At 40.5% G+C, this 144,179-nt stretch overlaps 4 protein-coding genes across 7 annotated transcripts; 1 reads left to right on the forward strand and 3 right to left on the reverse strand.

Moving 5' to 3' along the window:
* Window positions 1-18,815: 18,815 nt before the first annotated feature.
* Window positions 18,816-70,422, reverse strand: gab1 (GRB2-associated binding protein 1). 3 transcript variants are annotated; one of them, XM_080028738.1, is made up of 13 exons: window positions 70,023-70,422; window positions 69,754-69,912; window positions 36,415-36,543; window positions 35,908-36,073; window positions 32,638-32,866; window positions 31,065-31,729; window positions 29,556-29,650; window positions 28,572-28,872; window positions 25,838-25,930; window positions 24,201-24,294; window positions 23,040-23,163; window positions 20,764-20,889; window positions 18,816-20,656 (listed from the first exon to the last, which is right to left on the reverse strand). In XM_080028738.1, the coding sequence occupies exons 2-13, from the start codon at window positions 69,823-69,825 to the stop codon at window positions 20,498-20,500; spliced, it is 2,253 nt and encodes a 750-aa protein (XP_079884864.1). In that variant the 5' UTR covers window positions 69,826-69,912; window positions 70,023-70,422; the 3' UTR covers window positions 18,816-20,497. The 3 variants fall into 3 exon arrangements, with proteins under 3 accessions (XP_079884864.1, XP_079884865.1, XP_079884866.1); XM_080028739.1 differs by lacking the exon at window positions 25,838-25,930; XM_080028740.1 differs by lacking the exons at window positions 69,754-69,912; window positions 70,023-70,422 and adding an exon at window positions 51,553-51,668.
* A 2,629-nt stretch (window positions 70,423-73,051) lies between these two features.
* usp38 (ubiquitin specific peptidase 38) lies at window positions 73,052-83,985 on the reverse strand. Its single transcript, XM_080028741.1, has 11 exons — window positions 83,844-83,985; window positions 81,953-82,643; window positions 79,375-79,510; window positions 78,997-79,126; window positions 78,651-78,752; window positions 78,059-78,217; window positions 77,545-77,738; window positions 77,326-77,419; window positions 77,111-77,217; window positions 75,367-76,714; window positions 73,052-74,367 (listed from the first exon to the last, which is right to left on the reverse strand). Exons 2-11 carry the CDS (start codon window positions 82,632-82,634, stop codon window positions 74,197-74,199), a joined length of 3,123 nt encoding a protein of 1,040 aa, XP_079884867.1. The 5' UTR covers window positions 82,635-82,643; window positions 83,844-83,985; the 3' UTR covers window positions 73,052-74,196.
* A 7,850-nt stretch (window positions 83,986-91,835) lies between these two features.
* Window positions 91,836-101,978, forward strand: smarca5 (SNF2 related chromatin remodeling ATPase 5). Of its 2 annotated transcripts, none has more exons than XM_080028716.1 (24): window positions 91,836-92,086; window positions 93,157-93,288; window positions 93,383-93,549; window positions 93,640-93,749; window positions 93,865-93,965; window positions 94,767-94,946; window positions 95,402-95,557; window positions 95,667-95,798; window positions 95,981-96,049; window positions 96,170-96,279; window positions 96,859-97,085; window positions 97,216-97,337; window positions 97,456-97,608; window positions 97,902-98,034; window positions 98,453-98,601; window positions 99,121-99,243; window positions 99,394-99,501; window positions 99,612-99,725; window positions 99,864-99,986; window positions 100,108-100,240; window positions 100,404-100,522; window positions 100,756-100,968; window positions 101,085-101,195; window positions 101,473-101,978. In XM_080028716.1, the coding sequence occupies exons 1-24, from the start codon at window positions 92,015-92,017 to the stop codon at window positions 101,536-101,538; spliced, it is 3,123 nt and encodes a 1,040-aa protein (XP_079884842.1). In that variant the 5' UTR covers window positions 91,836-92,014; the 3' UTR covers window positions 101,539-101,978. The 2 variants fall into 2 exon arrangements, with proteins under 2 accessions (XP_079884842.1, XP_079884843.1); XM_080028717.1 differs by having other exon boundaries at window positions 93,649-93,749.
* Window positions 101,979-103,048: 1,070 nt separating this feature from the next.
* Window positions 103,049-134,361, reverse strand: frem3 (Fras1 related extracellular matrix 3; the record flags this gene model as incomplete). The annotated part of the gene is made up of 24 exons (XM_080029997.1): window positions 103,049-103,627; window positions 103,759-103,905; window positions 104,149-104,336; window positions 104,883-105,009; window positions 105,168-105,302; window positions 105,688-105,815; window positions 106,183-106,287; window positions 106,631-106,823; window positions 107,337-107,668; window positions 107,769-107,900; window positions 108,317-108,620; window positions 108,788-108,946; window positions 109,752-109,882; window positions 110,204-110,386; window positions 110,631-110,795; window positions 111,209-111,406; window positions 111,608-111,817; window positions 112,152-112,301; window positions 115,520-115,771; window positions 116,182-116,307; window positions 116,446-116,676; window positions 117,960-118,106; window positions 128,943-129,032; window positions 129,333-134,361. 24 exons carry the CDS (start codon window positions 134,359-134,361, stop codon window positions 103,049-103,051), a joined length of 9,441 nt encoding a protein of 3,146 aa, XP_079886123.1.
* Window positions 134,362-144,179: the final 9,818 nt, after the last annotated feature.

Genomic DNA, 144,179 nt, shown 5'->3' on the forward strand with positions numbered 1-144,179 from the left:
GCAAATCATGGAACAGTTTATGAAAGTAATGCCAGGTAAAGGTAAAGCAGAAGATGAATCCATACCAAATGCCACAACTACCAAAACAAAAACAAGAAAAAATTAGATATGAGTGGCAGTCTCACAGCTGCAGCCCCGATTTGAGAAGATCTGCAGAAAAGAGCAACCCACACCAGTCATTGAAAAGAAAATACACTGAAGAGAAGTGCAATTCTTGCAGAGAAAATGTTCATGTTTTTGTTTATTCTCAGGGAGTTTGCAAACTTGCCAGCTTGGTGAAGAGAATAAATGTTGAATTTAGAAGATGCATACTGCAGTGAGACTTTTAATGCTTCACTCTAAAAGGTGACTTGTTCTTATTTCGATGTTTCAATAACATGTCACACCCTGAAGTTGTAGTTCTTTATTAATTACAGACAATGTTTTATATAAATTCTATAGGAGTGTGCAAGCAAATGATATGTCTGAGAGTGTGTTTATGTTGGGGGGGCGTGAAAATGTTTTTTTTTCTAAAAAAAGGGGGGCCCTGCAGAGAAAGTTTGGGAACCACTGCTCTATCACATCCAAAAAACTATAGTTTGTCAAACGGCAGGCTATGAAATGCTGATGTGAAACTGCATTGACATAAGAGATGTTTAGCAGCACCGTAGGCACAAGGAAAAACAAGTTTCAGAAAATTGCTGTCAACATAATAATTTTGGAATATAATGACAGCACTTCTGTTTTAATTTGTAATTAGAATACTTGTTTAAAAACATGCTGTATTTTCTGCTCTATGTTGTAGACTAATGTTAGTCTTTTTTAGCCTGTGAGTTAGGTTTTTTGATGTTGGGAAAAGCAACTTTGATTTGATTCCCATACCTGACCCTAATCCCCGCTTCTGTTTTTTTTTTCTGTAACACACTTTGGCACTTAGAAGTGCAATATTTAAGAACAAGCGTATTTCTTCGCTCCCTTGTAAATTAAAATCTAAAAGGATTTCCCCCTCATTAGCTTAAAAGGCGACTACGTTGCTCCTTAATTTGCTTTACTAAGTTTACTACTCAGCTCCCCCAAGGTCACCATTGTCCTTTAATTTCCTTAGATTTTTTCAGACTTATCTGAAAATTAAAATATAGTGTCCTATCAAGATGTGCAAGTGTTTAATCTAAGATTGTACTTAACACCCTTAACACTGGACAAGTATGTATTAACATCATGCAGCATTACATCTAGTAATAAAGATTATTACTAGATTATTACTTGTTATTTCCTACAAATAAAGCTACCATAACAAAGCAGCCAAGAAAATGTAATGTTACTTCAGCCTCTCCTGCTTAGCTGACAGATCGAAATATTATTCGGAAACAGTGGACAGGGTGGAGACTTTTCTTGGTGATGAAAAGCTTCAGCATTTATTAACTGAAGCCTACATACATTTACTGCTAGACTGACATTTTACTGCTAACATTTTCACTATTCTGCTTATGCCCTGCCAGGCTCAACCATACACTATTCCTTAATTGAGCTATGTCACCTTACACACCGCCCTATTCCTTGGTGTCATTTGAATTAAGGGGAGTGAGGCTTTTAGCAGCAACACTCAAGAGTTCAGGCATAAAGGTATAAAAGGCATACATGAAAATAGGCGAAACCATGCAGGACTAATAGGAAGTACAGCAAAGTAGATATATGAGAGCCTATTTGTGTGAGAAACAGTGTTTCTGTCTAAAGTAGGGGTGTGCACGTGTACACATGTATTATTATTTGTTTCCCCCTTCACAATATAATCTATGATTACTACAGCAAAACAAATTAATGTGCTTATTATAAGCTGTGGTATTTCTTGACTATAAAGTTCAGATAAAGCAATTAAACTTTGCAATGTTTGTCTTTTGTGCTATTGCGGCAGGCTGTTAAAAACACTTATTATGAAAAAAACAAAGGCATTTCGCTAAACCTGATCATAAACCATGCATTTCTTGCCTTTAGATCACTCCTCCCTGTGCAATAAATGTAAACATCATTAGTTCAGCAGTTTGTGAAGGACTGCATGATTAATCATTAGAAACTGAAGACCGTTTCATTATTAGTAGAGTGTGTCATGTTACCCACTCAGCATTAGCGCAGATACAGCTGTGCTTCAGGCTCATGTCAACAAAGAAAAGTGGACACCTAAGCATCATTTACCAAATGGAAAGCTTTAGGGGGAAACATTGCCTGTGTCCTCCTGATTCTCTTCCCTCAGTTCCAATAAATCAACATCATTGTCACTGACAACTGGACACACTCCAATTTTAAAAAGGCATTTCGCCATGCCAAGCCAAGGAAACATAAAATGTGTACCCTAAACATATTCCTGTCTTGATGTTCACGGCTATTCATATTGGCCAAGTGTTAAAACGTCTTTTGTTGTCGAGCCTATAACTTTCGAATGCACCCAATTCTGTATGATGTGATTTATTTGCACTCTATAAACTAATGTAGCACTCTCTTTCAGCCGTCTCTCACTTATTCTGATGACATGAAATGGCTGGATACTGTATAGATGCAAGGATAAAATGTTCATGTAAATTGGGCTGCACGCAAGCACACACGCACGTACACTCTTATACATACTAAATACAGGCATTCAGTAAGTGAGTGCTACTATATGGTACACAATGTGGACATACACACATCTTGCACATAAATGAGATAAAAAAGCCCTCATATGGAATTTCAGGTCACATAACAAAACTGATAATTGTGTGTTTATCTTTACCAGTAACATTACACAATTACAAAAAATACAAAAGACAACGACAAAGGATAACTACTACAACTTACATTTCCCGGTTTATTTCCTAATTGACAATAAAAATCTCGTAAAAAAAAATATATGATTAGTTTCTGCCACTGCTAAGGTGCCTTTTAGTAATTTTAACTATTGCACTGTAACCTAAGCGTATTACTTTATGGCTGACTGTAGTAACTTGGCTACCATATATAGCAAACATTTTGGAGGCTCTGGCAACATGCTGGTAGTTCTCTAACACACCGGGAGAGACTCACATCAAACCTGCTAGACTGAGTGACATACAGAGGTGCAGTTCTGCTGTGTGTGTACTAACTTGGCTTGTTAAAAAATCTCTCTCTCGCTCTTTCGGGAAAGAGAAAGATTAACATGTTTCAAAAGACTTCCAAACACAAAGTCTAGATGGGACCCGGATTGTCCTAATATACCTACATTCAAGCCTTGGTTGTAGCATACTTCAGATACTAAGTTTCAAATAAAAAATACACAAAATAAAATCTAATTAATTCAAAAAAAAATTATTAATCTATCCATAATTTTATAGGAATGTTTTGCCGCTCATCTAGACAGCAACATAGACATGCTGCCAAAAGGGGAGTGTCGAAGTGTCATTTACTGAAGGCTCACTGGTTTACAGCCTGGACTGATTAGACTGGCACATGACAAGTGATTACCAAATAGGGACAGGTATTAATCCCAGGACGGCAGGCTGGCAGAAGGGAGGAGAATTTAATCATCAAGATTAATCTGTATTAGGAAGAAAAAAAGGTTTATTTTTGTATTAGGGCTGTCCCGATCCTGAATACCATTTTTCGGGCTTCAGTGCGAAAAATTACCCACAATAAATCAAAGCTTTACAACCCCGGTCAACACTTAGCTGTTCACCTTGGATTCACAGACAAATAAACAAAAACAAATAAACAGCAAACAAATTTCTCTTGGAAAAATGCCTGTTAACCGTAAGGGACGGGAATTAACTGACGTAAAATGCCTTCAGTATAGGAATAATGTTCCCTGACTGCAACAGAGTTATTTGGGATGATTGATGTAATGCAAACAATAAATAAAAAGAGGTGATTAAATACTATTGCCATGGCAACAAACAAGCCATCGAAGCATTTGGGTCAACCTTAGTTTCAATTTCTATGATTTTACAAATGAAAATGAACACAAGTTCCTCAGTTTTGGTTGCCTTTGAGTCGGTTGTTGTCTTGGAAAATTCAAATGTCTGTACCACCTGACAGAGTGAGAACAGTCTTATTGCACCAATTATCCATCGCTACTGGACTTGGCAGAGCTCTTAACTCTTTGTCCTTCCACCTTCTCTCATTATTCTTCCTTTGTAAAGACAGGCTTAAGGAAAAGACTGCACAAAGAGCACAAAGCAGCCTGAATGTGGCTGCATGTTAATGGGACCTCCTCATAGATTTTCCATATAAAAAGGGCCTAGGAAGTGTTCTACAAGAAGTATTTTGTCAACAACTACAGCAGTGGTTCTCAATTATTTTCTGTCATGCTAGGGGACCAAATTTTTTCAAATACTATTGAGAACCTGCTAATATTTATTTATTTATCTGTACAAAACCACTGTATAAGTTTCTGGCACGAGCATTCTGCAATCACCTTATTATCAAATTAGATAACAAAAATTAGCTTAGAACTTCTGCAGCAAAAAAAATTCAAAGTGCAGATTATTAGCTCAATTTGTAACATTTAAACAAGACTGCTCAGTCTGTGTGAATCTCAGGACAGAGAAACAAGAGCAAATGATTCACTGAGGTTTGCATTTCATTCCAATTTTTTTTTAACTGTAAACATAGTTAAATAGGCCAATAGGCCTTCTGTGATGCGATAACCAATAATTCATAAATGTTATTATTAGTCTACTTGCTTGATTTCTTTTTAAATAGCCTACTGAGACACTTGGAGACACGTGGACATTTATTTACTGCAAATCGCGGCCCTTCGCGCGGATATGACCATACACAAGCACAAATCTCGCTTGCTAGCACTAAAACTTTTGTCAGTTGGAAATCAAGGCAGCCCGCGCCCCACCATTTGAGAAGCAATGAACTACAGTATGTTGATAATTGATTAATCAATGTGATTTTTCTTTACTGTATGACAGTAAATAAGGATTTAGAGTAAGTGCATTGAAATATTTCTGACATCTTTGAATCAGAGTATGAGAGCATTTCACTGGTGTATACCAAGTTTTGTATTGTGTTTCAGTGCTGAATGAATAACAAGTTTTTAACATTGTGACAGGAAGAGGCTTGTTAGTATTGTTTGGTGATGGTTTATATATAGGGCCCTATGAAATCCGTTTTATTTTTTTCCAAATTCCGTGTTATTTTTTCTCAAATTCCGTTTTTTCTGTTTTAAATCTCATGATTTCCGTTTTTTTTTACAATTAACACTCATTTCATCATCAGAACGAGTGTCTAATTAATTCGAACAAATAATATTCAAACTATTTAATCAGATATAAGAATACATCACAATATTGCACAGTTTTTAGTGCTTAAAAAAAACGAAAAACAGATTTGTTGGGTAGGCTATAACAGAAAATAAAGCCCTTAATTTTGTGCTTCAAGTGAAACATTAAATCATTATTTTTTACATAAATAATAAAGTCCTTATAAACTTTTCAAGAAGCTGGACTAGAGTGAATATCGGACAGGTGGGACAGCCCTTCACCAAACAGCGGGCTGCAACACCAACCTACAGTCTATTGTGCGACAGAGCTAGTTATCATTAGCATCAGCGTTAGCCGACATCACGTCAACAGCTGAATAATGTAACACATTACACAAGTTACACTACATGAAAACAACGGGCTGTAGACGCTAGAGTTATAATTGCATGTAGGAAACATTGTTGACTGGAATTACGTACCGCAGCGGCCGTTCCATAATACAACACTCCTTTTAGCAATGGCTGAATATAAGACCTCCCTGTGCTGTGTATCTGCGGGAGCGAGTGGCATTAATAACTTAAAAACAGTAAACGTTTAACATGATTACTTGCTTTTAGATGCTTTAATCATATGCCGAATTTATAAACAGACCATATATTAACAATAAATTAAGTTATGTACATGTCAGAGTTACGTGTATGGATAAATTAATAAGTAAACATTGAATAGACAGATTTGTGAAAGGGGTTTGGCTCTGTGTGTTACATTGCCGTTACTGCAGCCAGGCTCTACTTTTCACGGCAGTATATTGGTCTTTAGATGTCGCCAAACCAAAATTCCTCCCTAGTTCTGCTTTAATTTCAACTGTGTTGTTTCCCTTTGCCTTGGAAATTGAATTTCACCAAAATATTGGCGAATTCCGTGTTAACAGCAGATTCCGTTTTTATTGCCCGATTCCATGATTCCGTCCGCGTTTTCGTTATCGCGGAAATCATAGGGCCCTATATATACAATAAATATCTCCTGGATGCACTGGGACGCATCTTCAGTGCTTTAACATGGGGACATCAGGTGCTCTGGGTCTCACAACATCAGATACTCTAGCCTAGGCGACCCAGCCAGGGTTGATCAGGCCCCAACCCATGGATCAGCCCTCTTAACCCACAACCACATTGTGGCATTTTCTGCCGCTTGCCGCTCTAGTAAAGCTCAATCGACTAAGACTTTGCACAGTGAGAGTCCTGCAAAGCCTTGACAGCCGACCTCAATGAGCTCAAATGTCTTCCACCCTCCTTGAACCTCTCCACTAGTTCCTGGTACTTTGCACATTTTCTCTTGTTGGCTTCCTCAATACGCTCTTTCCATGGCACTTTGAGTTCCAGGATGAGAAGTTGTTTTGCGGCAGAGAAAATGTTGTGATATGCTTTAGGAACTTCAGCTGTCTTCCAAAGTCATCCTGCAGCTGCCAGTCAAAGGCTATGTAGAGGAGGCCTGTTGTTGATTTTGGTTGTGGCCGGTGCTTCTCTCGAGTTTTGATGAAGGTGATTGCCTCCTTTGGAGCTTGATGTTATTTGCTGGTGCTGATGGCTGAGGCTATACAATAAGTATCTGCCCCGAGCATCTGGTCATGGTGCACATGATAGCGACCATCTGCTCTGGCTTTTGAGCAGCTACTGAGGAGATATTCTAAATAAGGCAGGAAGGTGTCTTACTCTTTCCCTAGACCTGGAGGTTTGTTGGGCTTGGTAGAGCGTCTTACAGTAGATTGCTTGCACACGGAACCGGATAAGATGGAAGTCTGCCTGCATGATGTTTGACTGGGTAAATCTGCACTGCAACATACTCTCCCATCTTGTCCACGCTCCCTGCTGCCAGGGCTCACAAGTATATTTCAAGAGGTTATTGTTTCAAGAGTGTTTGTAAAATTGGTCACTTTCAACTACTGTTTGGTTCTGAATATAATCTTGAACAATTTACTACATTAGGCAACAGTTCTCCAAGGACAAGTGCAATGTAGCAACACAATCTCCTCCTCCACACTCTTCCAACTTAATTGGAAGTATCATATATTCCCTTGTTCAAGGAAAGGAAAGCAGATGTCTTTGCAGCTGAATCAAAAAGGATCTGGAGCACCCCTGGCTAACACCACCTGGATTAATGGCCTTTTTCTCAACACACATTCTGACTTTGCACCTCAGCAAAATCACAGGTGCTACTGATAGGTGTGATAATTGATCTGTTTATTTAAGGATTCATGCAAATGGAATTCAACCAGTGTTAATGTAATTATTTACACCTGTGCTTTTCCTACTGGGACATTAAAATAATTTCTGTGAAAAAGGACATCAGATACTAAAGCTCTTTCCAAGAAAACAACAAGACTGACATTTTTGTGAGGCATCACTTTGGTACATACAGTATATTGTGATTTATTGTGTCAGAGTGGAGCAGATCCAATCAGCATAGAGGCTTCAAATCAGATTCAAGGTCACAGCATCTCCATTATGTGCATAATATGCCAACAAGATCTGTACTCGGTTCAAAGACAATTTATTATCATTCAAACTACTAAGCCCCTACTACATCTATTGACAATGTACTCTTAATTTCACCCTGTCCTTACCTGCTCTCTGCAACTTTGGACACAACATTTAGCAGAGTGCACAGCAGGAGGTCAAAAGCATTTGTTAACCAAGGCCTGTTTTTACTCTTCAATATTCAATAGTGATGAGTGGCACTACTCTCCAAATCATTGTCCACTGTGCATCTTTTCAGAGTTTCAACATAAATAAGAAAATAAGAAAAACTTCAATAGAAGCAAGTCTATGAATACAATATAATATAATTATGAAAACCATAGTTTTTTTTATATTGCCATTTTTCAAGGCTAGACAAAGCAATGGTGGTATATCTTTGTGTCCACTTCATGCATGTCAATTGATCGTAGTCTAGAGGTAGACATCGGTGTAAACAAGTTGTGTTTTTCATTTAAGCCTGGACTATTCTTCGTGTAGATTTGTGGCAATGTACTCAGAAGGCACACTGATCATACAAAAGGTCAGGTTATGGCCTGAGTGCAGCCCCCTTCAAATCAACCAGGCAAACAAGTCCTTCTTCATTTAAGAAAAAAAATGTAGTTCTTCTAAACCAAATTAAATTATGCTTAGGGGATCCGTAGACTTTCAGGAAAACATTAAGCCTATGTTACATTTGTTGTGTTCAAATGAGTATTTGTTTTATATTTAATAAATTAAAACCTATATGTAAAAAGAGCTCAAATGAACTGAAATAGTAGTTTAAATTGTAGCCATTATATGATGACTAAGCTTAGCTGTTCAAAATTCAAAACAAGCTTTTATGACAGCAAAAAAGCACTGTGTTTTCTTAATGTTACTGGTGTAAAAGTAGAACTGTAATTTAGCAGAGAGCTGAGTTTCGAGCTGTGAACAAGATCAATATCCTCGAAAGGGGAATAACGACCTCAAACTCCTATGGGAGGCAAAATTATGACTGTTAATACATGTGGCTAGTCAGTGAGGCAGCAAGTAACTTGGATTACAGTTTCAAGCAGAGGAAAGCTTATGATATTGATGTTTTTATTGCACCTATCTTTTGTTTGTTAATATCAAATACTGAATTGAGGAGGGAGAATTTGCAAAGATAACACATTCCAAAATTGAGAATCTTGACAATGGAAACCCGAATGAGAAGGGTACGGCAACTGTCAAGATATCACTATTCATCAAAGCCTGCTCACTGCCTCAATGGGCTCTACAGCTTATCAGAGTTTCTTACGATGGCAAACGCAGCCTAGTCTCAAAGTGAATTGCTGATCCTCTGTAAACTTTTGACAAGACCTATTACACAGATGGATAGCTGCTTTCACTGTGAAAACATAGACCAGCCACACAGCGCTGTGTTCCCTGTCAAGTGTTCCTCACCAGCAAACCCCTGCTAAAAACATTTCAGGAAACTCATATCTAATAAGGTGTCTGGTTTTTCAATAAGAATTGTGGCAAATTGCTGTTACCTAATCACAGCACTGATGATGTATAATTCAAAACGTGGTAGGATGTTTCAGTGTAATACACCTTCCCGCTCTTTGGACAGTAGGGCGGTGAGATTAATCTCTTTTTTTAAATTTAAAAACATATTTAGATTACAATTTTGCCTTCTGACGATTCCCAAACGTCGTAATCGAGATAAAAGGATTATTTTGCTGCATTACGTTTTGCAATAATGCTTTCAATTTATCTTGTGGATTAGATTAGATTTTTCCTGACAATAATGTGACACAAACCCTGCTGACACTTCATCAGACGGGCAACCTCAAAGATGCTATGTAAGACACAAGCTTCACAGATGCACCGCTGACAAGCCACATAACAAAAATTGACCTCCAAGACAAGGCTCAAGGAGACAATCTACTGTATATCTAAGTCAAAGGGACTCTACACTACAGTGGAGCGCTCTGGAGGCAGAACATTTGATGCCATATTCAGGTAGCTGTATAATTAATTGATACAGTATATTAGTATGCACAACCTCTCTAATACGCATTTCTCATTTAAGGGGGGGATAGGGGGTATCCTTAAGTGGGAAAAACTCTACAATGTTAAAACTCAACTGTTGGATCATCATTTAGTCATATTGTGCACAGGGTTACCTGAAGCATTATAGTGCATTATCAGGAGGGATACATTTAAGCGTATCTTCAGGCAAATTCCTTATAGCTATTAAAAATTAATAGTCCCTCGTTATACAGTTTAAAGTTAGTATCTAGAGTAATTGAATGGTGCAGTTTTATCCTTAGTAATATAATAATCATCAGCTTAGTTAATGGACCTTCGCAAATGTGCAATAAATGCAGTCAAACTGAGGAGTGGAAAATGACGCAAATCATAAGCTGAATTATGATTCTCCATTGAATCCTGCCATCTAAATACGATTACCACTCTTTCCAGTACAGTAACGGTTTTAGTGCTAAAAATTTCTTCTGATGACATTCCACTCACACACAAAAACTCAATCCTAAACCTTCGCTAAATCTTATTTAAGCTTTGGTGACACTGAGAGAGTGACAGAGAAAGAGAGGGTTTCAAAAATCACTCACTTTTTCCTACTGTGGCATGGAATGGGATCCACCAAAGTATATTGTCAAAGACAGGTAACAGGCAGGCAGGTGAGGCCGGGTTATGGCAGAGTGATGGGAACTCAACAGGCAAGAGGAGGGTTGCTTTGATCTAAAAATATACAGAAAACATAACTTTAAAACAACATTCTCTTTTCATATAATTCTTTCAATAATTATCGGCGCTGACAAAGAGGGTTGCATATTTAAAGTAACAACAAGGAATGTCTATTAAATAAGTGTCATTTTTACTCTGATGAAATAACCGGTCAGGGACAAATGTAATTTTGATTTCTCTGTACAACTGGCACATATTGCAAAAGATCGACAATAAAGTTGACTAGACATGACTGTAACAGCAAATGAGACCATCAGCTAAAAGAATGCTATAGTTGTCTTCATCTAGTGATTATTAATGCCTTTGCTCGGGTCTGATTCCCCGCCAACTCAGATGTATTTCCCTAACTATACTAAATTCAAGTTTACTTTGTTTAATCTTACATAGTCACATATGAAATACATTACCTCATCACGAAGCATCCTGCCGTCTCTCTTTCCCTTGCTTCCAAATCAAATGCATGCGTCACCGGCACAGGCTACCAAAGATCTTTAGGAAAGGAGCCGCTTGTGTTGCATAAGAAAATGTGACGTTTGTCCAAAGGGGGCGTTAGAAAATAACTAAAAGTTTGTCGTAGTCACTTTAAATAGATGCACGGAACACTTAACGTATCTTAGTTTAAGAGTATCCCATAGAATCATGCCAAAAACAGACTCTTTCTCTTATTGATTTTTTTTAAACTACAGGTGTATTTTTCACAATGCCTAGCCACCTCTATTACTTCTACAATGGTGCTTTGGGAAGGTAAGTGTCGAGAGGATATTTCTGTATGGCCGACTTAAGAGTAGGACAAGGAGGAAAAATGTATTTTGTCTGGAGAAAAATAAATAAATCTTATGTCTGGACCCATTGAGCACAGATATTACGTTGTGAGTTGTTTTAAAATCGGTCCAGCACTTTGCTCGCCCTTAATGTTATTAGAAGTTTGAAAAGGAGAGGAAAGAGGAAAAGCTGGAGAGAGGTTGACTGGGTAGGTTGAGGGTTTGAGAGCATGACAGACCGGCTGCCAGGACTCTAAGATGAGAGAGTGCGACAGATGCTGTAGACACAACTCTAGATTACTCAATATTGGGCTGCCAGGGAGTATTTATATGAGATGCATTTGATCAGAAGTACCGGTACATCCAAGGATGTTCATTCAGAGAGACAGGTAAGTTGCAGTGGAGTTGAAGTCTTATAGAATTATTGGCAGCATGACAAGTGAAGTCTACAAAATATATACATGTCAACTGTGTAACATCCGTCAGGAGTAGTACCCACACAGATAGCATGCCATCAAAAGCTGACGTTAAAACTTGGAAAATAGAGCCTAGTCTGTGTATTAACACTGGATTTTTTTTACAGCGTCCACACAGTACTGACAGGTAGCAGATTGTAAGGAGATATTCACTGATTTTGACAACAAGCACTCTCCAGAATCGCTGATTCCACCTGTAAAATGACACACAGCTGCATTAACTGAAGTCTATATATTGCTGACTTTTCACTCATAGTATGGTTTTCCTTAACCAGGCACAATGTAGGAGTTTGAACATCTACTTAAAATAACCTTAAATTGGTTTGGAAACGTACATGGTTTACTATGTCAATTTTCCATCCAACATTTGGGCCAAAACACACATCAGTTGTCCATAAACATGTCTACCTCTGTAACTGGTCCAACAGGACAGCAACCCAAGTGACCTTACAGACTGCTCCCATCAGGCAGAGGACAGGCTAGGCCCAATAAAGCTCACAGGCTTCCTACTGCCCAGAAACAGGCTCTGAGCTCACCTCATAATTATTCTGCTGGCCCTGTTAAGAAGCCAGAGCCCGACTCCCTGCTCCATTACTCACACACTGCCAAAGATACTGCATAGAGGCTCCCCAGGCTGCACCATCACAGAGCTACGAGTGGGTTGGTATAGGCACACGGGTTAACAGACATAGCAATTTTTATTTTTATTTTAAACATTCCCTCGTAAGGACACAAATATTGATTAAGGGCAAACTCACACTAGGACATTTGAGTACGCCCACTCACGTAACCAGTTGACGACAGTTCTGTGCATGCGTCGTCGAAGCCGTGCTAGTAAACAACAAAGATGGATGCGGATACGTTGTTTGAGTTTGAAACGGCTTAGGCCTCGACACTAAACGATTTGGAAGACGGCACTCAAATCTTTCAATAGCAAGAAAGAATCTTTTTCTGTGTTGCCGACCAACCACAGCAAAGGTTTAATTTAACAGTTGGCCCGCTGTATGTCAAACGAACGTAGCCTGGTCCAACCAGACCATCGTACTTAATTTCATTTGTACAGAAGGTCTGGAACTGCTCTATTTGGCAAACGTTCACTCACTTGGAGGCGGGTGTCTGTTGAAGTTTAAAACTATTGGATCTGCCCAGTGCCACTCTGGTATCAGCCAACCAATCGCATAACGTTTAGTTGGGACGTATGCCATGAGCCGGCTTCGGATGGTGCGTTCCAGTTGCACTGGAAACTCGGAAATTTCCGACTTCTCTACATACTGTAGTCTATGGATCTACCGGTACCTGGCAACGGTAACTTGCTAGAGCCTAACGTTTAGTTGTTTGGACGAGAAAGGTTGTAGGCGTCCATACTTTCGCGAGCAGATGCACTGGAACACAGACAGGTCGGAACTCGGTACTACCAAGTCGGAAATCAGAGTACAAAGGAACGCAGCATTCAACTGAAACTGGAGCGAGACTTCGACGTCATCGTTCTCAGCCACTTCCTCTGTTTGCTGATTGGACACTCAGAAATTTGTTCGAGCAAAATCCCACTAATACGCCCCATCCCCAGACTGACTACTGAAGGGAAAATTTAATTTGGGCGGAAGTAGGTGGGCAGGCTAAAAACGAACGGGGCTTAATACATCACCTTGTTCATTGCTCTGATTGGTCATAGTGGGGAAACATGTTGAAGCATGGCACTGATCAACTGGGCCAAGTGTGAGTGCGCCCTAAGATGTTTTTCTCACAACATCTTAAAGCTTTTAACCAAATGAAGGAAAGAAAATGTCATGTGTTCCAATACATATTCACATGCTACAACTATCAAAATACAAAATCTGAAATGGCTGCCTTACCCCTACTCCATGCACCTTAAAGCTTGTAGGTAGGTGAAGTGGTGTCAGATATCCCTATTCTGCATGTTGATTCTTGGAAATGGAGCCACGAAAGTTGTTGCAGAAGGCGGTCTGAGAGCTGAAAAGTTGGTCAATTATAGAACTGTAAGACACTGTATCATTGTGTATATAAAGTGATATAAGACGTCTTGAAAAAAAATTTCACAGATGGGGAGACTGTTCTTCAGGTCCCAATGGCCAAGCTTAAAATGAAAATTACCCTGGCGTAGGCCTAGATGATGACATTATCAGTAATCTAGTTCTCACACATCAAGCATGCAAACCAGCTGCTTACGTGAACGCTGAAAAAGTAGCAATTTAGAAAGAAAAATCATTCATCTATCAACCGCCATATGTTGAAACTGTCGTCCCAGAAGCCACAACGGAGCGACGTGAGACTTTTTCTAAATTTCACTTCATGATGGCAATATTTTACTATCTGTTGTATGTCACTGTGGAAATTACAATTCAACCCAATGGGAGGCTTTAATTGGGTTATTTGCAGAAATTAAATATAATATACAGCTAGGGAATAAATGACAGGCTTATGTAGTATATGAAGTACACCTCATAATATTGAGTACTACAGATGTATGGCATTTAATGTGACAGTGAAACCAGTCAGCCTCTATGTTGCATTTGAGTAAACTAGAGGACTGCAATAAATTCATATGAAATCTATGATAATTAGCTAGCTGGGAGAGTTATACATCAGTGCTGTTTCATATCTTATCAAGAAGAAAGAAGCAGATATACAGAGGTAGGAGAGACCTCATACCACAGCAAACTACACACACAGGTACACACACTCAATCATACTTGAAAATCTGAACAATCAGATTATGCTTGTTTGTGATCTGTGCAAGAAATTTAAATTGCCGTTGTTGATTTAGTAAAATACTTTAATTACAGTTTGTGCTCACACCTGGCTGTCTATCTCCAAACAAAGATCATTTCTGGATATTCCCTGCACAATTGAAGGAATCCTGAGCCTTGGTTAGTACATTGAATTGAAAACTGAAATAATTAATTAATTAAAATCTCAAATCACAGGGGTTGACACTAAGGTTTCAAATGCACTTGCCCATAGGGCAAGTACAGGTATTGTTTTACTTGCCCGAATGTTGCGTTCACTTGCCCAAAAAAACTGTTAAACAATGATATAGTATAGGCTAATTCAATTATACATTTTAGCGAACAGTATCTCTTAAATGCAAACACTGCTTACTTGTCTCATCCTGACCACATAAAACGAACAACAATTCATATAAGCCTAGATATCATGACATCACACATACAGCCAAGAGCTTGGTCCTGCTGCAGCATCGTGAAAGGACCTCTTTTTGCCATGCACCTTGCCCAGGGGCTCAGAAAACTCAGTCTAGCTCAGAGTCAAGCTGAATGTTAGCTTCCTCAGAAAAATTTAACTTATTTTACTAATTTAAAACAGTCACATTGTGCCAAAAAGTGATCGTGTGCCATAAAATGATTAAAGTCCACCATGTTAAAGCTATTGCCCAGTTACACTGTAAGTAGGGAGGGGGATCATTAATTTCTATTCATATTGATACCATTATAAAGACTCCACAATCCAAATCTTTATCGATACTTTTCTATTATTTTGTTTAAAGAGAACTGGTATTATTGCTTTAATTGCTTATAAGATGAGCAGAGTTCAGGATAGGACTTTAAGCATGTCATAATTCCATATTTAGGCCTACTATTTAGTTTATATTGCTGGGAAAACAAGTTTTTTACCCAAACTGTAGGCTATTATTCAAGCTTCCCGCGAAAAACTAAAATTTCTTATTTTCTTGATGTTACATTTGAACACATCATGATGTCATTTTATTGACCTTTGCCTAATAATAATTTTACTGAGCCGACCTGAACACATCACATTTGAACCGTTAGCGATTTTTTTTAGCTAACTAGGTCTTATCCTGCAGATTTTAATATGGATTTAAAAACTATCCGATTTTTTAACTGCGGGACTTGCTACAGAGTCTCGTTTGTTGATCACCGCTGAATTGAATGAATGATGGGACGGTGCAGAGCTTGTCTGCAGCGGCAGCGGCTCAGCCGTCTTTTTGGGAAGACGGAGCGGGTTGAAGGAGTTTCTTCAAGACAGTCGAAGGTAGAACACTTGTACAGTCCATGATGCGGTCCAGTGATGGAATAATACGCTGAAGTAGGCCTAATTAGATGAAGATGACCCGACTCGATATTTAAAATTACATAATGTGACCTAGCCTACTGGACTCCATAGCGGTATCGATAAGCTCAAACGTTATTGATTTCTGGGTTTTGAATATAGCGGAACCAGGTCCGTAGGATAGAGCCGGCTTTCGGAACGTAGACAGCGAAACTGCGCGCACACAGGCTGTGTGTAGTGTGTGTGTGTGTGTGTGAGAGAGAGAGAGATCGAGTGCGAAAGAGCGACCGTGATGCTGCTGGCTGCCGCGCGCAGCTGCTCAATTGCGAATATAGCCGATCTATTTTGTGTGAGTTAGCGGGGGGAAAAAAATGTTTGCAGACTGTAAAACACATGAATACATAGCCTAGACTACAGACAAACCCTCTAAAATCCACTTGTCCGTTCGGGCAACCAAAAAGCAATCGCAACTTGCCCAAACATTATCTTCAGTTGCCCCGGGCAAGCGGGCAACCGTTAGTGTCAACCACTGAATCATATGTGGGTTCAGTGTTTCCCCCAGCGCTTTATAGCTAAGGCGGCCGCCTTAGCAACGCCAGCCTCCCGCCTTGACTACCAACCGACCCCCAAAAAAAAATAAAAAATAAATAAATTATTTAATTATTATTATTATTTTTTTGTGCTGCACAATTAATGTACTAGCAAGCACAATGTGTGTGTTGTGCATGGTCATAACTGCGCGAAAGGCCGCGATTTGCGGTAAAAAGCATGTGTCTCCAAGCGTTTCCCTATCAACTGCTCTGTGTCTGCGGCATTGCGCGCGCGCACTACGGCATGCACGCGGGAGAGTTAAACGAGCAGAAGCAAACCGAGATTTAACTGGTGGCGATAATAAACGCAGTGCAGTTCTATGGGGATATTTAGCTGAACAGAAAGAAGTGCTCTGCAAAGCTAGAATAGTTTAAGACTCCACATCACTGTGGCAACACAACCTATCAGCGCAGAGAAAAGTTTGAAGAAGGCATGAGAGTGATGGCCCAGGCAAGTTTCAGTAAGTGTTTACAGAAGTGCCAAACTAGGCCTACTGTCTTTGAAATGCATTTAGTCATTTTAAGGGGAAAACACATTGTATTTATTATTTAAAGTTATTTTTCAAACAGCATGCTAGTGTAGGACAAGAAGATTTATTTTCTGAATTTTCAATGCTGCTTTATTTTTATGTTTTAAATTGGGAAATACATGTTCCAAAACGACCTCTGTATTTAAAAATAAATCAAGCAAGTAGGCTTAAAATAACCATTAATCGCACAACAGCCCCCATCCAAAAAGGAACTTTAAAAAGTTGTATTTGCACTTTGATGTGCATACACATGTTAAATGTATGGTCCATTATTTGTATTTAGTGTGTCTGTAATGTATAGTATTGCACCAAAACAGTAGAAGTTTTCTTTAATTGTGCTTTGTACTGTCTGCACGTTTACATATAATTTGTACCTGCACATAGCAAACAAAATTGCACAACTGTAAGGTCAGTGTCTGTTTTATTTTTGTATTCAAATAAACAGTTGTTTATTTCTTTACGGCGCATTGACATCTTTGAGCAAAATACCCCTAAAATTTTCGCCGCCCCTCCCCTGGCCCGGGCCAGTGACCACCTTGACTAAGACATTTTCTGGGGGAAACACTGGTTGATCAATCGAAAAAGCCCCGTAAAGCATATTTCTAGTGGACGAACGATGATGTTAGCTCATTTTACAGTAATAAAAAATCAGCCACATATGGAAACCTGATATTGCTTGTTTGTTTTTTTATACAAACGCCCGCAACCTCATTGTACAGTTAAGTTAGGCTGCCACAGCACTGCAGGGGAGACGCCAAGAGAAGAGACTGCACTGAAAGGCCTGTATGCAAAGGGCGGGTATGTATGCACAGGGGAGCCACATACATCTTCAAACAACAGCTCCATCTAGTGGTCAATTGAGTAAAATTAAATAAAAAAATGACTGAAAGGAACCTGTCCAAAGTGATTGATGCTTTAAATTGCTATTCTGATATTTTCGTTTGGGGATTTCTCGTCAAAGACAATGAGCCGTGTAAAGCTAGGAATGTTAAGTCCAAAGGTCAAGAAAAAACTGAATCAATCTTAAAAAGCAGATTAATTTTGACACTTGAGCAGTAAACACTAATGGTGAAACAAACATTGCTACTCTCTGCTGCATGTTCATACAGTTTGACACATGTATTTTTCAAAATATTCAATTTTGCATTGTCTGCATGTGGTTAAAAAAAGTAGTTTTTGCATCATTATTGGTCAGATAAGCGTTACGTTTGATAAAAAAACAGTCTTCACTGGATGTACGGGATAGGTGTAAAATATGGAAAACTGATAAGAGTTAGCTAGCAATAATGTGAGCTAACTTAAATTGAGGACGGAGCATTTGTCAAACCACCAACTGACTGTAAGGTCAAATACAAGGTGAGCGCTATAAACATTCATTATAGCCTAAAATATACACTCTTAAGAATCAAACCTCAAAAAACAAAACTATTATGAAGGTTCAGTTTGTATCTCGTTTCACATTTGAGACTTCCAGTTAGCTGACCTGCTAAAATATTTTTTTTTGTCATAATGACTTCAGATAATGCCAATAAAACTCGACGACAAACTGTGTATACAAAACTTACCAGTGTTTTGAAGAAATGTCCATATTATTCTAGGAAAGGGGGAAAAAAAATATGTATTTCTTGTTATGTAGCCAAAGGTAACTTCGAAGATTTTTAACCCGCTCTGGAAGCATGTCTGGATGTCACAAGGTTACAACGTACAAAGATGGCGAACGGAAGTGTAACGGGCCTATGGCCTATATGCATCTGAATTATATGTTAAAACCTAATTAAACAACTCGAATTAATTAAAAAATAAACAAAATAAAAACAAATAACATTTTTTTATAAACAGTCACCAAGCACAGGACAAAATCTTCCTTTCATAAAACTTTTTTTTTTAACTTTGTATTCTACTCCTCCATCTTCTCTTTTCCAAATCATGTTAAAAGAAAGAAAACACGTGCATAAGAGGCTGGATTTTATTTAGTCCACTTTAAAATTTTACATTTTCTATCGAGATTCATTAAAAAAAGATAAAGCATCATCAGCTCTGCAGACCATATCACAAAAAGACTGCATTAAGGAAAGAGTAAAGTAGAATGAAGATGACTTAGTAGGCACATTTTTCAAATGATACATGTTAATCTAATTGATGGCAAAATATGTACAATGATTTTACCCTGTGGTTGCACATGCTTGGGACTTCTGAGTGAGAGTTCACAAGTTAGTAAAGCACAGATGTATGCAGACATAAGAGACAAATTTACTGCCCATAAAAGATGTATCAAGTTGACTCCGAGGCAGTCAATTTCCCAAAACTGTATGCCAGTTCAAATTGAAATAAATTAAACCTAAGATGAGAGAGAAATGAGGAATATTAAGGAACTTTGAAACTAATTGACCGCTGCTTGTCAAACTAAGCATTTCAACTGGCTTAAGCAAATGTTCCTCCATATGAATCAAGAATACTGAGCATAACGTGGACACAACATCCACCTGATGATATAACTTGAGAAATAAATTAGAAATGGATAGTTATATTAGTATGGATTTATTAAGAAGAGTACCTGATTTTCTCTCTCTAGCCTAAGTTTGATACCTTTGCATAACTTATAGAAACCTGTCACGTTCTCTTAAAAACTCACAGTAATTCATTCATTTAATCACAAGTCCTGATACCTCCGAAGACAGGCACAGGATTCTACCCTGCAGAATCCACATACCTTTGAGTCAAACACGCTGGATATTCCATACAAATAAAGGACACTTTTCCTGTTTATATACATAACACTTTTGTACAGTCTTTGCACTTCCATTATAACAGATTGAAGCATCTCCATGTACGAAGTAAATGGAAATCAAAATCATCATGTTCAGTGGATTAAACCTTGAGTAAATCCAAAGCTTAAATTGAGCATTTGGTTACATGTAAAAAAGAACAAGTTCACCTGCCTTTGCATTGAAAGAAAAAAAGTAGTAAAACCTTTTGTTGAAGTGGGTTATCTAAGGAATCAGTTTTGAAGTTTGCCTCAGACACCGATCGGGGTCAGTTTCAGCTTTGCAAAATAGGTGAATCATTTCTATAACTGACAAACAGTTCCCATTGAAACTTCAACTTGAAGCTGGAGAAACTGAAAAATCTACACTGTTAATGAACTATGCTAACCAGTAGAGTGTTGCATTGGCACAGTAGTGTGATCAAGTTATCAAGTGATTTCACATACACTCCAACACAACATCAAACAGCACAATCATTTAAGGAAATGTTAAGTCTGGATCAGCCCACTGGCCATCGAAAAAATAAAAAATAAATGTAATCCAATATAGAAGGCAGTGAATGTTCAAAGTTTGTGAGTGTGTTTTAAGTCGGACCCTGTAGACGAGTCCAGTCATTCCACCAGCTTTCATACTGCATACAGCTTATTCCTGGCTCACACCCTTTCTCACAACTGTAGAGACAGCGCTACCCCCGGCAGCAGTGTAAACTTAGGACAGTTGAGTGGCTATGAGGCTCCGCTGGCCCCTACCCATTGATGATCTTGCTGCGGTTGAACATGATAGCTGGACCGTCCCTAAGCACAAACCAGAGCCTACACTAGTGTAAAGGGCCCAAGCGGTTTGGGGGGGTTCGGAGAGCAGGTTGGCTCTTTGGGACGACAGGGTCACTTGGGTCCTTTGGAAGACGTGTCTGTCTCTGTGGATTGGCGGCCATCATTCCAGGCCTCCCTGGTGCTCTTAAGGGCCTGTGTCCGTTGCTGGTCCACAACCACGTAGTCGACGCGCTCGTCCGATGCAGCCATGCCAGTTCCATTGCTTTTCATCTGAAGAATAAAAACACACAAAATGTCGGTCTTAAAATTCCCATAAAAATCAACTTCCTTACAACTGTGAACATGTGGCTCAAGATGTACGGTTTGACAATTCCTACCTTCCGAGGTGGGGTAGACTTGCCGGGGTCAAGATCCAAATCCAGGTACTCCACCTGCTTGTCTCCCTTCGGCTTCACCATAGGGCTCCCACCATCCCCAGTTATGGGCGCACTGTGCTTTGTGTTCTACATAAGCAAGAAAAGGATGCTATTACTGACAGAAGAGGAAGACTGAGGCAGTGACACAGTGAAACAAAGCTCATATTTTAACAGTCTAGTATTGTCACAATAACCAACATTTATTTGCCAAGATTTCAAGGAATTTGCCTGATATTGATTTACCAAACACTGGTACTGTCACAAAGCATCAAACTGCATTCAACAACGACTTTAAAAAGGTGCACATTACAGGTACTGTCGTTTTATGGATTGGCATATTTAAAGGATGAAAAACCACACTAAATTAGAAAATTAACCCAGAAATTCAAGTATAAAGTCATCCAAATCCCTGTCCATGTTAACAGCTTGGCAAAACGGGATCAAATAGTTAATTATAGAAATATTTCATTATAATAATAGCTTTGACTAATCGACCGATTTGTTTATTCAGTGAAATAGTTTTCATCCAGCTGGTCCCATTTCCGACAGGCATGAGACTAGCATTTTTCACTGATACAGCCAACAAAAAATAGACACCGGACCAATGTGCCAAAACTCCAGTTACTGTTAAGTTGTCCAATCAAAAACAAATGGTTTGCAAAAGAAACTCAGATTTTCACATCTTTTAATTTTAATATTAAAAGGGTTTTTGGCATTTGTTTGGATTACAGTTAGCTTTGGTGCTTTCCATTTTTTAAAGTTGAACAAAGCAGTGGTTCATTACTTTGTGTTTTCCATCCTTTTTGCCATGACATCTTAAAGTAAAATTTAGGAAAAAAATTGAAAAAGACAGTTCTGGTATTGTGACAACACTGACGTTCATGTTGGACCTATGGGTAGTGTTAATTTCTACCTACAAGTAGGGTGGAGTTATTAGAACTATGATGGTAACACAACTAGGACATACTAGTTGTAAGAAAACTGTTTGTATGTAACATTTAAAAAATGTCCGAGTCACAGTTTTGTGATGGTGTCTGGGCGTCAAAAAAGCACAGCAAAGTATGCACTATATACTTTTCTTTCATTTGAAACTGGTAGTAACCTCTGGTGTTCCGACAGGGCAGGCCATGCATGTTTAACCTGGCAAGCCTGCTCACCTCCTCTATGGTGTCAAGTTCCTCCACCTCCCTCTTTACAGGGGTGATGGGGACTGTGCAGTAGAAGGACTCCTCTCTACACCGAGTGAGAAGAAAGGATTGACAAAGGAAAACAAGAGAACAGCAGATGGTCAAGAACAGAATGAAGGAAAAAAGAAAATGGATGAAGCCAGAGGAATGAGGAACTAGGGAGAAAGAAATAAACACGAGTGGTGAAAGAACAGGAAGTCAGCAGCAGACAATATCAAAGCAAATGTTGGGAAAAGTTGAAAAATTGTTAGAGCAAGGAAAATAAGAAATGGGACAGCTAACTCACAAACTGTAAGAGAAATAGAAAGAATCTGAATCCATAACTCAGTGAATGGCTGATGTACCCAATATTATTTTGGCATGGCTATCTGTCCTGAGGTTCCTTCCACTACTTCCTTTTAAACAGGTTTTGGAGAAATGTTTCCTTGTCCGAATCAAGTGTCCAAGGACAGAGGGTGTTGTATGCTATACAGATAGTCCAGCCCTCTAAGGAAAATTGTTATTTGTGATATGGGGCTAAATAAATGAAATTGACTTGTTGAGGGTACATCAGCCAATTAACTGCCAATATAACAGTAAGGGAACTACAGTAAGGGTACTGATCTGACAAAAAAAGGATTTTGTCCTTTAACACAATACCTGAAAAGCAAAAGGAACACAAATAAAGAATAAAGGAAATGTAGCAGCAGGACAGGAGGAAACTTTAAAGGAAGGAGAGCGGTGAGGAGTCCGTCTGCTGTAACCAGAAATGTGTCCACACCAACATACGGCTTAGGACACGGGATTTTTAGTGCTTTCCCTTCAACACAGCATGAGCGTAACGTTCTAGATTGCATGGTGCTCAACCCTGAACACTTTGTGTGCCCCTTTACAACTTTGCTGTATTGCATGGTGCGTAACATTTCCTCATATGATGTCAAATAAACTCTGGGAACCACAAAAAAAAAAAAAACACATTTCTATGTAGCTTTGACCATCTGTGATTCAAGTAAGTAAAAAAATAATAATCATGCAATTTCTTATATCAGAGGATAGTTGTGTGTTACATACTGGTTCATCTGCGGAATTTTTAGTGAGCATGTCTACATAAGTCTCATCACATTCTTCGGAGTCAGTGCTGGAGGCCGTGCTATGAACTGACAGGGGTCTCGTTGGCATTGGAAACCTAGAGAGACTGAGCAGCAGTGACAATGTTTACACACCGACTTCCAGGCAAAAAAAAAAAACAGTCTCTGGTGAGGACAAAATTTAATATACAGACAGAACAGGCACATCTTTAAAACCAACACAGCTGGAAGAGTCCCCGCAGCACAAAACACAGAGATAGACCTCATGCCAGACAAGGTAACAAACTGGATTCAATAATGTAGCTACTATGGCACATCACACACACTCAGGGTTTTTCCTGGCTCAGGATGGGCCTTTGGGGGGTGACTACACAAACCAATGTTGGTCACACAACACTGTTTTGGGGTCTCACAACTATGTGCCTCAGTTTGTGTAATGTTGTATTTTTGCTATTCATTTTATCTTAAAAAAAGACATTTTCCAACGTAACACAATAAACAATAGATATGAAGCAAAATGTTAATACTTATTACTTATTATTAATTAACGTAATCATTTGTAATTTATCCATACCACAGAAGCTGCGGAAATATGAGTTGAATGGGCTTAACTTGAAAACACATTCAAAGAGGTTTAAAATTGCTATTTTTATTTTGGTGCTGGAAAAAACACCAAAAATGCCTATACAGGAAAAACCCTGGGACTGGTTTAAATGAACAGTGCTACTTTTATCACAAAATGACTACAGTAATGCATGAAGTGTTAGTACCTACTTCCTTGGTTAATTGTATCCATTACAAAAAAGGGAATGTTCACACCAAAACAACCTTTTTCCTACACCATAAGAATAAAACTCAACTTTATTTTGTGTTAGTAATATAAAAAGCAGGTGGGACATAAAAACATCAGCTGTAACCTGCAGGAGATTTATTTTTATTGTCCTGTGTATTGTCCTCCTCTTAAAAGTGATATTTTTCTCAACTTTAAAAATAACTCCAATCTTCCCAATACAAAGTGAGGGAAGATGCCTCCCCCACTTGACACAAAAAATGGCTGATAGGAAGCAGTGTAGTGTGAACATGCCCTTTCTTGTTACAAAAATTTAGAATTGTGGAAATGCTGCAAATCATTTGGGATACTTACTCCCGCGCGAACGACCGTGTCACAGGCGAGCGGACGGGCGTACAGGGCTCCTCCCATTCAGGCAGTGGTTTGATCTCCAGTGGAGCGGGTTTTCCTGGAGCAAGGCACACACACCAGTTAGTCACTGTTTAAGAGTAATCCTTAAGCCATGTGTATGCAAGACTGACAAGGATCAAAAGCCAAAAATAAAATTGCCCATATCTAGCAAATCAATATACTGTACGTGTTCATAATCTGGTATTTCATTTTGTGTACAGATCATACGAAAATCTGGGTCGATATCTAGATAATATCTAAATGAGAGAACCTCTGTAGTTTAATAATGTATTGCTTTTAAAATGACATTAATGAATGACTCGATATGTAATATTCAGCAGCCTATTTGCTTTTTGTCATCATATCATGTGGATAGTCTCTACTTCAAAATAATTTGGTGAGACTTTTATAGCTAGCAGGAAAACAACAAGTGGTGCATGTGTGAGGACATTAAATATGTGTGAAATGCAGTTTGAACCATTCTCCTATTTAAAAAGGTGAAAAACTTAATAAAATGTAAAATAGGCCTTGTGCACAATGCACACTTCTCTGCAATGTAAGAGCTCACATGTTATCAGAGCCTAATATGAAAACTCACTATATGATGCCTTCTGTTACTTAATTGTTAACTACATATTTTATGAAGAAGGTAGCCACTGCTAGTACATATTTTATGAACACAAGCAGGAGAGTGGATATGGTCATTTATTGTGAGTCTTTTTTTTCATTAGATGATATCATCATTCAATTTCCTGCAGACAAGGTTTCTACTACTGTGCAATGCGAGTGCTGTTGTGGCAATAATTATGTTGTGTCTGCTACAGCTGAGTGTTTGTTTTTGGGAGCACATGATTTCAAACAAAAACACACAAAGGGAAAATTGTTTTGGGAAGAGAAATGTTAGTAATGTAAAAGTGATGTGGTTGACTGCATGCAAGTTGTCACATCAAAGTGAGGAGATATTCATTGTAGTCAGTTTGTTTTCAGGCAATGTTGATAGTATTCATGAGCTCAAACTGTATCAGATAGGGATGTCACGATATACCACAATGCACCACACCTGTAGATGTTCTTCTTCCTTTTACATTTAATGGCAGACTAAAACACTGGTAGAAGTATACGCTGCCAGTTCCGGAAGAGTCACATCCACCGGTACTTACGGTATTGAAAAACATAAAATGTTCTGAATTTTTCTGTTGACTAGTATCGGTTCTCATGACATCCATATTAGTCAGTTTATTTTTATACATGTGTGGTGGTGATTGTTCATGAGCTCCAAATCTGTATCAAGGGAAACACACCATGCATGAAATGCACACTCATCTGATGGGCTTTAAAATAATAACACTGGATTAATGCAACTAATATTGTTTAACCCTGTGTGGCTAGCTGTGGAAGAATTAAGGTGCAGTTTAATTGATTGTGGTTTGCACACAGTAGATCTCCTTTAGAACCAGCAGACCTGAGGAACAAGAGAAATCCCACGGCACACGTCTTACAAACATGCAAAGAGTCGACATGAAGTAGAGTTTGGACACAGGTCAAAGAAATGGAAGGTTTTCAGGTACACAATATGGCGGTTTCGGTTGTGTTGTACCTACCCTTGCGTCGTCCCCTTGGGAATTCACCTACGGTTTGAGAGTCGGATCGCTCTAAACCGACACCTTTTGCTCTTATTATTTTAGGACTCTGACCTGATTGGTGAAAGAAGACTTTGCTTATTATAAAAAAATATATTGGTGATCACAACAGTTAAACCCTAGTGTAACAACCGCCCTGCCATGCAAAGCGAAAGACGATATTTAGTTGGACAAACCTACGCCCTTCACGTACATCCAAATCACCTTTTTGAGCAGCACAGTTATCGAGAGGATGATTGTCATGACAACAGCTAGACCTATACTGCCCAACATGCACCTCACTCCATGCATGCACCACGGCTTCCCACACAAAGACTGACACCACAGCTGTGCATGCACAACACGCTGTGTATAAGCACGGAGAGTACACAGAGAAAATCACGTCATGTTGAGAAGAGCACACACAAATCAGCGGCAGAGAGACCAACTGACGAGGCACATAATGTAGCTCCTTTTACATTAAAGATGGAGTTAGCAATTCAGGAGAATGTTTGTTGTCAAAATCAGTGAATACCTCCTCACGATCCGCTACCTGTGCGTACTGTGTGTGCATTGGAAAAAATCCAGTGTTAGTACACAGCCTAGGCTCTGTAAACGGGCATGATGCCCAGCTAGAGTGGCTATTTGTTTACATACCAGTTTACAGAGCATAGGCTGTGTATTTACACCAGATGTTTGTTTTTTTCCAGCGCACACAAAGTACATTCTGGTAGAGAATCGTGAGGAGATATTCAGTGATTTGCACAAAAAGTGATTTTGAAAACAAGCATTCTCCAGAATTGCTGACTCCACCTCTAACACACTGATCAGAGCATTTTCCCCCCTGCATTGCCCACAAGAGCAAAAACCTACAATTGTCCCCATCTCAAAGTAAGAAAATTTATTTCAGTGAAATCACATATCGTAATGTTAAGAAAAGGCTGTTTGCTGTCGGCTCCACCGCAACTGTTGACAGCCTTCACAGCGTCCGACTGAGACAACCAAAGCAGAGAGAGAAGTGCACAGAAGACGAACACAAATGGCAGTGAGTTGAATTAGTCCACAGTACAGAGGAATGCTGCATGGCTCATGGTAAATCAACAATTATAATTGAAATATATCCAAAGAAAACTCAAAGGAGAATGTGATAATCAAGTTTACTGAAGAAATGTCTCATGTTCCAAGTAACCAAACACACTAACTTTTGTTTTGTGGAGGGAGAGGAGGGAATGAGGGTTTGATCTAAGCTATAATAATATAATCTATATTTGTATTGCACCTTTCGAATCACCAATAACAAAGTGACTTACATGAGTTGAAGTTTAATTCAACTAGACATGATACACATCTGTAAAACCAAATAAAACATGGTGTAGGAAGAGCAATAAAGATGCTTTGATGAATAACGCTAGAGGTCAATTAAATGGTACGATAACTCGGATTGAAGGACAATATGAAGGACTTAAAGGGAGTGATACCAGGAAAGACAAACTAAAAATAACAAGGGCCAAAACTACTAAGGAGACCAAAAGCTTATTGTGTGTGTGAAATGCGTAACATGCCCTGAAACTGGCTGGCCTGTGGTATTGCAGTCAGATGATTTGGTGGAGTAAAAATGTAGTCGTGGTTGTCCCGAGATGATTCCTGCCAGATTTGGAGATGACTGGATCAAAAGGTCACAGACTGAATGACCACAAGTGGTGCATGGGAGGATTGTCCTATTTTGTTCAGTGACAATTAAAAAAAATGGCTTTTTGGTTTGCCCACGTGATGACTCCCTGTCTCCATGACGACTTTCAATCGGCCCAGATTGTAATTCCCCGTTTGCTATTAGGTCTTTCATCAAAGAGCCCCATTCATATGGCAGGAACAAAGGGGACGGAGGTGACCCACTCCGGGCTGTGGTCACTCCATGGCACAGGGAGCAGCCCCCTCCAAAACGCTCTACAGGGCCTCTCAAGCTCGGGACAAAAGTGCTTTTGACAAGGAGCTTACTGTGTTGGATGTAAGAGGATGTAGCACAAACTAAACTAATTCATCAAGAGGTGGAGTAAACTGGTCGACAACAGGCGCAGAGAGGAAGTCTGTGGTAATACATCAGACTAACCAAAGGGGACAACATGGGGAAACCTTGTTTTCACATTAATAATGGCAACTTAATGAGAGACAGTGCTTTGAGAATGGTTGGGAATTAGGGTTGTGTGGTATTACAGTACCCACGGGTATTTCAAAATAGCAAAGGTATTCCTCTGCTGTGTAATTATGTGTGCATGTTTAAGAGCCTTAAGAGTGTGTCTGTGTTTCCAGCAGCATCAACAATGCCTGTTAAAAGATGCTTTGAAACTGATGAAATAACTTATTGAAGCAGAAAGAAGCATTACCCAATGGTAATACCGGGTACCGGAAGAAAATTTGGGGGAAGGTTTAAAAAGGGATCCAAAATTGGTTACTGCCCATGTGCCCAACCCTATTTGGAAATGTTGTTCAGATAGTTTTTTTGACCATGAGCCAGCACTGTGAGAAAAGCAGCCGAGTTTGAAACAAAGCGTGGTCACTTGCATTGTTGAACACTGAACAAGGTCAAGTAGTCAGGTGCAACAGTAAACTTTCAGCACACACCAAAACCCCACAGCGAGAACTTGACAAAAACCTACAGAATATTTATGACCCACTACGCCACAGCTACAGCATGCATGCACATCCATTCCCCTCTCACCTTTGCGATCAGGTTTGAGATTTCGGTCCACAGGTGGGGGCTGGCAGTCACTGAGCATAGGCCTGCGAGGTGGGGTCTTGGGACTGGAGCGGAATCCCATGTGTGCGGGTGGGGGGACCTGCTTCCCCAAAGAGGAAAACTCCAGGTTACTTGGGGTCATGGGCACATAGTTCTGTTCGTGAATGGGCTCCGTCAAACTGCCCGAGTGATGGTGCGACGGCGAGTTGGCGCTCATGGGTACATAGTTCTGGTCTACCTCTTCCGTGGACTGGCTGCCCACTGGCATCATTCCTTTGTTTTTCTGTGGGCAACACAAACATGCTTACAAACAAAAGGGCAGACAATAGTTGGTTGAAGCCTCCTCTAAACTCAGGTCGCAGAGGAACAATAATAATGTTCAATATTATCTTTACAAAACAGTTGGTGGCTTAAACTCCACTAGCGAAAAAAACAAAAACCTATTTGCTGGATTCTGTTTTTGACAAAAGCACAGAGAATAACAGACCGAAAAGCTGTGGCAAAATGTAATTAATTCAATATGAACACAAAGACATAACCAATAGAAAAACACGCAGGTGGGTAGTTTTTTTTTTAATAGTAGCCAGGACACATAACACTACAAAGAAATTGCAGCAGCAATAAAGTAAGACACCAAACCACAATTTATGTGGAGGGCTATCCTTGCCACCCTGGGATTTTTTCTTTCTTTCTTTAAACCTACAGTACACCATAATGTAATACTCTGCATCATGTGGACAATAAAGGAATGCAGCATTTGCAGGGAGTTCTGGGTATTTCTGAAAGGACTGGAGAACTTAGTAAGCAGAAACATTTTCTCAGCCGAGTGTGTAAGCTGTATGTCTCTATTAACACTGTAAACAATCAAGGTTGTCAAAACACCAACGACCATAACATGAAAACGTCCCAGCACAAACCTGAAAGCAAAGCAGTGTTCTACAGAGTTGTGAGGTGAACAACACTTACAAAGTAGCTGTTGAAGCTTTCGTTGAAGTCAAATGAGCAGCTTTTGTCGGAGGGGAATGATCTAGGAATGTCATAGCAGTCCTGGGATCCGAAATCTGCAGAGAAAAAAATGTGTTTACCAAATATGAACATAATTACAATCTACGTATACAACAACTTTATGGAATGAGATGTTTAACAATCAAAACTAACAATACATGAAGAATGTTACATATAATATTAATCAAAGCTGTGTGCTGAGTTTCAAGCCCACTTATGCTAGGCCGTATCTAAAAAAAATACACACAACAGAATCCTAATTAAAATAATGTACATGTTTTGATGAATCTGTAAAGATTATTTTATTTAGTGGGATAGTGCTGGACAGTGAAGCACTTTAATATATATTTTTTTTGCCTTCTCGTTGGCTGTGTTGCAGTCACTAATGCCTTTCACTTACAGCCACGAGAACCACAGTAGCGGTGGGGAAAGCTTGTTAGGCAAATGAGAGTGTCTGCTGAAGGAGGCTTAGTGGGGTAGTCCAGGGCGGGGAAGAAATTATTACAATCACAAATGTCACTTCTTTGAAATACTGCAACTGCATCCAAAGAAACACCTTGGTCAGATGAAATCACGTGACCAACCTTCTTACAGTACACATATTTACTGGATTTTATTTAGTTGCAGAGCAGAAATGTAGCCTCATCTCCATTCAATGTGTAATTCACACAATGCATTATCTGATGAACCTGGTATATTCACCATTTCTAATATGAATTCTTGACACTTTTCACAGGTGTTAAGCAGAGATAAAGGCCGACTAATGTCTCTCATCAAACCCTTAAGACTCTATTGGGTTTATGTAAACAATCACCTTGCCACTAATACTTCTGTAATGACATTTGTCACCACAAGAGGGAGGAGAAAGTGGATGAACATATTGTATGTTGTGTCTATCCTTACTCCATAAGTTTGTCTCTTCTTGTTTGTGTTGTGTTCCATCTATTTTCAAAAAGAGTTCAAGATCAGTGCTATAAAAAGGTTAACATTGTATTATGGCGTCTACTTAAGTTGTGTAACAAGGACTTGTAAATCCCTACTTTAATACTGTAGATAATATAATATTCTAAACCTCGAATGTATGAGTTTTGTGTCCGTAGAACACCAATGCTCAAGGTCAGTGACAATACAGAGTTTATACAGCGATGGTTCGCTTAAAAGTCAAGACTAGATTTTTTTGAATTGTGAACAGAAGAATCAAGGTGAATAATAGAAGGTTTTAGGTTGAAGGACAAAACATGTTTCTTATCAGCCAGGGTAAGTCAAAAGAATAACGATTGCCCACATAAAAGTTGTGCAGAAGCCTTAGAATGTGTCTAGTGAAGGTCAAAATGATATTGGCTGTGCGAGTCCTATTGAACACTTTATTTCGATTTAGAATATAATAGCAGCTGCCTGCATAGGAAAACTCTACTCCGACTCCGACAAAAAATATTAAAAAAACCACAACAATACTCTCCTAATACAAACCTTTGCGTAGGCGTGAACTGTCCATAGGGCCAATTGTGTTGCTGCGTAAAGTCTTATTCCCAGCGCTAGTAGGCACACAGTAGTTTCCGTCCGTCTCCGATGCTGAGCGCGGCGCGTAATAAGTGTCCGTGGGTGAGCGCTCGGCAGGGGGTGGCGGAGGTCCCGAGTTGGAACCCAGCGAAGGCTTGGGCGGCCTGGGAGGGGGCACTACATCTCCCCCGCCCTCTGGCCCTGAAGACGACAAAGTGCGGGGCACCTGGTAGGTACAGTTTGCACCAGGCGTAGGCGGGATATCGTAGCTGATGGAAAGGTTCCGCATTTGATTCTCCATGGAGGGCTTCCGCGACGGCGTGTTGAAGACGTACACCTCGGCGCCCTCCCCCAGGTCTGGGTGTGCCGACGGGGAGGTGGCCGACTTGGGGAGCAGCACAGTGTCCTGGGAGTAGCTGCGCGGGAGGTGGTACAGGCCGCTGTCTGTGGAGAGAGAGGCTCCGCGCGACGGGGGCGAGTCGTAGATGGACGAGGCTGAAGCGGGGCCTCCGTGTTGGGGGAAGAAGCCGTTGTGTTTGGCCGAGGAGGTGGAGGACGTAGGCGTGCGGTGAGAGGGAAGGTTGTCATTCAGGTCCGTCTCGGAAGAGGTAGACTTGGAACACTCAGCATGGGCTCTGAGAGGACAATACACACAAACAACAGATAATTAGATATCCATAGTTGGTTTAGAGAAATGAAGAAATACAGTCAACCATAGTTAAGCCATCACAGCACTCACTGTGTGCCAGCCATAGTTAGTTACCTAAAGTTGTACAGACATCTCTTGGAACTAATCTTCGGCAGCTTTTGCCATATATGTCAAGTCAAATGATGGTCAAGTCAATGACTGAAAACCGTAGATGTTGTGTTATTTCTTAACATGCAGGCATTGACAAAATCACTATAATGTAAGGTAAAGTGCAACCTAGTCCGTTATGATCTACAAGGAGTGCAAGTTACTGAAGATTCAAACACCTCAAATCCAGCCTTAATAGTCATTCACATAAGCCATGTAAATGTACAGAAGAGTGTTTGAAGTAAGTGTGTGTCTGTTGATTAAGTTGATAAGTATGTATGTAATGTTGAATGTCTTGTTTTGTTTTCTATTTTGTGTGAAACCCAGGAAGAACAGTTGTTACTACGGAAATAACTAATGCGGACCCTAAATTTAAATAAATAAATAAATACAAAAATAAATTAATAGTTTGTTTTTTAAATACATGAGTAGCACTCCACACAAGCAGGCTGGATGGCTGGCCACTCACAGACTAGCCTTGGGAGGAAGAGTCCTGCTCTCACACTCCTCCAGGAGCAAGTACTCCTGGTCTCCCTCCAATGGAGAGTGACGCTGCACTGAGCTACACACAGCAACGCAGAGACAAGGACGAGAGTGGCATGACAGATGAAACAAAAGGAATTATGGGCTGAAGAGAAAGAAGCTCACGTTACAGTGCAGCAACCCAGAATAGTGAACATGAGGCCTCTTAGGCATGGGCCTCTTGCCTCAAACATAGAAATTGAACATGTGTTAACGCAAACTCACCTGTTGGGATCAGGCTTTTTGCTCTCACAGTTGACCAGCCACAGGTAATCCTGAACGTCCTCCGAACTGGACCGAGAGTCCAGGTGTCGCACACTGACGGGCTGGTACGGAGGGGGCACGTTGGTGAGGACTGCTGCTGCTGGACCAACCACATTGCCCAGTGCTGGGTGTGGGGGCGTATCCACCACCATGCTCCCGATGGCTGACTGTTGAGCAGCTTTTGCCGCCTCTGGGTGAGAGGAACAAGAAGGTTGGGGTTATATCCACTCAAGACACTGTGTGTGTGTCTGTTATATCTCCTTCTGTATTGCAAACTGTGTGTGTGCCCCAAAACCCTAAAAAGGTGAAACATGATACAGGGTTTCCCACAGACTACTATAGAGGTTAAAGGCCACAGGAACTTAATTAACAAACACCTCCACTAATAACAGAATAAATGGATACACTTTTATGGAATACACATTTTACCTTTACAAGAAAAAACTGCAATTGTTGAACAATATAGGCCATAAAGAATTAGTTAGGTTACTGTTTAGACTGCTGCCATCACCAACCTATCAAATCTATTGAGGCAGTGCAGGTGATGTTGGCGACTGATGATATAATGCAGAAAGTAAACTGTGTTCGCCAATGTCAACTATGACAGAGTAAACTTGGACCCAAGCTGTTTCCTAGCAACCAAGTTCCAATGCTAAAGTCTGTAGTCACCACACCAGCATCATCAATGTTACGTTTCTACACAGTCCTTGACCACTTGAGCTGCTGATGTGTGTGGGCTCACACTACGGGGAAGCTCCCTGTACGTCGTTTGTTAAACTCAAGCCAAAGTCAAAGCTGTTACTCTGCAGTTAAATGCCTTCTCTTAACAGATCCAATCAGAGACAAGGCCCTTGAACTTCACTTCCTACTTGGGTGGATTTTCCTAGGGGGAAAAACAACTTTTTTCAAATGTGGTATGCTGTCAATCTCGAGGGGAAGGACATGATAAAGGTTTGAAGAAGTGTGATTTGAGTTTGGCAATATTCCATAAATAACACTGCCATTGATGGGTAATATTAAGTTCAAGCAAACTTACACCAAAAACATAGTGAAAAGCCACACAGTCCTTCTCATATTACAAGCATTTCCTCAAGGTCTCTGCTCTATCTTTCTTTTAAGACCCCTTCTGCTCAAGATGATTGTTGACCTGCACTGAAAGCCAAGACGGCAGCTTGGTGAAACATCATGTTTTCATTCCATATCTTTTTACATTTTTTCTTTTGCACAGTTCTCCTCCCACCCTTTTCTATAACTGACATGCATAGAACATAGGCTCCCCTCTATCTCTTCTTTTATAAGTGAATTCATATCTTTACAGTGCATCGTTTCATTTGCTCATCCCTCTTCCTGTGCTATCTTCTTCTTCCCCGGTTCTCATTTGTTTGTTGAAGCTCTAAGTGCTGATTCATACAGGAAAGGGGAAAATCCCCTCTGCTCAGTGCTCACACTCACGCATCCCTCCCTCCTACACAGTCTCTGGGAGCCTTGGTTTCCCCAGTCCTCCTCCTCCTACTGCTCTCTCCTCTAATATCTGCCCAGCCATGAAGCACTCTAGCGTGGCCACACACACACGACACAAGAGTGGGAGCTGGGTCCAGGGACATTCTTTTGCATTAAGAATCGTGAGGCGATCTTGCAAGGATATTTATCTTAAGAATCAGTTTCTACTTGAGTGGGCTTACTGTGTTGTTTGCACATTATGGATTTCACAGCTAGTTCCAATAAGTCTGTTGAAGAGGAGCCATGAATGGTGCAGGGTTGCCCTTCAGCACTACCCATGTAACAGAGCCACAATGCAGTGGAGAGGAACACCTTGGAGCAGTGTAATCAGTGACGCAGATGCCAGGTTTGAAAAGTAAATGCTCCTCCTGAATTCATCTTCCCTGCTGTTTAGTATGGTGGAAAAAGATTAAGCATGTCCCAATTCTTGTGGTCAGATGCAGCATGCTTAAAAATACCCGAATGCCTGACTACTACATTGGTTTTAGTGCTGAAATCAGCATGCGTTTTGGGCGGATTCCTGCCCACAACCCAGTGCACACCGAAAGTGACGTCACATCGACGTAGCATGCGACTGAAAACAACCAGCAATGGGACATAAAGATAAACAAGAGGCAAGTTTAAGGCGCAACGTTATCATGAAATATGCAAGTAAAAGTACGTCCCAATTGTATTCCTACTGCATGCTAACTAGATACTTTTTATGATCAGCTGTAGTATGTAGAATAGAAAAAAAAGAAAGAGTTTGCCATTTGGAACACAGCCTTAGTAACATTATATTTCAGATGGTGAAATGGTGCATTTCTTTGCCAATTATAAATCACACAAAAATGCTTAAATATTTAGTTGAATGGAAGAAACTTTCGACTGAGATGCAAAATAGTCAAGCTTGGCTCAAAGACAGAGAGGGAAACAAGAGTATGCTAACGAAAAGCAAATGAGAAGCAGATAAGATGGAAGGATCGAGAGAGGGGCAGTGAGACCGACAGCCACACAATGCTTTGATTATCTAGGACTGGGAACAAGGGTAACGAGAGCCTCCACACAACACATGGATCAACACATGGATCATTAGACCTTGGCTGAGAACTAAGCTGAATAGAAAAACCTTCTGGCACATTCAGTGGGATCACCTAACTCCCATGGAGAAAAAAGAGGACTGTGTGAGTTGTGAGCTGATATTGCAGTTGTTCTATTATGTCATTATACAGTGTGTACTAACTTCTGATGAAGTGCACCGCAATTAACGCTTTCACACAGGAGTTCAAACCTTTACTCTATTTAAGCACAGCCATAAAATAAAGTGTTTAATGAGGACAATCGGTGCAGTATTTAAACAGAAAATGATTATAATGATTAATAGTCTGTACATTTAAATAATGTTAACTTGGTAACACTATATCAGAAGGTGATTACAGTGATACATCACACCTCCGTGTGTGCAAGGGTGAACACACATTAATGTCTTTGTTGTGTTTGTGACTTTGATATTGGCACCAATGATATTACTGGTCCTTACAACTATAGTGCTACAAGCAATGCAATCACAGAATCATAACCAGTAGTGACATCTCTTAAGTATGTTTCTTCTATAAAGAAATGTCTTCTAAACATGATATTTGAGTGGCCACCTTTTACTTTGTGTGTCATCAGTTTCCTAGTAAAATAATTGACTGTGCCTCAACAGGTGTAAGCAATATGTGTATGGACCTATCAAATGCCAATCCTTACCATCATCGGTGGGGTTAAAGCCACAGATGTCACAGATGCAGCGAACCCACTTATTCATCTCCTCTTCGGTGTCAGCCACCAGGTAGAAGACCCGGTCGATGGTCTTGATGTCGAATATGAAGCTGTGCTCCAAGTCCTTCTTCTTGAACGTCAGCCCAGCATCCACCTAAAGGGGCAACACACGGATATAGGGTCACTATGGCATCAGTCCAGAATCAGTAGATGACTGATTATGTACAGCTAGACAGAGATACAACTAAATTTGTTGACTGATTGTAAGTTTATGGTCAGAAAATGAATGAGCAACTATTTTGACAAGCAATTCATCATTGTGCAATAAAATGTTATAATCTTAAAAGGAAAATGCCCCAAATGTAAAAACAAGACAACTAGAGGGACATAAAGTGATCGGTTCAAATTTGAGTTTCTCAATTTTTAATCATATATGCTGAAAAACTTGGAAGTGGGCTTTTCAATTTTCAGAATGAATGTAATGAGGAACCACACCTGCTCACACAAGTTGAGATCAATCACGCGGATTGGCTTCTTGGCATGGTCATTCTTGTAGTACTCCAACACGTCTGGGTCGCCCGTTAGACGGCCACTGCGAAGAATAAACCACCGCTTCTTCCATGCCTGCAGGGGGGTGAGCAACAGAAATGAGGCCAGAGGTTACATGTGTGTTCATACAATGACCGCTCCATTTCCAACGGACCACAGCCCGGCCAAAATGCTTTATTTTTCCAGTTTAGCCAATGTGCCTTGGCATATAGCTTTGTGTCTCTGTGTGCACTCTCCACCAGCTGCACTGCCCTCAGAGCCAGAGGGAAGAGGCCCCCAACCAGAAATATGTGTCTGGTATAACCAGAACAAAAGCCACATAGTTTGGTCTAGCATCCTGATAGGGGTGCTATAAAGAGTAACAGGCAATTAAGTATTTTCTTTTAAATGGTGATGTGTTGTCTGTGAGGAAAAAGGCACCACAAAGCAGACATAATAATTTAATGTAGGCATAGATGACAGAGGATAATAAAGAGACACAAGCAGATAATATGACTTTAAGTATTGATAGATACAAGGAAAGTTTAGTAATAAAAGAAAATGTATCCTACAGAGTCCGTCAATGAGATAGATAATGTATATTGCTTGTCAGTAAATAGATTATTGAGGATGTTCTGAAGAAGTATTCAAGAAACTGGTTCTTTGCCACTGTACTTCAAACAAAACTATAAAGAGTAAACAAGACTATTTTACTGGCAACAAAAAAACAGGCCGCACAGCTTCATTACCCGCTTGGTATGCATAGTATGCATGGCAGTCTTATCATGAGTCGTATGATAGATAAAAGGTCACTAAGTGTGAGAAGTCTCTTTTGGTTATCAAAACAAATACAGAGCCAGAGGCAGAATAGTTTTGGCATCACACTGACACTGTGCCATTTTCCAAGATTGTGTTTTTCCACCTGATGTGTTTGTATTTTCATCTCGAGAACATATCCAGCAGTAATTTGTTTAAATGCAGACCCAGGGAGTTCATGAACTCTTGATGTTGCTGAGTCATGGCAGGCTGAGTTTTAGGGCTCCAAATAAGCTCTATCACAAAATACTACTGGGTTTCATCAGAAGATAAGAAATGTATCCCAAAACGCTTTACTTCCATTTGTTGCTTAAGTATGTATGGACACTTTGTACAAGTCTAATCAACCAAATTGATTTGCACTAAAATTACGATCGACTAAATTCCAGAAACTTTCCCAGTGCTATTTGAAATGCATTTGAAATTATGGACGGGACCCCTTAGACAAACAACCACCACTGAGATCAGACAGATCAGGAAGCATACCAACAGAGAGTGAGGAATGCATTGCAGAGTAAAGCTTGTGTTGTTGTTGTTTAGGGGGGTAAGATTTTAACTGTATTAATAATGCTGTGGGGTTAAGTTTTTTTTTTTTTTTTTTTTTTTCATTCCTTAGCTGTTATTCCATCCACAGGGTGTCTTTTGTTAGTAGGCTAAGCCCCGGACTGAGACAACATGAAGAGCATCAGACCTTTCCCTCCACAAACACAATGAAGAAACAGGCAAACCGACAAAGCCCCTGAATTTTGGACTGCAGTCACACGGACATGCAGAAATCCCATCGAGAAACAAACTTTAAAAGCTATAGTGCGTAGCTTTTTAATATAAATGAATCTCGATTACATTCAAGACATCACCAAACGAGTTGACAAAGTTGATTAAAAAAAAAAGTTAATCAGCGCCACAAATCTCTCTCTGCATTTCTTAGTATGGCAACGTTTACAAACTGCCCGACACTGGTGCAGGAGCTCAGAAAAATCCCAAGAAGCGCCCAAAACATTTTTCATTGTTGATTCTACTGCTAAGAAAAATCCTGGACTTACAGCAGAAGGAAGAAACAAGCAAACCTGCAAAGCCCTTGGATTTTAGGCTGCAGACAGAAGGAAATACAGGAATCCAATGGACAAACACACTAAAACATTGAACAGCACACACTTACAAAAAAAAAAGAAAACACAATTCACATCCCACATCGACATATTGTACTCACACAGGCAATTCGTATTCAAAGTATACGTATTGAAAAGACTGCAATAAATGGTAGCCAATTCCAAGGGCCATGCAGAGCGTGAATGCATGTCAAGATATTGGCCACTCACATGTAGCCTACCAGCAAATGTTGTAAAGGGGGGCATGAAGCTGTTTGCTTAAGTGATCAATAAATAATATAACTATGTTGTCTGAATGGAAATAATGCATTTAATTTTTTTTGTTCAGTGTTTAAATATAGGCCACTTACTGCATAGGCATTGTGCAGCTATGTTGGCAGTGAACTGAGAGCAGTAAGACATTGACACTGTATTTAAGTAGTTGTTTATTTATTGCAAGTGATATCTTCAACGTGATATTCAACAATGTTATCGCAAGTTCTCCGGATATCGTGCAGCCCTGACCTGCAGAATGTTTCAAACACTGTGTTCAAAAGTATTGCATTATATAATCAAAAACACACCCACAAAGTCCAAATGAGGCTCAAACCTATTAAAACTACATCCTTTGAGGAAGGCCTACTCAAATACCAAGTGTAACTATGAAAGCTGAGGTGAATGTGCAGAAACAACACTCATGTGTCCGTGTTGTGTTGTGTTGGTTTGGATAAAGACGGTGGGTGTGGAGAGAGCACCTCTCTCTCTCTCTCTCTCTGGCACATGACAAAGCAATCTTGGGTCAAATTACCCTGTGGGGAACAGAAGGACCCAGGGCTTAGGTTACAGTGAGGCCAGGCCCGCCCAGGCCGACACTGTTGACAACTGGGCAAAGTTGTGCATGTTCAAGACAGAGGCAAGTGAGACCTGTTTAACTAAAATGTGTTGCAGTCACACTGGGTTGGAGGAGTTCCTTGTTCCATGAGAGAAAAGATCAGGCAGATTATGGTTTGAAATAAAATAAACTATAACTACTATACATGCACTATACTGATACAATCCCCCCAACAAATTTGATTTGATTTATTAGGATCCCCATTAGCAACACACCGGAGTGAGAGCTAGTCTTCCTGGGGTCCGAAACATACAATATAGACAACAGACAATCACTTGTTTGACATTATGTCAAACCGAAATAGACAAATCACTATTTTATACACAGTATTCACTCACACACACACAAATCAGACTAACAGGTGGCTGCGATCTGCAGTTTATGCACTATTGAAAATCAACCGATATCCGTCGATATATTGAAGATGTATTCATCTTTGAAGAAGGTTAATATAATAACTGCTAAGGGTCAGTCACAGTAAATGAGTTGTTTTTGATTCAAATAAGTGCAACACTGAACATAATATGCATCCACTGTCTCTGCAAAGCCACATATCATCACATTAGCATTGGTACAGACTGTAGTAGCTGTGGCATGACAAGCTGTGTGTGGTAGCTTGAGCATCTCTCCTCCATCTGTGTACTTTCACACAGCTTCCCTCATGCACAATCATAAACACTTGCACCGTTTTAAAACCACCAATTTGCACCACACATTCAGCACCAGACACGTGCATTAAAAATAAACAACTATACAGTAATGAAAACAAGTGAAGCCATGCCAACATAGAGCTGTATAGAGAGCAGCCACTCTCATCTGATGCAAGTGGTGTGTTTCTTTTGACATGCAGACAGATCCTAGGTTAGGTTTATATGCACACAGGACATCAGAAGAGTGGGAGAAATCAGGTTAAGGCAGGAAGTCAGAAGAACACATTTACATGGCATTGGAATAACTCGGTTACAGGCAAATCCAAATTTGCGTGCAGCTGGTAATCAGATTTCTTCTCTGCCTCCCACCATACTTTTTGAAACAGTGTGGGCAGATTTAAATGTATTAGTGGTTTGCACTGCAGCCTCAAGTGTTGTTCTTCTGTTGCAATAGCATTTGGACTGATGGCACCGTGGCAGAACAAGCACTTGTAGTGCGACAACTCGTTTTTTTCTTAATGTGCAAAATATAAACAAAATCTACAGTTCAGCTAAGAGAAGGGATTTATATAGGCTGAGACTCAAAGCAATATTTTTACTGCGAGTAATTTTTCATGCATGCACACTCTTGTGCCAGACTTGTTGACAACATGGCCAAGAAATCAGGTTTCTCCAGCAGGGAACCTGCTTTCTCTAGATCAAATTAACTAGGTTAAGTTTACATGGCCTTACAAGACCCAGCAGCACTGAGAGGGAATGAGCTGATAAAACATATCGACTGCACCTATTGCCACCATAGGAGTCTAACTTACTTTTGTTACAAACTAAAGTGTACAATCAAACCAATGTGTAACACACTGAATATCTACACGACAGAACACACACCTCACCAGAGAACTTTGAACCCAATGCCAAAAAACTGTTTAACAAACTGGCACAGTGTGACCAATACTAGCTAGTTGTCCATGGTTACATACCTGCTGTCAAGGCTCAAGACAAACATGATGAGGCATCTAGTCCAGCTTTTTGTTTTGTATATTCCATTGTAGCCAGTGCTATCTTGAATCAATAACTAAATCCAATCCATGGTCCAAGCCAGACTTTCACTTAATGATTGCAGGATACATATCCGTTCCGGTCTCCCTTAATACACCAACAGATTCAGAACCATTCGGCTCATCCAACAATCCCTTGTAGCTTGTAGAAGTCTAGTGTTCACTGCCCCGGAGTTGGGAATGGGACAGCATGGGACGATACTGGACTGGGACGGGGAGGGCTCCCCTAGCATGGCAGCTGTCCCTGCCAGCCTCTTGCTATCCCCCTCCCCCCACCTTTCTGCGAGTGTCTTCTGATAGGAAGAGACACAGGAAGACACCCTCCATTCGCCCACCCAGCTCCTACAGCCTATGGGGGCCACACAGAGGGGGTATTGAGGGTCTGACTAAGACCATGACAGGGGAAGGGTGGGAGGTTTGGGAGGAGATGCCAACTGAGTGGAGTCACGCTGCCGTCAGAGGCCTCCTGACCCAACATCACTGGGGCATGACAAAGACAACAGCGGGGCAGTCTAATGTGGTTTCAGAAAGGGAAATTATGGAAGAGGAGTAGATCTGGAAGGGCTTCATCATCCATCGTCTATGATATTATGAACGACCGCAACAAAACTTAATGTAACCCAATACAAAAGCCCTTGGGAGCAGTGGTTTTGGTAGACATGTTACCACTAAAGCTTCTGGTACTTCGGCCCCAACAACTACTCATGCATACTGCCACTCACCCACTAGTACGGAGCCATTATACACTCTGCCGTCTGCGGGCATCTCACATTATGCAGCTAAATTTCTCTTTTTTCCCATGTCAAGGTTGACCAAAATAACACACAGACACTCACGTCACACACACACACGGCCAAGACCATTGTGAGTAGCATGGGTCAATAGTTCAGCAACAACAAGTTTAGAAGGTTTTACTCCAAAGGTACACATTCTAAAAAGAGCCTGTAAGGCCACATCAGCTGTCCCATCACATATTTCTTATTTACACAAGCCAGAAAGAATATTCCCATATCAGACCTTTGAACAGTCGTGCTTGGTAGCATGCCATGCCAAAATCCATACAAGGAGAAGCAGAGAAACTAATGGGACAATATGGCACCTGTGTGTTGATTGATGACATGGCAAAAATCCCCAAAAATACAGAAAGATATAAACTAACTGTGAGTGGAAAATAGCATTATGTTTTAGCCTGCAGCTGCTAAAAATAAAATTAAGTGACCAAATCAGTCTCCTACAATAAGAGTTGGATCCCATTTATACACTGAACATGTGAAACAAGATGCTAGTGATCCATCCTGCTTACACCACAGAAGCCAGCTCAGCCAACTGCAGTTTTACTGCACTTAAAAGGCTAATTGTGCTTCATGGTTTAGATAGCTTAATGCAGCCTAAAGAGCCTTTAAGTGCACTAATTGCTAATGCGAATGTACAGTCATCATAGGCTGTTAAACTGCATACTTAAAATCATCCTCCATATCTCTAATGGTGAATGATACCGAGACATGCCAGTGCGTATCTATTCCTGCAGCAGCAGCAGTCGGGATCATTGCACAAGACAAAGACAATGTGTGTGCAGTTAGTTTGACAGCGGTTTTGTCATTTGTGTTTCTTTCAACTGGTTCCTGTCAGGCAGTTGGTGTTAATGGAGGCACAACATGTGCTCACTTTGTACTTAAATGCAATGGACCAAGGAGAATTGTTAGGCAGTTAGAAGGACACTGAATAGATAGACGGACATAGACTGAAGAGGCCATAATCTGGTGTGTGTGTGTGTGTGTGTGTGTGTGTGTGTGTGTGTAGCGTGCCTCGTGTGTGTTAACATGATTGGCCTACACAGTCAAGAAAAACTAAAACGTATGAGAAAGTGAAAAGCACCGTTATTGTTCATTCCGGCAACAGTACAAAAAATGAAACAAAGATGCCACACATCACAATACAATGGTTAATCTAAATATAACCGACTTGACTGATAATATTTTTCCTAGTGCATTATTCATCTCTTCATACAGTAGAGATGTTTTCATAACATGGGCTGAGCATTCTCCGGTTCACCCGTTTTAGCATTAGCTTAGCTCACAGACTCTGGCTGCATAGTTAGCACTTAGCAGCATGAGAGTGGCCGGGCCATCTGTCCTGTCTGAGTGGGCTGTGGGTAAAAGACCTGCACCCCAGCTGCACTGACTCATCCTGCCTAGGACAGCTTCTCTGTTTGTTCCTCAGTGCAAAGGGATGGAGCGAGGGAGGGACAGAGCGCGGGATGAGTATAGGGTGAAAACGAGGGGGAGAAGGTCAAGATTTTAGTGATAACAGAACAAATTAGTAGGCCTATGTGCTACCACCACCGGACAACATTTTATAGACATGCAAAAGACAGGTCTGGTCAGTTCATATGACATTGAAGAAAAAAAAATCTCTCTTGCATTTGCTTTACAATCAGTCTCTTCTCAAGCAGGAAATTAAACATACAACAGTAACCAAAGCGTCAATATTTATCTGTGTACAGGGCTGCTTGTTAGAAGGACGCTTAGAGCGACGAAGGAAAAATTAAAATGAATAATGGAGTGCTGTAATCTAACTCTAAAAAAACATGCATGAAATTCGTTATTTAGTTCTGTATCAGAGGACGTTTTTATCTTATCTGATTGGTCGCAATAGCTTCAGCCCGAAATGCCAAAATGGTAAACTAACAAACCGTTCTTCAAGTGTCAATATGCTTAAAAAGGACCTGGAAATGTTTCTGGATCAAGGATGAGTTGGTTGGTGAAAGGTTACACAAAAGCAACACCAAAACAGACATATATTTTAATTTTTTTTGTTGGACTGGAATGGAATTTCAGAGACATGTGACATTGTCAAATATTTGAGAAAATACCAGAATATTAAATATTTGCAGTTGGATGACGCAGAAAAGCCAAAAGAAATAAAAATAATATAGTCATGACTCTGCAATTTGACACGAATGGAGTAAACAAAATACGCAATCTTGTGGGCCACAGTGCCTCTCTAGGCCCCACTATCAGCACCCCTAGGACTACTCTGAACAAAGGCCGTTCTAAGAGAGGGGTGTCGAGAGCGTCAGAGGTTTTGGCGCTCATGGACTTGGTGACGAGGTCCACAGAAGGAGAAGGAGGGGAGGGACAATAGCTCCTCTATACTTGGTGCTGCAACTTGTATAACTCCGTCTTTGTTAGTGAGACATGACTGGCATTCTTGCTTTACAGCTATTTTTACATCCTTGAGGAGCAAAGAGGGCATTTAACGAACAAGTAAGAGTGCATGGCCTTTGGCTAAGTGAGACTGAGCGGCTAACGTCATCAGCACTTGCTGGAGGGAGTCAGGACTTCCATAATAGATGTGCGCGCCTGTGGTGCAACATCTTGTGCAATAGTCAAAGGTCACATGATATGCTCATTTTCAGGGCCAAAATTGTAATTTGGGTTTAAACTTGAAACAGTTTTCATGGTGCAGCGTTGGTGTAGTGTCCAAAATAACCTTCTTCTTTTTTTATTATTTTTTTTTCACAGGGCCATTGCTGAATCTCCTCTTTTCAGCCTTTGTCTGAAACACACACTTTTAGAGAATGTCTCTTTAAGCCCGCCTTCCAAAAAGCCAAGTCTGCTCTGATTGGCCCTGAATCTATCTGACAGTTTGAATATCCAGTTCCAATCTGAAAGGCTTAATCAAACAATATAAATAGATAATTAACAAACACCAAGAAGACAACACAAAGAGTTAAAATGTTCCTTAAATCAATAACAATATCCATGCCAGACAATTTGTAAATAAATATCTTCAAATATTTAGTTAAAAAAGTAATAATGGTTCTCCTGCTATCCCACAGCATCTGTGTGTGTGATTGGCAGTGTTTCCAGTTATCTTGCAGAGCACAACCTCCTAGCCAAAACACTAACGGCTTAGTGTCACCAAGACGGAGAAAGTTTTAGCTCTGCATGATCAAAATGACAGGATATTCTATATTTTCACAACTATACACATTTTTTAGAGATTGGGTTATAAAACTATGGAGCCTACCTTGTGAGCTGTATGTCCACAAGAGGTGTTTTCATTCTGTGGTATTTCTGTTACTGAAAGTGAGTGATCAAGAGTCCAGTTGTTTTTGTTGTTGTTTTGCGCCTTCTGACTTTATCGTGCGCTGCAGTGTGTGTTAGGGTCTGTAGTAGTTTGTGACCTCTCCCTCCTCTGACTTCCTGTTCAATGTAATCAGGTTGGCCCAGACCCTCTAAACTGCCACTGCTAAATCAGAGGGGGTGGGACAAGGAGAGACTAGAGGGTGGGCGCTTACAAAAAAAAGTTTACAAAAATGAAATGGCACCCCAACACATAACAGTGGAATAATTTATTTTTACGAACAAAGCTACATAACATTTTTTATAACAATCTGGTTCATAGTTGTATTATTCTGGCCAAAATGACAGCACTATAACTCAATTGATATTTTATTTTTCCAGATATATTACAAAACCACAGAGACTGTGTGTAAACGGCACAGAGCAACAGGAGAAAGCACACCGAATGAAACACTTATATAGGAGGTTAAAATGAGGGTCAAATCAAGTTAGGTGAATGTTATTTAGCTTTTCCCTCAAGGCCTTCTCAATATATGAAACTATGACGACTTCTATCCTAAGAAGAATGTAAACATCACGTGAGTACCTGGATTGTCCAGCTACCCATCTCTATTTTAACGACATTGATTTAGAATCATCTTTCACTGTGTTGTGCTCTAACCAACATCCTGTTGCAACAGGAAATACATCACATTAAGAAGGTAGAGGCAGGCTGTAAACCCTGTCTCGTCTCACCATGCATGTTACTTGTCCTAATGGTTATATTACTACATCTACGGTGCCCACCATTGTGTTCTTGAGCAAGGCACTGAACCCCAGCACTACTCAAGGGGTGCTGTACAATGGCTGACCCTATGCGAGGACCCCCTCTGGAGTGTGAAGGGGGGGATATGCGAAAACACAAATTTCCATTTTGCCTTGTGTAAATTGACAAATAAAGCAACCTAAGGCAGCAGTGAAATATTCCTTTCCTCATTTCCATTGCTACCGACCAAATCACTTTTCTTGTATGTCTCTCTCTAGTGTTGCGTCTGAGGGCTCCATCCTCTTCCCTGGATCTGAGCTTTCCTCTGCTTCCTGTGGAGACTTTATGATTCCGTTTCCCCATCGGCACTCTCAATAAAAAAGGGTCGGAGATGTCACAGCTTCCTCTAAATGCCTGCTTCAAAAAAAACACTGACCTCAGACACTTCTGCTAATGCTGCAAAGGTACTCAGTGACTGGAGGTCTATGAAGGGCTATCAGAGTGCAAAAAATTGTAAGAAACTCATAACCAGATTTCCACTCAATTTTGGGGCACTCATTTGAAATCAGGTCATCTGCAACTGCTTTGTATTCTATCTTAGCAAGCAGGTTGGGTGAAGCTATTTTACCCTTTGATGAGTCGTTCTGTGATCACAGAGTGCACACTCTTCAGCACAAAGACAAAGTGACGCAGGTTCACGCATGAGAGCTTTGCAGACTAACTTTGTGCATTACTATGAACTACTTTTCAATCTTTACCTCTTCAGGCGTTGGCTCTCAAGAGAAGTGCACATAGGCTCAGGGCTCCAGACTAACTTTTTTCATTGGGTGCACCGGTGCGCCTAACTTTTTCATCTAGGTGCACCAGCATATATTTTGGGTGCACCAAATTAGTGCTGCATGAATTGGAGAAATGCGATTATAGTGGCCAATATTGCGATTTGCGACGCAATATAATAAATGGTAGGCTATTATGATTCTACTTTCTTGGTTTTCAAGGAAGATTTGAGAATATTGACAGCTTCGATACCCGATCTCAATTTAAAACAAGCACATATTAAGAATCAGTGAAAATATCAAAAATAAAGCTTCTACTAGGCCTATACTGTTTTCAAAATAATAAAAATTATAGTTAAAAAATGTAATAAAAAAAAGAAAATACTTCCCCATTAAAATAAATGCATTCCTCCAAAGACAATAGTCTCTATAAGCATTATCGAGTCTCCTTATCGATCCGGGTCTTTATCGATACCACTATCCATACTTTTCTATTATTTTGTTGAAAGATAACTGGTATTATTGCTTTAATTGCCCATAAGATGATCAGAGCTCAAGATAGGATGTTAAACAGGTCATAATTCCATAGTTAGGCTACTATCTATTTTATATTGCTGAAAAAACAAGTTTTTCACCAAAACTGTATTATTAAAATTTCTCTCCAAAAACCAAAAATTCTTTTTTTTTTGTTACATTTGAACACACCATGATGACCTTTTATTTACCTTTGCCTAAAATTTATATTACCGAGGAGACCTGAACACAACACATTTGACACCGTTAGCAACTTTTTTTTAAGCTAACTAGCTCTATATCACATGCTATATCCTGCCGATTTTAACATGGATTTGAAAACTGGATAACTATTTTTAACTGACAGGACTTTCTACACCGTCCGGTTGTATGATAACTACCGCTGCTTTGAATGACTGTTGATGCGCACGGTGCCGACTCTCCGAGCCTGTCTGCAGCAGCAGCTGTGCGCATTTTTTTTAATTTTTTTGGACTACAGGTAGACGGATACTGAGTTGAAGGAGTTTTTTTTCAACCCAAAGACAGTTCATGGTAGGCAACTCTTTTATATGCCTTTGTTTTCCGTCACAGTTCAGCGTGGATGCTGCTGCGCGTCGGCGTCCATGTTTGTTTGTTTACTCTGCTGTCGACTCGGCAACCGTCTTGCACGCCGTGTAGGTGCGCGCGCAGATACACACACACACACACACACACACACACACACACACACACACACACACACACTGTCAGTGGGGCGCTACCAAAAAGACGAGAGCAGCAGTTGGAACGTATAGACACACGCGCGCACTTTTATCCTACATTGAATCGCAATCGCAGCAGCCAATTTTGCGGTTATGTAATTGCACTAGCTGCTCACATCGCAATTAGATGAATCGTGCAGCACAACACCCAATATTACATTTAATATGACGTGATCAATTTCAGGTGCACTGGTGCGACCAGTGGAAATATCTGGTCGCACTCCACAGATTTTTGGGCGCATGTGCGCCCAAATTAGGCGCACTCTGGAGCCCTGATAGGATATTCTTGTATAAAATCAACGAAACCCGGATTTGATTATCTTATCCAACACACTTTCTAATTTAATTTAGAATGAATCGTCTAACAATGCTTCACACACCGGGGGCAACATCGAATGATTGGTATTGCATGGTTAAACTGAATCAGGGAAAGCAACTGACAGAGATTGATTTTCCAAATAGACCGTTGAGTAGGAAATATATGTCTTTTTTTTTTATTGCACACATATGGGAGGCCAAAGACAAGCGAGGAAATTAATAAATAAATAAATAAAATATAAAATAGAGTGAGAAGATGCTAAAGATAGGACCACCCAGGCAGAGGGACTAAAGTATCAGCACCAACACTCACTTAGGTGTGCCTGTGTGTGTCCTATTGAACCTTTATAAGTCCGTCTTAGAAACACCCACGGCAGAAAAACCGACAGAAAATCTCCCCACTGGCTCGGAACTTTTTTTAGTTGTGATCCATGTCCGCGGCACAGCAGTGTTGCTCCCATGTGAGAGTCAACCTCTTCACTTCTCTCCTCTCCAAGAGAAAAGAAGAACAAATCTTTGTTAAACAGAAACATCACATCCTTGCTTTGTGTGCAATCGCCCAGTCTTCCCACACAGGTCGGAGACACAACACTGAGAATTTCTTTAGACTCAATTCTTCCAGAAGAAGCAAAGTTTAACAGCCACAATTCCTCAGAAACTAGACATCCATTTTTAACTCCAAGTGACCAACCTTGACACACTGAGGCCTTACTGCGTGTGTTCTTATTTATCCATGCAATGTTCTAGTTGATGTTCTGCCTTCATTATCACAAGATAGACTACATTACGAGTAACTACTAACACACACACACACAACTAAGGATTTCATGACTTTGCTATTTCTTCATTCTGTGGGTGGGCATTGTATCCGTGTACAAAAGATACCTTGTTTCGTCCTGAATAAATGTAAACTAAAATGGTTTCGTGTCCGATTACATTTTTTTTTTTTTATATGTATTTTGCTGCCGCCGGTAATGTTGACTTAAAATCACATGCATTACAAGCTTCACATTAAAATAGACTTAAATAAAGATAAATAAGATATGGACTTTAATTTGCTTTCATGCCATAGTTTGCCACCACACCTCTTAGCACACAGTGGATTGGAGTAGATCCTGAAATCCTCTTTTGAACTGAATCGAGAAATCGATTTAAATTGATTTTGAATCCAAGGATTCCAAAAGATTCACCGCCCTAGAAAATAAAATTAGGGATGCACCGAATATTCGGCCACCGAAAAAGTTCGGCCGAAAATGGCAAAATAAGTCATTTTCGGTTTCGGCCCGAAACAGTTAAAAAGCCGAACAACATTACCGAAAATTGGCGAACTAAATGACACAAAGGAGATATGTTTTTAAAAGAGCTGCGCGCTTGTAAACCAGGAAATGGCAGTAAAGAGAGACATAACCGTGTATGCGAGTCCACGTCTCTTCGTGAGCGCGCAGCAGGAGCAGTTTGGTGCGTGCATGAATATGTCAGAGTCCAGTGTGGGAGAATTTTTTCAAACTGGATGAAACACGGCGCAGACAGTGCAATGCTTAATGCAGCATAAAGTTAAAACGCTCGTCCAAGACTGATGTTTAATCACCATAGAAACACAAAAGCCTTGCGCGAGCGAAGCAGCGATTCACCCGGTGAAACTCTGTGACAGTGTGACGGTTGGTAACGGTGTCACTCACAGTGACACCTCGCCGGTGAGGGCCGCCGCGCTAAAAAAATTTTTAGTTAGTTTCATCTAAAATGATAACCGGAGATATCCTGTCCGTTAGCGCTGTTGGGGGAAAAGGCTCCTACGGTCTGATTGCATTTCTCGAGCCTGAATACACAGAGCCAAGTCGGCAAACTGACAGCGCGACTAAATATATGTCCAGCAAGCCGCCTTCCCCCGTTAGTTTCATTCTACAGACGAAAAGGTTACAATCACCTCCTAAGAATGGACATCGTTTAAAGCCTCTCATTGTTATGATCAGGGCTTTGAAGCAAATTCTGAAGTCTGAACATTATGGTGGGAGCTGTGGTGCAGTTTTTTTTAGAGCAACTACAAAAAATGAAGAAAGGCAATAAGTCAATATTTTTGTAGATTCGTCCTCATATAAGTCAAGGTAAAAATCAGTCAGAGGTTCACAAATTAATTCCTAGTAAAATATTAATTTTACTCTTAGATTTGAAGGTTTTACTGTTTAATTATTTATTTAGGGTTGCTTTTTAGTTGTAGGCTATGTTTGAGGAGAACATTTGGGAGTTCATGTATGCAATGTTGAAATAATTGACTAAATAATAAACAAAACTGCAAAAGCCTCTTTCGGTATTCGGTTTCGGCCTTTCGGCCAACTGTTTAATTTTATTCGGTTTCGGTTTCGGCCAAGAATTTTCATTTCGGTGCATCCCTAAATAAAATACTGAATAATTCCTGAACAAGATAGCAAGTCAATGGGGCTTGATTCAAACACAGGTGCAGCAATGAGATCCAGCAGCAGCCCATGTGCAGGCTTCAAGGCCAAACAAGTTAGCTCCACCCAAAGAAAAAACAGAGCAGTTGCTTTGTGCAGCTGGGCATACACTATGGAGGTAACACTTGTGCATTGCTACTTTGCTAGGAATAAACAGGCAGAGTGACATCTGCCATGTAATATAAAGACAGTATGCATGTGTGCCTGTTGTGTGTGTGTGTGTGCGCAATAAAAATTGCCCGGTCTCTACCAGGTTTTGTAATCACTATCTGATAACAAATGGCTTCAAAGTCAGAAAGTGAAAGCAACCTTTCTGAACGCCAACTTTCAGCAGCTCTGTCTACATAAAGAGATACCTCTTAAAGTGTAGCCTACATCAATATGCTCTCATCCTATTACGCATTCATCATCAACAGTGTATTGATCCAATAGAGAGAGCACCTATGATCAAAACAAGCCAGTTCTCTCTCCGTAATCGTCTACACAATTCCTCGCTCGCTCCCTCAATTTACCATCCCACTGTCGGCCCTCTTTCATGTGCAGCTGTGAAATTCTCACCCAGCCAGACGCCATCTGACCCCAGCCCCAGCAATCTACGCTCACCATCCAAAGAACACAGAGCTTGGTAGTCATACTGCTATCTTTGCAAACAGTGCACACAAAGACCAACATTCTCATGAAAAGACCGTCTAGGAAAAAGGCAAACAGGTGTTCTTAATGTATGAGCTGCCACAGGTGACCCAATAACAAAGGCAATGTCAGGATTCTTCAAGCTGTTTTTACATCAAAAACTAAATATTCAGAAACCACAACCACACTGGCGTTAAGTCTTACATTCAGACGCACTTCTGGAATGATTCAACAAGGTCTAAACTTAGATCTGTAAGCAAAAGAATCGCTTTTCAAACAAAGCTTGGACAAAAAAAATCTGCTGAAGAAGTTGCGATGCTTACCAAGATTTCCACCTGCACAGAGTATATTCTCTGAGGCGTTGGAGAGCTATTATCATCGGTCGATTGAATTCTACAGTCCTTTTTTACCTATTCCATTCCGCACAGGACAAAAGCACTTATTTTACTCCCAACGTCTTCGATAGGCAACTGTGTAATAATTGCGGCTGTTGTTTTTTGACTAACTCTTTCTCGTAGGGCGGGGACAGGAACTCCTGGGTCAAGTAATCATTCCGAATCATTCATTAGAGTATCCACGGACAGATAGAGGGAGGGAGAGACCAGGAGAGAGGGAGTGAGTGGGGGGAGATGTATCAGAGAAGAGTACGAGGAAGTGTAGAACTGATCGGTAGCTATGCGCCGTCTGTGTCTGCCTGCGATGGGTCCTGTTTATTTTCTTTGAAACAAGAATGATTCAATCAGTTTTCTAGAAAATATCAAGAAAATTTGACATTTGCAACTTCCAAGAGCTGTGAGTTGCGCCTGAATAAAAACAATAAAATTCTACCCCCCTGGGCCTCACTACACTACATAGCTTTCACACAGGTTCGGTTCATGCTTGAACCGTTCTCACAAGGTAAAGCATTAACTCACAGGGAAGCAAGGTTTAAACATTAACACAACTCCACATCATTGTATGACTGAGGGAGAACAGAGGCGTCAGTAGTTACGTATAAATGTAGGAAACTTTTAGGCACTCACACTCTCGCAGTATTAACCTTTTTCGACCAAACTAAACCAACTACCTCTTATGCGTTTCCCAGGAAACATGTGGCTATTGTGAAACAGGGAAGAGTAGAGTAAAAAACACACACAAGGCAAAATAACATCCCCTTAGTGGATGTTTCCACATTGTTAGCGCTTTTATCTGCCTGGTCATCTGTTCCCCCCCAACACACACTCTGGGCAAAAAGATTTCCTGTTTTGCCTCCTTTCTGTCACTGTGGTTGTGTTTGGGGGTCGCCGAGTGTCTAACTTTAGAACCTCTTATATTAATATTTGCTGCAAAAGCTTATGTCTCAGAAGTTGTCCAGGAAACTGGGGATTGGAATCAGACCTCCAATCGAGGTAACTAGACAGTGACTGTGTCTCCTTTTCTTTGGATGCTCACAACTCACTGAAGGGAATCCTTCACATGCAAAAATAAATGCAGTTATCATAAAAGTATAAACAAAACTCAATACCAAAGTTGATGATTTGATCACATTTTATATCAGATTTTTTTTGTTGCAAAACGTTTGACCTGTGTTGGAGGAAGTGGTTATCAATCCCCATTTTGATGAGGGAGAGTCTGATCGTCTTGGGCCCGAAATGATACCAAGCTACCCACTGCATACAACTATGCAGAAGTGTCACTGTGGCTCCACTAAAACAACAACAAACATGTCCTTGTTAGTAGCTATTGCCCATAAAAATGTTGCTTAGAAATAGCTAGCACATTCACTTATTCTATGGACTGACTGAACTGTTTTTTTTGCCCCTACTTCACCTCGTGCCCTTATTACATTGTTCTGATTTAGGGGCAGGCATGAAACGGTGTCCTGTGTTTTACCCGCTTGCCACAATAAATTGCAGGAAAACAGCAGGTGTTTTCACACTTTAGATCCTCCTTTAGATACAAATACAAACTGCCTGATTATCTTGTTTTAGTGTCCTTCATACACTAGCTCTACTATAACCATGTGATTCAGTAATCACAACTGTTTCTCTACGATTCATTAAAAGGATTAATTGTTCTCAAATTCAAATGTATTGATGTCCGAGACCGTAGGGCATTTAGCTATGTTGATATTAGCTAGCAGCAAGTTAAACTTTAGTCAGCCTCTAACCTTCTGCTGAGAGTTACACAGCAACAATGAATGGAAAATGCTAATAACAACATTACTCAAATGATCAAAACAAACAAAAAAAGGTAAATGACAAGCTGACTGGGTAAAGTTGCAATTAAAATGCAATGCATGTTTCTTTACCTGGTTCTGAAGAGTCCAAGCTGTGCACGGATTAAAACCAAAATTTGAAAGAAGCGAAGGTAAGCAAGCTGCTGCTGCTGCTGACCAGCCACTGTTGTTGTGGAGTGAGGTCTGGCCACTTTCCTGCTGACTTCCCTCCCCTCCTCTTTACTCCGTCAAGTCTGCAACACCCTGCTCCAATAACCCCTGACCCACAGGAAATAGACACAATGGAACTGAAAATAACACACCACCTCCCCTGGCAACAACTGCCCACCACAGCCCCTTCGCACACGGCTCCTACACTATATTATTACACCTACAAAACACCGGCCCAAGATATTATGTATGTGGGCTGAACCAAAAATATATGTGCCACTATTCAACAGGCTGTGCCCACATGCCTAAATGTGCAACTTCCCACTTTGACTTTCAGCCGTGGCTTGTGATTCACTCTTCCCAAATGCACAAGTCAGGACAAAAAGGTCCGTCTATACCATGTGTCAATACTTTTACATTTAAGGCAAGATTTTTTCAAGCACTGGTAAATTTTCTGGCTACTTTGCTTCCATAACATGTCGACAATGCTCTCCACACAAAATCTCCACTTCTAAAGCATTTACATTCACTAAATTTTTCATAATCATTCTTAGCACGGCATGGTTATTACAGAAGTTTTTTTTTTTTTTTCATATTTTGTAAAATAGCTGATTTGATACATTTTGTTTTTAATAACATGGTGAAAATGCATTTTTAAAGACATTTACGTAGTATTATTTTTAATTTATAAAATGAAAAAGGCTGTATTCAAAATCTTAGAAATGCTACCCTAGTGACCTGCAGTGTCTTCGTCCTAATGTCAACACGATGTCAATCACAACGAGCCTGCAGTGGCCCAGCTTTGCAGCTCTCAGTGAAGCAGAAGGTTTCACACTACAGCAGGTTGTGGGTTGAGCGGCAGACTCATGACCAGTCCTGCTGCTTGTCCTGTAGGGGGACCACTGCATGTGAGAGATGGATGACTTCTCACATGCAGTAAAGAACAAATGAAGCAACAGAAAGTATGCTGTATATTCAAAGGCTTTTTTGATTGATAACAATTCAATAAGATTTATAAAAAAATAAAATTAAAAGGATAATAGGTACCTTGTTAATACTGTAATAGTCTACTCTGTGTGTGTGTGTCTAATCCAATCTGTATCAATGCAGTGAGCAGCAGCAGTCTAATCCAATTGGCCCAATGAAAATAATTCCAAATCTCATTTAGAAGCCAGTGAGAGGTTTCCTTAGACATGATCTAATTAGCCCCATCTCTTACTAGAGTCTGTGCACTAGGAAATGGCTTGAGATGCCGAACATAGAGATAAGGAAATGGACTCTGTGATGCACACACTTCTGTGTTGCATTTGAAAACGTGGCACCTGGTTACTCAGCAAAACAGGAGATGCATCAAGATTTAAGTACACCTTTGTAGGGAATTATCAAATGCTGTCAATGTTGTACAAATCGGTGAATATCTCCTCAAGATCCACTACCTGTCCGTACTCTGCGCTGAAAACAAATCTGGTATTACACAGCCAAGGCTGTTAACTGGTATGTAAGCAAAGTAAACAAGCATGATGCTTGCCCCACCATTGAAACCATCATGCCTGTTTACAGAGCCTAGGTTGTGTATTAACGCTGGATTTTTCTTTCAGCAAACATAGTATGGATAGGTAGCAGATCATGAGGAGATTATCACACTGACTCCACCTTTAATTCAGGTACTGCTACAAATGATACGTTGGTGTGCTGGTTTTTCCCTCTGGTCAGAAATCCCACATGCTTATTCTTAGCACTTGCATTAACCACGTTTGGCGTCCTGTTCTACGAGCTGATCCGTTGAGCATGCCTCAACATGTCAAGTCCCGAGACACACCTCCATTTTCAGCCAGTCGCCTGAAACTGTTGCACACCTCCACTATCTGCTGTCACATACGGATGATACTGCTTCACTTTCAGTTGAGAGGGAATGTGCGTGGAGTGAACACACATACCTCAGGAGGTTGTGCGCTGCTGCATGTGTGTTCATGCGATTCCCGTGCAGTGATTCACATTTAGGGAAGAATGTGTGGAATCCTTCATACACATTCATTTGGAGCCACCAATACACAGGCAGCAAAACTATTTTTTCCACTTAACTATTACGCAAAACGCCCCCCCAAAAAAAGTCAGCAAAAATGTCCTCCCTCTTAAGCTGTGGGTTGGCTTCTGTGGGTGTGTGCTTGCATGCCTGGAATTTTTTTTTAACAGCTTGCACTTTTTCCTACTTCACACAACTTCTTCAGCAATATTTTCTAAACTAATGTGTTTATCAATCAATTTAGTAATGCCCAATTAACACATTCATACCCCTGTGCCTTTTAAGTCTTCTGTCCATCTAATGCATGTACTGTTGCTTGCAGAGAGGCACGGTTGCACCGTTAACGCTATATTTATCCTTAAACTGTCATAACCTTGTTAACCAACTACAATGTCAAATCCTTGCAAAAACCCTGACCCCATCATCACACAAACCGCACCAAAATGAGTCTTCCTTAATGATGAGAGATCTTCAACAACACTCAAACTAGACATTGAAGTATACTTTTCTGGTGATGATGTGTATGACATAGCCAAACAGCATGTCGAAAATTAACTCCTATTGGCTTCTGGTGGCAAGTGCAAAATCCAGGTCACCAATCTACCCATTACCAGAGATAGCAAACAGGAAACAACACAGCTTAGGGCATGGAGAAATGGAAGTTGCACATCCATTATGTGCACTGTGCCTGAACCCTCTGGGCCAGAATTAGTACATTTCAATGGATTTCAATGAAAGATCAATACTAATGTTTCTCATTGATGTATGTAAATGCAGAAATAACTTTTTTTTTCTTGGTCAAAAGAAACTTATAGAAGGAATAAGTGTCCGATTGTGTTCATGTTTAACTGCTCTTCTAATGCCTAGACTTCTACATTCACACCACAATGAATATGGTCCTCTTACATATCCAATGGGAATATTTGCTGAAAATGATTCTCAGACTCAACGTACCCAAACACCGTTGTTCACACAGTGCCTTATCCAATCTGCACACAGCCTGAGGATGGTTTGTGAGTGCAGACAGCAGCCCACTCTCTCAGCCATGAGAACCAAAGCTGTGCAAGAGATAAAGACCAGTTCATCTGACTTCATGATACGTTACTCCTCCTCAAAACACAACTTTATCACATTCCAACAGTATCTCCTTGATGGTTGGTCTTTCAGTTTAATACTTTTTTTCCCCAGATAAAAAAGGAGGTTGAAATGTTGCATGCTTAGCTCCTCCGCAACCTTGACACTATTATGCATGGCATTCTTTCTTTTGATTAGCTCTACTCGCTGTCCTCTGCTGTTTTCATCCTATCTGGCTTTGCTTCTCCTGCCCCTCGCCAATCTAAGCTCTTGCACAGTCACATGCACTTGTCAAAGCCGCATCGTTAGAATTCAACACATTCCATTGGCGTGGCAGACTTGGTTCACATGATCACGCTGTTCCTTGACCGCTGACGAGAGGGGGGGGTGCTTAAACAATTCCCCTTTTAGCCCCCCACTGGCCTGCGGTACACAGTAAAACAGTGCAGTCTAGCCAAGTGTGTACATAACAGTTTAGGGCAACAAAAACAGTCACGGAACATGGCCTGTGTGACGTATATAACGCACACAAAATCACATGCACAATGCCATGATTTAAAAGGTCTTGGACACTTAAGAGATTTAATGTAAAAGCGGATAATTTTTTTTCTTATTTCAACACCAGTGCAGAACAGCTGGTGCAACTTGCACTAATTACCGAGTTATAACAAAGATGTTAAGAGCCATTTTCCACTGTCCTTTCAGTCTCAGCTAAATTGTAAATATGTCTGTTAAACTGAACACCAGTAACTACAGCTGCTGATGATCATAAAAGGCTTATGTTGGAAGTTCCCTTTTCCACTTTGCTCAATGTGTGAAGCACCGTGACACACCAAAGAAATTATTCACAGACCATTACGTTTCTACAATTATTAAATGTACAGTACATGATCATATTTCTCTTCCATTTACCAACATGACTGTATTTTGAACCAGTAAGGGGAATTTGGATTCACCTCCAATATTATTTCCAAAATTTAAATTCAAAGTTAAGTAAAATAAAATCACCAACCTTAAGCTGGATTTCAAACAGTTCGTAGCTGGTTATCCCAAGCAACGATGGTCAAGGTATTCCACAGGTTTCTAAGACACACCCGCGATGAGCGAAAAAAGAGCAGAGTGCCAGGGAAAGTTCAGAGAAAGTAGATGGACGAGGGGAGGAGGTCTTCCAGAATCACAGCCTCCAATCAGGCTGAAAACAAATGCTCTCTGCGAGCAGGGGTCTCTGCCGCATCTGTGTATGTGTCTGTGTGCGAGTTTAACCACGTCCCTTGGCTTGAGGCCAGGCCAAAGATATCAGAAAGCACCATAGTAACACTAATGCAATCAGGGACAGTGGCCACAACAGGGCCAGTGGTGAACAGTAAAGAGCCATCCATCTTTCTCTGCCCATTTTGGTTTCATCCGAGGATTCATACCATAAAAACATACAAAGAAACTGATTTTGAAAACTAAATTAGAGGTTTGAAACCTAATAAAAAGACAAAATAATTATGGATCAAACAAACACAGCATCCATCTACTTTATTGAGGGCCTGTCTGGGTAACAGTAACTTGGGAAATTACACAGGTCAGTAGCAATATTTCGCATCTAGTCTCCAGGCGGACACCCCAACACCCCCCTGTCTAGCTGGTCCTGGGACTAACTTGCACACATGTTGGTGCACATGCGCACAGCACAGAGCAAAGGGAAGAGGGGCAAAAACCACCATGACAGCAGTGGGCTATATTAAGGGGCTGCAGACACAGCGACTAGGGTCAGATCACACAGCACCACATAACTAGAGTGCCGTGTGTGTGTGTGTGTGTGTGTGTGTGTGTGTGTGTGTGTGTGTGTGTGTGTGTAATGACAGGTGAACCTTTAGAGTTAAATGTGAACAGATACACTCACAGATATTTCTACCCCTAAAACCTTATCACTAGGGTTGGGTATCGGTTGGGTTTTTTCTGATACCGGTTACTACCCAGTACTTTTGAAACGGTTCCGGTGCTTAACCGGTACTTTTACCGGTACTTTAAAGCCTCAAATTGCACACACTTTGTCAAAAAATAATGCCCTTTTATATCCAGTGCCAAATTTAACACAATTAACTTTAACAATATAATTACGAGTAACTTACAGATAAACTATTTTAAAATGTAAATAAAATAAAATTCACACAATTTACATACTATCTAATACAACAATACTGTTTCAAACAATATAATAATGGAGATTAATGTGGAGACTACCAGGTAATCTAATCTCCATTTTAAAACTTTAGCTAAAAAGTAATCATTTTGATAAGAAAGAGTCCTTATGACCTGAACAATACAACACCTTAAAAATGAAAATAGATACACATATAAAACACCCATATGAAATTAAATGCAGTATTGGATTTACAGTAAGGAAATAAGTACACCCAATGAGAACCACAGACTGAAAACAGTCAAGGAAGAGCGTTAGCCTTTTGGAATATTAACAGTGCTCATTTGCATTTAACTTGAAACAAAATTCAACTGACATAAAAAATACAAAGAAGTCTTCTGTAAAGATAAGACCACAACTATTAACTTTGTCAAATTAACCATTTTTGTGCAGAAAAAATGTCATGTTTGCCTTTTCAGGATGGATACGAGATCTTTAAAGTACATGCTGTTATAATGTGCAGCGCTGTTTATTATTAATATAACGGCCCGTCATCAGACACATGTAGCCTACCGGATGGTTTTATAAATCGATCGCTCCATAACGTTATCCAAGTCAGAGCTTTTTGTATGGGCAGAGATCATTATTTTAAGTGTGTCTTTATGAAGTGTCTTGTTAAACGTTTCCATATCACCGGGCCGCCGTGTTCCGCTGTGTGTTTTTTGGGTTTGTCTCCACCGCCGTGCGTAAAGGCAGCACTAGAACAGCTGACGGGAGGAAGCGTGCAGGCGGCCGCTGCCTCATCGTCAGCCTACACGTGCCTAATACATGCGTGACAATACTGCTAGATCGCGTGTCATTTGCAAAAAGAAATGCATTGCATTGACGTTCAACAATAGTCTGACATAAAGAGCGATCAGTCTGTGAAACTGCGAACGTGAGCGAGTGTTGAGCACTCGTGCGCGCGCTCCTCGAGACGGTCGGGCTCGTTCTCGTCACTCACAGCCCGGTGAGAAATGCTCCTTGCGGTGTTCACAGAACAGCATCCGCGAGCGGACATGCTTCATCGATCATGACATAAAGAGCGATCAGTCTGTCAAAATACAAACGTGACTACAGCAGGGGGCGGCACCCATGGACATATAAAGAAAGGCGGCACCCATGGACGGCGGCACCGAAATGAGGCACCGAAACTTTCATTCTTATTCGGTCTGGTTACTACCGCTTACGTCGGCACCGGTGCCATACTGGTACCGGGTTTCGGTGCCCAACCCTACTTATCACCCAAATGATCAACTATTTTCATGTTTTCAAGCGCTAAACTTCTAGTACATTCCCAGAAAGCAAACTCTTCCTGGATTTTTTTTTTATTTTATTTTATTTTTTTAATACCCTAGGGAATCTACAAACAAACAAACATCGAATCATTTGTACAACCTTCTGGGGAGTATTTGGTACACCGCATCTGGTATTTAATTTTTGAAATGCACAACTAGTATGACGCACTGTATTAGATTATTTAAATCCTTCATCCAATAGAGTTTTACTGATGTAATCTGTAATCCACATGTAAAGGGTATCAACAAAATTAAAAACACAGAAATTACAACTAATTGTGATTCATGATCAGTGAAGTCACATAAAATAAATTGGCTTATTGTGCAAATTGTGCAAAGAAACATAAGAATTTAACATTATGCAATGCATCTCAAGGCTCTTTAAAGATGAAGTTGATAGTTCAAATTAATTAATAATTTAGTCATTCTATGTTCTCCTAAATTAGAAAATCCAATTAATATATTTTGAAGAAGAAAATCATTCAACTTTCAAACTATACAAGGCTATCAGAGCTAATTCAATCAAGCAGGTGTTTTAACTCCTTTGTGATCATGTCATTGAGCCTTAGCTAAAGCGTAAACAGTGGTCTCTATGCGCAATGAGTTAAGGGGGCCTCCTATTGGTGGCACTAAAACCACATGCACACCACTGCAATTACACTGAACAGGTGTAAGCAGACATCTATGGTGACTGCAGTGACAGTGACACAAAGCTTTTAAGTTAAACTGTTGAAGGATATTTTAAAGAGAGTGTGAGTCATGGCTGGACCTTCAAAGTATACAATTCTTCAGTGAGTCACTGATAACAAGTGAGTCATGGTGACATCTTTTGTGTCTCTGTATGTAACACCTAGAGAAATGCAGCTTGGTATATAGTCTGAGAATGGAAAAAACAAGTTTGCCATCACTTTCCTTTTCATCCTTCAGAACAATTAGCTGTGATGAGGTAGAGAAAGACAAAGATGAACGATTAAAGGTGGAGAGAGCGATTCTGGAGAATGCTTGTTGTAGAAATCATTTGTTGTCAAAATCCGTGAATATCTCCTCCAGCCTGAGACCTATACTGTGTTTACGCTGAAAAAAAATCCAGTGTTAAACAGCCTTAGCTCAAAAAAGCAGGCATGTTGCTAGGTAGGGTGGGCCACTTTGTTTACATACCAGTTTACAGACTCTAGGCTGTGTTTTAACACCAGAATTTATTTTCAGCGTGCACACACAGTACAGACAGTTAGCTAATCATGAGGAGATATTCACAGAAGTGATAATGACAACAAGCAGCAGAATCGCTGAATGCACCTTTAACTTCACAATTTTGAGATTACACGCAGAAAAGAAAGGATAAAAGGGAGAGAGTATGGGAGTGTGGGACCCCTCCTCCTCTCTCTGCACCCGCCATCTGGTAGCCATCAGCTCCTCACACAGGAAGGGGCGGCCATGCCTTGCTGGGGCGCCAGGGAGCGGCTCCTCTTCCCTCCCGCCCGCTGCTGCAGAAACAACAATCGGCCAGTGCATTCTGCCTTGCAGTGCAGTGGAGAGCAGAGCAGTGCAGCCCATCCTAGCCTCAGTGAGAAGGGCCCGGGAGCAGGCGCTCACACCCCGGGCAGACCAGCAGAGTGGAGCACAGAGCAACCTCACATTCCTGCTGTGTGCGCCTGCCAAGAAGCACTGGGAACGGAAAGGAAGAGGCAGAGAACAGAGGGCTGCTCTCACTGGACGCTGCCTAATGCTGTTGATTTGGGAAGCTCTCTCAAAGTCTTTCTCATCCCGTGTGCTTTTCTCTTCATTCATCTTAACACTGATGACAAAGTTATCGATGGCCATTGTGTTACATTCCAGCCTGAGCATCACTGCTTACATATTAATTAAAAGGACTAGGTATATTTCAAAAAAATTTGATATTTATACAGATACAATGGCTTTGATATTTGTTCCTGAACAATACTTTTTCCGATAGCAATTTTACGAAATCTGTTTAAGAGGAAGACATTACACATTTTGGTAAAAACAAAAAAAAATTATCCTTGGCATTTTTTCATATCAATGAATCAATAGTTCAGTAAGTTGAAATTGACTAAGTGCCTTCAGATTACCACTGCTGCTCCTGAGCCACTGCTGCTCCAACAAAATATATGAGCAAAAAGGAACAATACAATGAATCATTGCAAATAGTTTTCAGTCCAAAATAAGAAAGTAAGTATGTAAGGCTCACTGATGCATACTGTTGCAACCTAATGTATTTTTTTCCTGGACGCCTCCACACAGCCAATCACCAGCACTTTTAGATCTTGGCACATCAATGCATGCTTACTGGCTCGTTGACGCTGATAAGATTAACCCCTTAGGAATTGAATTTCAGTATTAAACAACAAGGGCCTTTTTTCAATACTCAATGGTATGGAGGCATTTTGGTTGGTGCCTAAGGAGTATCCAACTTCGATACCCAGCCCTATTAACCATACACCATTAACTTAACTTTGTCTTGAAGTAGTTTCCCTTGGGGTATGCACATTATCATACATTTGGCCCAACTTCTGGTTGTCCTCTACTTTTTTTCTCCAAACAACGCACACACACACGGGAACAGAGAGCCATACAGCCTTTTGGTCATCTGTGTTCTTCTCCTGCTAGCCCTGTTATATGTCCACAACGGACTATAACTATACACTCTGGAAGTAGAAAGCAGCCTTTATGACACAAACTATTTATACTGCCTGCTGTCATTAGCTGCACAGTGGAAACATGAGAAACAATGTAAAGCCAATGTGGGTCTTAAAATTTAATTCATGTTGTCACAACAACGTTCTTGGGAATTGTTTTGAAGAATCATAAAAAAATGACAATAACCCATGATGTGTACAATTACTCTTGGCAAATAGGTTTCTGTCATCTTCATCTAATAATAGCCGCACTCCGCTGAAACTGTTCGACTTGGCACCGGACCAAATAGCACGAAAGGATCATTTTACAATTCAGCAGAATTATTTAAAAAAAACACACTAGCTTAGTTTCAAACAGGAAAACCAAGTTTGCATGAGAACCAGTTCTCTTCAGTCACTGCATGAGCTGCTGGTAGACTTGGCACATAGGACGGTGTACAGCTGCACCAGGCAAAGAGAGACACATCTGTTTACAAAATGCTTCACGTCAGCCCTGACCATCCCATTCAATACTGCTATCTCATCACCCTACTAAGGCAACAAATTAAGTTTAAGGAAGGGTACAATGATTCAAACATTTTACTTTATTGGGAAAACGCATAATCTGCATACAGTGAGGCAAACACTAGCACAGACTCGATCACAAGGACAGAAATGACAGTACGCTGTTTAATTATTTTGTTTTAGTCAAGACAAAAAGCTCAAGGTTAATTTAATATACTTTTGTTACTTTTAGAACTATCAAACTATCATATAACTATGTATTATTCTGATGTGGACAAAAAGATCCTGTGATAAACTGCCTACAAATGTTGCAAGACAAGAAACTGGTGACCACATAACAACAGATATGGAGAAGGAAGGACACCAGCGGGAGAATGTATTCAACTGTGTAGATTCAAGACTTAAGGTGCACTATGCAGCTTCTGGCATGTCAGTGAAGTGAAGATTTTCTAAGATATATTCTCATAAATTAATAAACAAACTTTACTCACAGGGAAATGTGATCCCTGGAACACTGTTTGAAGTTAGAAAGCTCCCTGATAACTTACCGTTACTGTTTCACTCTTGTTGTTTACAGCAGCAGGGCCCACAGTTTGGTTTACACACAGTTTGGTTTACACACATATTATGGTCTTACGTATGGTCCCAGGGGACTCAAATTAATTAAGTTTCTTCATAATGATAGAATTATTCAATACTAAGAATTATATGTAGAGAAAATATGTTTTGTAAACTAACTGCAGGCTCACAAATCCCCCACCCCTGAAACTGCAAAGTGCACCTAAAAATGGATATGCACAAAGACAGAAATATGCATAGCATATGCCAAAAATAGATATATATTGTTTTATTTTTTTTTCCCGGATAACCCTTTTGATTGGAAAGAGGCCACGTTCTAAATACTCAAAACTGCTGTCACATAATGTGTTGATGGATAACAAAGATATAATGAAGACATCTGTGTTAAATGTTCATTAAACTAAAATAAAATCTAACTCAAGCAAGGCTGCATAAGACTGGTGAGATATTTGTCATGTGCCAACTTTCAGAGGCCATTGCTCTTTCTGTTTTTGTTTTTGTGGCCGTGTTTTCCTTTGTGATGCAATGACATGATTTCAGGCCTACTACGCTCTATAAATATCCAGAAGAAAATGGAGACGATGGTCACGTCTATTGTGTTTTATAACAAAGGCCTTTTGAAAACACAACTTTGGATCATAAAAGATTTCAACAACAGAAAATAAACCTACTCAGTGTTTTTTCAAGCAAAGCTCTGCTGATAAACTGTTGTAAAATTCCATTGAATCTACTGATGTGATTGTTATAGGTTTGTGACAGCATAACTTTGAAACCATGCTTTGTAACCAGTTTGGCTACGATGCAACGGATACGCCTATGTGATGACAATAGTGCATGTCCACGACAAATAATGGCCCGGTAAGGATAACGATTGTAGTAGCACACATTAATTTTTAATGATTATTTGTTAGTAATGGACTTTAAATTATTAATGGCACATGCAGTCCATTTTCAAGTTGTGGCGGATCACACAACAGTGGTCTGCTCCCTCCAAATGTAGAGCTGTGGCGGTCAGGCAATGCTCCAGTAATTTGTCGTTGTTAGCCTAAGAGGCTAACCCTGCACAAGTAGCCCTCTGTTGCATGGCGCTCAGGCTGCTTGTTTGTTTGTTTCTTCAAGCATGTGGGGCGGAGGTTTAACAGAAAGTGAGCGTTTGTTCTCTGTTCCACCAAGCTAAGCAGATTTAATGAATCCTCGACTTAATCAAAGAGCTATGCCTTTGTTTCCGTTCGACCACACTGTCACATTTGTTGCATGCATATTTATTCTTATTTTGCAAATGACAACTGTTTCCAGTCAACCACTGACAGTAATGGCTTATGGCCGCAGTGGTATTTAATGTAAATGCATTTTGCTCGGCTGAGAGGATTCATAACCAGCATGGAGCATGTCCTAAGACTCTCTTTACAGCCATCAGAGGAGGACCTCCAGGGTTCAATATTTTCCTTCTTCCGGACTACCCTGCAGCCTTGTACTGAGGCTCTATAAAGGGTTGGACAAAGTGTATCATAAAATACTTTATCTGTTTCCAGAGGGTACATGCCAGTGGACTATGTGGATTGTATGGATCCATTTAGCTGCTGTACGTACAGTAGGAGGAAAGAACTGAGAAAATGCAGAGCCAAATTAAGGCTTTCAGACAACTATGCACTATGCTACATGATCGGCTTAAAGACTGTGTTTACCGTTCTAATTAAGCATAAGCATTAGACCTCATTGTTCTGCATGCTTCTTTGTAAAGAATTAAGATGGAGAATAAATGAGCAACGAAATGGAAGCACGTCACAGTATGTACTGTAAGAGAACGCATATTAACATGCAGACCAAAAATATATTTGTTCAATTTTGTGTTATAACGAAAACATTTCCCCAAGTTAACAAAAAGAGACACGTGAATATTTTGTTGTAGGCAGAAGCCATACCAGCAAACCGCAGCAATTTAACAGTTTCAGTTTTCTCCTAAATGTCACATAATCTTGCAACTTCTTCCCTGCATCTCCTTAGGTCCCCCTGATAACACTACAGATGTATAGAAAATACAATGGGGCTGTTACTTTAAAGAAGGTTCTTACCAGTGTATCTCAACAGAAATACACAGATTAAATGGTAAGGGAAACGAGAGACGAAAAGGAGAAATGGATGAAATATGCAGTGTTGATGAAATGGGAAACCACAGATGATACATTTATGACAAACTGTGCCTGGGAAAAGTCCTACAGAAGCAAATGTGGTTAAATACCTTCATGCTGCCACTAAATGACACATTAGTGGCCAGGAAGTGTTGACTCTTTCTCAGAGAATTTTTACAGCGAATATCTATTAATCCACCAATAAGGCTGTATTGCAGAGACTGAATTCATTCTGTTTAATGTTGATCGAATTCAAGAGACAAAAGAAAAACAACCCTTTTTAATCTGTCAATCAGAAGCGATCTATTGTCAGTAAAATGTATCTGTATTCATTTTTTGACTTGATGCAAAAATGAAATGGTCATTTACATTGGCTGCCGTGTTGTGACACAAGGCAGCTGTAAAGTAAACATGTTTGTCCATGTACTTATTGGTCGTTCAACATAACATCAGCGAATCAATCAACATTGGGTTAAATCCACCAAAATCTGATTGGGAATTGGATTAATTCCTCACAAAATGTACTTAATTGGTAGTCAATAGCAAGGAAACATTTTTCTAGCTTGTGTCAAACCCTTGGGGGTTGGGGCGGCTCAGATGAAAGCCGGTGTGCTGCACTGCTCTCACCTTTGAGCTCCACCAATCAGCAGCACAGCCTGAGGGGCAAACTTTGCCCTGAGTGGTTAATCAGGTAAACTGGGGCCCCGGCTTCCCGACTAGTGTTGCTGAGTCTGGAGATGGGGCTAATAGAAAACAGCGAAAGGTGGTGGAAAGTTCACATGCTATTGTAATGTGTTCTATTCCGTTTTGCAGTTTGTCTGTTTTTGTTTTTAATTTAGTCTTTTAACCTACCACCAAATGTTTACCTTAACAACACTGAGTGCTACGCTTGTTTCAGAACCAATTCAAGGCTTTCTTGTGACAAACGGATTTATCATGATTGTCTGTTGGATAGACTGTTGTACAATACATGGAAGCCTGGTTGGATAGACTGTTGTACAATGTACATGGAAGCCCGGTTGAAATTTTAATCAAGTAGAAAACAATTAATCTACTGTAGTCTGATTACTTTGATAGGGCTCAACCCCTGGATTGTTGTTAGGATAGGTTAATACTACAATTAGCCGTAGGATAACATAATGGACAGGAGTTAAGGATGTATCAATTTTAATAAATCAATGTAGCTAAAAAGTAAGCTGACCATTTGAGGAAGTGAGGTTAAAATGAGTTCACTTACAGTAAATGCTCCTCATGACAATGTCTTATCATTGTCCTTTAAACATACAAAGAAAATAGACTTATTGACTAAAGAAAAGGTTACCAGAATTGTAAAACACCAGCACAACAGCTGCACGAACGATTATTCTAGAAATGATTCAACCTCTCCGTTATGTTTTAGATCCACTCAAACAGCTGGCGGTGAGTTCCCACATAGGTAACTTACAGTTGAACAATTTGTCATCCGCCAAAAAGAGCGTTGTCTGCACTCCCGTGGATTACACAGCCCCATGTGACAAAGCACCATGACCTTTCACAGGAACCCAGCCCAATCCACCTACAGTTTGGTCACTGGTATTTATAGATTTCATTAAATGCTATGCAGCTCATGGGAACTTTTTTTAAATGACTTGTTTTACTTTCTGCACAGCAAGGTATTAAAAGTTTATTTTCACCATATATCAAGTATCAGGCAAACGTAACTGAACTCCTCTCTCTCATAGAGAGCTGGAAAGAATAATAGTGACACAGAAAGCAATAGTTGTCAATGTCAATAGAGAAGAAGTTATTTAGGGCTAATATGCTAAAAACCTTACCAATAGACGAAAACTACCAATATTGAAATTAGTTTAAAAACCTGATATTGATATACATCAGACATTTTTTTTCTCAATCCATAATATAAGTGAAAACTTGTAAGAAAGTAGGTTTAGTTGTTTTTCTACGCAAATTCGACAATGATAAACATAAACAAATGTGCTGGAAAAGGGAATGGGATTGTGGCGGTGGTGTTATTTACCTAAAACCATGACGTGTAATGACTAACCCTTAATTCAAAATGCAAATATATCCAAGATTGAAAGAAAAAAAAGGTCCCCAGAATAACAGACCACGCTTATTTGCATAAAACAACAGTAATCTACTTTGCTTCCCAAAACTGTAAACAACTCAAAATCCTCTCCATAAAACCATCATCAGAGCAGTTCCCATGCTTTCTTACTGCACACTGTGAGACGGTCTCCAGGCTAATCTACGCTCCTGTGTCCATAAAACTGGAGCAGCTAGTTTGCCATATCCCCTTGAGAACAATTACGTCCTCCTCCAGCCTGCTGTTTACTCTATTGAGAAAGAACAATTTTGGGTCATTATGGCTAACTCTCGGTTTAGGAGATTACCTCAAGTGGAGAAAAGTGAAAAATTATTGAAGTTAAGTTCTCATCACCACAAACTGGCAACTGGCATCTCCGGCCAGTGTTGTGAATAAAAAAAAAATGCTTAAAAACAAGGTAGGGAACAAAGATTGTGACATCTTCCTCATCAGATGAGCCATTCTTCTGTTGTGATTGGAGAAAGCCCTGTCTCTGTGGCTAGATTTTATTTGTATTGCTTCCAGGAAAAAAAATTAAAAAACACTTCATTGGAACTGTGGTTTCTGGGAAAACATCCTTCCTCTCAAGTTGCGTAGCCTTGTAATTCAAATATCAATAAGGGAAATGTCCAATGATCCACGAGGAAAGCGCTTACACTTGACAGCGGTGCTTGCTGGGCCGGCTGAAGTTATTCGCCTTTTGCTACAGCGCTATTGTTGACCACCATGATGTTTTTTTGCATAACATACAGTATTTTAGCAGAGAGAATCCCTGACACAAAGAAAAAGCCCGTTTACAGCCAGGGTGAAAGATGAATGGCAGAGAAAGAGACACATGCATTGACCTCATGATGCGTGTCAGCAGAATGAGCGCTCAGTGAGTGAGTGCAAGAGCAGTAAACTTTTATAGTAGCTCTGATAAACAGCTACTCCAACACTTCATTATGCACATCTGACAACTGTTTGTAAATCATGCAACCCTTTGGCTTGACCGTCTTCCAACCAATATGCAACCACCTTTGACATACAGAGCATGTGAGTGCACAAGCATTGCTTCCCAAGCTAATCGATCAGTATTGTATTATTGATCCAAGAAAAATCCAATTTCCAAGAGATGATGCTGGTAGATTGGATGTTTGTGTGGTGGCATACACTAGCCAGTAAAAGGTGGAGTCAGTTATTCTGGATTTAAAACTGTTCTTTTCTGTGTACCTGTACTACACACAGTAGTACAGATAGTGGATCCTGAGGAGATCTTCACTGATTATATCAACAAGCATTCTCCAGAATCGCTGACTCCACCTTTAAGTAGGTTACCTCATATAGTCATGTCACAGGTTTGACCCAAAAACAACAGCAATGTGCAATGTTGAAAAGCCCTTGAGCAAAACCAAACAACAGCCTCGTGCGTGGTAACTAATGGTGAAGTCACTCTTACTGTAAGGGATTAGTACAAGGCGAACCAAACGTCAAACACCTCATTCGTTGTATTGCACACACAAGATGAGGCCTACACACGTTTGTCACTGCGCCCAGCCGTTCACACGCAAAGTGTCCAGGGAAAAAGCTTCTGGCACGGTCCGTGTGACAGGTTACTTAATTAGCATGTAACGAATAGGATATAAAGTTCACTTACGTAACGTCTCAACTTTTTTTCAGGAGGAGACTTTCTCAGCCACCCTGCGTGCACCATCTCTCCCCCACTCATATCGGCTCCTTTCTTGCTTTTCCCTGGAGTTCTGGAGCGGAGATTTCGGTTGGGGTTTCGTTTGTTTTTGGGAGTGTCTTCTTGTTCCTGCAATAAAAAACAAACAAACGTTGACACAAAGCTCCAGCGGTGAAGTTGAGGTGTTGAAAAAAAAGTTAAAATGTGGTGTTTTTGAGCATAGTTGGAGCGATAAATACCGTGACTCCTTCGAAAGTCGCCTCGCCGACAAGGCAGTTCCCTGACAATGCACAGACCAGATTTTCCACGAGTTGTAGTCAAATAAACTGAGCCTAGAGTTCATATAAACCTCCGCGGCACCGCCTTTTGTACAAATATCAACGGCGACTTGTGTATTTTGTTCAAACTGGAACGCTGAGGGGACAAAAAAACACAGGCGCAGGCAACTGGAAGTTTTTTTTGTTGTTATATGTAACGCTTCATGCTAATTCCCGTCAAAGTGGACCGATTCCCAGTCGGCGAGATCCCATGTAAACGTCCCACAGTGTACCGGCGCATAGTTGTCGTTGGTTTCTGCGCAAATTAAAACAATCTTCGCCGTAAACACAGTGGATTCCGCCGAGCTTCCCTAGCAGTTCACTCCCATGGTTCCTTAATTATGATTGACAGGGTGGCTTCGTCTTTCCCTCAATTTACCCTCCTCTGGAACATGGCGGCGTCAAGCTAGCACGGCTAACCTCATCAGAGGGAATGTTCATGGATTCTGATTTCCTATTTGTATGTAGTACAAATATTAACGGCTAAAACGTAAATTTTACTTGGGAAGTTACGTTAAAATTCGCCATTTCAGTCGACGTTTAACAATATTTAGCAGCATTAATCAGCACTATCTATCTTTGCTCATTTGTCACCTTTCACAATTATTTCTAGTTATGCTAGTAAAGGCGCCCTTCTTTTTTGAGGCAATGCACGTTTATTTATATAGCACAATTCAGACACAAAGCTATTCAATTTACTTTACAGGGGCATACAAATACATTAAAATGGCATTTGCGAAAACAGACAGACAAATTGACAAAAAAATGCATTTAAAGAAAAGCTTTCAAAAAACAGATGTGTTGATGGATTTAACAGATCTGAGATGCAGCAGACGACCTCAAGTGTTCTGAGGTTAAAAAGTTTAGACGAGCGTTTCTTTCAAAGTAATAATGATATTTATTTTTGAAAATTCCTACCGGATGTTACACTATGATAGCGCTGCTCGCTTTAATACTAGTCCAGTGGACGAAATGGGGAGGCGGCAGCGTGTGCTGAAAACTGTAGAGCCTCAACCATGGGATATGTAGTTCAAAATGTGCCTGTGACCTGTCTGGTCGTGTCCCAAAAAACAACAAATACCCATAGGGTGGTTTTGTTGGTGAAATGTGGTGCAATAGGGCTACATGCACCTCTGGGTGACTACGAAAAGTGGCCCCAGACAGTTGAAGAAAAGACAAAGAAACGACCCACCTCCGTGTGAACCGAAGGGTCCCAAGAAATCATTGCACGTCCAAACTACACTATCCATAATACGTCTTCACTAGAAAAACTCGCAATTAAAATAGCCTACATAACGTTAGTGGGATAGTAGGAAGGACAGTGCACTTATTGGCCTATTTTAGGTCTATTTTTTTGTGTGCCTATTTTAAAAGGCGTTGTAGGTAGGCTACAGATGTTACAGCATCAAATATCCTACTTGTTAGCCTTGTACTTGTCAACAAGTGCACCTAAACAACAAACTCATATAGGCCTATATAAATTAAATTTGCTTTAGGTAAATGGTTATATCATGTATTTGAACTAGGATATATTAAATGGGGTGTAGTTATACAGGACAGGCTACTTCCCAACCACACAGTGGGGAGAAAAAGGTTACATTTGTAAGTATAATGGGCTACAGATCGATGACAACATCTGATCAATAGATTGGACTGAGCATCTCTAGCCTATAACTGGTCTAATCCACTGGCAAAAACGTGCTTCCAGTGGACCTCCTGGTAACTGAGGAATCTTATTGGAATGCTATTGTAATGGTAAACACTTCCCCCAAAGGACGCTCCCTGTTAGTCTATGATTAATGACCTGCACATTACCCCGCTCCTTCAAATGCCTTGGTATTGATGGAGAAATGGGGAGCTATTAAAGGCTGTAGACCCAATTCACCTAGGACACTATTTTTAATGAATACGTGTTCTTGATGCCATAGATTTTTTTAACAACATCAAGAAGCTGCTACCAGGAAAATGGCACACCTAAGGAGCTGCGTGTCTGCAAAGCTGTGTCTTTAATTTTGTCTCCCAGGTGCAAACATCTTTAGTTCATGTGAATGGAGGCTATGTAATGGCAAAGTGCATTAACTCATTTGTAGCCACACAAGATGAACACCAGGCAGTACCTACCAATGTAATGAATATATGGCGGCCTAGACATTGTGGGCAACTACAGAAAACTTAAAACTTAGTACTACTTACATAGTAAACCACAATATCTTAAATTTAAGACATATCATACAGTCCCAAAGAGTTAACATTGCAACAAAAAGTGAGGAGAAAAGTGTAATGGTCAGGTCGATTAATAATTGAGAATCATTGATTTTTTTCCACATGCCCCTCAGTGCATAAGTGCTGCTGTGAGGTTTTTACCATATCAATTGCTTATTAGTAATAAATGCCACTTTTGCAAGTAATTTGCTATCCCAACATTACAACTCTAATTTGTCCAAAGCCTGTGGGCATTGTATGAGATTGCATGTGATTTCCCATTTCCCCTTTCGATCACACTGCTCTGTTGATACCCACTTCTATTCGGGCAAAAATATCTGCAATCAAAGCAACAAAAAATAGGGTTGTTTTGGATTAATTATGCCACAAAGTACAGTTCTGTATTGTTTTTTTAATTAACAAAGTCACGTACATACTAAAGATGTGCATGTTTTTGAGTGAAATTCTAGAGGTTTGTAGTGTCAATGATGAACTGAATTTAACCATATTCTGTTTGAAGCATGTAATACTAGAGATGGCTCCTAGTAGTGGTCAATTTATTCTCTTTAGTGGAAATATGGAATTATGAAAATGTGACAAGTAAAGTGGCGCAGACATTGAGCATAACAACACACACTCTTCATAACCCTTTGGAGTTTGGCTTATTTCCACAGAAATTATTCTAAGGTTCCCCCAGAATCCATCTGCCGTTTCGTTTTGCCTTCGCTCAATTGAATATTTATTAATTAAATACCTTTTATCTTTACCATGTCTTATTTTCTAATATTTGTATCATTACGTATTAACAATCACATGTGCACCTGCCCACCTCTTGGCCAACATCCCACTTCAAATCCCTTAAATGACCTTGCCTGTTAAAGTAAGACATTACACCAAATACTGATTTGTTTTTACTGTAAGGAAAGATGAAGCCATTATGACTATTAACACAGTACAGCTGAGGTGTTGATCCTGACAAATTCCTTTTCAAAAATCTGCATTAAATATCAAAAGGCACGTAAAATCAGCATGAACACAAAAGTCTCCCTGAATGATCAAATCAGAGGAATACATTAAAACAGTTTACTCTTTTCAAAACATGTTTAAACAAGCAGTTTGCAATTTAGTTATCTGTAGATAGCACTACCTATTAGTGGGGGAACAGCATTACATATTTATATTGAAAAAAAATGCCTTTATCTTGAAAATGTCATGTATATATTCAATTACAACATATAGTATTGTATTCCATGATTATTAAGTTATATTTGAAGTTGTATGTACATTTATTGCATGGGATATGAAACCTATAAAACACCAAAGCACACTTCCAAAAAGATTTAAATATTTTGAAAAATCTAACTCCCACAGCTCGTGAAGAAAAACCACATGCAAATCAGAAAAGTAAACAAAGAGGTTGAGAGCCGTGTGGTCGCAACCCACAAATCAAAAAAGGTTTATCTTACAGTTGAATGATTTCTTATACTGTGCACTGCATATGCATGTATTTGCATATGTGTGTGTGTGTTTGTAGGTGTGAATGTGTGTGTGTGTGTAGGGTAATATTTTGAGAACATGTTCCTGTCCGGACTAAGCATGTTTCAGTCAATGTATGTCAATAGTTTATGGTTTTTTAAGTCACTTCTTTCATTTGAAATTTTTTACAAAACCAAAAATCTAGGATGAGAATAAGCGCAGATGAGTGTGTGTGTGTGTGTGTGTGTGTGTGTGTGTGTGTGTGTGTGTGTGTATGTGTGTGTGAATCATTTCAGTGCTGTTTTTTCATATGCAATTCATATGCACATCTATGCTATGACAGTCCAGGCTCCTGTATAATCCGTTCAGGACTTCCCTTAGTATCAGTTCAAGTGGGTTTCCTGCATCTTTTTGTCTTTCAGAAGACCAGTCTACTAATGGTATTGAAGCCCCCTCCGCCTCCCCCTCCTCCCCCTCCAGATGGGCCACAGCTCCCTGGTGGGTTGTTGTCATCTGAACCGTTGGGCCTGAATGAACAGTTAGATGAAGGGGCCTGCAGAGCCTGGGTCCGAGCACTCAACTCCTGCTCCTGTTGACATTATGAAGGAAAGAGAAATGTGTCAAACTTAAGATTGCTTTTTTTGAGGAGGGTGAGCAAGAATGAAAGCATGCACCTGAGCTATGCTATGCCAAAGAGTTAATATAGCTTCGGTGTCGTGATACGTGACCGACAGTGTGTCAAGTGTTGTCTTTTAACATTATGACAGCACCCTCTAGAGGTGATTTATTTCAGGGGAATTACACAAGCACGCTGGAAAAATCAACTCGACACAGCACAGTTCAATGACGCGTGAAATTACACCTCACTTCTTATAGCAGGACAGTTCAGATTTGGCTTCGAGTTCAGACAAAACTTCACTCTGCCGGCTCTTAGCTATGTGTAAGAGTGGAGTCTGTTTTGACTCAGCTTCTTTCCACCTGAGAGGATCTAATACAGTCCTAGCCTTTCATAATAACCTCACACAGAGGGGGTTAGCGGTAATCACACATCAAATGCATTTCAAGCATTCAAATCAAGCGCAGTGTTTAAGCCGAAGCAGCAGATTAAATACTTCTATGATATTATGATTATCACTTTGCGCTTTGCTTGCAGTTAAAAATGTATAATTTACAGGGACTCATAGTTCAAAAGGGTGGAGTCAGCGATTCTGGAGAATGCGTGTTATCAAAATCACTGTTCTGTGAATATTGCCTCACAATCCACTACCTGTATACTGTGTGTGCGTTAAAAAAAAAAATCTGCTGTTAAAACACAGCCTAGTAAATGGGGCATGTTGCTAGCTATCGTGGGCCGCCTTTGTTTACATATTTTTTTATTTATTTTTTTACATACCAGTTTACAGAGCCTAGGCTGTTTATTAACACTGGATCATACACACAGTATGGACAGGTAGCGGATGGTGACGAAATATTCCCCGATTTTGACAAAATTGATTTCGACAAAAGCATTCTCCAGAATTACTCTCAGGGAACATAATGAGCATGTGGGACAAGTAAAGTCTGTTTATTTGTTCCCGCCCACACATACCTGTAAATACAGCTTGTTGTCCTTGATAATAGCGTCCAGTAGTTCTTTCTGCAGGGGGGGCTCGGCACTCGATCTCATCCCATTTGCGAGTCCCCCGTTTACGCTCTGTGCTTCTTGCTTCCTGTACATGAGCACGTAGGCCGTGTCCTTGGGGAAGCGATTAGTGATGTTCTGCACCGATTGGAAGGACGAGAATGTCACTCGGCTGTCGTTGAACAGCAGCCAATCGCGTGCCTCCTGGCCACCGTTAGGCAGCGCGTCCACTTGATCGGGTGAGATCGAGAGAGCCGAGCAAGCTGAGAGGCTGCTGTGAGCGTCCTGGCCATTTCCCAAATCCTCCTTGAGGGCAAAGTGATTGGCCGGATGCTGCGTTCCATCTGCCCCGTTAATGTTACGACCGTAAGAGTAGTAATGGCCACTTTCGGACGATACCCCAGAATGCATCACCACCGAGCTGAGGACATAGGGCACCGGCTGGACTGCCATCTCTCCTCTGTTCAGCTGCTCTGCTCTGTCTATTCTCTCTTTCTCCTCCTCCTCCTCCTCCTCCTCTCTCTGAGAAGGTTTGAGCTTCTTGGCCAAGTTCTCGCTGCTGTCCGGAGAATCCACTTGCAGAGGAGAAGAGCCAGCAGAAGAACATTGTGTAGGCATAGAATGGTCGTGTACAGGAAGCCTCATAATGGTCGGTATGGTGACATTGTCCAGAATCTTCCGGCGGACGTGGCATTTGGCATCGTAGGAGAATCGCAGCAGGGTGAGGATTAGGTATTCGGGCGCCGACACCACTTTCATGGTCCTCTCGGCCCGCTGCAGGGAGCTACACTTCTCACAGAAATAGGCGTTGTCTTCGTCCAGGATCTCCGGAGCTAGGAAATAGTTGACCAGGTCAGGCACGGAGAGAGGAGGCTCGTTTGGAACTGGAACACTTTGGACATTGCTGCTAGCTGCTGGGGCTTGGGCCGGGCCGGGCTCGGGAGCTTCACTGCCGCCATTGACCGAGCCCTGACAGAGAACCTTGGGCTCCTCTGAGGGCCCCTCAGGTTGGGGGCCGTTTGGAGAGGTGACAGAGGGGCAGAAGGCCAAAGACAGGTCCGTAAAACGCTCCTTTTTCTCAGAGATGCCGTTACACTGCATACAGCGAATACCCGTGATCAGATTCCCGCCAAACATCCTCTCTATCAACGTCCTCTCATCATCAGCTCCAAGTTTGGTTCCCGCCGACTCTTCCCCTCCCTGCTCTGCAGAGGTGGAACCTGTTGTTGGGTCTTTGCTGCTTGTGTCAACAAGGGAGGCAACCGCTGGCTTAGCCGAATCCAGGATCTGAAGGGTTTTCTCTTCTTCATGTAACCTTAGGAATAAGAGACATTCAACGTCAGAGGAGAAAATACTGGGGATGCTTTATATACGTTGTAGTCTTAATACCAAAGCTTTTATTTAAATGACCATTTTTTTTGTATTAGACGTATTAGGGCTGTCAGCATCAACAGATTAATCGCCCTTATTTAAAGTCATAACTCGGTGAGCGACAACAATAGAAATGTAAAGATGCGATTATTTGCAATTTACTATTGAAATTCGGTGATACATAATTTATCTTAAATTCTTTCACAGCCCTAATGTTTTGCCTTGTTTCATTCAGTTGGAAAAGAGGAATGATAAAGGAAAAGTTTTTATTTTATTTTAATTTGACACATTAAATACACAATCTTATTGATTAATCCAACTGGATGGAGAGTGACTGTACCTGTCTAGGATGAATCTGAGGTACTCAGAACAGTCCTGCTGAGAGCCAGTGTTGAACCAAGGGGGTCGAGAAGATTCCAAGAAGTTTCTGGGAGCATATGCTGCCCTCTGCAGGAAACACACATGCACCACACACACAGAAACAGAGCAATGAATCTTTGTTGTCATCAGTTATGATAATCTGTAATGATATCTGATAAACAGAACGACACTAACCTGAGTGTGTGCAAGGAAAGCAAAGAGCATCTGCAGCTTTTTCATAAGTGTGTTGGTTCCATTAAGATTCAATGATAAAACATGCCGCCTGAAACTGAAAAGGAAACAAAATTACCTACACTGAGACTATCCATATTTATGCTTTATAATTCAGTACATAATAATATATATACAAATGCAACAAAATTGTGTGTTTTTTTTTAATCATACACAACTCACTCTGTGGCTGTGAAGAGGGTCTGGATGATGCTGTTCATGTAGCATGTGTTCCCCAGGTTGACCAGGCCAGTCTTGCCAGTCTCAGACTTCACAGCTTGCCTCACAAGACCAGAGGCAAACGAGTTGGACTGGGAGGTCCAGGCACTTTGATTCAACACCAACTTGATCTTCTCTTCTCCAGGTTTGGGGAGATCCTGAGAGGACAATTAAAAAATGATTAGATACGGTTGAACACACGGAAGAAGTTAATAGGTAAAATGACTTAGTCTTAAAACGCTTGCTTTATTTCTGTAATGTAAAAAGAAAATGACCTTCTGATGTTAACGGGTGATCAATATTTTTTGAAAATGTATTGGATTGGAAATGTATTTATTCCCAAAAAGTTTTTAAAAAAAAAGTTTAAAAAAAAAGATTAAAAAAAAAAAAACTTTCCAACACTTGGTTTACATGTTTGAAAAAAGGGGTGAGAAGAAGGACAATTGATATAGTTTAAAGTCCCCCCCAAATGTTTTACCTTGATAGCCTCTATAATGTGGTCGTAGAGGTCGGGGAAGCCGGAGTACTGGTACATCATGCAGTGAATGAGCTCAGTGAACTGCAGCAGGAAAGCCTTGCTGGTGGGGAGGCCGTCTGTCCTCAAAGACTGGACCAGATGCACCACATGTGGGACAACCTGGGACAGTGAGAGATGAAGAGAAGAGTCAAAACTTTGAAAAATATATATAAATAAATGACACTGCGGTGGTGAAAAACGCTGGAAAGTACTGCAAATATTAATCATACAAATCTGCAGCACGGTCAGCCAGAGGGTAGCTGCATATCAGGAACCCCACGGAGGATTCAGTCTCATTTTCTAGCGTATTTTTTTTAGACTATTCATGTTTATAGATACTAATGAAATCGGCCAACTCAAGGGCGATTGCTCGGCATTTAAGTGCTTCACACATCATTAGTGGGAGAGCGGTGCCGAGCCCGAGGTTCTGAGGGGGAAAAGAAAGTCTATGAAGCTTTGAAGTAATTTAAGCCACAAAAGAGAAGAAAATGAGAAAGCAATCAAGTGGCCATATGAGAGGGAAATGGGCTGTGAGGAGGACGGAGCCCCTTACCAAATGGAAGGCCTCGGGAGAGTGCTGGAAACTCAGCAGCATATGGGACAGCACGGCCAGCGCCCCCTGCCGCACAAGGGGGTACCACAGACGACTGAACACCTACGGGTTAGAAAAGAACTCTTTCAGTGTTAAGAATATTACATATATAAAGTGGGTAATTGCTTTTTTGTTTGTTATACTAGCCTTGGTTATATATCCTTAAGAAAAATTGCTGTGATCTGTTAGCAATTATTGTTGCAGTTTAACATTTGTGTAGCTTTAAAAGATGCATAACATATCTGTCATATCTTTTCTTCCTGAGTTCCATATTAATGTATCAAAATGAGAAGTTCTCGCTACACACCAGTTCAATTTTAAGCAGGGTGACGTCTATGAGGATGGTGAACTTCTGAACCGCAGCCAGTCCCTTCAGTAGAGCAATGACCCAGGTATCAACATGTTGGGCCAGAGGCCAAGAGAGCCAGTCAATCATCCTAGACAGAGACAAGATGAATATGTGGGTTATAAACAACGTGCAAAAATGCTACTTTTGTACACAAAATGTCAAAGCAATGTATTGTAGAGATTCAGGCAACATGTATAGTAGTAGTAGTAGTAGTATGGATGTATTCAGATGTATGTACAACATGTGGATCATAATTTGTATACATTACAAACATTATAAAATACCACATTACAAAAGCCATTGATTCCTCTTGGATGACTGGATGTGTGAGCTGACCTGCAGAGTGCTTTATTCATGTTTGCGTCTTTGACATTTTGGTCCGTGGTGAGACTCTTGATGAGCACGGTGATCATCTGGACGGGGATGTGCTGCACCAGGCTGGCCAGAGCAATGGATGGGTCAAAGGAGGGATCTGCAAAATATCAAAATCGGAGAAGAAATGGTTCATGATAACACTACAACCCATAATTGAAGAGCAATGTTGATTTAAAACACCACACCACACATTTGATATCTACTCAGGGCTCAACAATAAGGATTGCCCGACGTCCCGGGGCAAGTAAAATGCCATGTCGGGCCAGTAACTATGACAACTGGCATGCCCGACCGGGCAACCAGGAGGTTCCGCTGAAATTCTTGAATAATAAAAATAAAATCATATTTCTTATTTAATTTTTTTGAATCGCCAAATACAAGTAATCTATCTATGATCTATTTTCATATTTAACTGGTGCTAATTATTACATTAACGCTAATTTGTGTGCGCGTAGTGTCTGCTACGTTGCATCTCTCCTCTCCTCTGCTCCGTTTTGTGAAGGGGGGCGGGGCTCCACCGCCGATACACACACATACACACGCAGACTCGGCACAACACCGGTGAGCACACACACACCCAGAAGAGAACTACACGCAGTAGGTTGGTGTGACAGAAAGTCCAAAAGCCAACGAGTACATTATAAATGGAGTGAAGTCGACCCCGACCGTCTGAAAAGCAGCAAAAATATCCGCGTTTTTTAAATGCATTATGCACCCAACGTGAATCTAGTAGTAGCGAGGATGCTAAGGTTAGCTCTGCTGCTAGTAGCCTAGTAGCCTAGCAGTTAATGTGCAGGTCAACACAAACATCATCAACAGTTATTAGAGGAGCATCTTTACAGCCTGCATAGATCTCAATAAATGGCCCAGAGGTGTCTGACTTCAGATACCATGAGGCAGTGGAAGCTTAAAAGTAAGCTACTGGAAAAGTGTTCAAAACAGCCTGTCCTGAGCCAAATTTTGAGATTTTGAATCAAATCAAAATCACTCATACACACATTAAAATAATAGCCTATAGTAGAAAAAAAAATATTAAAACAGATTGTTGTAGGCCTAAAAAAATGTTTGCAGAAATAAGTTTTAAAGAATTGCTGTTGTAAAAGGAATAAGGTAAAACAAATAAAAATAAGTGCTGTTACAGTTCTTTACATGATTTTTGTTTGCATAAAACATGTCTCGTTTGCAGTTATTGTAGGTTTAGAAACACAAAAATTACAAATGTTCCAACTCAAATAATATTTGAATAATAGCCTCCACTTTCAGTATGACCCTTAACTCATCTATAATACTGTCCATGATTTGTTTATACATTGTCAATAAAGAGCAAATATAACAATTATTTGAACACGCCTAATAGAAAAAAAAATTGTATAGGGGCCAGTAAAAATTGACTTCGGGCAAGTAGAATTCAGACCCACTTGCCCGACCGGGCAAGTGAAAAAAAACCTTAGCGTTGAGCCCTGCTACTGCAGGGCTGTTTGGTTAAATTCTATTTTAAGTTGTTCATGTTGTTTTGTCCATTTCCCCTCAAGGCCTTTGAAACTGTTGCGTGACTTGGGGACATCTTATTACAGTCCTACAGCAGCACTTCAGAAGTGTCCCTGAAATAGAGGCAAAGTGACCCTTAACACCGCTCTGCCCCCATAGCTCACTGATGCATGCGGCCGGTCAGTGTGGCTATTCAATCGAAAACTGCTGCCTACTGTGTGTTTATTTTGCGCTGCTCCACAATTCAGTCACTCGCAACACTGCACAGTGTACAGTAGGCTCAGGGGGACATGCCTAAAAACTCCCATCGATAGAAGAAATGCAACTTTGAATCCTGCTGAAATGATCTAAACTCAACTACATTGTCACAGCAGACTATTTACAATAAATGCACTCTTTGAAATCAGTGGATTTATAAGATTATTGCGCCGCTTTGGAAAACAAACTACCTCCAAAATGAAAATAATAAATGTGCCAATAATACAAAATATTGTTGGATGAATATCCAGCCTATACAAACGGAAGAAGTTCGCCAAGGGATTAAAGTCAGCTATTGGCAGGGCCTTGAAAAACAAAAATAAAACAAGGAACGAGTAACTGTTCCCAGGTGCTCCATCATGTGCTAAAGACCCTGTTTTTAATGCCAAGATTTATGAAGGAAGGGAATTAGTCATGGGTCAATGTTGCCAAATGAAAAACATATTTTGTTATTACTGGTAGGTAATAATCTGCGAACAAAAAACAAATTTTTTCATATATTAAAACTCTATTAGCACATGTAGAACTTTTACATGTGTCCCAAAACTTAGTTATTTCCAAGTACTTTATTTTCCCTCTAAACTGCAATTATTATTACAGCCCTTTTTTTGGAAGAAAGGAAAGAAGGAAATATGATTGCAGGAACGAGGGATATGTCACTGAGGATCTTGTTTTTTTTAAATAATTGTTTAATTAATTTTTTTTTAAATATTTTTTTATTGTTTTCCCTTTTTTGTTTGTGTTTTTTTTGAAAAATAATAACTAAAAAAATTAAATAACAAACTAGTCTCACCTGTGGAAGAGATAATAGCAAAGACCTCCTGCAGCGATGGCAGCAGCGTTGCCGGGTCAGCCTTCCATATGTTCTGCAGCAGTGTGCTGACTTTGGTCACCTGACCCACGTACTCTCTCAGCTCGCGCTCCTGGCTGGCGAAGCAGTGGAAGTAACTGATGGTCCTCACCAGCTGCTGGCAGAACAGAACGCCCGCCTTCTCCCTGGGGATGCACTGCACAAAGTCCGACAGCAGAGTGTTGAGACGGGCACAGAGAGCCGGCTCGGGACGCTCACACACCATCCTCAAAACCTCCACCTGGATCACACTGAATATCTCCAGCACAGAGGGGCAGCTGATGACCAGACGCAGGCAGAAGTGAATGTAGTCGATGATGGCGGGGTCTTTGCGGTCCAGGTGTTCGTAGCCCTGCTGCAGGAGACCCAGGACAAAGTCTTTACTGAAGAAAATCTCAAACTCTGGCCGGTGGTAACGCGCGTAGGCCTCCAGGACCTGGGAGCCGATCTGCCTCTGAAAGGCATCTTCACCGAGCAGGACGAGGCGAGTGGTGAGAGTGAAGAGAGAGCGACATTGTTCCTCTGTGGCCTCTTTCTCCGCTGCCTCCACCACCATCTTCACAATGGCTTTCTTCACCGGAACAGAGTGATCCGAGCTCACGAGACCCTCCAAAATCTTGTCCATGATGGCGGTCTGTAGGGAGGTGATTGAGGAAAATAATTAGTGAACAATACAACACCTGCAGTTATTCTTACTGATAAAATAAATGTGTCAGCCACATTTCACATACATCACTTTGCATAGTGTTTTGACAAAATAAAACATATTTAAAAAGTGCGGTCCAATCTCTGATATACATAAAGCATATTTGACAGTTCACAGTAGAAAAAGCACAGGTATAAATAACAATTCCATTTCTCTGCTGTAGTTTCAAGGTCATGGTATTGTGAACTTTCTCACTATCTGAATAGAATAGAGCCATTGTTAATGTTATCAGTAACACCTATGCTTAACCATGTCAAAATGTCTTTTGTGAAAAAGGCCCATTGATGAATGTATCTCTTTCTACCCAGACCATCAGAAGCCACTCATTGTCCACATTCACTGAGTGCACAGACAGCCAGCATTCAAAGGTAGACCATGTGTCGTCAGCTTTAATGTGCTGCAACTGGAACGCCAATTATGCTCATACTGTGAACATTTAGGCGACAACTGTGATTTACACAATTTGACAATTGACAAAAGTGCATTACTGAATTAAAAAGTGGATCTCACTGAACAACGTAATTAAAAATGATTAGTATAAGTTTCCTAATTATTTCCCATGTGAACAGCCAGGCCTCCCACAAAACAAATGTAATGGTTTGGGATTTTTGCAGATGCTTCGTCTCCATTTAGATTTTTCTTTTATGATCAATTTTGATAGATAGTTAGCTATGATATGATGTTTTTATTTTTAAATGCCACTTACTTTGATGTTTGAAATAGCAACGGAAGAAAAAAATATTGATAAAATAATAATACCCATCAAAGCCTTATTGTTTTGAGATTAATTAATTCCATGCCTTTTGAGACTTGCTAATGATCTGTAGTGAACGCTGTTGTTGTGTGGATGGATACAGCGGCTAGCTACTGTGGCTAGCTAGCTAACGCTAACTGTAACGTCAATTTAAACCTTTCTCTCTTTACGTCCGACAGTTTAAACGCTGCTCAAATGTTAAATACAACTAAACTGTTGGACCCAGTGCTCCGGTTCCATAGCGACAGTTGTTACAGACATATCTGTAAAAGGAATATAAAAAAACAACAAAGCAGAAACCAACCGGGCCTCTGACTTAGCATTTATACCGCCGTGTATTCACGCGATAGATACGCTTTAAAATGTGTGCTTACCCAAATAAAGCATGTCAACAAGGTCCCACCAGAAGAGCCTCAATCGTCGGTGTGTGTAGAACGTCTTTTGTCTGATAAAACCGAGTTATTTTGGTGAATTTGATCGATCACAATCAGCTGATTAACCGTCCACTAACGTCATTCCTACAACGACGCTGAAGTTGGCAGCTGATTCGCAGCAGCCGATTCGGCAGTTAAGGAAAAGTTAAGGGATTCTTAAGGAGCGGCGAAGTGACTGATTCTCCGTTGTTTAACCCCCTAAATCGCCGCAGTAAAGCCACATTAATTAGTCTAGATTATCTAAGAGAGTCTAACCATTCTTTAAAAACAGTTTACAATTGATGTAACCTTTATTAAGTTTGTTTAAAAGAAAGAGGGGAGATTTCACTGCTTTTTTTGCATCTGGACCACATTAGAACTGGTCCTGATTGAAAACCACTGCACCTAGACTCTTCAATTCTGGACTAGAATATCACAGAGAGGCTATACTTTGTAGGAAACATAGTTTCTGATTTGTGAAACTTTTATTCTATTTGTGAAAATGCAATAAAGATACATTTCAAGGTTTTTTTGGGGTCCAGACCGCATTAGAACTGGTCCTGATTAAAAACCACTGCACCTAGACTCTTCAAATCTGGACTAGAATATCACAGAGAGGCTATACATTATATAAAACATAGTTTCTGATTTGTGAATCTTTTTTTCTATTTGTGAAAATGCAAAGAATGCACATTTTGATGGTTTTTAGGGGTCTAGGCCGCATTAGAACTGGTCCTGATTGAAAACCACTGCACCTAGACTCTTCAAATCTGGACTAGAATATCGCAGTGAGGCTATAGATTATAGAAAACATAGTTTCTGATTTGTGAAACCTTTTTTCTATTTGTGAAAATGCAATAAAGATACATTTCAAGGTTTTTTTGGGGTCCAGACCGCATTAGAACTGGTCCTGATTGAAAACCACTGCACCTAGACTCTTCAAATCTGGACTAGAATATCACAGAGAGGCTATACATTATGGAAAACATAGTTTCTGATTTGTGAATCTTTTTTTCTATTTGTGAAAATGCAAAGAATGCACATTTTAATGGTTTTTAGGTGTCCAGGCCGCATTAGAACTGGTCCTGATTGAAAACCACTGCACCTAGACTCTTCAAATCTGGACTAGAATATCACAGAGAGGCTATACTTTGTAGGAAACATAGTTTCTGATTTGTGAAACATTTATTCTATTTGTGAAAATGCAATAAATGCACATGTCAACGCTTTTTTGGGGTCTAGACCACATTAGAACTGGTCCTGATTGAAAACCACTGCACCTAGACTCTTCAGATCTGGACTAGAATATCACAGAGAGGCTATACTTTGTAGGAAACATAGTTTCTGATTTGTGAAACTTTTATTCTATTTGTGAAAATGCAATAAATGCACATGTCAACGCTTTTTTGGGGTCTAGACCACATTAGAACTGGTCCTGATTGAAAACCACTGCACCTAGACTCTTCAAATCTGGACTAGAATATCGCAGTGAGGCTATAGATTATAGAAAACATAGTTTCTGATTTGTGAAACTTTTATTCTATTTGTGAAAATGCAATAAATGCACATGTCAACGCTTTTTTGGGGTCTAGACCACATTAGAACTGGTCCTGATTGAAAACCACTGCACCTAGACTCTTCAATTCTGGACTAGAATATCACAGAGAGGCTATACTTTGTAGGAAACATAGTTTCTGATTTGTGAAACTTTTATTCTATTTGTGAAAATGCAATAAATGCACATGTCAACGCTTTTTTGGGGTCTAGACCACATTAGAACTGGTCCTGATTGAAAACCACTGCACCTAGACTCTTCAAATCTGGACTAGAATATCGCAGTGAGGCTATAGATTATAGAAAACATAGTTTCTGATTTGTGAAACCTTTTTTCTATTTGTGAAAATGCAATAAAGATACATTTCAAGTTTTTTTTGGGGTCCAGACCGCATTAGAACTGGTCCTGATTGAAAACCACTGCACCTAGACTCTTCAAATCTGGACTAGAATATCACAGTGAGGCCATAGATTATAGAAAACATAGTTTCTGATTTGTGAAACTTTTATTCTATTTGTGAAAATGCAAAGAATGCACATTTTAATGGTTTTTAGGTGTCCAGGCCGCATTAGAACTGGTCCTGATTGAAAACCACTGCACCTAGACTCTTCAAATCTGGACTAGAATATCACAGAGAGGCTATACATTATAGAAAACATAGTTTCTGATTTGTAAAACCTTTTTTCTATTTGTGAAAATGCAATAAAGATACATATCAAGGTTTTTTTTGGGGTCCAGACCGCATTAGAACTGGTCCTGATTGAAAACCACTGCACCTAGACTCTTCAAATCTGGACTAGAATATCACAGAGAGGCTATACTTTGTAGAAAACATAGTTTCTGATTTGTGAAACATTTATTCTATTTGTGAAAATGCAAATAATGCACATGTTAATGCCTTTTAGGGGCCCAGACCGCATTAGAACTGGTCCTGATTGAAAACCACTGCACCTAGACTCTTCAATTCTGGACTAGAATATCACAGAGAGGCTATACTTTGTAGGAAACATAGTTTCTGATTTGTGAAACTTTTATTCTATTTGTGAAAATGCAATAAATGCACATGTCAACGCTTTTTTGGGGTCTAGACCACATTAGAACTGGTCCTGATTGAAAACCACTGCACATAGACTCTTCAAATCTGGACTAGAATATCGCAGTGAGGCTATAGATTATAGAAAACATAGTTTCTGATTTGTGAAACTTTTATTCTATTTGTGAAAATGCAAAGAATGCACATTTTAATGGTTTTTAGGTGTCCAGGCCGCATTAGAACTGGTCCTGATTGAAAACCACTGCACCTAGACTCTTCAAATCTGGACTAGAATATCACAGAGAGGCTATACATTATAGAAAACATAGTTTCTGATTTGTGAAACCTTTTTTCTATTTGTGAAAATGCAATAAAGATACATATCAAGGTTTTTTTTGGGGTCCAGACCGCATTAGAACTGGTCCTGATTGAAAACCACTGCACCTAGACTCTTCAAATCTGGACTAGAATATCACAGAGAGGCTATACTTTGTAGGAAACATAGTTTCTGATTTGTGAAACTTTTATTCTATTTGTGAAAATGCAATAAAGATACATTTCAAGGTTTTTTTGGGGTCCAGACCGCATTAGAACTGGTCCTGATTGAAAACCACTGCACCTAGACTCTTCAAATCTGGACTAGAATATCACAGAGAGGCTATACTTTGTAGGAAACATAGTTTCTGATTTGTGAAACTTTTATTCTATTTGTGAAAATGCAATAAATGCACATGTCAACGCTTTTTTGGGGTCTAGACCACATTAGAACTGGTCCTGATTGAAAACCACTGCACCTAGACTCTTCAAATCTGGACTAGAATATCACAGAGAGGCTATACTTTGTAGGAAACATAGTTTCTGATTTGTGAAACTTTTATTCTATTTGTGAAAATGCAATAAATGCACATGTCAACGCTTTTTTGGGGTCTAGACCACATTAGAACTGGTCCTGATTGAAAACCACTGCACCTAGACTCTTCAAATCTGGACTAGAATATCGCAGTGAGGCTATAGATTATAGAAAACATAGTTTCTGATTTGTGAAACCTTTTTTCTATTTGTGAAAATGCAATAAAGATACATTTCAAGGTTTTTTTGGGGTCCAGACCGCATTAGAACTGGTTCTGATTGAAAACCACTGCACCTAGACTCTTCAAATCTGGACTAGAATATCACAGAGAGTGGTTTTCAATCAGGACCAGTTCTAATGCGGTCTGGACCCCAAAAAAACCTTGAAATGTATCTTTATTGCATTTTCACAAATAGAAAAAAGGTTTCACAAATCAGAAACTATGTTTTCTACAAAGTATAGCCTCTCTGTGATATTCTAGTCCAGATTTGAAGAGTCTAGGTGCAGTGGTTTTCAATCAGGACCAGATCTAATGCGGTCTGGACCTCAAAAAAGCGTTGACATGTGCCTTTATTTAATTTTCACAAATAGAAAAAAGGTTTCACAAATCAGAAACTATGTTTTCTACAATATATAGCCTCACTATGATAATCTAGTCCAGATTTGAAGAGTGTAGGTGAAGTGGTTTTCAATCAGGACCAGTTCTAATGCGGTCTGGACCCCAAAAAAACCTTGAAATGTATCTTTATTGCATTTTCACAAATGGAAAAAAGGTTTCACAAATCAGAAACTATGTTTCCTACAAAGTATAGCCTCTCTGTGATATTCTAGTCCAGATTTGAAGAGTCTGGGTGCAGTGGTTTTCAATCAGGACCAGATCTAATGCGGTCTGGACCTCAAAAAAGCGTTGACATGTGCCTTTATTTCATTTTCACAAATAGAAAAAAGGTTTCACAAATCAGAAACTATGTTTTCTACAATATATAGCCTCACTATGATAATCTAGTCCAGATTTGAAGAGTGTAGGTGCAGTGGTTTTCAATCAGGACCAGTTCTAATGCGGTCTGGACCCCAAAAAAACCTTGAAATGTATCTTTATTGCATTTTCACAAATAGAATAAAAGTTTCACAAATCAGAAAATATGTTTCCTACAATGTATAGCCTCTCTGTGATATTCTAGTCCAGATTTGAAGAGTCTAGATGCAGTGGTTTTCAATCAGGACCAGTTCTAATGCGGCCTAGACCCTTAACAACCATCAAAATGTGCATTCTTTGCATTTTCACAAATAGAAAAAAAGATTCACAAATCAGAAACTATGTTTTCCATAATGTATAGCCTCTCTGTGATATTCTAGTGCAGATTTGAAGAGTCTAGGTGCAGTGGTTTTCAATCAGGACCAGTTTTAATGCGGTCTGGACCCCAAAAAAACCTTGAAATGTATCTTTATTGCATTTTCACAAATAGAAAAAAGGTTTCACAAATCAGAAACTATGTTTCCTACAAAGTATAGCCTCTCTGTGATATTCTAGTCCAGATTTGAAGAGTCTGGGTGCAGTGGTTTTCAATCAGGACCAGATCTAATGCGGTCTGGACCTCAAAAAAGTGTTGACATGTGCCTGTATTTCATTTTCACAAATAGAAAAAAGGTTTCACAAATCAGAAACTATGTTTTCTACAATATATAGCCTCACTATGATAATCTAGTCCAGATTTGAAGAGTGTAGGTGTAGTGGTTTTCAATCAGGACCAGTTCTAATGCGGTCTGGACCCCAAAAAAACCTTGAAATGTATCTTTATTGCATTTTCACAAATAGAATAAAAGTTTCACAAATCAGAAAATATGTTTCCTACAATGTATAGCCTCTCTGTGATATTCTAGTCCAGATTTGAAGAGTCTAGATGCAGTGGTTTTCAATCAGGACCAGTTCTAATGCGGCCTAGACCCTTAACAACCATCAAAATGTGCATTCTTTGCATTTTCACAAATAGAAAAAAAGATTCACAAATCAGAAACTATGTTTTCCATAATGTATAGCCTCTCTGTGATATTCTAGTCCAGATTTGAAGAGTCTAGGTGCAGTGGTTTTCAATCAGGACCAGTTTTAATGCAGTCTGGACCCCAAAAAAACCTTGAAATGTATCTTTATTGCATTTTCACAAATAGAAAAAAGGTTTCACAAATCAGAAACTATGTTTCCTACAAAGTATAGCCTCTCTGTGATATTCTAGTCCAGATTTGAAGAGTCTGGGTGCAGTGGTTTTCAATCAGGACCAGATCTAATGCTGTCTGGACCCCAAAAAAGCGTTGACATGTGCCTTTATTTCATTTTCACAAATAGAAAAAAGGTTTCACAAATCAGAAACTATGTTTTCTATAATCTATAGCCTCACTGCGATATTCTAGTCCAGATTTGAAGAGTCTAGGTGCAGTGGTTTTCAATCAGGACCAGTTCTAATGCGGTCTGGACCCCTAAAAACCATTAAAATGTGCATTCTTTGCATTTTCACAAATAGAAAAAAAGTTTCACAAATCAGAAACTATGTTTTCTATAATCTATAGCCTCACTGTGATAATCTAGTCCAGATTTGTAGAGGCTAGGTGCAGTGGTTTTCAATCAGGACCAGTTCTAATGCGGTCTGTACCCAAAAAAAAACATTAAAATGTGCATTCTTTGCATTTTCACAAATAAAATAAATGTTTCATAAATCAAAAACTATGTTTTCTATAATGTGTAGCCTCTCTGTGATAATCTAGTCCAGATTTGAAAAGTCTAGGTGCAGTGGTTTTTAATCAGGACCAGTTCTAATGCAGTCTGGACCCCAAAAAAACCTTGAAATGTATCTTTATTGCATTTTCACAAATAGAATAAAAGTTTCACAAATCAGAAACTATGTTTCCTACAAAGTATAGCCTCTCTGTGATATTCTAGTCCAGATTTTAAGAGTCTAGGTGCAGTGGTTTTCAATCAGGACCAGTTCTAATGCGGTCTGGACCCCAAAAAAACCTTGAAATGTATCTTTATTGCATTTTCACAAATAGAAAAAAGGTTTCACAAATCAGAAACTATGTTTTCTATAATCTATAGCCTCACTGCGATATTTTAGTCCAGATTTGAAGAGTCTAGGTGCAGTGGTTTTCAATCAGGACCAGTTCTAATGTGGTCCAGATGCAAAAAAAGCAGTGAAATCTCCCCTCTCTTTCTTTTAAACAAACTTAATAAAGGTTAAATCAATTTTAAACAGTTTTTAAAGAATGGTTAGACTCTCTTAGATAATCTAGACTAATTAATGTGGCTTTACTGCGGCGATTTAGGGGGTTAAACAACGGAGAATCAGTCACTTCGCCGCTCCTTAAGAATCCCTTAACTTTTCCTTAACTGCCGAATCGGCTGCTGCGAATCAGCTGCCAACTTCAGCGTCGTATTCCTACAGACAGAAATGATGGAAGGACCCTTGTGTGGAGGGAGCACGTCTCGTCTTAACATTGCCTGTTGTGAAATCGTGAAATGTTGAGTAATATAATCAGTGGTTCTCATTGTGGACGATCTTTTTGGACATTTTGAATGAAAAAATTACAATGTTTTTTTTATTTTTATTGAGGCATTTCAGCACTTCTGTTGATGTGCTGCATTCAAGTACTCCACGGCCATGTCAACTTTGGAGTTGTCCAGTGAAGGGAGTGAAGTTGGCTTTGGGTTGAAAATAAATCTACGATCAAATTACCTCTGTATTTATTGTGTGGTCCCCTTTGCTGTAACAATACTTTCATACTTTAATACAATAAGTAATGAAGCATAATGTTAAAGAATGTGAAACCAGTATATTGGAAAGACTGAATGCAAGGCAAGGCAAGTTTATTTATATAGCACAATTCAAACACAAGGCCACTCAAAGTGCTTTACAGGGGCAAGATTAAAATACATAATGCAGCGTACACACTGTTTATAGACTCAGGGTATAGGCCTACTGTAGGCCCTTGGGGAGTTATAGAAAATATAATTTGACATTACATATTATGTGTTCAGTGTTTTTATCTTTTAATGGAAGGTTTCCTTCAGCAACACTGTAATGACTCCCTTCTGTGGCAGTAGAATAGACTCCTAAAATCAGATTTAGATATCTTGTTTTTATGTGTTAAAAGATGTTACATCAAATTAAATGCACCTTCTTTTTACATACCCATTTTCACCTATGATTTGCCCTTAATGCTATTACAAATTAACTATGCTGCTCAAATATTTACTGTTTTGTTTTATACTAAAAAATTTACTTATTTTTGTGCTTTATAGATATTATTTATAGTTATGTTTGTATCAGTTAAAGTTGTGTAAACGCTGCCTGTTCGTATTTACACTGAGCTCCTTGACGACTGCTGCTTAATTTCATTGTACACTGTGCAATAACAATAACAGAGTTCTGATTGTATCTATTTCCAACTGTCACCGAAGGCGGCATTACCAAATCTCGCGATACAGAGCGAACACCTGGTAACGTTAGCGCGCTGTGAACGCGGGTGCTAGCGCGAACGTGCTGCCTGGGACCAACCGGTGTGTCTTTCATTATAAACAACAGGACAGTTCTCATTTACTGTGAGAAAGTTCTGAGAAATCTTCAACGGCTCTGGCAAGGAATCACACAAGGCACTGGGAATAACCGACGATTTCTCTGATTCGACGAGGAAAGTCGTAAAAAATGTCCGAAAGTGAAAACAGCGCGGAGCCGCGGGAAGAGCCGAAGGAACTTGAAGAAGCAGCAGTAGCAGAGGTAAAGATGCTTTAAAATGGGCTTTGTCTCCCCTCAGCACCCGCGTACATCTCTTTACAGAAACCAGAAGTCTTATTATCCGAAAACCGTCACACTTTACCTAATCATTTCTCAAATTCAGCTTCCTCAAACTTGTCCCTTTGTCAGTGTTAATGCGGGCTGTTTGGGCTAGTTAGCTAGCAACGACGGCGCTATTATGAAACCGCGACAGCAGCAGCTCATGGTCTGAAGACTGAAGCTAACGTTACAGCAACAAGGCCAGCCTGCTCCACAAGCGCTCCCATAGCAGCCCAAGCCTCGCTAGCCACTCATTGATCCATCACTATTGAACTTTCAGCGTGCACTTTTTGTTTACTTCTAGATCCAGTTTCTCTACACAGTTGCCTGTAACTATGACCCTGCTTTTTAGAAAACATCGCGAAAACAATCATTGAGCAGCAGCCACCCCGTCCAGCTGTCCCATCGGCGTCTTTGTTTTCAGACAGTGGGACAGTTGCAGCCATGGCTTTTGTAGTCATGGATGGTTGCTGTTGTTACGCAGCAACTTTGTTGCAGTTTTGAGTCTTATCATAAAAGTTCTATTAAAAAAAATCTTAACTGACGCCTCAAAAGACCCGGTGTACAAACGCAGATGACAATTTGAAATTATGCATCTTTTATAAGTTAGAAAACTACATTTATGAGCATATGTCAACACTAAATCTGGTAAATAACAATAAGCGTCATAAATAAATGAAATTCAGGTTAATAAGGATTCAATTAACCCAATACATGTGTTTCTTAAACAAACAATTATTGTGATCACAATTACAGTACATCTCTTCTTTTTAAAGAGCGGAAAATTGCACACACTTCTTTTTACGATTTTTTTTTATATTAAAATCTCTTTTTATATTCACTGACTTGCTTTTCCCTGTATTTTTGTATGCTTAATTTGTGCATTATCAGTCAAGGCATAGGCTGCATCAAAAACTAATATGGTTGGCTTGGCTTATAATTCAAGGTTGAGCTAATGGTTACAAATCAAAAGATAGCCACTAAACACTAACAGTCCTGTTTACTTTCTTCAGGAGAAGTCAGTGAAGTCAGATTCTTCCGATGCAGGAAGGGACTCCTCTTCAGAGGCCGGGCCTGACGCACAAGATGGCTCCCCGTCCTCATCCCAAGTTAAAGAGGCCTTTCCGGCCTATGAGGAGAAAGTGGTAAGGACACTCTTTCTATTGGTGACATTACATGGCAAACCACTCTTTTATTTTGGAAGAATTAAAAAAATATATATTGCTCTTTTTTATGTAGCTCACAGACCGGACCAACAGATTTGAGTACCTGTTGAAGCAGACGGAGTTGTTCGCTCACTTCATCCAACCAGCGGCGCAGAAGACCCCCACCTCCCCTCTCAAGATGAAGCCGGGGCGGCCGCGCGTCAAGAAAGACGATAAACAGAACTTGCTCTCTGTTGGAGAGTGAGTATATGTCCACAGGAGAACTAGATAGAGTCATTTAATTTAAGGAACTTTTACTCCCATCGTGATTGTGTGTTTTTTATTCTGTGGGTCTGACAGTAATCGCCATCGCCGCACCGAGCAGGAGGAGGACGAGGAGCTCCTCAGCGAAAGCTCCAAGACTACAACTGTCTGCACTCGCTTTGATGATTCCCCGTCATGTAAGAAGTGACATGTGTATATTTGTGCCTAAGAGGAAGGCATTGTGGTAAATGCATATGGTGTGAAGAAGTTATGATTTTAAGTCGTATTTTTCTTTATTTTTCTCTCATCTAGACGTCAAATCAGGAAAAATGAGAGACTATCAGGTGCGCGGTCTGAACTGGCTCATCTCTCTGTATGAGAACGGCATCAACGGTATCCTCGCTGATGAGATGGTCAGTACTTTCTCACAGTCATAGAACTGTTATGTAGGCTTTTAGAAAGTGCTCGACTGATATGAGTTTTTCTATGACAGATGTTATACAAAATTTAACTAAAATAAACTGTTACTAGAATTATTTCATCAAACTACCCAAGTGTTTGAATAATTGAAACTGAGTCAGGCCTTCTTGGAAGCAGGTGAATTTACTTGCAAACAGCATACAAGGGAATCAACAATGTACCTGGCTTGATACATGGTTGAATACATCGAATGAACAGTGTACAGAGATTATATGTAGTGAAATGTGTAGGCGTATACACTCGGTTTGTGTGTCCAGCCCGTTTTGCTGGCGAAAGCAGAAACATTTTAATTAGGCAGATATTCCCAGAAATTCATCTCAGCTGGTGTTATCCTTCATACAATGTCTGATAACAGAATATGGGGAGTGAAACTACTGTGCACATGAATGCGTCATACCTCTGTATTGTGCCAAAATCTTATTAGGCAGTTTCTTCTTCAAGGCTAAACAACAACTTGTAGCAAAACTGGGACAAAGTTCAACAGCCAGAAAGCATGTATTGTGCATTAAAATATTATACAATAAAGCAAATTAAATTCTGTTAACATAAACAGTTTTGAAATATAAAATGTGCATTGTCTATGTCACTTGGCCTTCACTGGTGTTGGCTCTGTTTATATAATGCATAAAGAATCTGTCTGTAATTGTTGAAATAGCAAAAAGGTAGAGACAAATATTTTTAATATATATATTTTTTTTACTATCTGACACACATACGTTCTGCTGTTTTCTCAGGGTTTGGGAAAGACCCTGCAGACCATCTCCCTGCTTGGTTACATGAAACACTACAGAAGCATCCCCGGCCCCCACATGGTGCTGGTGCCCAAGTCAACCCTCTACAACTGGATGAACGAGTTCAAGAGATGGGTGCCTTCACTCCGCGCCGTCTGCCTGATCGGAGACAGAGAGCAGAGGGTAGGTCCTGAGTATTACCATTGGAAGTACTCACCATCATTTGGATATAGTAATATGAGGTTTCATATGTATTTTTTTTTATGTGCACATTTTAAAATGGGAATTAAGTCTGGCCAACCGATAATACAGGATCTCGTCATAGTGAAGCACGTTTTTTTTGTGCAGAAACAGCGTTTTTGATCACATCAATGGAGTGCGTAGACCACTAATCCGGCTGATTATTTATTATTTATTTTGTATTAGTCAATTTATTGAACATGTTTAACATAATATAAACACAAAATAACTTTAGCTTGGCTGTTCAAAAATGTCTCTTAATTATTTGGTAGTTGTTCCAAACGACACTTATTCTTGTCGGGAATAACATGCAAATTTACTGTGTACTATCTTCAGACCAAAATGAAGCTATGTATTACCGTTTGGAAACGCTAAACGTTTTTGGTTGTATTTTTCAGAACGCCCTGATCAGAGATGTGCTGCTGCCCGGAGAATGGGACGTGTGTGTCACATCCTACGAGATGCTCATCATAGAGAAGGCCGTGTTCAAGAAGTTCAACTGGAGATACCTGGTCATTGACGAAGCCCACAGGATCAAGAATGAGAAATCAAAGGTCAGGACAGTTACTGAGAAGATGAATTATTATTAAAAAAAAACATGAATTTTGTACAACAAGGGCTAATGAAAATAATCAAAATAAAATAAAAAATGTCTTCCCATAGCTATCAGAAATTGTGCGAGAATTTAAGACCACCAACCGTTTGCTGCTCACTGGAACTCCCCTGCAAAACAACCTCCACGAGCTGTGGGCTCTGCTCAACTTCCTGCTCCCTGATGTCTTCAACTCATCAGAGGTGAGAGAAATAGTCCAAAAAGGTTCATTTAGTCTAACTTAATAAATGAACTTAACTAGACTAGTATTACGTCCTAGTAAATACTGGTCTGTTTACAAACACATTTAATAGGTAAGAGAAATGCCTAGAAATGGACAAGATGTTCTGTATTATTGATACTAATCCCATTTTCTTCTTCAAAGGATTTCGACTCCTGGTTTGACACCAACAACTGCCTGGGTGATCAGTTATTGGTCGAACGTCTTCACACTGTAAGTATTGCATTTTCCTAATGTCAATCTTCCAATCAATATATCAATCAAGTACGTTTGAAAGTATGTCTCTCTTATTTGGCTTAACACCCCCTTTTGACCTGCTATTTGTTTGTGTAGGTCCTGCGCCCCTTCTTGCTACGTCGTATAAAAGCTGACGTAGAAAAGACACTGCTCCCCAAGAAAGAGATCAAGATGTATGTGGGTCTCAGCAAGATGCAGAGAGAATGGTAAGCATCCCCAGTTAAGTGAGTTTTTTCTGGAATACTAACATTAAAGGTGGAGTCAGTGTGTTTTGAGAATGCTTTTGTGTCAAAATCAGTGAATGTCTACTCATGACCTGTCTGTACTGTGTGCGTGCAGAAAAAATTATCCAGTGTTAAAACACAGCCAAGGCGCTGTAAATGGGCATGTTACTAGCTTTTTTTGGCCAGCACAATTTACCATAGAGGTCCCATAGTGACCATAGGGACTGACTATGAGTGGCAGACGGTAGCTCCTATCACCTGGAGCTCGGACGGTCATTTGGCCAATCAGAACCAGTATTTGTCAGTGAGGGGCGGGCACATCAGTCAGTCAGAGTGTCTGCACAGGGAAGTTGCTTTTTTTCCCTCCCAAGTTATCGCAGCATGCAAGTAGCCAGAGTATTATTATTTTACCGTTGTAATCTGCTTACTTTGTTTATGTGAATCAATTCGATAACTAAATGCACTGAATTTGCCGACTGTCTTCCGTCAGGAGATAGGAATCGTGATTTTTTTTTTTACATGAATGGACTTTTTTCACCACCCCTATTCTCAACCCATCAGGTACACTAAAATTCTGATGAAGGACATTGACATTCTGAACTCAGCGGGTAAAATGGAAAAGGTGCGTCTGCTGAACGTTCTCATGCAGCTGAGGAAATGCTGCAACCACCCTTACCTGTTTGACGGAGCCGAGCCCGGGCCCCCCTACACCACAGACCTCCACCTGGCCGTCAACAGTGGCAAGATGGCCGTACTGGACAAACTGCTACCCAAGATGAAGGAGCAAGGTATGAGGATGGCCATGGCCTGTTATTAAGAATAATTAAGATACTGTCTCAACAGAACAACAACTGTGTTTATTATTGTGCTGTGTGAAAGCCGGGCTGCCTTCTCATCCATTCCTCTCCTCCTGTCCAGGCTCTCGTATTCTGATCTTCAGTCAGATGACCAGGATGCTGGACATCTTGGAGGATTACTGCATGTGGAGGAACCACAACTACTGTCGCCTGGACGGCCAGACGCCCCACGAGGAGAGACAGGTGTGGTGTGATGTCACGTGAGAGATTGAACTCATATTGACTATCATCTGTTTTTTGGTTGTTGTCGTTTTTTCAGGAAAGCTGTGAGATGGTAAAATATAAATGTGTGTTTTTCCAGATCTCTATCAACGCATACAATGAGCCCAACAGCTCCAAGTTCATCTTCATGTTGAGCACCAGAGCCGGAGGCCTCGGTATCAACCTGGCCACAGCAGACGTGGTCATCCTGTACGACTCGGACTGGAACCCTCAAGTGGACCTTCAGGCCATGGTGAGGACATGGAGTTACGAGATAGGATACTTTCAATACCTTAAAAATTCTGTATAAGTTGGGACGCTCCGTTGGCTTGGTGGATTGGCTTGGTTGCAGTGGTCGCGGGTTCAAATCCTAACCGTGGACCTTTTAATGCAGGTCACCCCCCCACCCCTCACTCTGTCCACCGATTTCAACTCTGTACAATCTAATAAAGCTTGAAAATGGCCAAAAATAATCTTAAAAAAAAAAGTGTATAAGTTTAAATTCATATGGATGGGAATTTGACCAATTGTGTCTCTTTGTTGTAGGACCGAGCTCACAGGATCGGTCAGACAAAGCAGGTACGCGTGTTCCGCTTCATCACTGAAAACACGGTGGAGGAGAGGATCGTGGAGAGGGCAGAGATGAAACTGCGCCTGGACTCCATTGTCATCCAGCAAGGTAGCTCATCTTTACCGTCTTATTTGGAACCATCATTCGGGTATTTGTACACAAGGCAAATTACTTTTTGTCACAATCAGTGAATATATCCTCACAATCTGCTACTTGTCCATACAATCCAGTGTTAATACACTACTAGCCTAGGCTCTGTAAACAGGCATGTTGCTAGCTACGGTAAGCCCTTTTGTTTACATACCAGTTTACAGAGCCTAGGCTGTGTATTAACACCAGATTTATTTCTGCGCACATACAGTACGGACTAGTAGTGGACGTAAGGAGATATTCATGGATTTGGATAAAAGCTGTTTTTGACAAACGTTTTCGACAGCCACCTTTTAATCTTGGTGCTTTAAAATTAAACACAACATGTAGATCAGAGATTTGCATAAACCACCAAGTCTTCTGTTGGTCTTAACAGGAAGACTTGTGGACCCGAGCGCTAACAAACTGGGCAAGGACGAGATGCTGTCCATCATCCGCCACGGCGCCACACACGTGTTCGCCTCCAAAGAGAGCGACATCACAGACGCCGACATCGACGAAATCCTGGAGAGAGGCGAAAAGAAGGTCAGAGAATAAATCCGTGGACAATATATATATTATTTTTTTGCATCTAGTTATTAAAGACCTATTCACCTGTCACAAATATAGCTGCCAAATGAATTGGTCCCCCCACACCCACACTGTCAGAGCTCAATCTCAAGGCCATCTCACGCATCACATTTACAATAGCACAGGACAACACACACCCACTAAACTGCCACTTCACCATTATGCCCTCTGGACGCAGGTACAGGTCCCTGTTGTGATGGAGGGCTCGCTATGGCAAAAGCCTGGTACCTTCAGCCATAGCAGCACTTAACAGAAGGCCAAGATAAAAACACCCCAGTCCCACTCTGTTTATATATTCTGTCTGCATGTTTATTTTGTTGTGTTTGTTGTCCATCTGTCTATTGTCTGTCGGCGTGCAGCCCATAAATGTATGTGAAGTGGAAAAGAATTTCCCCTTGGGGACAATAAAGTCTAAAGTCTTATTCCTTTTAAGTTGTTTGCTGAGAAATGAACCCTGATCTTGTCATTTCTTAGACCATGGAGTTGAAGGAGAAAATGTCCAACCTGGGCGAGAGCTCTCTGAGAAACTTCACCATGGATACGGAGAACAACAGCGTGTACACATTCGAAGGAGAAGATTACAGGGAGAAGAAAAAGGTACACGGACTAAAAACATTCCGTCTTTTGAAAATGTATTGATATTTTCTGCTACAGGATGTCACATACATTTCATCAGACTTCAAGTACCTTATTTCAACAACATCAGTCCCTTTTGAGTATTTACCTCCTTTCAATGACTTCATTCAGGCCATCACCAACTGGATCGAACCGCCCAAGAGAGAAAGGAAAGCCAATTACGCCGTGGATGCGTATTTCAGAGAAGCACTGCGAGTCAGTGAGCCCAAAGCACCCAAGGTAGGGACGGATCCCTCTATCAACGCCCTTAGGCATTAATGCAACGGAGTGTGTCATTAATGTTCTGATGGTGGCGTTCTCTCATTTGTTTATTTGACTTCAATTCCCAGGCTCCTCGTCCACCCAAGCAGCCAAATGTACAGGACTTCCAGTTCTTCCCGCCGCGTCTTTTTGAGCTTCTTGAAAAGGAAATTCTGTACTACAGGAAGACCATAGGCTACAAGGTATGGCAATAAAAAAAATTAAAAAAAAAGATTTTATATATAGATAAGAATTGGATATGTATATTTTTCTACATTTGATTGAAGTATGAATATCTTCTAGAAATGGTTCTAAGTCTGTCTGCGGCTGTGTCTCTTCAGGTTCCCCGTAATCCTGAGATGCCAAATTCAGCCACGCTCCAGAAAGAAGAGCAGGCCAAGATCGACGAGGCCGAGGCGCTCACAGAGGAGGAGCTGGAGGAGAAGGAGAACCTGCTCCAACAGGTAACCATTATTCCTCGCTAAGTACAGTCGTATTTATAATATGCTACAAGTAAAAGATTTTAATGTTTTGTGTCTGTGGTCCAGAGCTTGCATATTTTGATCCACTGCGTCTTCATTGCAGGGATTTACTATTTGGAACAAACGTGACTTCAACCAGTTCATCAAAGCCAACGAGAAGTGGGGAAGAGATGATATCGAGAACATTGCCAGAGAGGTGGAGGGCAAAACTCCAGAGGAAGTCATGGAATATTCGGGTAATTAAAAATATATATTATAAATTATGTGAGTCCACTTGCAAACTTTAAACTTTTATGTATATTAACTAAGAGAGAGAAAAGCGCTATATAAATAAAATGTATATATAAATAAAATGTATTATTATTATTATTAAACACCTGTCTGTATCTGTTCCTCCAGCTGTGTTCTGGGAGCGCTGTAACGAGCTGCAGGACATCGAGAAGATCATGGCCCAGATCGAGAGAGGAGAGGCCAGGATCCAGAGGAGGATCAGCATCAAGAAAGCACTGGACTCAAAGGTGAGCTGACTGTCAAATATTTGGCTCTTCATTTCTCGTAAAAACTACCTTGTTAGCTTTATCTTATCGAGCCTTATGTGAAACACCTCATAATCTTGCTCTGATGCCTTAATTATCTCTTCATGACATTATCAAATTTCAACTTTATTGAAATAATTTAAACCTTATCTGCTCCTTCTGATTAATGTATGCATCTTTATCAATATACATATTTTTTCTGTGTCCTTGCTCAGATTGGTCGTTACAAGGCTCCCTTCCATCAGCTGCGTATCTCCTACGGCACCAACAAAGGCAAGAACTACACGGAGGAGGAGGACCGCTTCCTCATCTGCATGCTCCACAAGCTGGGCTTCGACAAGGAGAGTGTGTACGACGAGCTGCGCCAGTGCATCCGCAACTCGCCACAGTTCCGCTTCGACTGGTTCCTCAAGTCCAGGACCGCCATGGTAAAGTTTGGAATACTTGAACAATTTTTTCCTGTAATTTTTTTTGTTTTGTTTTTGTTTCGTGAGGTTTAAAAAATGTTGTTTAAAATTTCTATTCTGTTTTTGTGTGTGTGTAGGAGCTCCAAAGGCGATGCAACACCCTGATCACACTGATTGAGAGAGAGAACATGGAGCTGGAGGAGAGGGAGAAGGCTGAGAAGAAGAAACGTGGCCCAAAGACCGCATCGGTAAGTTATTACAGAAAGAAAGCTAGTTGTTTGTTCATGCTAACTGAGATGTTTACATTAAAATAACATTTGTCTAGGGCACACATTTGTAATTTTATGTATTTTTTTTTTACCTTAAATTTTTAATTTGGAAAGTTATCTTATGTTGTGTCTGTTTCTAAGAAAAAGTACAACTTTTTAAACTTTGCTACCCAGCCCCGTCTTTGTCTTCGTGGCAGGCCCTGAGTTTAATGCCACCACTTATTACGTTTATCCTCATTATTTTCTTCTTCCCCAGGCCCAGAAACGGAAGTCGGATGTAAACCAAGATGGTCGTGGACGCAGGAAAAAGCTCAAGTTGTGAAGCCGATCACAACATTAATCTACTGAATGAATAGTGCCAGAATTGTAGAATGGCAGCCAGCTCCGGTATGGTTAGTCCTAGTGTCTGTGTTTGGTTTGCAGGCTTTGATAATGTACTGTGTAAAAACCATTGGATGGACTGATGTCATTGTATTAGGTTTTAGGAAGAGCTCCTTTAACAAGCCTGCCTTGTTGTCACTTATCTAAACATTGCAGCTACGCTGGTTTAAGATTTTTGTTTGCTAGCCCTTGTTTTTTTTTTTGTTTTTTTTACTAGTACTAAATTGAAATAATTGTATTTATGCCTGTTGGTTGTACCACATTCCATTGCTCCAAACAATATGTACCCTTTTTATTTTTAAGAAAACATTTGTTCTTGTATCTTCCTATGTGAAGTAGAAAATGTCCTTTTTTTTCGAACATCATAAATAAACAAACCTTTTTTTTATATATAAAAATGTCTGCGCTCTGGTAAATAAGACACTGATTCAAAAAAAGTACATTTGTATTTGGCAGTTGAAGTGTACAAACATTCCAAACTCTTGAAATTGACACAAAATGAATAAGCCATAAAAGTCTACTAACACATTGGCACATTGAACTATTATGTCCCCTGTAGGAGAATAATTATAACTTATACTGCACTTTGTTTTTTCAGGACTTGATCAACAAACCAGAAAGACCTATAGTTCAAGTTTCACCAGGGTGTAATAATACCTTTCTCTTTTTTCTTTTTCTTTTTTCATAGTCCTAAATAGATATGTACACGGATGGATACGATTCTGATTTCAATTTAAAGTAAAGTAAAAAAAAAAAAAAAAAGTAATTTCTGCATTTTCAAAAGTCTAAAATGACATTTACAATCCCTTTCAATAACCCCATATTGGTATCGTTACTCAGCAGTGGGTAGGTATCCTGCAGTGAAATACTATAATACTAAAAATCACACATTTTCATTCATTAAGGTCAGCTTCAACTAACATTCAGTCCATTCTGCTCTACTCTCCACAAAATAAAATAATGAACACAGTAAAAAAAACTTGGTAAACTGGTAATTTTTTAAAGGAGGAACATGTAAAATGATGTTCTTTCGTGAAATTTTAACATTTGACGTTTACTCGATAAATAATTGCATTTACTAAATTGCGATTTTCATGCATTTGCAAAACATTGGATGAAGCGGGATATTTTACAAATTGGCAACCAGTGAATCCTTTTGAGGCGCTTCTATGCACATCCATGGTTCAAAAAAAGGCAAAACCCTACAGTACATTACAGCAAGAAGAACAAACATTACAAGAACAAACCATTATCAAAGATCAATACGCCTCTGGTAAAAACTGGTGCATTCTCTACATGTAGGCCCCCCCAAGCACTGACATATTGTGCTGTCCACAGGTTGTACTGGGCTCTATTCAGTGCTACTAGAGTTGGGCTTTGAAGGCACAATGGTGGAGGTGACTATCATGGTCTTTCTGAAGGTGTTTTAAAAGGTGAATGGGAGTCCAGATCTAGACCTCAGAGCTGTCTGAGTTGCTCCACATGCGCGCCGGGCCTTGGCTGAAGCCGTTGTAGGCAGTAGAAGAGGAGGTGGTGTAGGGAGGGAACTGCTGTGTTTTCTTCTCCTTCCTCTTACGCCTTAGTAGTAGGATAACAATGGTGGCGATGAGACAGATAAGGAGAATCATACCAGCAAGGCCCACTAACATAGGAACAGTGGAGCTATCAGCCGGCTCTTTGCCTGAGCTCTCTAGCAGAGGGCGCTCCAGGAGGGTGTCTCGGTTAGGGGACCATGGTTGGCGCTGGCTCACCACCATGCGGTCTGCGCGGTCCAGAGCGATGTGTTGGATGTTGGTTCCCCGGTTCTTTTCCACACCAATGTCCTGAGTTAGACCCACGTCAGGGGCAGCAGGGGCGGCCCGGCGGTGGCGCTGGTGAGGGGAGGCCATGATGGAGGTATCGGGCTGCTCAACAGAAGACATGCTGTGCTGCAGGTACTCTACACTGCGCTTGCCGATGTTGCGGTTGGCATTCTCTCTGGAGCGGACGGTGTAGATGGTGTGGATGAACCATTCTCTACCAGCAGCCACCTGCAGGAGAAACACAATATGTTTTAGTGTGGTCCTTATTGATGGATCTGCTTTTGCATTACATGATATTGATATTGATACTCAATATTATTTTTAGATTGACCTTTACAGTATTTGAGAATTATACAGACCTGGAACAGTGGAGATGAGGCGAGTGTGAAGCCGTCTGATCCTGGTTGTCTGACCAAAGGCAGACCTCCGGGTGTGTCATGAGCCAGTGTGGCCTTGAAAGCAATATCACCGAATGCTGTGGCTTGAGTGTCTGGCTGGGCCTTGTCCTGTAGAACAACACAAACACAAATGAATCAGAAATTACCTATTTTTCCATTGGGTTCCACAAAACCTTAAATTTGGAGTCCGCGATTCTTGAGAATGCTTGTCAAATTTACAATTTACTCTGTTACCTGTCCGTACTGTGTGCACAAAAAGAAATGTACAGATTTTGACAAAGTGATTTTGAACACAAGCGTTCTCCAGAATCCCAGGCTCCTTACTATTGTCCTCCTAGTGGATTCTCTTACCAGGATTTTGAATCTGTAGAGTAGAGAGGGAGCGTCGGCCAGGCAGCCATACTCCTTGTTGGTTGGGTTGTACTTGGGAACGTAGCCATCTGCTCCAGTGCAGAGGAAGACTTTCTCAATGCTGCAGGCGAAGGAGTCACCAAGGTTCTGGACAGGGTCCACCATCACACGGCCGTAGATGTTTGAGCCTGAAGCAAAGAATGGATGGAATTGTGAGTGAGATATGACGTGTAACTCTCAAAGGTTACTATTATCGAGCAATGGTTGGATTTGAATTCAGTACCAAGTTTTTGTATTTGAGAAAGTGATAAAATATGTTTTCATAGAAGTTAACATTGTATTTATTAACAAGAAATAATGTGGACCACTATATATTACATATATATTTTAATCATCTTGAAGAACAATTGTTTTGTCACTTTGTAAATTACTTTTCAGATGCTTTCTTTCCTCAACTATTGAAGAGATGAGTGATTATGTGAACAGCTTTGTGTATTAAACAGGTTTTGAGTTTATTGTTGTGTGATGTATTGTGTTGCTTTTTGATGTATTGTGAGTATGAATGTATGTAATCCACCTAATGTAACATTTTTATGAAATAATAGTCCCCTCGAAGAGTAGCTACTGTTTAGGGCAGAAAATCATGGGGATCTTCATAAACTAAACTAAACTATATCATCAGGTCCTCAGCTGTATTACTGACTAAATTCCACTAGGTGGCAGCGTTGTTGTACCTTCTGAGAAAGCAGCATCAGTGCCCTCTCCGAAGCCCATGGAGCCGTCAGACAACCACAGCTCCTTCTTGGACAGCAGGAACATCTGAGTGTTGAGGCTGAACTCAGCTGCAACTGGGTCGCTCACCTGGAGCACAGAACAAGTGTTACCATAAGAAGCATCCAAACGCAATCATTTTTCAATTTTTAATGCAATAATATAGTAACTTGTAACAATATCGTATTAAAGTTTCAAAAGCAATAACCTCATCATTATCATCATTATAAACTGTCATCTGGGCTCACCTGCTGGAAGCGAATGTCCATGTCAAACGTAAGCGGCTCTCTTGGGTGGCAGACGGGAGGGATGCTGAACTCTCCGTTGGGTGACGCCATGCAGGGGATCATTTTCACTGTGTAGGTGCCGGAGTAGTCTCGCACCTTTGGGTGACACAGAAACAATGTTAAGAATGTCAACGACGTCAACAATTTCTTAATAATTTTTTTTAGGAGACATATACATACTACTGTCTTTACAATACACAAACATATATGCAATAAAATAAAACGCTTTGTAAAATCTTAACAATAAATAAATATTGAGAGAAATTAAATAATACTTAAAAACATTTAAAATACATATATACACTCATACATATGTACATGCATATACACACATACTGTAAAAAATAAAACTAATAATTAAATTACAATGCAATTTTCAGTCTCTTTTACATTGTGCATCATGCAATCTGCAAATAACTATCCCAATTGCTGGGGCTCCATTATTGTACTAGCGTATCGTTTTGATTGCGTATGGACTCACAGCAAAGTCAGAGACGAAGCTCCACTGCTGCATGGGCTGGTTGTAGGTGGGCTCGGTCCGGACCAGGGCCAGGGTGAACGTCAGCCCTGGGTGGTCAGCACACATCACCATGGATGACATGCTGGTTCCTGAAAACAAACATGTGTATAGTCATAAATCTTTAAAGATGCATTTTGTCCAAGATAGAACTAGCGACCGTGTCTCCCTTTCAGTTGGAGAGTGACCTTTTAACATTGTTGGTGCCAACTGTAAACGCCACAGGGTCATTTTGACATTTATCAAAACGACCTCTGGCACTTTCACACAGGAAGGACCCCTCATGTGGAACTCCAGGAATAGACGAAGAGAGGATGTGGGTCACAGGGTAACCCAATAGGAGGTCGCTACTAGATAGAATGCCCACATTGGAAGGTTTTAAGGGGATGTGTGTGTGTGTGTGTGTGTGTGTGTGTGTGTGTGTGTGTGTGTGTGTGTGTGTCGGCGCCACTCTCTCACCTGAATGAGACATAACAAACTGTCCCCTGAAGCGGGCCTCCGTCTTGAAGTTGACTACCAGACGTCCCTCCTCGTTTATACGCATACTGGTCGGATACATGGCTCCTATAACAGAGATAGATAGATAGATAGATAGATAGATAGATAGATAGATAGATAGATAGATAGATAGATAGATAGATAGATAGATAGATAGATAGATAGATAGATAGATAGATAGATAGATAGATAGATAGATAGATAGATAGATAGATAGATAGATAGATAGATAGATAGATAGATAGATAGATAGATAGATAGATAGATAGATAGAGAGATAGAGAGATAGAGAGATAGATAGATGAGCGAGAGAGCAAAGTTATAAGGTGCTTCACAGATGGACTCTTTTTTTGCCCTCATCTTAGCACCAGAAGGGGGCAGCACTGGTATTTGAGACTAGAGTCCATACCTTGCATCTCAGCCTCAGGTGGGCTGCCAATGCCGTCCTGCCACAGAATAGCCGTATCATACACAAAGGTGAGTTTGAGCTCAGACTGCAGGTCAAAGTGCTGCCAGCCTCCCACCGCCACCGGGGAGTGGAAGACGTAGGACACGAACAGAGGAACACGCAGCGTCACGTAGGACTGCACCAGGTTCAAAACCTAAAGAAGAAAAATCAGACATGGTCAAGGATTATAGTGGCAAGTATCTCTGTATGACCTCTGTTTACGTTATAACAACATCCCCAGTTTTGACCAAAACAGTCAGGGATTGATTTATGGATAAATACTGGTGTAATATCAGAGTTTTTAGCGGAATGTAGTCGTGAGATTTTAGATTGAAACGATCCATTGCTAACCTTTCCCTTTCTGAGAATTTACAGAAGCCTTCAAGGACAAGAAGCCAGTTCCTAGTCAAGTCTTTGACCGATATCTTCTGATGAGGTGAAGATGATTTAGTTATTTATTCTAAAGTGCTTCATTGTCCTTCAACAGGTGTATTTCCGGCAAACACCCACAACAGTATATTAAAACGCATAAGGGTGTTAATTTAGTCCGTTCTGTGCTACTGAAGATTATTATATTCCATTTCTACCAAGTCTGTTCTGTAAAAAATGCCTATAAACTCTTCACACTGTACCCTTTAGAATGTTTATTCATTTCTGCGTGTCCTACCTGTCCATCGGTGCCTATGGAGCCTCCACAGTCGTTGAGCAGCTCCGACATGTCGTAGTAGCTGGTGAACTCCCAGAGACAGGCCTCTAAATTCAGGTTCCTGTAGAATCGCAGAGAGTTTGTGGAGCGCATGATGTTGCTGTACTGGTACGGGGATGTGTCTCCGATGATTTCAGGGTTCTTTGTCGCGTCGGTGATAAAGCCGTGGCTGGTTTGGATCTCGTTGAAGTCCAGCAGGTTGGAGCAGCGGTGGTTTCCCACGCGGGTGCCGTCCGGGCTCAGGGTCAGCTCAAAGTTGGAAAGCGCTCGTGTGGAGATCACCGGTAACATGCCTGTTGATAGTGAAAAGCTTGTTAATTTACCAGGTCTTTGTCTTGATTACTAAATATATAGAAATTATATTAAGAGTTGAAACCAATGTGTACAACTCACCATCCATGTGAGGCATGTTGACAGTCAGTTTGATGAGGTTGGGGAAGTCTGGGTCGTCTGGACCGGTGTAGCGGATCTTAGCAGAGAAAGGTTCGGCTCCGACAGTGCCTTGGATACGAGGCTGACACATACCTGCAAAGAGTTTAAAGTCAGTTAAACCAAAGCACTCTTGCTGAATCAGAAACTGCTTTTAAACCACTTCTTAAAATACATTTTTATAGACTTGCTTTTATGTGATGCCGCCTTTGTATCGTCTCTCCTATTGTCTTTTTACCACCTGTTTATTTAATAAGTAAATAATGTTTTTATTGTCCTTTAAAGCTGTTTCATCTCCCCTCTTTCACTATGACAATGATGTGTAAATACGGGTATGTGTATTGATTTGATGTACTGTATATACTGTATAGTTTTTGTGTGTAATTGATTTGTATGTGCTTTTGTTTCCTCTGTCAAAGCACTTTGTGAACTGTTGTTTTTAAAGGTGGTATACAAATAAAGTTATTATGATTATTGTACTGTGAATGACTTTGCAGCTGTCCGTCACTCACCCTCCTCCTTGCTGACCACAGCAATGGGACTGGACAGCTCCAGACCGGCGTCTCCGTTGGCGTTGAAAGCTCTTGCTGCACATTGAACCCTGGATCCGGCCTGGAAGTAGATAGAATCCAGAGTGATGGACTTGGTGTTGGTGAAGAAGGTGTTGGTGTCCACCTCCCTCATGGGGCTGGTCACTCCGTCTGAGCCGGTGGGCGCGCTGATCATCCAGCGGTACTGAGTCAGAGTGTCGTTGATGTTCTCCAGAGAGCAGATGGAGCCCGTTTTGTCAAAGTCGTGGTACTTTGGATTGCAAGCCTGTAAGAGATGAACAGATGGATGGCAACTAAATTATTAAAGATATCTTAATTTTTTTATGCTTTATTGTAGGAGCTAAATCATCTTACAATGAATTTACAGCATCCTTCAAATTGTCTTTTTTTTGTGTGCAAAAATAAGAAGATATAAAAGAGATTGCAACTCACCGTCACACACACAACAGGGTAACCGTTGGGCGGCTGGGGCTTGTCTTTGGTTTTACCAGTGTCATCATACATGAGCAGAGACACCACCTGTGGCACGGCAGGGAAGGTGACGTCTGCCACACTGTCCATCTCCTCAATGTACACAATGGCCTTGTTCATCTGGCAAGAAGAGGGATGGCAATGTCAGCTGTTGTCAATTTAAAAAACTTTATTTGAATCTCTCGATCTCCCTATATTTTTGCCTGGTCAATACTTACTGCTGGTGCAATATTTTACATGTTCTTCTGTGCAAAACAAATGTATATTATGTGAAATGAATTGTAGAGTAGGTAAAACATCCTCACCAAAAATCCCATGTTTGTCAACTAACATATTTCAGTTTTGATTTGTCACATGAGCGCAGTGCATGCCTTATGTAGAGTATATCGCCAGAATGTCGTAGTTCTGTTTATAGGTTTGTCTACAGTTTGGCTCCGCGGGGACATTCCCCCATTCCCCTCAGCATCTCATTCCGGGGGGAAAATCTTTTTATAAGACTGTGTGGTTCAGGCGTGCTGACAGCAATGCCAGCTGCCACCCGGCTATTTTAACACAGGCTGACATGACATCACGTGTGTTAGATTTGCAGCACTGTACGTGTGCACATTTTATACTGTATAGGACTTACTTTTTAATAGTTATACAATTTGCTTATAATTAGTAGCTACCAAGATGGCGGCACACACAGACGCAGCAGCTCACAGCTTTATTTATATGTACAAACATTGGCAACATTTTAGCTGATCATTTATTAGTATGAATATTGGTTGAATGTTGTTTGTGGATGTTATTTTTGAACCACCTTAAGGAGAAGCTACATTTGAAGCTCATTTTAATCTGGTTGTACATTGTATAATGACATAAATGGTTTCTATTCTGTTCGAGTTGATGTGAGTGTGTGCCGTGTGTCCTTCCTTTCAGTCACCTGTATTTCAGCCACCATGTTGTCGTCAGGCTTCATGTGAACGGTGAAGGCCTCTCTCATCTCTCTCTGGCCGTCGAACAGGATCTCAACCTCCACAAAGTGTTCCTTCTCACCCTCCTTGAACTCAACATCTTACACACAGAGAAAGCAATGATCAGAAACATGCATATCTCCAACACGTCAAAAGGCACACAATTGTGTCACTGTGAATGTATCATCCTATGAATCCATATACCTTCTGAAATCATTCATTGGAAAAAGGAAAAAAATAATTTGATATTTGATTGTTTATTTTGGACTGCTTTATTCAAATGCCTTGATTTTTCATTTCCATGTAGAGCATATAGATATACTCGATGTCCTGGGAATACATTGTTTAGTTTTTTTATTTTATGGATATGGATTGAAAGGAATATACACATGTCCCTTCCAGCATTAAATGCCCTTCTTACCCTCTGACAGCGGGTTGTAGTCCTCTCCAGAGGTTGCAGAGCCGTCCTTGGTGTGAACTCTCACCACAGAGACCTTTGACGTGTCGCCAACACGCAGGATGGGAATCTTCACTATGGCAACGTCTCCTTTCACCTGAGGTTCACGTACGCTGTACTTGATCTCAGAGAAACGGATGATGGGCTCTAGAATGGGAAAAATATTCAAATTAAACACAAGCCAAAACTACATAGGCTTAATCCCAATTAGTTTTTTGCAGTAGTTTGTAAAGAGAGGCAAGACCATTTACCTCCCATCACCACATTCTTTTTTTTATCCCATTGGCTTTAACGATATACTACTGCCATTATTAAAGATATTTGGAATATTGTAGCTTTTAGTGTTCCAATATTTCACAAATATCTTGTTTTCTGTTAGTAAATGACGTACTGTCTTTCCCATCGGTGACTGTGACCAGTGCTTCCTTCTGCTCTCCGATAGAGGCTCCGTATGGAGACTTGCTCTTGGGCGTTCCCAGGACCAGACGGAACTCCTCGTCCTCTTCATGGACAGAGTCGTCCATCAGGCTCACCACACACGGCTTCTCAGTCTCACCTGGAAAACAACAGGTTGAGATCATTTTAGATAGACAAATGCATAAAATAAAATAAAATAAAATAAAATAAAATAAAATAAAATAAAATAAAATAAAATAAAATAAAATAAAATAAAATAAAATAAAATAAAATAAAATAAAATAAAATAAAATAAAATAAAATAAAATAAAATAAAATAAAATAAAACAAAATAAAATAAAATAAAATAAAATAAAATAAAATAAAATAAAATAAAATAAAATAAAATAAAATAAAATAAAATAAAATAAAATAAAATAAAATAAAATAAAATAAAATAAAATAAAATAAAATAAAATAAAATAAAATAAAATAAAATAAAATAAAATAAAATAAAATAAAATAAAAAGTCCTCTAGGACGAACAGAGAGACCAAGGAGAGGGAGGTCTCACCAGGGAGGAAGGTGATGACTGATGCATCAGTGTTGGGTCTCTCACTGTAGTCCATCATGACCTGAGCAGAGCCTTGGCGAGTGTAGCAGCGCACTGTGGACTGGAGGTTAATGTCTCCGCTGCGGTAAACGATGGCTGTCACCTCCCCGTCAGACTCATCCACATTGTAGCTTCCCTCCTTGAACTGAGCCTTCGGCACTGGGAAGAAAGCAGTCAAATGTCATGTTTTTCTATAACAACTCATTTAGCATTTATACACAGTAGAAAATACATTTTCAAATGGTTAATTACACATTATAACACTGGTGTAAGTAGATGTAAGAACTTTTAACAACCTATGGTATAAACATTCTGCAAAAATGTGCATAATTCAGTTTTGTATGTGTGCTTGACACTCACAGTCAGTGAAGGTATCGTTGATGGTGATGGTGGTCTTGCTTGGTTCTCCCAGCACAGCGTTCATAGGCATCCTCAGCACCAGGTCAAAGGTCTCTGCTCCCTCCAGCTCCGGCTGACCCAGGTCATCCAGGATGGTCACTCTGAACGTCTGCATGGTCACTCCAGGAGCAAAGTCCAGGTTACGACTGATGCCCACGTAGTCTAGTCCAGCTAGGAAAGAATTAAAGGTGGATTGAGTGATTCTGGAGGATGCTTGTTGTCAAAATCACTTTTTGTCAAGATAAGATAAGATCTCCTCATGATCTGCTAACTGTGGGTGAGCACTGAAAATAAAAATCCAGTGTTAATACTCAGCCTAGGCTCTGTAAACGGGCATGTCACTAACTATGGTGGGCCCCTTAGTTTACATACCCTTTGTTTACATTCCCATTAAGGGAGCCTAGGCTGTGTATTGAAACCAGATTGTTTTAAGTGCACGGTCAGGTAGTGGATCATTTTGAAATATTCACTGATTCTGTTGATTTTGTCAGAGTGTTGATTTTACCTTCTGCAGACACTGGTTCACTCTTCCTGGAGCGGACAGTGACAGTGGCCAGTTTGGACAGGTCAGTCCCAGTCCTCCAGACCTTCACCTCAACGTAACCTGAACTCTCATCCACCATATACTCCGGTTCTCCAAAGTACAGCGAGGGCTCTGTAGGGTTTAGGAGAAAAAAAATGAAAAAGTTGGTTAAATGACTTCCTGCAGGTGAATAGGGTAACATTTTAACTTTAATGAATTAATCATGAAACTTTGCCAGTTGATTACTAACATTAAAACTATTTATTGTTTTATAAATATGCACATTTCATTTCGTAATATAAAATGAGACACAACGGATGAATGACTTCTTAATTAAATAATCCACAGGGAAGGCCAAAGCCAAAAGTTTCTTGAGAACATAATTTGAGGCTTTGCGATAAGGTTCAGAGACAAATCGCCATGAATAGTGGAGCAAACTCCCTCATTTTGGACTCAGGACAGGAAGAGAGCTGTCATACCCTCTTATCCCGTTGTCCTTCCACCTTCCTCCCCCTCTTATCCAAACCCAGACAGCTCCGTCTGAACTCAACACCAAAGGGCCTAGGATACACCTGAACGATAAGGCTGGTGATTTTCTGGGCACATTAAATGTTGTTAGAATGAAGGGACTTCCCTGTTTCTGATGAAGGGCAGCTGATAAGTAGTATAGTGAGGGTTTGGCAGTGAGACAGAGAGGCAACCATCTAAAGTGAGGGCAAGAATCCAGACCCCTAGAACACAGTGTCAATACATCTCTCCTCACTTCTGTATAAAGCATGTCTTCAGCTCACCATGCCCAGCCAGTGCTCATTGAGATGTGAAAGAAGTGAAAACTCAGTTTTGTGCAGTGTACATTTTGGTTCCAAATTGGAATAGCTAATGACTTTATAAATGCTTTGTAAAGTAAGTTTACTGATGCCTTTACACATCAGCTATAAGCTACAAACAAAAACAACATTCTCGTTGCCAGGTTGTAAAACACCTCTTTGCTTTAGGATTAAATATAGATAAACTATTATTACATGCTCAGGGGTTCTAATTTCTAATAAGACATCAAATCTGCAGCTGTGAGGGCAAGTAGGGAGTTTTTCATGACTTGGCAACCCCAAAGTTTTCAACATAAATGGATTTGATCTAATTTTAAAGCATTAGTAAAATGTTTATTAGCCATTATTGAAGCCCTTACAGACAATTTATAGATTAGATTTATAATTAATTTGCCCTCAATGATTGGTGCTTGAGCAGAACTGGCTGAACTTGGGTTTATTTAGGAGTTTACTGATGCTGCAACAGACATCTGATGCCGAAGGAAGGATTTCTGGCACGCTTTCAATGCCTTTCAGCCTCCCAACCTGCTATTTAGTACCAGGAAGGATGTGAATGGGGGGTTTGCACGAGGGAGAGAGTGCCAACATGGCAACCTTAAAGATCAGTGGGAGCCAGACAACAAGTACAGTAACAATGGGACTCAATGCTGGCGAGAGTCCAGGCCACAAGTTTACTCAGGCGGGCAGATGGGTTTACACACACACACACACACACACACACACACACACACACACACACACACACACACACACACACACACACCCACACACACACACACACACACACACACACACACACACAAACAGACCACATTTATGGCGGGGTGTTACTTCAGGACCCACCAAGAAGTAGAACCACAATAGAGGTTTACATTGAGGAGTCTTCTCTTGTCTCTTCACATGTCTGGGAATGCACGCTGATTATTTATACATAAAGTTCAATTGTACTCCTGTTCCAAATTAGCTGGGAGGGATGCTGGCCCCGCGATCAGGTCTGTCACTACAACAAGCAAGGCCAGGAAATGAGGCTTGGTGAAAGGTTTGAGATATAGTGGAGGAATGTGAGGAAGACAAAATGGAATGGATCCGTAAGAAAGTCAAGAATCAAGGATTTTAGGAATTATATGATTTATAATTTGGATATTTTCTTTTACAGATCAAATGAAACCAATAGATCAAGAGCTTTAAAGGTATTTTCTTCCTTGTCTTCCAACAGGTGCATTCCCATTGGAAACCCACTATATATAAAAGTGATTGAGGCAGTGAAGTTTGTCCATTCTGTGCTACTGTAGAAACATGGCTGTGCAACATGGTGGTGTATCCTGCTCCTCTCTAGATACAAAACGCTTATTCTAGGGTAAACATTTAATTTTTTTACACTCATTAAAACATACTTATAAATATCATATTCCATTTCTACCAAGTCTGTTCTGAAAAATACCAATTACCTTTACACACTGCACCTTTTAACAACCACACCCCCAAGTTTAAAGTCTTATATCGTCAACAGAAACAGACAACGTAGCATTGAATAGAATACCATCAAACCGGTGGAAAGGAGTAAAAACATGTCAGTCACTTGGACTCTGTGCACAATAGTCCCTCTCTCTCTCTCCACCACCTGCTTTTTGCTCCCTGCAGACAAAGGGATGCCCTCTGTCTCCCCTGAGCTCCACTGAATGCCAATGAGGACTGGGGGTCGCTCGCGGAGCACAGCACGGTTTTCAAGGCCTTTTATCTGTCAGACAGGCCACAGTGTATAGCATAACATCCACAGAGGCAGGCAGCCATTCTCCCCTGTCAACACCTGTGTATTGTTATCTTACACTAGGGCAGACAGACACAGGCGGACAGAGGAGTGTGGTGGATTAATGAAGTGTGAGTGTGTAAACAAAGTGGTTAGGCTTCAGCAGAGGAATGACAATGGAGCTGAAAATACAGTAAAGCCGTTAATGCAAGCACAGTATGAGGGCCTCGGTTGGTTTGAACGACTGTTGTAATCGTGCACCATTTATGTTTGTGTATTAATGGGGTAGAGATACCAGAAAGGCACCGTGGAACATCAAAGCGGCGCTAAGCGGCAGGGTCACACACACACCTGCCACCATAAGTTCAGCAGAACTGTAACCCAACATGAAATGTCATTCTTTCTTGACCCTACACTGTGTCTCTCTAAGTGTCCTTTTAATCTATGTGAAGTGCAGTGTGCAGGGGGAATGGTTTTCAGAAGTGATAGGAACAACACAGTAACAATAGGAACTCATTAGTACTAATTAGGGTATTTTTCAAACCCTCCGATGATGGTTAATTGATAGAAGCACAAAGAGAAGACAAACATGCAAGTCATCTGTTTTGGACTCCATTGTTAGGCAGGTTTGAAATATTTCAGTTATATACCTTTGTAACGTCCCTAATATTATTAGGAAATTAGAGAATTATTTTTTATTTTTTTTACTATGGAAAAATCCCAATCCAGTTCACATAATTGGTGATCAATGATCACTCAGGTGTTATTGCACTCACCGTCGTCGCTGTCAGCCAGTATGGTGACCTTGGCGCTGGGGTAGTTGGCGCCCAGCTGTCCGCCCATGGGCATGCTGAGGCTGACGTTGAAGCTCTCCTCCTCCTCGTACAGGGAGTCATCGATGATAATGATGCGACAGAATTTCTCTCTCTCATCCTTGTCGAAACGCAGCACGCTGGTGTGGTCCTCCGGCCGGGTGATGTAATCAGAGTAAGACAGCACAGTGCTGGGTATGGTGCCGCTGGCCGTGGCTGAGGAGACATGGGAAAACAGAGAAGACAGGAGATATAACTTTGACATCTTGAAACACAAGTTGTATCTGCGGGGTTCCTAGGAGCGTGAAATCACAGAGTTCAAAGGGGAAACAGTAACAAAATACACACACACAGTGACTGCTATGGCAATAAAATAGATACAAATATTACAATTGCACAGCTGTTCTCGTACATAACATTACATAGACAATAAGCTTCCACATTTACTATGTTACTTTAGTTTTATTTACGATTCATTGAACTTTCTTTCTTCAAACTTTTGATATCATCTACTTTTATAACATTGCCACTCAGCGTTTGTGTGTGTGTGTGTGAGTCTCTGTGTTAATACTCAAGTTGCCACCCTTTCATTTGAAAGACAATAATTACAAAAAGTTTCATCTCACCTTGCTGAGTGAAACAAACAACCATGAGTTCCTGACTGGCGTCTCCGGAGCGCCTCACCGGCACCAACAGCTCTCCAGAGTCCTCCTCTATCTTGAACTCTGCTTGAGGGATGAACACAGTCGATTCTGTTTGGGAAGAGAAACACACATTATGATTAATTGTGAAAAATAAATGCTCTCAAGAAGTAAGGCATTTGAATTCAAAATGCTGCATTTATGGCAATAAGTAACTTTGTACAAATAACTTGAATATAAGAGACCTACCATCTCCGGGATCCACAATCTCGACGGTTGCGATGTCGGGGAACTCCAGCGCAGCCATGACGGGGTCTGACAGCTGAATCTCAAAGGTCTCCGAGGTCTCAAACTCCTGGTCGGTGAAGATCTTCACCCTCCAGGTGGCCGTGGTCTGGCCCGGGTTGAACTGGACCTGCTTCTGGGATTTGCCACGGAAGTCTTTATCCTTCACAGCTGTCCCATCCTTGGTGGCAATACCTAAAAAAACGAAAGGATGTACAGGTTTTGAGTGGAGTGATTACTGGCTGTTTCAGGCCAGTACTTCTGCTGAAAATCCCAGCATTCAAACAATGCATATCATGATTCACATGCAGTAAGGTATAGTCAACAATTCTATGTAAAAAAACTATAAAAAGAAGTTGTCATTGATAAATGTATCATAGGGTTTGTACCAAGAATCTGCATCTGTAAAGTTATTCATATGCGTGTGGTTCCTTTAAAATACTCCTGCCTCTTTAAAGACTGTATGTGAATTGTATACAATAAAATGTCTTGCATGCAAGTGTCTCATGCAACGCAATGGAGCAGCATGGTGACATTTCCTTGTGACCTTTACAATTAAAGGTTATGACCTTTCAATCACAACTCTTGTAAACAAGGGAGGAAACGGAGAACGAGAAAAACAATAACACAAAAGATGTCCACCTTTAGGAACACAACATTGCTATTAGTGTCATGTTGATTTGGAGTTTTACCCTGAGTTTGACTGTGGGGATAAACTGAGGACATTCTTCAGTTTAACATAAATCTGCATAGATTTTAAATGGGAGGGTCATGCTGATGTTTTATAGCAGGGCTGGCATTTTAAGTGGCGCATAAATAGCAGAATACAGTCCACGGAAACAGTTTAAGGGCCGATAATTCTTTGTTAAATTGTCAGTTTAATAAGGGCATGTGCAGTGTCATCAATTCATCGCTGACAAATTAAATGACTAACAGGAATGCTACATTAATTATGAGGGTGACTCTTTCCTGGAAACAATAGTAAGGAAGAAGATGAAATATTGAATTTATTTCTTGTCAAAAACTCGTACTAAAGCTATAAAAAAGATGTCTGCCAAGTGCAAAGGAAACTACAATAGCTTTGTGAAGTGTTTTTAAGCCTTTAAGAAACAATTTGCCCAGGGATCTAAGAGATCTCATTCTAAAAGGAAATGCTCGTAAAACGTCATATTGATGTTTTTGTACATAGTAATGACTTTGCTATGAACACAGCTTGACACCTACCATGATGTTCTGTTTTGTACTTTGTAAAGTGTAGATTGAAGTATGTATAATGTTTTGTCCAGGAAGTATTTTTATTTATTTATAATTTCTTTCTGATTGCTCGGGGATATTGTTGCATTGTTTTGTTGCTTTGTTTGAAAAAAAAAAACAAAAACAAAATGATAACAAAAAAACTTGAACATAATCTATTCAATTTGAAATCCACATCCATTCCAAAGTTCACGTATCATTAAAAATGACATGTCATCACTTACTGACGAAGGATGTTTCCCCCAGGTAGCCTCTGCGTTTGAGTGTCACCTCCAGGTACTTGGCGTCCTCATCCACCAGATAGTATTCTCTCTCCAGAGAGATCCACGACCAGTTGAGACGGAAAGGCTGAGGCTTCAGTTTGTTTCCTCCTAAAAGACAAAAAAATAAAATAACATAGACGTCATTCACAGACAAAATAATTATTCTACAGTTTTTTTATTTATTTGTAAGACCTCCTCCACTGCACGGTGCAACAGAGAAACAATCTATTCTTGTTAATGTAAGGAGCCACTGAGGCCTTGAAAACCCCAACCAGCATCTGGGCTCAAGGATAAAATTAATCAAAGTATTTTAATTTTGGAAACCGAGTCGTGATGCCAGGGTTTTCCCTAAACCTCACTTCACTGGGCCTTACCTCTTTTTTTCCTTCATACTTTTATCCACCTCTACTTCATGGCCTTTAGTCTTCTCAACCCATATAAGGGCATGTGCAAACATAGATATGAATGGTCATCTTATGGAAAAATTATGTCATGTCATAATTTCTTTAATGAGCTGACCTCTTGTTAATATGTCCAAATCTGCCATGCTTGGTCTCTCTCCCTCTTGAACAAGGTGGCATTATAGTCTGAGCCGGACGTTTTCAGTGCGTGAAGAACAGTCTTTTTTATTCTCCATGAGGGACTTCAAAGGGGGACAATTCCCCTTTCTAATAACTAACTCATATTACCTTAGCAGCCTCTTGATACATATTTTGTACATATTATCGAAAGTATTTTGGATTCTGATTCTGACCTGGGTTTTAGTCCCTCTGTATCATCTGTGGAAGAGGCTGTTCTCATAAAAAACACATCTGAACAAAACACTTCCTAAGCTCGGAGTCACCTGCCAATGATCCACAGCTTTGGGCTCGATCCTGCCCTTAATCCATACTATCTCATGACTCATGTAATCCCTCAAACTGTCAGATCAGTTTTGGTCATTGACTTGTAACTGGCCGCTTCGGAGATATTTAAGATTATGGGTCATCCTTTATAATCTCTATGTGTTTTTTTGTTTTTTTTACATAAGCGGCAAAAGGCCATAATGTCTTCTGCTTCAGTGAGAAAAGCCGGGTGACCTGTGACGTTTGATGTGAAATGGGTCAGGCTGGGTGGACTCTTTGGATCAGGGGACGTCAGAGAGGCCTGTCTCTCTTTAGTCTTGCCTGGCTGGTCACACTGACAGCGCCCCTGTTGACCTAACTCTGCCAAAGACTCTCAGAGGAGTGAGGGAACTTTATTGGGTCAGAAGAAGAGTTCAGCAGTTTGACAGGAGAGTATCCCATTTTTGAAAAATGACTTTGTGAGACATGAGATTTAAGGCATTGCTTGACATCGTTTTTTCAAGCACTGATCAATTTTGAGATGTTTGTCTACATTTGTTGTTAATTGTCTGATTTATGATACATTTACATGTTGTACCTGTACATAGTATTTTTTTAATCCATAAAATAAAAATGGGTGTATCTAAAAAAAAATTATTTTGTCTTATTTTTCTAAATCTAGATTATATTTTTTGACACATGTACATATACATACGTTTATGGAAAATAGCAATACAAAAAAACACATTAATATTCATGTAAGAAATCAATTGTGAAAATGTCATGATGATATCAATAACTTTAACATTGTACCCTATTCCCCTGCAAGGTAACGTTTTAAAATGCTAAGAACATCGTACCTGTCAAAAGTACCTTGAAAAAGAAGTGTACAGAGAATACAATGGCAAGGAGCTTCTGTCTGTCAACACACAATAAACCTGCATCGCGCTCAGTTTTGCCTCAGTGAGGAAGAAAAGAGGCTGCAGTCTTTATGCTGTGTGGCCGGGGATAATGAAAACATTGGGGGGTTGAGTGTGGGGTATTTAGGACGAAGAGGGGGCCACTTCCTCAGACCCACATGTCAACACCCAAGCCAAACCAGTCCGAATCACAACAGGGGCAAAACCACGCTCCCAGAAGCACGCTCAGATGGAGCTGATAGCAACAAGTGGTTGTTCTGGGACAATGACAGTCACGTCATCACATCTCTACTGGCATTTGAGGTGGAGTCAGCAGTTCTGGAGAACGCTGGTTGTCAAAAATCACTTTTAGTTAAAATCAATGAATGTCTCCTCACGATCTGTAGCCTACTGTTCGCGCTTTCAATGCATGTATGTATCGTGAGGAGATATTCACTCATTCTGAAAAAAAGCGATATTGACAACAAGCGTGCTCGAGAATCGCTGACTTGCACCTTTAATGACATGGAAAATCTAAGGATTGGACCAACACAAAAGCCACTCTTTTAATTTCTCCTCACAAAATAGACTGACGACTGCATGTTTCAATACAAGTAGTACCTCCTACTCTGTCTGACATTGGCACACACAGACGAACAAATCTTCTCCAGTAGTGAAGCTTTCTCCTGATTAAAGGCAGTCGACATGGCGCTACAGATCCCATCAGCGGGCACCGCTACCCAGGACCAGGCTCCACGCTCAGGTTTCCAACAGTCATGGCTAAAAATACTGGAAACATGTATCATGTCTGTTTTCGCTCGCCCCAAATTCTCTAAATGTTTATACAGTACATGCATAAAATTGTATATTTAGAGGCATACAGTATGACTTTGCTGTATTCTGTGCAGAAGCAACTATGCACAGTTACTGTAATCTGGTTTACATTTAGAAAGAATATGTGTATAAACTCCTGACTGACACAACTTTTGCAGAGTCTGCCTAGCTTCATATGTATATGAATAGATAATCTGTTAAACCAAGAAGGAATCAAATCCTCATCTCAACTAGAGAAACTCCATATCGAGGCCTGATGTACTGTTCCAAAAAAAAAGGAAAAAGAAAATGAAACTTCAATTATCCTATTGTTTCAGTGCTGGAGTGTGTGCTGGCAGTCGGCCCTATTTGGAGCTGATATGGGGAGACGCTTAGTCAGAGGCTATCATCGAGGATTATCAAATGAACACGGCGGAGACAAAGAGGCTGCCTCTGTTTTGGCATCAAGCAATCGGGCAGCTTTAGGTTTCTGCATCGCTGCGAGGAGTAAAACAATGGAGGTTTTATGAATGAGACAAGGAGACTATTGCATGGTTTTAAGAGATTAATGCAATGATAAATGCAATACTGTAGCACTCGGTTTTCATAAGTCTTGATGTGTGGGTTTTTGTACTCGTATCATTGAGAAATAGTACCGCCTGCCAGTGCAAATGTTTGAATGGCAGAAGATGAGTTGAAACATAGGTCATTAAAGAAAGTGAATTGAGCTTCACAGAGTGTGCCATACTCTTTATCAATGTTTAGATATAGCTGTCAGTCCCAGCGCCTCACAAAAGACTGGTGTGCATTTGCCCACTCTCTTATTTGTGTAGCCAACAGCACTCAGGAGAGCAGGGAATGACTGACATCTGCCAATTTCCTTGAAGCCGCTCACTCAGTTGGTTTAGTGCACTGTGTGGTCAACAGGTGCTATTTCTTTGCTTTACAAGCGGTACATGTGGTCACTTTTGTGCAGAATAACTACTTTCTGTGTTGTTCAAACTGTCACTTTCTTATTCAGCCCTCCCAAGGAATTTGCAAGTATGGGAAGAAGTTAGGGATCTGAAACATTCACAATGTCCACAGATGTTTACACCCACTTCAATGCACATTATACTCAGTTGGATTACATGGGGGAAATACAATTTCACTATGCTGCTAACATATTTACTGTGTGGTTCTTATATTTAAAATAGACTTATTTTTCTACTTTATAATTTTTTTTATAGTTTTGTACTGTATATGTTAGTTATAGTTCGCTATACACTGTTAATTTTTATATTGAGAATAAGAACCCTGGATTGCTGCCAAATTTTATTGTGCACTGTGCAATGATTTTGGCTCCAAAGTATCTAATTCACTGTTAACCTAAACAAGGTCCCATAGTAACATAAAGTCAGAAGGAGGAATATTTCAAGTAGAAGATCTTGCGTCAAATCAAAGATCTCACTCATGTCTCATTGTCTTTGTCCGTCCATTTGTCTACGAATTTGTCTTCCTTCCCGGCCAGACTCCCAGGAGAGTGACAGCTGTACTCCTGGGACCCCCCACTCCAATGTTCCCCTTCCTCCTTGTGTTGGCTTTGTTCGCTGAGGGGATGGGCAACTGAGAGGGACAGCAGGCCACTGGCTGGGTGGGCCAGATCCTCCACCACCACCATGGCATGCCTCCACTCTGTTCACACCAGTGTAAGTGAGGGGAATCTCCCTTCTCTCTCACTTCTATTGTACATGTTGTCAGACACTGAGGCCGGCGCTGGCATGAGCATCAACAAATCAAGAACATGATCAAGACGCAAGACTTCCCAGAGTTACACAGACAGAGTGCTGCAGAGAAAATAAAATGCTTTGACTTTACTCGAAATAGAAAATACATTGAAGACCTGTGACAAATATCACAGCAAACATAAAAGTCAAAACAGCTGCTCTGACATGATGTTTTAAACTCTGATTTATTAACATTTTAACGGCACTCATACTATATTAGACTAGCTTTAAAATCTAATACATACAGTAGCAGCCCGGCTCGGCTCACATTTCCATTAGCTTTTCAAACTGACAATCATCGTAGCTACTGCTGGGCTGAAAAGCTATGAAGGCTACACGTGTATCTCAACGTCCCTGTTAGCAGCTATTTAATAAATTGTCTTCACTGTGATTGATGCTTATCACTGACATGGGCAGGCAATGAATTTTAAAGAATTATGATAATGTTGTCGTGTTGAAGACCTGAGTGAGACCCACTGGATGCTTTGTAGATCTTAATTAAAAGCACATTGACTCATTTTAGTGCAGTGTAGTAGGTATTTTAGTGCAGTATTCGAAGTATCTACGAAGAGCTTTCAGTTTTTTGATGATTCTTGCGCCCCCTTTGGACAATGGTGGTTATGACACCTGATGTCCTAAAGATCTTATAGTGCTAGTGCCGGCGGCGTGTGCATTTGTTTAGGAATTAAGTGAAAGAGAGACCGCAGATGCATCTCAATGAGGTAATGTATTAATAATTGACTATGCAAGATTAATAATGGTAATATGACGATGGTAGAGCAAAGTAAACTCTGATTTAAAGGTCAAGTATCCGATATAAGTATAGCGATAAAAACCTCCACTGGACAATATAGCCTGAGATTTTTCCATTAACCAGCGACCATTGACAGCACAGTCTTCATCAGCTCATATTTACACGGGGCTGCTCCCTGCACCATACATAGACCCGGTGGGATAGTGGGTCAGTCCGGATTTATCATTGGAAGGTCAGTGTGAGGCTTTGACGTTCACCAGCATGATGCAAGGAGGGGCAACCTCCAAGAATATCCGCATCAAGTGACCACCATCGCCATCATTGCATTTCATCATTAATCACCCTGTTGATATAAATACTTGGGAGTAGCTATGCCTGGTATTTAAATATATATTTTTTTTAAGTATGGGCTTAAAATTAGGTAGGAAGTCAAGAGTTGATTTTTAACTTTTCTTCACAAGTGTGATTCTTTAACATCTTGGTCAAAAGTAGAAAGGGATGGGGAAAGTTATAGCTTCGTACCTGCATACCAGCTAATTCATGTACAGTAAGGGATGCTGCAGGTTTCAATTTATTAATAACTCTTATCATTCCTTCCGCCAAGAGGCAGCATGTGCTATAAATCGGCACATCACAGTGGCTAGATTGCTGCTTCAGTTAAGGACAATGATCTCTCTGCAGGATGTTACAAATCATAATGTGACAGGGCCTGGGAGCAACATTGCTTACCAGACTTGTCAGAGTGTCACAGATGCTTACAACATCAACTGAAATAACAAATGCGGTCCTGGGAATCTTTGTGAAGTTATAAAAGCTCTGCCTAACTATGATGTGTAGAAAGAAAAGCAGACTTAACCAAAAGGCTAGGAATTTGCCAATCTTGTGCCATGGCAACAAGCACTGATGTCAAAATGTATAGTTATCTAAAAAACAAGACAGGAAAATAATGACCAGTACTTATAGGGACAGGGGTACTTTGAGCCTAATGTCAGAACGCCAACATGCTTCCAATGGCAATGCTTACATGCTTATGTTAGTAGCATGCTAGCACATACAATTAACATAAAGTGCAGCTGATGCTGATGGGAACATCCTTACTTTTGTCAGTGTTTGGTCATTAACCAAACTTATGTTAGTTTAAACTATGACCTGATGAAGCTACTATATGGAAGGGTAAGGCATGTACAAAGATATTACAATTCATCTTAAGAGGGATGTGAATATTTGTATAAAATTCTATGACAATCCATCCAAAAGCTGTTATGGTATTTCAGTCAAAAACCCAAATGTCAACCTCATGGTGAGACGAAAAGTCATGGACCAGAATCAGAAGGACACATCCTCTGGTTACCATGGAAGTTTGTAACACATCTAACTTAAATCTGTCCGAAATTGGTTAAGATTTTTCGGTCAATAAAATGTTGGATTAACACTTTCCGAAAGAAAGACTTTGCCATTGCCACACCAATAGCTAGGCTTAAAAAGAAAAGGACAAGGAAAGGAGTGCGAGTAACCCAATGACAGCTTGGCTACGGGCGGCAACAGCTTTGCCATATGAGAGCAGATAAGAATAACCTCTGTAGCCATACATCATAACCCCCCAGCCCTGCAGCCCTTCAACCGTCATAAATCAAGGTTGAAGAAAGAGGGTACAAAAGAGAAAAAAAGATCAAGAAGTAAGTGTTTCATGGTTCTTTGAATGGAATATCTGAAAGAGAATGGGTGAAAAAAGGTAGAAAGATGAACACACTTAAGAAAAAGACTAGTAATACCATGCAGGAGTCTAGAAGAAGAGAAGGAGGGAGACTGAGACTGGAGTGGGGTGTGGTGGAGGGGGGCTAAGACGCTAGCTTCTTCCAGTCACAGGGGCCCCCCCGGCTGTGGCACCATTACCTAGTAAATCTCCTAGTGACTGTTGACATGGGTGACATGTCAAGATCCCAAAACACAGTTAGGAAGTCGCCTAAGTGTCAGTCAGCATGTGGAACTACTGTACAACAGATCACACCTACTGAGCTGAAAAAAATTCATGAAATCCAACCATAAACGGACAAATATATTCATTTTCTAGCTCCTTTTTATGACAATCCCCTTCTTGATATCATGGGACCCTCTGGGGAAGCGCCCCTCGGCAGTGGAAGTCTGCAGGTTATCGGGCTATCTGGGATTGGGTTGGATTTCTGCGGCGCTGGGACTGGGGTGTTGGTGGGGGGCTTTTGAAAGGGGATCCCCCTGGAGCCTTCCCTCTCACGTACACACCTGTCTGCTCGGGATACAACTTCACTTCCAGGCCCTGCTCTGTCTGTGGCCCGCAAGTCTGGAGACTCCAAGGAAGTGCATTCCTTCCCCCCCGACTCTGAATGATCACATAACACTCGAACCCACTGGGGTCTCTGATCCCCCTCCAGAGCTGGAAGTCTAGATTGTTGCTTTTGGAAGCACACAAGACTGATTTGAATGTAGAGATATGTTCTCTCTTTCTTCTCATCTCTTAATCAGTAGAGATTGATGAGTATTGCTGTGAAACCTCAGGCTATCTTGCACCTATAGTGTTTCCCAAAGACCAAGACACTCCCGAAGATTTTACCCTATCTGTCTTATAAGAAATGAACCAACGCCTACTGTCGTCTCAACACGTTTCAGGGTTTCTTCTCTTAGCCTGTGGCTCACTAGGCTAATGCCTGATGGACAAGGCTTAATGCTTGCTGTGTATCCACTTGTAAAGCAACTATTTATTGCCCTAGTTTCCCTCACTGTGAATGGCTACAGGGAGTTTCTGACCTGGTCAATTACATCATGCAGGTTATTGCTTTTCCCAAACAAATTCCCAACAGAGAGACCGAATGACACAAGTTGAACTACAGTTTTTTGTTTGATGTCACTGCCGCTAACTGATAAGACAGTTAAGTTAACAGTTATGCAGGAATTCCAAAGCTACTTACTAATCTTACTTACTTACCAACCTATTGGTTTTTCTGAAGATAAGTGAATTTGTCGCCAAGGGCCAACTGTATACATTTCTTAAGAAATTATAAAATGGTGGTAAAATTATGGACTTTCCTTAGGACAATTATTAGTATTAAATGTGCTCAACATTCCACATTGCAGCTTTGTCCTGTTCACTTGTATTTCCCTTAAGTATTTATGTACATCCAACAAATTTCTGCAAAGAGGTCTAAAGCCAACAAGCTTGATGTCTCCTGACTTGATAGACCTACTCTGACTTTTCTGTGGAATCTGGAATTCAAACCGCTGACCAGCAGGTCAACAGTGAGACGTTTGGTGTGAAGCAGAATGTCCACTCCTGACCTCAAAGACACACTTCAGCTATGCAATGGCCACACACACACATGCTACTGCCACTTCAGACACAGCACCTTCAAGCCTTAATCTATGTGCAGATGCATACAGTTCCAGAAATATATATTGTAACATGCATTTGAGCTATGCAAAAAAGACTACTACTACTATTCCTTGAGGATTTGTTAATGATTAGCACTGTGTGTGTGTGTGTGTGTGTGTGTGTGTGTGTGTGTGTGTGTGTGTGTGTGTGTGTGTGTGTTCGGTTATACGGAAGCATCTTCGCAGTGCATGTAGTGGCAGGTACCTTTTACAGGCTGCTGACACCCTTAAACTCCCCATATCAATACATACATCTGAGGGGTATTCCCAGAGCCAGGTTATGCTATAGCTGAACATGCTATCTCAAGGAGAATTGTTTTTTAAAGTGTCTGTGTATATCAGAGGTTTACAGCCAATATGATCAATAGAGTGCTGAAAGAAACCCGTTAAAGAGAATAATCTTGTGTGCCAATCTCTAATGACCCGTTGTTTTGCTTCCCACCCAAACTATCCACCTCCTTAGATTTATAAGCAGATAGGCTGACCATCAGCGTGCTTTCTACCTACATGTCCCTACATGTCCAGGAGTCACCTCTTCAACACTTCACATTAGAGATTCACCGGTGGGCTTCGCTTTTATCTGTTATCTGATTGATCTTTTTCTGACTGCGCCCGTGTTTTTGTATGTGTGTGTGTGTGTGTGTGTGTGTGTGTGTGTGTGTGTGTGTGTGTGTGTGTGTGTGTGTGTGTGTGTGTGTGTGTGTGTGTGCACATCTATTATGTGGAATAACATGTGTGTGCTATTAATTACATGTGTTGTGAGGGCGGCACTGTCTGTGGCCTCTCCATGTGAACCGTGGCCGTGCAGAAACACAGTTTTTGTCCCAGCCTGCACCTGGTTCAAACAATGTACTTATACTATATATTGAAGCAAGCAGAAAAGGGGACTACTGCTGAGTTAATTGTAGCCCTTGCACTCCCTTCCTTTGGTACAATCTCCATTTAAAGAGAGGAAACGCCAACCAGTTAAGTACAGAATTATTAATCACAACAAGATTATAAATGAAAGAATAACAATGGCTGTGTTATCCACGTCAGTCAACGTCAGAACTACTGACCCCCATTACAAATAGATTATCACCTACTTCACCAAGAGTCTGGAGTAGAAGTTAATTACTGGGTTCCATCCAGTTGATGGTAATTAAAGGCTTCACTTTGCTGACCAAAAGACAGCAATTTGACAAAAACTCACATTCTCCCGGTCCTGGTTTCTCAATGGCCCCGTTGGTGATGGGGGTATTATCACCATTACAGCCCTCAATCCAGCATAAGCATAGGCTGAACTTTCCCTGTCCTATTGATTACATTTTCAAATCTTTGTATTTTATAGCTGAAGCTAAAAATAGTAAAAGGCCACCTGTTTTGCCACCTTTTGCTTCATTTATAATGTCGTTGAAGTAAATCTAATAAAGAGCAGGAGTCAACAGGCAACAGATTTTATACGGAATATTATAATGTTGTTCCAGTCATATCAACTTCATTTGAGAGAATTCTTTAGGATATACATGATAAGAATATTTTGACATATACTGTTTATTAAATTAAAGATCACCAAATTGCCATGTTGTATTAGTGCAGCTCATATGTCAAGGAAATATAATATTCCGGAAACATACAGAGATACCATAAACTTCAGCGTGGACTGCTCGAGTAAAATGAGAAGGAAAGGAAAGAATATCAATTGAAAGGTAAACGGACCCTGTTGGATGTTGGTGGCTTGTAAAGCAGAAAATAGAAAACACAATATTTTCATTTGAATCCCGACGTATGTACAGTATAACCTATATGTTGTTTTATTTCTTATATCTTTTTCATATATTTGGTTTTATTGGCTAGCATTATTGATATGGTTTTTGTTTCGTGCCAATTTAATTTAATTTAATTTAATGGGCTATGCAGAAATTCCCAATCATTCGACAATTATAATATTAAAAAAATATTATTCCTTCTTACAAGTATTTGACACATTCACACACTTTCAAGTAAAGATGGAAACAAGGTTTTGAGACTGATTCACAGAAGACAGCCTGAACGTAATAGCTTGTGCCTTTACACATTTCACTGTGTCACTTCAAGCAGAAGATCAAAGGGGACATTTGAAAACGTGGAAAAGTACCCTGGGGGAAAGAATACCAGTGTTCTTCAACAAAAAAGTTTAGGTCGTCCCACCTCTTTCACATTTTTACCATCCTACACTCAGTGTTTGGCTTAAGTCCCCTTTGACCCCTGTCCTTTAAACCTGCTACCCTTTCCAGAGGGGCGAGAAGAGATGGCGAATCTATACACGTTGTCGGTCATGGCCAACTGCTTTAAGTCTTTGTGATGCAAACACTAGGGAAGCTGACAGAGAGTAGGAAGCTATTACATTTAAGAGCCATTAATAGGTAATTAAAATCCGGGGACAGCCTTCGGGCAAATTATTCCTCAGGAATGAGCCCCAGTTGGGTGTCCCTGCACACAAGTAGAACATGTTAAAGATTTCTTACCGTTGTCTTCGATTGTAAAGTAGAAGATGTCACTTGTGGCATTGCTCCCATCCAACAGCACATAACAGATCTTCATGTCATCAATATCACCTGTTGAAATGACAAATATAGAAAGCTAGAATGTAAGCTGAACATGTTCGGTAAAATACATTAACTGTGGTGGCTAAGCCACTTTTACAAGGTTTTAGTTACAGCCCACTAGGCTACAAAGTTATATGGGCCAAAGGAGATGTATAAGTTTAAGCATTCAGGATTGTTTTATACAAAGTCTAAACATTTCATCATTAGAAATATCTATTACAGAAATATAATACCCTAACCCATATGCACTCACGACTAATAATTATTCATTAAAACAAAACTATAAGCTAAAAGTGATATTATTTTTACCTTGTGTGAAGGTCTTGATGCTGTCATTGCCCTGGGCTGTGTTAATGATGAAGCCGTGCAGAGGAGCCTCAGCCACGGTGTATTTCAGGACCTTCTGGGCGCTGTCACGGTCCTCTGAGCGAAGAGCTTTGCTGGTGATCAGGAAGCCCAGGTGGCCTGTTTGCAGGACCTTCAGTGAGGCAGCAGCTTTGTTAACCACAATCTGGGGAACGCCATTGTCCACGGTGTTGATAAGGATGGTCATCATTTGGGCCTTACGTGTCTCATACACGGTGTCGGGAAACACATAGAAATCTGTATGAGTGCCATCTGTGACAGTGAAGGAGAAGCTGTCTTCGTTTGTTTCAGTGCTGTCATGCTTATAGCTGATGAGATTCTCGTTAAGGTCCTGCTTCGTAAAGGTGGTGATTGGTTTGGTATTGTTGAAAAGCAGCTGCCCGTGCACTGGCACCTGGGTGACTATGAATCGCAATTGGTTGTCTGGAGTGTCCCGATCCTCAGCTGTCAACTCAAATGGTGTGATAAGCTTAGTTTCTCCCTCTTCCACAAACAGTTTGCTAATTGTCAGGACAGGTTTTTTATTATCTACATCAGTGATGGACACTCTGAAGGTACGGAAGACAGGATTGTAACCATCTGTCACCTCAAACTCAAAGCTGTCCATTTTCATTTCATCATCGGACGTGTGGATGTAGTAGATCTTGTTGCCAGCGAGTTGCATTTGTGTGAAGGTGGAAATGGGCACCCCTGGGTGGTCGGTGCATTCTAAGTGGCCTCTACTGGGTGCTCTCGTGATGCTAAAGCTAAGGTATTCATCAGGACTGTTAATGTCAGTGGTGCTGAGGAGGTCGGTGGTAAGTGTTACTTTCCCTCCTTCTTTTAGAGTCACGCCTTTGTTGATAACATCTGGGAAGACCATGTCAATGCTTCCAATGTTTATGTAAAAGTAACGGTCAATAAGGGGATTGATGCCATCTGTGACGTCAAACTTAAGCAGGTCACGGATTCCCTCCTGGCCTATGTGAACGTACTGGATGAGCTGTTTGTCAATTTCGTCCTGTGTGAAGTTCATTCCCAGGGTAATATTACCTAAAACATCACCGAATTTGCTGATACGCTGAAGATAGCCTTGGCCTGGGCCATAACGCACAACATAGGTCGAATCTTTGTCTTCAGAGTCCAGATCTGTGGCCTTCAGAACCCTGTTGCTTATGACTTTTGTCTCTCCAATCTCAACTTCAAGGCCATCGTTTATAGCCATCCTTGGTGTCTCATCGTCAACAGGAATAACCATTATGAGAACAGTTTTTTCGACTGTATGTTTCCCATCTGAGAGCCTGATTTCAAAGCTGTCCTCTTTGGTCTCGGAGTCATCATGTTCATAGACAATGTTGGACGACTCTTTGATCTCTTCCAAGTCAAAGTTTACCACAGAGATTGTGCCAGTGCTGAGCTGCTGAACTATTGTACCATGTTTGGGGTTTTTGATGATCTCAAAGTGCAGCTCATCCCCGGGGATGTCAGCATCAGCTGCGTTCAGAATTGGTGTGTCAATTACCAAACTCATGCCCTCCATTACCACAAACTCCCGTATGAAAATCTCAGGCTTCTCGTCATTGGCGGGAAGGATAATTATGGGGAAGAAGTGGCGTTCAGAGAAGTTAATACCATCAGAGCAGCGGAAGGTGAAACGATCTTCCACAGGTTCAACCCCGTTGTGGATGCTTTGGACATAGTAGATATGACCAAGGGCAATGTCTTTAATGCTGAAGGCAGTGATTGCTGTCCCTGCCCTTGATTTCTCAGAGCCTACGGCTGGGGAAATGTTCTCCACATAACCAGACGTTGGTTGGACGATGATGGTGCACAAGATATCGTCATCGTCTGTGTCGATATCCTCAGCTTGGATGTGATTCAGAGTAATGACATTCTTCTCCCCTTCCACCACAACAAACTGCTCTTCAACACTGACAATAGGTGGGATGCTGTCAACAGGAAGGATGGTGACCTGAACTGTCACGCCTTGGACCTTGTTGCCGCCAACAACCCACTGTTCTGACAAATCAGACAGTGTAAGGTTGAATGAGTCGTGCTCTTTGACATGTCCGATTTCACCAGATATGTGAGCGTACACCACTGCCCCATTAATGATATCTTCCTGGGTGAATCTCTCAGCTGGAGCACCATTAACCAGGATTTCACCAAATTTAGGAGGCTCTTCAACAATGAAAGTGAGCATGAGGTCATCTGTGTCTTCATCACGGCCCTGAATTATGTTACTTGTAATCTCTGTTGCTCCATTCTCCAGTACATCGATGGTTGCTCCAAGCAGACCTTCTGGGAACATAAGGGTGGGGCTCTTATCATCAACTGGTTCAATAGTGATCTTTATGGTTATGGGTACCTCATGAAAACCATCACTGACATCAAGCTTAATGGCATCACTGAGGGACTCCTCTCCACTGTGGAGGTAAGTCAGGCGCCCATTTGCAATGTCTTCAAGTAAAAATGTTTCACCAACTGACATGTCAATCCCCAATAACTGCAGCTGCCCGTGGACAGGCATCTGGATCAGGGTGAAGACAATATTTTCATCATCTGTATCGGTGTCTATGGCATGCAGCTCTTTACTAGTGATGACATATGCACTGCTTTCCATAACAGTGAACCCTTTGTTGGTGATAAATGGGGGTTTGTTGTCAACTGGCTGTAGGAAAATGGTGAAAAGTCCATCTACAGTGTTACCAGCAGTGTCTTCCACAATGAATGTGAACTGGGCCACTTTAGGTGTGATGCCCAACTCCTGGTCAGGTGGCTTGTAAGCTACTTTGTGGTGATTAATCTGGGCCTGTGTGAATTCTGTTATTTCAGTGTCAGGGCTGTCAGTCAGGACGATTTTACCTAAGGGGGCTGGATTGTTCTCATCTGCGTCAGTTGGGACCTTAATGATGGTGTACCTCAAGTCCCTGTCATCTGAATCTAAATCAGAATAACACAAGAATTTCTTTTTGAAGTGTGTCAGCTCATATTCCCGAACTGTCATGTGAAGGGTGGTGTCCAGAACAAGCTCTGGGGAAAGGTCATCTACTGGATGGATTTTTATTGTGAATGTGTGTTCTCCTGATTGATTAGGAGGGTCATTATCATCTTGGACCCGGAACACAAATTGATCAACTACAGTGGTTGTGCTATGCCCTCCGATGTGACGATAGAACAACTTTCCATCAAGGATATCCTGCTGAAACCATTCAGTCACCACCTGCTCAAACATCTCATCTGTGTCACTGAACTTCCAGAGAGACGGGTCAGAAGGAGGCTCCACTTGCCTAAGCAGCAGCTCTCCCACAGTGGAGTAGGGCACTTCTAAGATAAACTTAATAGTGGAATCTTCTGAATCAATATCTGTGGCGCTCAGGATAAAGGGAGAGATCTGCATGACTTCATTCTTGAACAACACCAGGCCGGTGTTAGCGTTTATAATAGGTGGCTCATCATCAGTGGGAGCAATAGTGATGGGGAACAAAAACTCCACTTCATTACTGCCGTCAGTCATTCTAAAGATAATGTTGTCGCTGTACGTGTCACTGCCATCATGCTGGTACACCACAATGCCAGCCTCTAGATCAGCAGGTGTAAAGAATTTCCTGCGTTCACCGAGCATGGTCAGCTCTCCATGCTTTAAGCCATCGACAACAGTTATTCTCACGTCTTCAAGGTTATCCTCATCACTAATCTCTAAATTCTCCAAGCTGGAGAGAGCTCGGGACTGTCCTTCAAACAATAGCTGCCCTGTATTTTTGGTTGCTACAGGAGCCAAGGTATTCATGGGCTTCACCACAATCATAAAAGCAAATGTGTCTGACACAGCACCGTCACTGTCTACAATTTCAAGCTCAAGCTGGAAAATCCTCTCTACTTCTGAGTCCTCTGAAGGTGGCTTGTAAGCTATTTTAAGATCTTTGATGTCTCTTTGATAGAAAGAGGTGATAGGCAGGTTCTGATCGTCAGTGCTGATGATATAGCCCTCCTGGAGACCGAGCGGTGTAGTTATGTTGAAAATTAACTCATCTGGATTAGATTCAACATCTTCAGCAGCTAGCATGTCACTTGTAATAGCTGTCATCACAAATTGATCAACCTCCATCATCATCATGGCTACAAAGCTGGGTTTAGGAACAGTATTCTCTTCGCCCTCTCTGATTCTAACCATCATTTGGAAATGCTCTTGCATTATGGTGTTGCCTTCGTTATCCTGCAGCTCTACCATCATAGGAATATAGTCTCTGTTCGGTGAGTTGGTTTTAGCTGTGTGCTGGTAGCGAATACCCTGTTTCACAAACTCTTCACAGTCAATCAATTGGCCATTTGAGGGGTTATTCAAAAGAGTGCCATACCTGGGAAGACCTCCAGCACCGACCAGCGTGGCGATTTTGCATTTTGTGACACCGTCCTCAAAGGAGAACTCCAGACCCTTATTGTCAATAGGGTTGCTGTCCCCACTGAGCTTTGCAACATTAAGCGGCATATTCCTGGTGAGGACCTCAAGCTGCTGGAAAACCACCTCCACTTCCAGCATGAAAGGGATGATAACTGTGTCCGTCTGAGAATCATAACGAAGCTGCAGCTTCACACGATCCTGGCTGGGGCTCCGAGATCCAAAATGGGTGTATTTGACTTCATCTGGTCCAAATGAACAAGGGAACTTTTTAGGGCTCAACATCCCAGGTTTTTGAGCCAGTGGGTCATTGTCCAAAACTATGATGTGGCAGCGGTCACCAGGCTGCACCTCTATTACTAGGTCACTAATAGGGTCCAGAAACACAGACCTGCCAAGAGGCACCCTGATACCACTGTTAGCGATGATGATATTGTCTTCATTAAGTCCAGATCTGCGGCGATAAAGGTGAGCTGGGTCAAACAGCTGTGCCTCTGCTGAGGAAAAACAGAAGCTCAGAGCAAATGTCACAAGCAGGCATCTAAAAAATGCCCACTTTTGACAAAGTGGAGAACTTTGCAGACAACCAGCCATATCCACTGCCAGTTGCCTTGCAATTTATTTAATAAGTCAGCAGTAGCAGGCTGATCCCAGTCCCAAGTGGGTAAAAAGTAAACAAGAAAAAAAAACTTGTGAGTGTATCAGCCGCCTGTTTCGTTCTGTTTCTGTGTGGCCACACAGAGGCACAAGTGTGGTGAAGGCTGCAGAGCTGTGCAGGTAATAATGAAACAGTCGACAGTGACAGGCGCAGGCCCCTCCTTCTGTCAGCACAGGGAGGGAGCCTCCTGCCCCCATGGCTAATTTAAGAAAGACCATTGGACAAGACTGTGAAAGTGCTCCCCCAACCCACACCCACCCTTCACTCCTTCCCACACTGAGGGGGGAAACAATCCAGTGCAAAAACTCATCCAAGCAAATCATTAGAATTTGTGTGATCAAATATAGTCACTATTTATTTAATTTCAGTTTGAACAAAAAATATAAAAATATGTTATTATGAATTATATATTCAGGAAATAACTATGCTTTAGTGGCTGTGCTTAAGTGGTTTTATTCATGAATAAATCTCTGTTAAGTGATCATTCCTTGATATTTTCAAGGTTTACTTTTGGCAACGGCATATAAGGATGTTATTATACAGAAGCTTAATCATTGAATATTTGCATGCTACTGGTGCCATACTACTGGCAAATGCTGTGCATTTACATTGAATTAAGCAATAGTTTTTTCTTGTGGCCAATAAACACGTTACTCATTATAAAGTTAATTCTTGTCAAGTATCTCAACAAGTGGTTTCAAAATAACCTTGAAGTTAGCTATTAGTTCTGATGTATCATCACTGACATGCATGATTTCACACACTTCTTCAGAGCAGGTGAAAGGATGTAAGTGTGGGAAGAATATGAAAATAAAGTAACAAATTACTGTACCATCAAAGTCTCTATGTCAAGGTCAAACCTGATATCCCAGCACCAGGCCTGTGTAGAGGGTCAGTCTAGGAACCTACGTTTGCAACAAACCTCACATGCACTATGTAACTGCATCACTATGTATTATTCTAGCCTCCTTTTTCCATTATAAATAATCTAAATATACATAATGCCATACATTAAGCATTAATTTAAGTTCGTAAGGAAGCTGCAGTAAATAAAAAAAAAAAAACTTTTATTAACACCATCAGCACAATTAGACAATACATAGGACCTGGGTGAAATTATTCCTTTAAAGGCTTTTTGTGTTCTGCTCTAGATGCAGAGTGCCTCCGAGGTCGTGCCAGTGGGACAACCCGGCACCGGAGTGGTCATTAGTCCCACACAGAGGGACAATAACTTGACATCAGCTGGCAGCACAGGTGTATGGACACAGTTTGGTCTCACACAGAGAGAAACACACAACACTGCTTAAAACTCTGCTTATACCTCGAGATATGTGTGAGGAGTGTTTTCTATCTACAAGTGTTAGTTGTTGATACTGTTAACATTGGTCACTAAAGCAGTAAGGCAATCACTTAATAAAATATTTAAATCATCAAATAGGCATTGACAGGGTCGAATTAAATATATTTGAAGCAGTACAAGTTTTCTTCTGTTTTCCAAGAAAATTTATAAAATAATAAAAATGGTTCTAGTGACACCAGATATTCTATTTTAGTGACGATAGGGGAAATATATGAAGAAAATACTCAGAATAGGCTCTTTCTAGAGCGATACTGAGAAAGCACAGCACAGAGAAATCAAGCAGTCATACTGGATGCAGCGATAATGTGAGAATGTGCACTCCGAGTGGTGCACAAGGTCATGTTAAGATAAAAATACCTAGTAGCCTTTTTAGGGATCATCTTTTGAGTTGGGCCTGACACTCGATGAAGTGATCCGGGTGCATTGCTCGGACATTTTCACACAGTACTTTCAATCACATTTTTTTTTAAATATTTTAAACTATTGAAAGTTTTATTGTCACACATGTCAGTGTTGATATGTTACTGTAAGGCAGGGCAGACTTATATCCAGTTACAATTATACACCTATAAATGAATTAAGTGTCATGTTATGATGTGTTTTATGATCAATGAATAGCATGAAGAATGCAAGATTGACAAAAATAGTGTGTTAAAATACTTGAAAGGGCACCTTTACGCATTTAATAGGTTAAAGGAATATGATACCGTTTAGCTATAACAATTCAAGTCAGTATTCTGTAAAAGTTCCTTTGTTTATTGGACATGAGAATGCTTTCAGGCCAACACAGTGAACCTCTCAGCAACCTTCCCAGAAGTGTGGGCCAAATAGCAGAGATGCCATATGCATCCAGGCATTCTGTATCACACTTTTCATTGCATCCCTTAAATAAATCTTCCCCTCCTCACTCCACTGGCCAAGAATAAAAAGGGCACACACACACACCCACACCGTGGGGTGTAACTATAGAAACAAACACACCGTGCTTTTTATACTCTGTTACTCCTGGATTTCAATCACATTCTTCCCACGGTGAAAAAATGCAAAGCAAAATATCATATCCCATAAACAAAAAAGTCAGATCTTTAATTAGATAATCTGATTAGAAAATTACATAAAAGAGAAAATGCTAATATTGATTCCTGAGCTATATGAGAAATGGACATACCTTCGAGGTGATTGGTCGAAACTGAAAGGAAAACTAAATCCATCCATACTCAAGCAGATGCATGGAATACCTCAAGCCATTAGTTTGGCGTTGTCTAATTAAGACATTAAAGACATGGCATGCCCTTAATGAGTGTCAAAGGTACGCACAGAGAGAGAAGTTGGGTGAAGGCCAGGCCCTGCTGCCTAGGATCAACCCTTCATCCAGGGGGCAGCTAATGATGACAGCAGGCAGTAATGGCTTCATGATGGATGTAAAAACAAAGCTGAAGTGGATCCCTGTATCCATAACAGCCACCCATGGGAGAAGACAGGATTCACTTTCTTTTGTGTTTGGTGCAGTTATTATGTCAATCAAGAGGACGCCACGATCAGATCCAGATCTCCATCGTTTCCGCTTAAAAGTGGAGTCAGTGATCTGGAGAATGCTTGTTGTCCAAATCAAAAATATATGGTGTTCATACACAGCCTAGGCTTTGTAAACTGGTATGTAAACAAAGGGGGCCCACTGCAGCTAGTAAAAGTCACGTTATCAGAGCCCAGGCTTGATATTATCACTGGATTTTTTTCCAGCGCACACACAGTACGTACAGATAGTGGATCGTGATGTTCACTGATTTTGACAAAAAGTGATTTTGACAACAAGCATTTCCCAGAATCGCTGACTCCAACTTCAACTCTGCGGAAACAATGTTTTCTTTTTCTTTTTTGATGACACATTTATCATTGATTGTCATATTTTCATCACCCTAGTGGTAAATCAGTCCTCGCCTCCTATGATCCAGACTAAAATATCTCAACAACTGTTGGATGTATTGCCATAACATTTGGTACTGACATTTATGTGCCCCTCAGGATGAGTTGTGATAACCTTCGTCATTCCTTAATGTGGCAATGTTTTCAGAATATCAGTGTCAAATGTTAATGTTAAACAGTGTGATAATGTGAGAGGGGTCACTTGTAGTTATGTGTGTTGAACCTACAGAGAATCATTACCCGAATCTGCGGCTCCCTTCCACTTCATAGATCTTTATAGTGAGTTTCAGCCCCGGCTAAGCTGTCCAGCCCTTTCTGGTTCACTCTCACAGCCTCATATAGCAGACAGATACTTTCTGTGAAATATGTTTATCATTAATTTATTCCCATCTGTAGCCTACTTTGGGTTTAGTGCTAATTATACAATTTTAGCATTCTGACTTGCAAAACTAATATGGTGAACATCATGTTATATGATATTTTACCTGCATTAGCATACTACTGTAGCATGCCGATACAGGTATTATACTCAAAGCACCACCGTGCTTATAAGTGCAACAACTGAGTCATAGCTAGACCTGCTAGCGTGCACTTTAGAGCACTTTAGAGTCTGTGTCTCCTATTGTTTGAATGACAAAAACAAAAAATCTGAATGAAATATAGGTACGACTCCAATTGGGACCATTTGGTTATTTTAATAATGTTTAAAAGTAGTAGGTAAGTATGATTTAATGAACTTAAATCATTATAACATTCCACAATTCAAAACACTGTCAGAAGCTTTAATGGATGTTTGCCCTTCACAAAAGCAACAGTTCCAGTAATCATTCTTCACATTCTAAGCATTTCCGTAACGCTTATCACTCAGGAGCATCTCAAACCATTCGCATATCTGAGGAAAATCTCAGTCCAGCTGTGCAGGCCACTTGTAAATCACTGCATCACTGTCAGTGTGTGTGCGTGCGTGTGTGTGTGTGTGTGTGTGTGTGTGTGTGTGTGTGTGTGCGTGTGTGTGTGCGTGTGTGTGTGCGTGTGTGTGTGTCTGTGTGTGTGTGTGTGTGTGCATGTGTGTGCGTGTGTGTGTGTGTGTGTGTGTGTGTGTGTGTGCATGTGTGTGTGTGTTTACTTGTAAATATCTCAAGAATATGCTTTTTATTTATCTTTAAGGATCTTTTTCTCTCAATTTTAAAACTACCCATAGGCCAGCTTCAGAAACCCCCAAATGATCATTTTTAACAAAAGACAGATAATGGAAATATTTATGATTAATGTGATGCCGTTTGTGTAGGCTACACGTAATGACGGTATGTGTGACTCAGTAATGTCTCTCAAAATGATGCAAATGTTATTAAAAAAAAACATTCTGAAGGATTAACTGCAGAATGTGTGAAGTAGCTCCGGCGAATGAAACATTCTTTTGAAAACAATCTGTGACATCAGAGAGGTGGCTCACCCCCGATAAACTCCATAGTCTCCTTAGAATAGCTGGAGGAAGATCGCAACCTACATTCTCCTCACTACTCGCTAGCATCCTAATCATCCGCTCCCTGTTGTAAATATACACAGCGTATAAATAGAGAGATACTGAGACCTGAGACATTAAGTTCAAGTTCGGAAGGAGGAAGAGGGTTTGTGTTCTGCTGCTCTGGATGATTTGGTGGCAGGGTGTCCATGACTGCGGTCGGCTCGGAAGGGGGAACGCCCACAACATTTAGATCCGCTCCTGCCGTCACTGCTCCACCGCAGGCCTAAGGGCAGCATTTCATCCGCTTAATGGTGGATTAAAGATTGACATAGGCCGCTGTGCTAGCACTTGTCTTTAAAGGACAGCGGAAACAGGCTGGATATAGCGGCTGGATCTGACCCAAACACTGGGCAACACATCGCTGTAGATGGGAATTATAAAAATATTATATTGCTCATGAAATTTAACCGGAAGCATTTATATATATAACCGGAAGCATTTATATATACATATAGACATATATAGACAAGTCCTTCAGTGATTAGTTCAAACCCCACCAGGCGGTTAATTGTGCTTTATTGGGTTACATAGAAGGTAATGGTTTTATCTTTACCATGTCGAATGAAAAGTAACTTAATGTGTGACAAATAGCATCATAAAAACATGACGAAGTTAGTTGTTAAGACTGTTTGTTTTTGTCTCTTTTGTTGTCTTAGCTATTATTGTATTGTTTCACATGGTCTTAATGAAGTCTTCATTCATGATTCATCCTCAATTCAGGTCTCTGTGTAAGTTTCAATCTGTACCAATAATGACCTTACTAACACGTCTATAACAAGACAAACGCCGGTTCAAAAATCCGCCATCCAGCTAATACTGACCCAGGAATGTGAGGAGCTCTCAGATCATTTAACACTGACACTTAGAACTCAATGTGTTTGCACCTGGAGCTCATGTTTGCACTTACAGTAAAATGCATCAGGAGCGATGTAAAGGAAGAGTCCGTAAGAGTCAGATGCACATGAAACAGATACCCAATGTCATCACTTCTGTGGGTGCCAAAATATTCTTCAGGCCTACTGTTTATATTTAACAATGGATTGCAAATCATTCTTTTTAAATAAAGTTCTATAATCATGGTGGAAGGTTATGTCAGTGGTTTAAAATTATTATACAGCATCAAATATTTTTTTTGAAAAAGAATGGTTGATTGGGTCAAGGCCACTATACTCACTGTAAATAACTGTCCTCTTGGGGTCAATAAGGCCGAACACATATTTTAGTTAATTCAAATAACATTCACATCATTGCAATCATTTTTTTTAAAGATATTTTTTTGGGCATTTTCATGCTTTATTGACAGTGTAGACACAGAGTTGAAATGTGGCAGAGAGGGGAGTGACATGCAGAGAACGACCGCGGGCCGGAATCGAACCCGGGTCCGCTGCTGGCCGAGGCCCATGGGGGGGACGCCCTACCAACTGAGCTAAGGGCGCCCCCTACAATGGAAACTTTAATATGAGTGGAAACAACAGGAAAAGCAAAATATAGCATTTACAAAATTAACGTTGCATCCATTATGAAAGAAAACAAACTAAAATCGTATTTTGTTGTGTATTGTGCCGTGTTGTTTAGTTATGTTATTCTTATCTTATCATTTACAAAAGCTTAAAATATATAATTCATTAATCAAATTGATTCATTTTGTTTAATGGTGTGTAAGGCAAGGCAACTTATTTTTTATACAGCACAGACACAAGGTAATTCAAAGTACTTTACAGGGGCATAACAAAATTTGACATTAAAAATATTGTAAAGAACAGTTTGTGGTTTCAAAGAGTCCACATGGAAGGATGTCTTTGGTCGGCGAGTTGACAGTAAATAAACAATGCTCACGCTTATATTTACACTTTCGCTGCATTATAACAGGATTTATATATTTACATTATGTATTAACAGTTTATAGTATCATCAATAACAACTTCAAACACTTTTGCACTTTATGTTCCAACATTTTGTAATTATAAGCAGTACACACACATTTAAGAAAGGGTTTATAACACACTACATTGAAGTTGAAAGCAGCTATAAGTACATTTTAATGTGCTAAATGTATATATTGCAACTCATTATTCAATATACAGCAGCTTCCACTTATCCCTGCCAAAAATAGTAGTTTCTGCTGACTTATACACAACATATCACTGGTATCTGCTTACAGCTGCATTACAGTTTATTCTAAACCCTTTCTTTGTATGTTTATGAACTGCCTATAGATGCTTAATTGATTGTACCACAAATATTAGCATTTAGTCTAAATTCAGTAAATTGTGATTGTTTGTAAAGTACACACATTCCCTTGGTTAAATTCTTAGAAAGCTCAGGTCAGCTGAGGTTAAACTTTGAAATAGTTTTACAACAATTTTATCAAGGACACCACTTCCAACTAGACATCTATGTGAACAGAAGTGTCCTTTTCTCCACTGCGGCCATTTGAGTTTACGAGTCTTTTTCTTCTTTCTGAAAGGGAGAGAAAAAAAAGGACAAAAGAACAATGAAAATGATGTATGCCGTCCCACAGTCACGTGTCCTGAAATCACCTGCTTTCTCTACTTGCGACTTCTGCTTTGGCCATGTTTATGTGGCCTTTGCCATGACCTCCGACCTCTATGGGGAAACATCTGTTTGAGGGAAAGGATAACTGACATAATCCCACTCCGAAAACTATTGATGTGATTTACGCTTAACCATTAAGGGGGCTGCAAAAAAACAGTGTATTCCCTGAGGGCGATGGGACAGCAGGACAGAAAGGGGTTCATCTTTGGCATTGACCAAATATTTGACCCCAAAAAAATACACAATTATTTAATACCGTTTTTGTTATGGTGAACTGAAGCCATTGTTGTTGCCAAGATAAGAGACCTGGGGCCTGTTTCAGGTAGCTGGTTTTACATACTCTGAGTTTAATCCTGCGCTCTGAGTTGGTAAACTCAGAGCGCAGGGTTGATGAGTAACTCTGGATTTTCGGTTTCAGAACAGTGGATCAGCGTTGGGTTTATCAACTCTGAGCGTGTTCACTCTGGGTGGAGCATGTGCGTAAAAGCCATCGTCAATGGATCGCTGATAACATGATTCACCATGGAAACAGAAGAAACAAATGCTTGATCCTCCCACTTTTCCACTTCTCAAAAAAGAAAAAAAGAAATCTCCGCTCCTCCCACTAGAGTTAGAAATATTAACGAATGAGCTTATGGTAGCCTATGGAGAATTAACGGGATATTGTCTCATAACTCTGATCTAATCTCCTCGGCAATTCAGAAAAAAAACAGAGCAAACATTTTTTGTCAAGAGAATCATTTCGCTTCCGTATGAGAAGCCATAGTCTATTTTAAAAAGTTACGCATATCAGCTGTAAAGTAATAAAGCTGGCGCGGCACAGCATTGCTGACAGTGTTTTATATTTGCTGTATAAAATGTTGGCAAGCTATAGCCTAATAACCTACTGTGCAGTAAACAGAACAGACTGTCGCTTCTTTTAAATGGGGAGTGAAAGACATTAACGTCAAGACACATTAGGTGACAGTTTCCATTGAAGAGCCTGATTGATTTATTACCAGATCCATTTTCCTCAAGTGATCACAGTTTAAATTATAATATCATTTTTATATTCATATTAGGCTATTTAACGAGGCTCGTCTGTGACTTTAGGATCGCAGAAGTGAACTGTAACGATCGCGTGCAGCCGCAGCGTTACATGAATCCACCTGACATAAATCTGTTCAGTGGCACATACGTTAAAAAACATACAATACAAATAGGTTTATTAATCTGAATGTAGAGCATGTCACGATGTGTAAGGTGGCCGTCTATGAACGGACCGAGGGCTGAGAACAAGGCTACTGATCAGATAAATGATCGTTCAAACGTAAAATCATCAGGAAATTATAAAAACATCCCGATGGAGATTTTTATGGAGTGATTTTGCTTCAAACTGTACAGGGACGCGTGTGACAGTGACACTCTTTCTTCAGTCGGAGCTGCAGCGTAAAGTGAAAACAAACTCAGGGTAGGACTAACCACCTCCCGAGCAGGTTAGACCCACGGCGTATGTTGCCGCAGTAACTGACCCTCGGTTGCGCTGAACCTGCTACCTGAAACGGAAAACCCAGAGTTTCCACCAACTCAGAGCGAACAAACTCTGGGTTGCCTCAAAACCAGCTACCTGAAACAGGCCCCTGAGCCCTGAACTGTTTCTTGCCATTCTTCTCAGAAAGTCACCGCAGGGCTTGCTGGGTCGGATGGACCTCCATGTTCTTACTGGATGCAATAACATGAAGCCTCTGTTGTTTGATTAAATACTCTTTGCTTGATTATTAAATACTCTTTGCTTGATTATTACAGCCTTATGATCTCACTTTCTCACTACAACCGTTAATGCTCTTTTTAACTCTTCCCAGCCAATTGTATTTTCCAAATTGGTGTTTTGTTCTCAAGAAACCCCACAAGCTCACATCTTGACCTGAGTTAATCTGAACTGCTTCCAACATAAAGGAGTTTGGCTTTAGACCAGTAATGTGACTACTGAGGCTCAGGTTACAGGTAAGACTTCACATTGATCTAAGTCTATACAGCCATAGAGCTGAGGTGAGCCAAGGGGTTAGATAAGGATCTGTGGAGACCAGCTAGCCACTGAAAGATTGGGCATTCCAAGGAGGATTTAGTAGTGTGGAAGAAAATGCTTAACTGAATTCCATGCAAAGATGTTCATCCTTTTCAGTCACCCACAAATAGAAAAACCAACAAACACCATTCAGGTAAAACAATGGCACTTTGTCAAACCGCTTTTGGAGGTTAAGTATGTTCTTAATGTTCAGGCTTCTAATCAGAATGGCATCTGACGCAAACAAGAACTTTCTATTAGCTCTTTGTGGCGAGGAACAAATATGGGTTACAAATTAAAAACCTGATTTCACTTCACGCTCCTGTTGTAATGTGGTGCAACGGCA

This window comes from Ammodytes marinus, assembly GCF_949987685.1.
Source record: "Ammodytes marinus genome assembly, chromosome: 6".
NCBI classification, from domain to species: Eukaryota; Metazoa; Chordata; class Actinopteri; order Uranoscopiformes; family Ammodytidae; genus Ammodytes; species Ammodytes marinus.

Bases quoted from the DNA above. Each gene is read 5' to 3' on its own strand.
- usp38 (XM_080028741.1), bottom strand. From the start codon at position 82,634: ATGGACAAGATTTTGGAGGGTCTCGTGAGCTCGGATCACTCTGTTCCG. The intron at 79,511-81,952 runs GTGAGACTAGTT...GATATTTTGCAG, and splicing joins TGCTATTATCTCTTCCACAG to ATCCCTCCTTTGACCCATCC. The intron at 77,420-77,544 runs GTGAGTTGTGTA...TTTCCTTTTCAG, and splicing joins ACCCTCTTCACAGCCACAGA to TTTCAGGCGGCATGTTTTAT.
- gab1 (XM_080028738.1), bottom strand. From the start codon at position 69,825: ATGAGTGGGGGAGAGATGGTGCACGCAGGGTGGCTGAGAAAGTCTCCT. The intron at 29,651-31,064 runs GTTTGTATTAGG...TTTTCTCTGCAG, and splicing joins CAGTTCACGCCTACGCAAAG to ATTTCGGATCCCAGGACTGC. The intron at 20,657-20,763 runs GTAGGAATTGTC...TTTATTCTTCAG, and splicing joins AGTCTACCCCACCTCGGAAG to ATGAAAAGCAATGGAACTGG.
- smarca5 (XM_080028716.1), top strand. From the start codon at position 92,015: ATGTCCGAAAGTGAAAACAGCGCGGAGCCGCGGGAAGAGCCGAAGGAA. The intron at 95,558-95,666 runs GTCAGGACAGTT...GTCTTCCCATAG, and splicing joins TCAAGAATGAGAAATCAAAG to CTATCAGAAATTGTGCGAGA. The intron at 99,987-100,107 runs GTAACCATTATT...TCTTCATTGCAG, and splicing joins AGGAGAACCTGCTCCAACAG to GGATTTACTATTTGGAACAA.